The 144,179-nt window shown below is 34.4% G+C and overlaps 1 protein-coding gene across 3 annotated transcripts; it reads right to left on the bottom strand.

Moving 5' to 3' along the window:
- Positions 1–52,722: 52,722 nt before the first annotated feature.
- LOC118193271 (uncharacterized) lies at positions 52,723–138,924 on the bottom strand. 3 transcript variants are annotated; one of them, XM_085814041.1, is made up of 7 exons: positions 138,716–138,924; positions 97,447–100,581; positions 92,527–92,618; positions 88,606–88,782; positions 83,669–86,478; positions 54,941–55,356; positions 52,723–53,119 (listed from the first exon to the last, which is right to left on the bottom strand). In XM_085814041.1, exons 4-7 carry the CDS (start codon positions 88,780–88,782, stop codon positions 52,800–52,802), a joined length of 3,723 nt encoding a protein of 1,240 aa, XP_085670167.1. In that variant the 5' UTR covers positions 92,527–92,618; positions 97,447–100,581; positions 138,716–138,924; the 3' UTR covers positions 52,723–52,799. The 3 variants fall into 3 exon arrangements, with proteins under 3 accessions (XP_085670167.1, XP_035220216.1, XP_085670168.1); XM_035364325.2 differs by lacking the exon at positions 97,447–100,581; XM_085814042.1 differs by lacking the exons at positions 92,527–92,618; positions 97,447–100,581.
- Between the last annotated feature and the right edge of the window lie 5,255 nt (positions 138,925–144,179).

Genomic DNA, 144,179 nt, shown 5'->3' with positions numbered 1-144,179 from the left:
TGCTTTTCCCAGTTTAAATCTGTCACTTATCCTTGAATGTGACTACGACGTTTAGTGTAAGTAGGATATAATTTATTACTTTTCATTCGTTTCATATTTTTTATATTTGTATATATGTATATGTTGGCTATGTGCCAATATTGAAGCTTTCCAGTGTTTTTTGAATATGAATTCTGTAAGATTCTATGAATAGCTACATAGAAACATTTGGTGGCAACTAGTGTGCGTGATTATGCGTACACACACGTACCATGCCCGTAACAATTCCTGGCTTTTAGTTTCGAAGCCATTGGACGTAGATATATATTTCTAGCTGCAAAAATATTTTAAATGATGCAATTGTTCATATTCAGGCATTTTTCAAATAAAAAATTCAGTTTCATAAAAATTAGGAAATCTAACTTTTTATGCTATCATCCAGTTCTTATACACCTAGGACATTTTTACACTTATTATTAAAACGTAAACAAAAAAAAAATTACTAGCCCTGAAATCTAATGTGTGTTTAATTTTACAGTAATTTAAATTGTAGCTCTTCGTATCTAGAAAAGTAATGCTCAAAATATGAATAGTTTTAAAGAAGAAGATCTGATGTGGGCCTTGTGCGGTTTATTAAATTACAGACATTTTCTGCTGAACTTAAATTAAGCTTATTTCCTCGAATTGCTTTAATTTAATTAGCCTATCCGTCAAGGCAAGTCGAAAATGACATCAAAAGCTGCAAATTTTTAAATTAAAATACCTCAGTCAGTTTTTGTCGTACTGCAATCAAGCTTTTTCAAATTTTACTTTTTCATGAGAAGTATAAAACTTTACCAAATATAAGTATAGGATCCGTGATGCGGTATTAAAAGTTAGATTTCGATATTTGTGAAAAATAATATTTTTTAAATTCGACTTTGCCAAAAACATGAATATTTTCGTCATTTATAAGCTATTCTGTAATTGGAAATACATGGTTATGTTCAATATTAAAGTATTGCATAATTATAACCATTTAACATTCTTCAAGAAGTATTTTTTTGATAGAGTAATATGACAACATCACCTCGTAATGGGTCAAGAAGCATAGTGTATTTATGTTCTATAATTAAGGTATAACTATTCAATAGTTACGCAATTGATAAACAAAACTATCATACAATAACCAGTCTATAATTTCATGTGAACAGGTAAGGTGTAACTAGTGCAGGGACAATGGCTATTGAATACTTGAGAGGAAAAATATGCAAGAATTCTATGTGTACAGAAAATATATATAAGCAATTTACATTTCGAGTACTTAACTAAAAAACATGCGTTGTGTGATAGTAATTTCGCAAAACTAATTGTTAAATTAAAGGTCCAGTGTCTTAAAATTAATTAAAAATTAAAACAAACAAGTATATATAAGAACAACTAACGTTTATTTTTTAGTGACATGAGAGAAATACCGGTACAATACTAAGAAAAATTTGGTGGTGGCTGGTCATCAACATTTCTAACAACTCTGAAGAAGCAAAAAAACAACATACATAATTTATTAACATAACCATGAGTGGGGCCCTGGTCCTGAAATTTTTAATTTCACAACATAATCGGAACTTTTCACTCACTGGAAAAATGAAAAATCAAATTAACTGCAAACTCATCTTATATAATGAAAACAGATATTACGGGAGTTTAACAAGCAACACTGGTTTGTACCGGGAGCGAGAATTTAAATTTCATATTCAATATCATATACACTGACAATTATACATTTAACATTTTTACTTAAAATGGTAAAGTGACAAGTGGCGGTGGACGTGGGCACTGTCGCTTTGCCATAATGATTAATCAGTGCAGCACCACGTCCACCCTTATCTACTGAAAATGGTAAAACGTGAAGTAGAAATTACCACTGTAGGGAGAACCCAAACGCTGGTTCACCCACTAGAAAGAAAGAGCCACAAGGTTTCTTTTTCGGGCTAAAAATTTAGTTAGTTGATAGATGTGACTTTAGAGGTTGTGAGACAATGCAGTTGCCTCTGGAAAAATTTTAAAAAATTATATTCATATAAAAATTATTTAAAAATACAAATTTTTAAATTAAATTATTAAAAATGGATGAATTTTATTTGAATAAATCTAAATTTCGACATGTGAAAGAAAGAATTATAAAAGTTCAATAAAAGATTAGATATTATTAAATATATACCAAATTCAATTAACATTGAAGAGCTAAAATTTTGAGAGCTAATTTTTTAAAAACTACTGGCGCAATTTTCACAAAACTAGCATAGTTTGAGTCATAGAATCGAAATATGGAAAAAAAATATCATGTCATTTCAGAAAAAAGTCCAATTTTGTGTCAAAATACCTATGTTAGAATGATGCTATATATAAATCTAATATATATCCTAAGTCGCGCTTTCGGGACATGAAAAACGCAATTTTAATTTCGTGAATCGGCCCAGTAGAAGGGCAGATATAGAACTGTCCCATTTCATTTCGCAGTGTACGTATGCACGTACAATCGTCACGAAAAAATTCCTTTTAAATCCATGTTAAACACAGTTTATAACCCGTTTTGGAGAAAAAGAATCCTTTATTCTGCCCGTACGGACAGATATCACCAAAAAATTGTCCAAATGTATTCGGAAGCAGTATGGATATTTATATTGAAATATGTTACCCGAAATGCTTCGCGATTACGATACTTCCTTTACTTTGTACATTGCCGCCCGAAAAAAACTGAGAGAGATATTTAATTTCAAAATTTTGATGTCATTTTTAAGTTGCCTTTAGACGTCGATTAAGAAATGAATTATAATAATTCGAGGTTCATTTTCTACCTCAAATAGCATTTAAAGATATTCTTTTAAGATTTATTAGCGTGTAGTATATACTTTTGGTATGTCAAAAGAATTTTCGTACAAGTAATTTATAAGTCTAAATAAAGTTATTAATGTTGTTATGAAGATTTATTACTTTAAAATAATAATCTAAACATCAGATATAAAATTCCATTAAAAAGATATATTTTTAATTTTTAATTTAAGCAAGTATTGTTAGGAATTGCTTGTGTGCCAATGTATTTTCGTATGTATTTTCGTTGCTTGTGTGCCAATATATTCTGATAGGTTTATTGAATTTTCGTGTTCTATAGAATTCAATAAACCTATCAGAATTTTCTAGAACACGAATTCTATAAGGTTTTGTAATCATATGTATCTCTTTTTACTTCTATGTACTAAGTAAAAAGAAAGTAATTTAATCGCGAAAAGTTTCAAGCAGCATATTTCAACAAAAATATCCATTTTGACTGCTATCGAATGCAACGATGTTTTTCCGTGACAGAATAAAAGACTCTTTTTCTCCAAAAAATTATAAAACTGCTTTAAAATAACTTTAAATAAACTGCTTTTTTCTAAAGAGAACTTTTCGTGGTGTCTGTACGTACGTATGTATATCGCATAACTCAAAAACGATTAGCCTCAGAACGTTGAAATTTTGTATATAGGACTGCTATAACACGTAGATGTGCACCTCGTATTTTGGTTGCAATCGGCCGCAGCAAACGCATATAAATATATTTATATATATATATCCATTCTGTTACCCGGCTCAGTGATCTCAGTTTCTTTACTCTTATATGTTTGTAAATTGTGCATTTTTTGCTTTAAAAATGATTGAATTATATTGTTCTTATTTTCAGGTTAAGGTTTTTATGGTTTAGGAAATCTGCAAGCAATATTTGTAGAATTATCAACAATTTAAAAGCTGTTTAAGTGCAGTTAAGCATAATATTTAAATAACATGACGGACATGTTTGTTTACATTTTAAACAATAGAATAGTAGATTTATTGCCAATCTAGAGAGACTAAGCTTCGCAACAACAAAGATAACGCCTTTATTTATTATTGCGAATTAAATCATGCTTAATCCTTTGTGGAATTTTTTCCGAGGAAATAAGTGTTTAGGATTTACTTCGTAATTTTTAATATAGGTATTTTGAGTTTTTATGTATTTTTGCTTTGTCGCTAAGTGAGAACTGAATTAATTGAATGAGAAATACTGAATCGTCTGTGAAAAACTGTTTCGTTTTTGTTTTGTTTGTTTAATTTCTTTTATACACCGTTCTAGATTTATTATAGTATTTGAATAGAACATGTGGCAGCGATTAGATAATTCTCCAAATGATATACATTTTGTGCATTCTGAGTTATAATATGAACGAAATATAACGCTGTTAAGTGAACCTAGCGCCAGAGTGTCGCTATGGCAAACAAATAGAGTGAATTTTAAAGAGTTTATTTATTATGAACGAAATAAGACGCTGTTAAGTGAACCTAGCGCCAGAGTGTCGCTATGGTAAACAAATAGAGTGAATTTTAAAGAGTTTATTTATTCTATTGCATCTTATGCTCTATCGACGAAGTAGATTTAATTCAATCCAATAAGTTTAAATGAAATGAAAGAAAAAATGCGTATAATTTAATATTCCGTACAAGGAAGTCGTGTGGTGTACACATCAGATTTTTTCTTTTATGTATATATACAGTTAGTCTTTTGTGTATGTATAATATATATATACATATAGAAAAGTGGTTGTTATTAAAAAGAACCAGAAATTTTAATTTAATAATTTAATAAATAATTAATAATTTAATAATAATTTAATAAATAATTAATAATTTAATAATAATTTAATAATAACAATAATAATATTTAATAATAATAATATTTAATAATTTAATAATAATAAGCAGTATTTTATAAATGCTTATTACATTTTTTGATGTAAAGATCTAAAGCTTGATTAATAAAATATTCTGTTGAATTTATTTTGAAATTCCTGTATAAATTTTATCAAGTTGAAAATGTAAGAGGATACGAAGATAAGGCTTGAATATTTTATATTTAATGTAACTACAAAAATATTAATATTATATGAACATATTCTGCAATTTAGCGCCACCAGTGGCCGAGTGGTTGAGTCAGTTGAATGCTGAGAATTCGACTCTTCGACAACAGGCTGAGGGCTGGTAGCATGGTTATGTAGTTTTGCCCATGTGTAGCATGAATATCAACCAGTTTTAGAAATTTCTCCATGGAGGTATCTTTCCTTTTAGGTAAATAGTTTTGTAAGACGCTTTGTCACGTTGCAGTAAGATTACTTAACCACAGCCTACTCTTCAATTGGCAAGAACAAATTCTCAAGGCAAGAACAAATTTCTGTAATAATGAAGAATCTGTTAATGTATGTATGTTCTTCGCACTGTGAAAAAACGACTGCATCTAAATCCAACTAATTTTAAACGCAAGTAGTTCATCACATCTCAAATTATCTACTCAGCAAAGTGTAGAATTGTCTTTCGAATTTAATCAACAAAGTCACCAATTTAAGAGAAATGTGTTGGCGTTGTCCGGAATAAAAAATGCTTTCATCTTCAAAGCAAAAATATGTTGTCATTCGGCAAAGCATAAGGTGTTTAATTTTTCTATCTATTACTGCTTAAGCAATTAAGCGATATAAAAGTAGCAATCGGAGTTCTTCATCTCTATCTATAATAATACTACTATTAATACTATTAATAATAATTACTTCTAGATCCATAAAATTACATTAGCTGGACTCACTAAAATTATTATGCACTTTTTCTTTTTTTTAAACAGCTATTTTTGGCTACTTGAAGCGGATATTTATTAAGTAAGACAGAGCAGGAGTTATAGGTGCGGAAAGGAATAATATATTTCTGTAAAATTCATAAATGGTAAGAATAAATCTCCCTTTCTCACGTCATACCATATTTCTTAAATAATTGCGCCATTATAAATTTTATCTTCTTCTTCAACAACCAAAGAATTTTATTTATCATGCGTTATAATTTCAGTAAAAGTAAATTTTCAACAGCATTATCTACCGACATGGCCATTAGGTAGAATTTATAGCCGCCATCTTTACTATAAATATAATATCGTTGAATAAATCGTAAAATCCATGAGCATATATCAGGCTTCACTTCAGCAAATGGTAGCTATATAGGCTACCCCAGTCCTGTTGCCAACGTTCTCTCCAAATCTTCTTCTAATCGCTGCCGCGTGATAGATTATATTTTTAAGGTAAGAAGCATCACACAATACCCTTTCATCATCACTCAATCCTCAAAGCTAGCTGGTGGTATTGATCTGCAAGGCATTCTGCTTTTTACGCATTATATACGTTGCTGCCAATGCTGATGGAATTTTCTCATTTAGAGGGGGAAATCAACGTTATGAAACAGATAGCGAAAATATATTGAGTAAGTTGCTAAGAAATTCTTCTTGAAGGAGAAAATATTCCGGGGAAAAATAATTGCAGTTCAATGTAGGGAAAATAGCTGCGGCGATAGAAGGGAAATATTTATAAATGCTGCGTAACGACAATGAAAGTATTCTAAGTTATGTTTTGATGGAAGTTTTCGAGTTTAATATATTTATTTATTGCATAGTTGCATACGCTTAAAAAGAATTAGTAGAACGGCTCAGGATGGAATAGCTTCAAAAAGTTATATTCTAAGCTGATAAGAATATATTGCAATTGATGCAAGTGTAAATTTGTGTTATGTGCATATTTGGTTGCTTCCATAATAGTCTTTCTTGAAATCAGAAAAGCTATTTTCGTATTCAGGATTGATATATAAGGTTATAAGGTATTTCTCCCACTTTCCTAGCGTGCCTCTGTGGTGTGGGGGCTCTGCACGCTGGGCGCGTATTCCAGAGGTCCGTGGTTCGATTCTCGGCGAAGTCGTTGCTCATTTTTCATCTTGCATGCTTCTAAAAATACCTAATGTCTCTACAAGGTCATAATTGAAATAACGTATATTAAAAGTTTTGTGTACCGTTGCCACAAGTGAAATACAAAATCTGCATTTTCTTTTCTGTATAAATTCTGTGTGATCAATACGATTTCTTCGTCTTAAGTTGATACAATAAAACCTCTCAGTATTAATGTAAAATGGATTAATCTGTAATGGAACGGCAGATGATGACTTATTTAAAATTAACAATAGTACTTTGCGTACAAGCTCATAACGCAAAATTAATGAAAGTCTTTAAACATGAGGCACAATTTGGGTAACTGTACATTTTGTACACACACAGACACACAAACGGTAAACACAATATCAAAGAAATAAAATAAACCAAAATGTAATTGTTTGTAAACCAAATGTAATCTTTTTTGATGAGAACTCCTTTCCATTAAAACGTCAAGCCCACCATCAACTGAGTGGTAAAATCTCCGAACACTGGTAGTTCAACCTGTGTTGTCTGATTTCAAGCGGGCTGGTTGCATAGAAGTTTACTGTGGCTTCCGCATGTGTAATGTAAACATAAGCTATGTTCCCTTAGAAAATCTTCTATAAAAGCATCCCTCACTTTAGGCAGATAGTTCTCGAGCACGTTTTCATAATCAAATAAACGAAACCATCCATAAAAACATCACGTAACTGTCTTTTAGGGGCATAATTTACTATCTTTCTTTTTGATTCGCTGGCCACGTAGATCAGACACATTGGGCCTCCGTTTTACCAAAAGTAGTCCAATGTGATTTTATGTGTTATGCTCCTTTGAATAAAAACATTAGGTAACAGCCTTTTTTGACTATCTTTTCCTTGTCTCTTAGCCCCGCTAAATTCTCTTAGTACCAATCAAAGCTCACCGGTTTTGGTGTTATTTAAAATTTATCTAATGTGACTTTTGGTTGTTTGCATTTTTAAATGTTTCTTGAGTGAGAAATCACATTGCCATTGAAAATGCTTTGCTGCAATTTGCTGTTACTTTGCCGAGTTTCCCCTTCCTCTGATGGCGCTTTCTCCATAATTGTCATTTGTTGTTCTTCTGAAATTTTTTCTTGTTAAACGCATTTTTTTGTAGCCTTTTAATTAACTTCATGTTTTTATGTTCCCAGTACATTGTTTTGCCTGAGTCACAATATCACAGATAACGAAAAATTCCTGTGTCAAAGCCCTCAAAATACCTGCGTGCAATGTAACCTGGCCATGATTTCTTCCTGGGTGAATTTATGATTCTTTAAATCAGCTCTCGCGCAGGCTTTGTTTATGAGAAATAAGCACCAGAAATATTAAAATATTTTTAGAAGTCACTGAGTGTTAATCCTGTGTCAGAATTTGCCGGTGTCCGCCGATAACATCGCAGCAAAAACATCGCGGACGAAAACGTCGCGGATAAAACATCGCAGTTCTAAAACATCGTGGTACAAAATATCGTCGTCGAAAATAAAGCGGTTCAAAAACTTCGCAGTTTAAAAACATCGTCGTCGAAAATATCGTGGTAAAAATTAAATTATCTACAAATCATCGCATGACGATAACATCGCAGACATGCTTTTCTCAGGCTTTAATAACTCACAAATGGATATTCCCATAATGATTCGCGAGCGCAAGGTTGAAAGAAGGATAATTTTTACTTTCATATTTTTTATTAACTAATAAATTTTTGCTGATAAAATTTTTTTATTTTTAAGACAAGTTGGTTTTTTTTTATTATTACTTTTATTTTTTAGAGAAGCAATTTTTTATAGATAAGGTCATGTAGTTACTTACCTTCCTTTTTCTCATCTTTTTTAGATTGTACTTTTCATGAAAAATTACCAGTAAAAACTTTATAATAAACGATTTATTAATAACCTTTGTTAGTTAACTATGTCGGTTTAAAATTCTATTAAGGGCTATAAGTTGCATTAAATTTTTATGCTTAAGTTTCCTTCTTACTTTATCAACAAAAGTTTATTAGTTAATAAAAAGTAAGGAAGTAAAAATTATCTTTCTTCCCATCTTGCGCTCACAAATCATTATGGGAATTTCCATTTACAGTTATTGAAGACTGAAAAAGGCGTGTCTGCGATGTTACCCTCATGCGATGATTTGTAGATACTTTATTTGTTACCACGATAGTTTCGACGACGATGTTTTTAAACTGCGAAGTTTTTAAACCGTTTTATTTTCGACGACGATATTTTGTACCACGATGTTTTATAGAACTGCGATGCTTTCTCCCACGATGTTTTGTAGTACGACGTTTTCGCCTTGCATTGTTTTCTTCGCAACGTTTCCGTCCGCGTTGTTTTTGCCGCGTTGTTTTCGGCTGTAACCGAATTTGCCTAAAAAATCTTTGAAAGTCATTAGTTGCCCACCCAAATTTTGTACCTCGGAACATCATTCATCATCCAAAATATTCTTTGTTCAGATAATTTATTCGTAATAAGAGGGGTTTGTGATCTGCGGTGCCGTTATAATTTTGAATTTTCAAATCACAGCATAGGTCAACACAGAAACTACAACGAAATTTACACTAAGGGGTACTTTGATAGAATTTAATCTAACCCACTTTTAGAGGTAATGGCACTTTTCATATCAATAATACTTTCAAAATAATGCATTTGAAATCTAAAAATAATGCTTGCTTTGTAGCGAATACTGGTATTGCCTCCACGCCTGTTTCCGCTTTGTAAGCGGATATCACTTCCAATTAGGAAGAAGATGATCAAAGGTTCGAATAGGGAGCACTTGTTGTTTTATGTTTACTGTTCTAAGACATTCTCTGTAGTGGCGATTGAACTAAAATATAGTTGGCAAAAATCATCATCACCTGGACTTGATCGACTGGTCTTTTGGTTCACTCCATTCGCCTTTTCAATGCAAAATATGAGTAATTATAGCATTTTCCCCTGTGTACTCTTATGGTGAATGTGGGTAACTTGTCCAGCCAGGATTGGGAAGATTAATGGTTTAAATCCTGGTGAGCACACTGATGGATACAGAAAGTTAAATAATTTTTTTCGATACTTTCCGCATGTGTAACATGAATACGAGACAGTTTAAATCAGAAAATTCTTCAGGAAGGCATTTCTCAATTTAAGCAGTTAGCTCCCTTATGCTTTGTTATATTCATCTAAACTAACATAATTGTCTCTAGAAAATACTTCAAAGTTTTCTTTCCTTTCGCTTTAATTTCGAATTATTTATGCAGATGCATAATGAATGATCGAGATATCGAATTGGAAAAATATGAGAAAACTTTACTACGGTTTTACTAACGGTTGAGCTAGTTAATTTTAAACTATCTCCCAAAATTGATTAATTTCATTGCTTTCACGTTAGCTGCCTCATGAAATTGTTAAGTGAAATATTTACTTAACGATAACTGATCCGGGGTACGTTAACACTCAAAATTCTAACCATTCAGAATTAATGATTAAGTAGTTAGGCTTTGAAACAGTACTGATGCTAACATACTGAAATCTTTTAAATAACTTTTACTTCCTTGTTTAAAATTATGAAATAGTAAATCTTTTCGTACTGACGGGTGAACGTTATTTTATTACATGTATGAAATTAGTTTACGTTGAAAGAAAACTTATTATTTTTAAATAACATTCGCAGGTTTACTAGCTATGTAAAGGTTTATGCTCTTAATTAGTGGTATTCTACAAAAATTGGAACAATTCTTTAAATTTGTTAGATTATGGCATAACAAAATAGAGCTATCTAAAGAGAAGAATATCTTTCTAGAAATAGGTATTTTTAGTAGAATTATAATTAATATTGTTTTATTACCCCATTCAATGCAACGCGTGACGAGTTTTAAGAGAAAGCTACTCCGAAAAGTTGAAAATACAGGAGCAGGGGCATTGAATAAATAGATATCTTGTAATTTATATTTAAACTGAATAAATGTAATTGACTACTGTGTTAACTGTGACCATAATTTTACTTTTTGCTTTCCAGAAATTGCTAGAACTGCCTCGAGCGGCCAATTTTAAAAACTATAAAAGACAGAGATAGAACATCTCAGTTCAGTTGTTAACTAAGTTGTTGCTCTTTACCGAGTTGCTGTAATTTTGAGATCGGATTAACTTTCTCTGTGCTTTGAATTGTGTTCTATTTAACGTTTTAATAGCTTAGAATATAACTATATTGTGATATTGTATGAATATCTGCGAGTAAACATTTCAGCATTTTGTATTATTTCTTGTGACAAGAATACATATTATTAACTATTTAATTAGACTTGTGCATTCAATCTATTATGAAACCGTACGCACACAACACTTTTTGATGTCAGGATTGGGGTTTGAATGCTAGACACAAGAGTGATGAAAGAACGGTTAAGATAGCTGATGGCTGCCTTTACTGCATTTAAAGAAGAGATGAAGGATTCTGTTAAAGAGGAGATGAAAGCTCCTACAGCAGTGATGAGAGCTGGCCAAGAATCAATTAAAGACTAGATGAAAGTGGGTCAAGTATCTGTTAAAGAAGAAATTAAAACAGTTCAGTTATCTGTTAAAGGAGAAATGAAGATGTTTAAGAAAGATTGAAGTAGGAGGTCAAGAGGAAATAAAAGGAGAAATTACCTGCGTTAAAGAAAAGAAATCTGAGGCTGTGGAAGGCAGAACTGACGCGGCTGAAAATAAAGTTGGACACACTGAAGAGGCAGTTTCTTCGGTAAAAGAGAAAAATAGAAGAAAGTTTCATCTGTAAATGAATAAATAGAAGAGAGAGTTTCTGCCGTGGATCAACAAATTGATGACAGCGTTTCTGCGATCTCTAAAGAAGTTGATGCCTTGAAGAAATTCGTAGCGACGGCAGAGAGCAATAGTGATAGTTTTAAATGTTTACCCATGCCTGCTCGTTACTCCCTGAAGTTATCCACATATGATGGGAAGACCTAATGGAAAGTATGTAAGACAAAATTTTCTATAGTGGAGAATGCGAATGGATGGGATTCCCAAGCTAAGGCCTGTCATCTCGCCGCTTCTTTGAGAGCAGACGCAGCGGATATCCTTCAGACTCTTCCCGAAAACAAAAGGCTAGATTTCGAAACCCTGTCCGGCACTTTGGAACTGTGCTTTAGGGAGAAGTGTTTAAAAGACTACAGCAGGCTGCAATTAAAATCATGTCAACAGAAGCCCACGGAAACGCTCCAGGAATTTGCCACGGACGCAGAAAGGCTATCTCATCTCGCCTTTTCGGAATGCCCGACAGAAACAAGAGAAATCCTGTCCCTGCAGTACTTCATCGACGGCATTCGGAACCCTAAAATACAGAAAGCTCTGCGAATGGAGAATGCCGAGGACGTAAAAAGATCTCTAGTGTACTCTATGAAATTTGAGGCAGCCCAGCAAGCAACTTGTAGAGATTGCCACCCAGTCAGACCTGGGCGAGTCCACGAGACAGTGGATCAATTAATAGCTCGTTTAGATGATTTATCCAGAAAAATCAATGCTTTAATACGGAGTAGGAGTGAAAACAAACTGGCTCTAAATGTTGGAAATGTGGTACTGAACGCCACATACGACGGCATTGCAGAACGCGCCAGGGCACGGAAAATAAAACAGATGACTTGACCAGACAAGTCAGTGCCTTGAGACGGAACAGGAGAGAAAAGAAACCAATTTTAAAGTGCTGAAACTGCGGTGGTGAAGGTCACATACGAAGGAACTGCAGAAAAACCCAGGGCATGGAAAATAAGACAGACAACTTAAACAGACAATTAAATGTCATGAGATGAAAAAAGAGTGACAAGAAAACAAAAGTGCTGGAACTGCGATGTTGAAGGCCACATACGGAGGAACAGCAGGACACCCCACAGCGCGGGAAACAAGACAGAAAATTTAAGCAGACAACTAAATGTCATGAGACGGAAATGGAGTGACAAGAAACAAAAGTGCTGGAACTGCGGAGCTGAAGACCACGTACGAAAGAACTTCAGAACACCCCAAGGCGAGGAAAATAAGACCATTTTCTCAGCAACGAGCGCAGGAAACAAATTAATGACCATATCGCGAAGCAGAGTTTGAACGATAGTGAAAAACCTCGTTTTAAAGCGCTCAAGATTTCTACCGTGAGTGGCAATAGTAATGGACTATCTATCAATGGCATATCGATGGAGTTTCTTGCAATATGATCATTGACACAGGAGCTAATGTTACCATCATATGAAAAGATTTAGCTCAACAATTTAAAGATAAACTTATTTGGATGCCACCCTATGTTGCCCTCCAGACTGCGTCTGGGGATAAAATCGACATAGAGGGGAAGTTAAACGTGAACATCTCGTTTGAAAGTGTCGCCTACCGTCACACGGCATACGTGGCAGAGATTACAGATCCTTGCATACTCGGATTGGTCTTAAGGAAATACAATTTTTCCTTGGACTTCAAAAACAACAGACTGCTTTCCGAATCAGAGGACATAACTATGCATCATCCGAAGGAATCCTCGCCTGGAAACACCGACGCCTTGTCTGAAAGACCCTGCTCAGAAAGCTGCTGAAATCATACATGGGCCGAAGAGAAACGCAAGACTACCGGCTGTTCTCCATCTCAGATGCTCTTCGGTCGTGACCTTTGTCTGCCTTGTGCTCGACGAAAAGGATTCTTTCTAAAACTACAGTTACCTTCGAAGGCTACCTGTCAGCAAGGCTACCTGTTGTAGGCTGAACGATGCAGTGGTTCGGATTCGTAAGTCATCGAAGTTGTTCATTACGACAAGGTCAGCTCTTTACTGTGGCTATACTACATAGTGTATATAATAGTAAATATTATTGTAAATACGTAGTATAAGACCGTAGTCCTTTTTGTTTCTATATTTTGATTTGATTTGATTTGTATTTAGTATTTGACAGCATTTGATTTTTTTCAAGTTATTTAATACAATTATTGTTTATGTTGTTAGTTATTGCATTGGGATGTTTATTATTGCATTGATGCTTTATTTCTAAGTATGCCTTCTTGTGCAGGTATGTGTCTCAGTACAGATGTTTAATGAGTTGTTGTACTGCTCGGGTTGTGCAGTCTTTGGGAAGGGGGAAGGGTTACGAATTTTGCATTTAGTTAGATATTTTTGATAGAATTATAATTAAAATTGTTTTATTACCCCGTTCAATGCAGCGCGTGACGAGTTTTAAGAAAAAGCTACGCCGAAAAGTTCAAAATACAGGAGCGCGAACATTTCATAAATAGATATCTCGTAACTTATATTTAAACTGAATTAATGTAATTGACTACTGTGTTAGCTGTGATCGTAATTCTACTTTTTGCTTTCAAGAAATTGCTAGAACGGCCTTGCGCGGCCGATTTTAAAAGCTATAAAAGTCCGAGAGAGAACATCTCAGTCCAGATGTTTAATGAGTTGTTGTTGTTTACTGAGTTGCTGCAATTTTAAGATCGGATTAGCTTTCTCTGCGCTTTGAATTGTGTTCTATTTAGCATTTTAGTAGTTTAAAATATAACTACTGTGTGATATTGTGATATTGCACGAATATCTGTGAGGAATAATTTAAGTTATTTCTTGTTATTTCTTGTGATAAGAATAAATGTTATTAACTTTTCATCAGACTTGTGCATTCAATCCATTACGAACCCGTACGCACGCAGCAATATGAAGAAACCTACGGAAACACTTCTACAACGAGCCCGCTTGCTGGGATTCGAGCCCGAGTCAAACATTTAGCGTTTGGCTATATTATCCGCACTGCCACTGTACTTTAATAGAAGATCCTAAAGCACACTAGACGAGTTAGGACAGCGGATTCTGCCGTTCGGCCACGTTGTTGCTAATATTCTAATTTTATCATTGCTCGGTCGTATTGTTAAGGGCCTGCTAGTATCCTCCGATGATCTTAAAATAAGGTTCAACTCTGTTAGTTAATTCTTCAGCTGGTTTTATTTTAGTTAGTATTAGATTAGTTTTCTTATTTTATATATTGAATTAAAACTCGAGTGGAGGTTTATTGAATAAATTATTTTCTCCTTTCTTCAGCAAGTCTTCGTAGAGTAACGTTAGCGCTTTCAACGCGCATTCGAGAGGTCCAGGTTCAAGGTCCTGGCGAAAGCATTGCTCATTTTTCTTATCTTTTGCTTCATCTTAAGGACTCTACAGTTGTAAGCCCGAGAAATGGCCATCTGTTCATATATTTTGAAATGGAATAAAGATAACCCTTCTTTGGACTCTTACTAACTAGAACTCTGCGATAAGTCGCTACATATTTCTTCAATATTCTACCGCTCACGGACGCGTTACGGGTTTAGCCCTGAAATTTCAAAGTTCCTCAAAATGTCATGAATAAGCGGTATTTTCTTGATTTTAATTAAGAAATGACTATCTCATTTTGTACCTTGATTCCTTTTCTTCCAATATACATCCAAACCGAAATCCGATACATTAAAAACTAGCAGAAATTTTCATGTATAATGAACAAAGAAGGCAGCCATCTATGCGGAATTTTCCGGCCGTAACGCTGAGAGGGTTAATAGTGCGTATTTTAAATTGAATAACATTACTTTATGAATATTGCCCATTTTTTTAATGTGTAACATCTTTTGCACTTTAGAAAAAAATAGTGTTTGTTAGAGAAAGAAGCTTCTTTTCTTATACAAGTCTTTTAAATTCAGCGATAGTATGGAATGCAGTTTTTTTCTTTCATTTAAGGCGACAGAATATTACAATGACATGGACATTGACATGGAAATAACATAATATTTGGAAAGGAATTATTTTTTATGTAATGTGAAAGCAACAGATTGCGACAAAACGAAAATAATAATATACTTAATGACACACAACGCCTTTACACTTGGATCGAGATCGTTGTGTTTTGTTTTTTGCACTAAATTCATAAACTCAGCTATTTATATAATTCAAGCGCTTAAGATTGCTTCTGATATTAACAGAAGGATTTTATAATTTTACTATTCCATGAAACAGGAAGCATCTGCAGCTAAAGTGTTTCGCTTGAAAGAAAACAAACGATAATTTTCACGCTTCTGAATCACTCATGCGCGTTATTTAACGAAAACAAAACCGTAAAACTACAGCCTAAACTTCATTACGCCAAGCGAAAATGATGTCATCTGAAAGTATGTCCAATCATAAGTACGGACTTTTTCCTATGCGTGTGACGCGGTACAGAATGCTTATATGCAGCCGGGCCCTTGGGTACCGCAGTAGGTTCAGCCATCTGGGAGCTACTTAGTGTGTTTCTGAATCTTTCTTTGGAAAGTTTGAAGCTGAATAGTTTATCACTTGTGGAAGATCAAAAGAACTTACTGTAAGTGAGCTTAGTAGTAAGAGGTGCTCGTAACCTTATTTTATGTTACCGAGAGCTATAATAAAATTTTTGGTCTCTTCTTGATCTGGTCTCTTTGCCTTTAAATTCGGCAGTTTTCTGCAATATTTCCTGTCATGTTCTATCTCAGGAATCTCGTGAATTAACAGCGCGGGTAAGAATAGGAAACTCAATTACCTTTTCCTACCAATTGGGAATCATGAAAGTTCAATTTTTCGCTTTTCCTTTTCTTGAAAAGAGATGTCTAAATCAAAGAAAGGACAATTTCATTTTGAGGTGAATGAGGGATATACAGCAGTATCTCTGTATCTGAGGATAACTCTTTCCAAAATTAGTATCGCGGTTAGGTGGAACAAAAATAACAGCGAATTTTATATCCGTGCAATATCCGTAAATTCGGTGAAGTTTAATTGAAAAATCTGGTACAGTGAGTTATGATCAATGCTAATAAATAGTAACGAAATTTACTACACACATTTCTCATTTAATATAATGTATCCATTAATACAATAAGAACTTTAAAAGGACATTTGCATAATCATTAAAATGCTCAGTGTCAACTGTAAACAAAGTGATTGATACTAATTTGAATCTTAAAAAGGCGAAAATACGTAATGTATTTCGTCTTCCTCCACGACATATAGCCGAAAGCAGAACACGATGCAGAATTCTCTATGAGAAACATTTATTCGGACCAAAATGGAAAAATGTTGTCACAGTAGAGGAATCTTGGGTATATTTAAATGACAGCTATAAAAAGAGATCCGTTTATGTTCATCAAAAACAATCAAAAAATCCTAGAAAATTCAAAGAATCTAAAGAATGTTTTTCAAAGGGATTTATGATTTTTGCTGGGTTTTGATATAACGAAAAATAAAATTATAGAGTGTGCAGAAAACTGTTAAGATCAATTCCATATATTATCAGGAATATATTTTATATCCAGTTTTCAAATATGATATACATTCTCTTTACCCACAGTGCTATCAATCATTAGAACTGCATCAAGACAAAGCAAGCAACGGCAGGTAAAAGTTTACTATTCATTTCCTGAAAAAAATGGAACAAGAAATGTGTACCCAGGCCATATTCTTCACCCATATCTCTACTAAATCTCCTGATATACCATCCACGGATTTTTGTATGTTAGCAAAGAGGGCTAGATCCCACAGCGGCAGGTAAAAGTTTACTATTCATTTCCTGAAGAAATGGAACAAGAAACGTGTTCCCAGGCTATATTCTTCACCCATATCTCTACTAAATCTCCTGATATACCATCCACGGATTTTTGTATGTTAGCAAAGAGGGCTAGATCCCACAGCGTGCCCCTTGAAAATGAATTTCGTCACAAACATCAAATGTCACTTAAGTTTTTTCCGATTGGGATTTGTTGCCACTTATCTTAAGAAGACGCTGTAGCGCCAAAAAAGTGTTCTACATTTTTGCATTTTGTAATAGCTGTTGAATTTTTGCTGTATTACTGTGTGTGCTTTAGCTACTTGATACTATTCATTAAAATGTAAAACACAGCAATGTGCGCTTCAAATTTTGTTCAGTTACCAAGGAAAGATCAAAATTAATGAACCTCCGATTTCAAAATCGTTTTGTCGCAACGGCGTGTTCGTATTCAAAACAGAATTTAAATTTATATTGAATTCTGTTAACAAACATAAAAATATAAGGACAAGGAAAATATATAAAAAGTTAGATTTAATTGACGAAATTTATTTTTAAAAATTTAAAATGCCAAAATATGAAGAATTTTGTAATTTTGAAACTTTTTTTAAGTGGAAGTAAATGTTCACAACCAGCGGTTGCGAAAATAAAAGGTATTTGAAGATTCTTGTGACATCCTTTAATCATACTCAGCTAACATTAATATTCGCTTATTCTTATGAGAAATTACTTTGCTATTTAAAATTTGCTATTTAAAGAGCGCATGCAAAAATAATTTTGTCATTTTTATATTTAAAATAGAAAACATTAGCGTTATTCAAGAGTTGTAGCATTAAAGCCTTAAAATGAGAAGAGGAACCTTCTTTTAAGATTTTGTTTACCTGGATAGTACTTATAATTTCTTCGGACTTAGCGACAATCTGAGAATAGGTAATTCACTAGAGAATAATACGATTGCAACTCACTGGAAACAAGGCAGAGAAACAAAAAAGATTATTAAGATATATTCTCTGCCTGAGTAGCATATCATGTTTTACGAGATGAAGTACAATATGTGGCTTCCGAGCTATGAAGCTAAGAAAACTTTTCCTTTCCTTATGTTTTTAAATAATTTCTTTTAAAGCTAAGACTGAAAAATATTTATACCAGTGAACAGTATAATAACGTAGTACATTTGTTGCGTATTAGAGCAAAATTCTTTTCAGGAGATACAGAAGTGAAAATGTTTATCTTAAGTTAGATTCACCAGGTACTCGAAAAAAAAAAAATGTGCGAATTATATTAATCAATGTTTGTCACTCAGAATTATAAATAAAAATAATTTTAAGTACCGTATATTCCGGCGTATAACTCGCACTTTCAATACAGAAAATAAGATTGAAATTTACGGATGGGCGTTATACGTCATATATAAAAATGATAGATTTAAAATAATTAGATTTTTATATGTATACTGCGGAAAAAAAAACCAAAAGGGAAACTTCTATATCTCCCATTCGAAGTTCAAATTGCGTTTCTCAAGCATTGTTCTAATATAGGTCTTCTGACACAAAATCGGACTTTTTCTGAAATAACATAGCACTTTTTTTTTCAAAATTTAATTTTTACGACTCAAATTATGCCAAACTACCAAGTCTTTTAAAAATCGCACGAGTAGTTTTTAAAATACTAGCTCTCAAAATTTAAGCTCCTCAATGTTAATTGAGTTTGGTATATATTTATTAATCTCTCTTTTTTTATTAAACTTATTTGATTCTTCATTTCACATTTCGAAATTCAGGTTCATTCCAAATGAAATTCACCCATGATTTATTTTTAAAATTTGTATTTTTGATCAATTTTTATAAATTTTTCAATAAAAAATTATTGAATTATAATCTAGAAAATTTTTACCATCATCTTAAGTACATTTCTGAGCATAGATATACGTGAATTTATATATTGGCACGTTTTGAAATTTGGCATATTTGTCGAAAGCGATAAAACATCAGATGAGGTTTTAGACGATTTGCTAAAATTATTTGAAAGAAGAAACGATGTGACTTTTTTCCCCGCTCAAATGCACCATGTAAAAAGGTAGGAACGAGGTGATTTTTTTCCGCTCCGGAATGGAATGGAATGGAAGAGAATGGAAAATGGGTCGCCATGTATTGAGAAGTTTGCTAAGTGAATTATTCTTGCGGCAAACTGAAAAAATTGTGCCAAGATAAATTTTTGGATTTCTCCGTAAATTTCGCACCAAATTTTCCAAAATTTAATATCTAGGCATAATTTGAGTCGTAGAATCGAAATATGGAAAAAATTGGAATGTTATTTCAGAAAAAGTCCGATTTTGTGTGAAAATACCTATGTTAGAAAAGTGATATATATAAATGTAATATATCTCCTAAGTCGCGCTTTCGAGACATAAAAAACGCAGTTTGAATTTCGTCAATCGGCCCAATAGAACGGGAGATATAGAACTGTCCCATTTTTTTGCGCACTATGCCTAAATGCTGTTTATTTAAACGAAATGAACTTAAAAAGTTTTTTTTGATTATCTGCTAACATGAAACGTTCGTCATATTCGTTTTCCGTTTTATCTTCAGGAACATCATTGAATTCAGTTTCACATTCAGATCAGAGTAACAACATTTCATATATTGTTACTCTGATACATGAATAAATAATCAACATCATCCGTTACATCTTTCACCAACACCAAACATTCTTGCTGCAGCACGATTCCCATTTTCGTTCGCAAAATGAATGGCTTTGCATTTGAAACCAGAACTCTGTTTCTTTCCGAGGAAGCCATATTTACTACTAAACGAAACACTAAATCAACTGTATTTCAGCTAATGCAAATGCGATTTACTAAAGCATTCGATTTTCACTTCAGAATCACGGCCTCAAATGACTACAGAAATGGAAATCAATTCAGAAACTCCTAATTCTACGAATTCATTCCAGTTGGAAGTGCATCCTTACAAGAAATTACATCTGCCTTTCTCGAAACCGTATAATAGCATTCTTGTGGACCACTGCATTGTATACAATCAACTCTCTTTGCAGGAATATTTACTTCCTCAAGCAGTTAACCTAAACACATATTGTTCCCCTTATACCTTGTCAGTTCAGTATACATTGTTTGAAAAGCTAGTTCAAATATTCGAATAAGTGACCTCGAACGATAAGAGCATTGGACATGTATCTTTAAGGTTTCTTCATGTAGAGTTGGATGCACGTTAAACGGCGAATTTATTAAAACTAAAAATTAAAAAAAATGTAGTTTGAAATTATTCTAAAATGAGAAATTTTCTTGGAGACTTGTATGTATTCATTAAATTAAATATATGAATTATTTAATGAGCCTAAATTTTGCATGAAAGCTTATAGTAAATAGAAGAACATTTAGAAAGTATATAGGTATTGCAATGTTTTTTTATTCTGTTCAAGTTTTGGTAATGTTTATTAATTTTAGACGTTTTCGATTTTAATTCACGATTATTTAGAGTTGCTGGAATTGTCTCCTGAAAATTGAAGGCATTGAATTGATATATTTTCTGAATCCAGTTTCGTTCAACTTTTTAAATCTTCTCTACTTTTGCTTACTAATATCGCTTTTGTTTACCTTTAAAGTGTACTTTTCGCGTCAAATTCAGCCGCGGAGTAATTTATAATTAATATTATTTCTTTATAATTGCTTTTCCAAACAACAGGTACCGACAATTCAGTCAGTTAAGTGTGTCAAATACATATATACAGTGTTATTATCAATATTCGTGCGCATAAGTGTTTAAGAAAAAATGATTTTTACTATACCTTTAACGCACATGATTTCATTCTTTCCTGCAGCAAAATATCGAAGCTAACCTGCTTCTAGTTGGCGTTCAAAACTGTTGTGTGTTTATTTGTCCGCAGAATTTTTATAGATGAGACTGTAATTGCATTCGAATTTATATCTACAGTTTCCACAGAATCCAACAAGATTTGCATTTGATTTCACATTTATAACTTTTTTGAGCATAAAATCACCTCTGTGGAGAGATAGTTTAACAAATGCACTTCATTAATTAGAAATTAATGCACCTTCTGTGTAGTGTGACAAGCAGTTCTGTCGTATCAGGAGAGGCAAAAGCTCATTTCTTTGTTCTGCAACATTATTGGTTGGACAAAATTCCATACAAGATCCATCTTAGTGTGACCGAATTATAGTAAATATTGGTTGGAAATACCGAATTAAGCCAAATAAAAATTGGTAGAATATTCAACAATATTTCTATCGATGAAAAACAATCCGCAGATACTCAATTACTGTGCAGCATAACAGTTGGCACAATACAGATGAGTCCATTGAAATCATTCCCAAATAAAACAATTTTACCAGACTTAAACAATGCAAAATGTGAGCCGTTTCTCCAAATCTAAAATTTTGGGGTATATAGACCAAAAATTAAGGAAAATATAATGATATTTCGCATTTGCAATACGTGGTGTATCTCTTGCATGTAGGGGTTATAAACAGGGCTGTGGAGTCGGTAGGGAAAATGGCCAACTCCGACTCCTGGAACTTTATAGATTCCGACTCTGGCTCCGACTCGACTCCGACTCCCTCATATATATATATATATGTAAACATATACAGATGGGTTACAGCTTATTTTTTAATATAAAAGAAGTAATAGGTGCTAAAAATAATATAATAAGAAAAATAATTGATCGCATAGCAAATTATTTATATTAATTAGCATTTATTATGAAATGTCAAAACTGGCATTAGCTATTTCTAGGAAACAGTATAGCTTCGGCAAGATTTTCTTTGTTGGAAGGCCATAGATCCGATTTGTACTAAAAGTTATAAAAGAGGCGTCTTGCCAGCGCAATCCTATTTTTCTATTTCTTCAAAAACCGTGTAGAAGGCCTCTTAGTTCTTTATATTCATTCGCTTTGCCTTAGCCTTTTCAATATTATCCAAAAATAATTCCAAAAAATTCATCACTGGAAGAGGATGATAGAGACTCAAATGCAATGTCTGCAGTTTGACTCTCCTGATTCGAATTCTCTAATTGCTCTGAGAATAATTTCATTCTTAATGCAGGTTCATAGATGGTTTTCTTTGCCTTTTTAATTTGTTTGTCACCAAAGAAAATTCAGTGTTTCGGATCTACATATATTGAACCCAGCAAGATCTCATTGTCTAGCAAACTAGTTTCTCTTTTCTTCATTGAAGAAATGATTCCTTCTGCAATAAACCCTCCATTTCAGAAAGAACAAACATCACATTCTTCCATTCTCACTTCTTCTCAATTCTTAAGATTGGAGCTTTTTTGTGGCTATATACGACGTAGAAAGAAGAGTTTCCAATTCTGCAAGTTCATTCCACAGTCTTTCTGTTAGTGAAACATTAGGGTTATCTACATCTTCTAAAAAGTTCTTAATTCTAACAACCTCTTTATCATCAAATATGTAATTTTTTATCGCTTTGCTTGATCAATGATTGCTCCTTTTCCTGCTCGCTTCCTAAGAATGGCATCAATTTTGGAAGTTTTTGTTGCTGTTGCTGCTAAAATAGTAATTATTCAGAACAATACTTAAAAATAAGTGAAATAAAAATAGATGGAATAAAAAGAAGTAACTAAAGAAATATAAAAATAAGCGTTTTATTAATAGTGGGTATTTACGTATTAATTGGTCAAAAATAGTTTTAAATTTTACTTAACAGTTTATCCGTATCAAAAGTAACTTTTTTAAAATGGTGCCTTTTCAGCAACATGCTTAATGCCGCTACGGGTTGCTATAGTCGGGATCTTTCTGTGGAATAAACGACGATTTTAATTTTTTAAATGAACTTTTTAAAAAATCATTAAATTTAGCATTTAATAAATAACTAATTCCAATTTAATTAATTACAAATACCAATTTTTAAATTAAACAATAGTACACATTTACTATATAAATATTTTTTCACATTTCTAGAAGATAATCTAATAAAATTTAGTCTGTAATAAAATTAAAACTTTTATTCTTAGAAGTGATTCCTAATTTCGAGTCCCTTTTAAATAAATTTTGAAGATAATTAATTTTTAAGGTTTTCTTTTTCTCTCTAGGTAGATGCTAATTTTTATGATACGAAAGAGCCATAAGGAAAAAGTTAGAATGAATTTTGTTCCTCTAAATACTTTTATATCCATTTTATATAAAATGATACTGTAATAATAAATGAAAAGAATTTAAACTTAAAATAAAACTGAAATTGCTAGGTAAACACATAAAAAACATAATCTTAGTTAAAGTGAATCCTGACTATTGAAAAGAAACCGGTCTCCTCTAATTACTAATTAAAAACCGCTAATTACTAGATTACTAGTTATTAGCTATGTGTGAAATAATTTTTATTTTCCCTCTTAGCAGCTTTCACGGAAAACAAACCCTCCAATTTCCTAACTTGCACACATTTTAAGAAGCTAAGCTCTTAATAAATACATAAATTGTCTTTTAAGTAGCTAAGCTCTTAATAAATACATAAATTGTCTTTTAAGTAGCTAAGCTCTTAATAAATACATAAATTGTCTTTATCGTAAATTGCAAATAGCTATAATTTTCTAAAACTCGCCATTTACTAAAGTTAAATGGTTAAGCCGCTAATCAAAGAATCTTATCACTTTTATTCTATTTGAACTAATTACTTTCTACTTTTCGTAAGGGAAGATTTCCTTAAGAATAAGAATCCGTGTGGGATATAAAGAAATATTTTTTAAATTTCCTTAACTGTTTAAAAGATATTTTCTCTGATTTTTCCTAATTGCTTGTCTTGAATTTGAATGGGTTTATTTTTGTTTTACGTGAAAGGATTATTTTTGTTTTAAATGAAAGTTAAGTAACATATACTGATAGCATAATTTTTTAATATGTGGTTAATGATCCTGCCGAAATGGTTAATTACATATTAAGAATTTATATAAAATGGATATAGATAACGTTAAGATAAATGTTTTATAATCAATTTCATTAACAACTTTGGGAGTAAAATGTGAGAGGAAAATAATTGGAAAATTCATATAAAATTTAGATATTTTTAAATTATCGCAATTTTGGAAGAAAATATATTGCAGTCAGTTACTAATTTTCGGAAACTTTTAATTAAATTCCAGTGAAAAATTAACATAACTTGCACGTTCTATCGAATTTCTGAAAAACTAGTGGAGAGATTTTAAGGAAATTTGGTATTAATATTATTATAATTATAGAAGAGAATAATTATAGAAGAGAAAATTGGTATTCTACTCAAATGCCATTTTATGTATGCATGTTAATCAGTAAAACTCATACCTGAAATCTATGTTGGGATACTGAACTGAAACTGAGTCTCAAATGGAGTATGATCACCCGCTCTCACAGCCAGCAGGTCGTGCAACGTGACAGCATTCTGAACATGCGACATGCGACGGAGGACGTGGGCACCACTCCTCTACCAATACGGTTAATCGGTATAGCGCCACGTCCACCTTTATCTAGATAATCATACGTGTTCATTGTGCTAATATACTAATATATAAACATACATACAAATTTGGTACTTCATACAGTGGCGTTAAAGCTAATTAATGTTAGACACTGGATAATACATTGCCATGTTACAACGTGTATGCAAAAGCATGGATACGATAGCATATATACATAACGTGTGTACTCATATGTTGAGTACACTATGACCCTTTGAAGCATTATCATTAGATTACAGAAGACATGCACATACTGAAATATTAGGTGCGCAATGTTATGCTGGGATAAGTAATTAGTACAGTGAATTAAAAGTTAGACCCTAGATTAGTACTGTGTAGTACAGTGTCTTTGGTGCAATTAATTTTAGAGTGGGGCTCTAGTTAGTTCTTTGCGATACGGTGCCGTGTTACAGGATAAAATGTGCAGATGCATAGTTACATTATCATATATACAGAACATAAATTCATATACATATATACAGACACATTAGGTACATGATTATTCAGTGCGTAATAGATGTATATTAACTATACAGTGCCAAGATATGTGATAACACTAGTAGATACATGGGTACAATTACATATAAACAAGGACATACACAATTACATATAGACAAAAGCGTGTATACGCTTATATTTTGGTACACAATAGTCATTGGTGACATAAACATTTCGTACTTACTTCATATACTGAAACTCTAGATCCATAAAATAATGTTATAACTAGTAATAGTAATAGGTGCTTATTTAATTTCATAATAGGACACTACGTTGATGTTTTGCGTTACTGTGTCACGTTACGTAGAAATGTATGCGGGTGCATGGGTACAGCTTCCTATATACAATGCTATACTGTTTTCTTATTTACAATGCTATACCTATTTACAATGCTTATATCATTCGATTTCATAATCAATAGGTACATGGCACATTTATATACATGAGCAGATGGTACATTGTAGAGTGCCGTTGAGGATAATTGATGCAATTAATTTTATAGTATTTTAAAAATAATGCATTTATACGCAATTATAGGGTGTATAATTGTCATTGGGTACATATACATATTCATATATTAGTTTCTTAATACAATGCTAGGGCAAGTAATTGGTGCTGTTATTTTTACATGTTACATGATGCTGTAGGCAATTGGATGGATAAACTAATATATATACTAATATACATATACACAACTTTTAGGCACATAATAATCACTAGATTCTCAGACATTAGGTACATGGTATACATATACATATATAAACAGATGGTTCATAATACAGTGCTATGGAAAGTAATAAATGCAGTTAATTTTATAGTAAAATTCTAGTTTAACACTATGCGAAACGGCTTCATGTTACACAGTGTTAAATACTGACGCATGAATACAGTAATATTTCTACTTGTTAATACTATATATATATAAAAATATACAAATATTTTTAGGTGCATACTTAACATAGGATACATAATTATTAGATGCACTATGCATATACGTACATAATACATAAGATTAGTACAATGCTGGAACAATTCATTGGTGCTGTTAGTTTTAGTGTAAGATCCTAGTTTAACGCTATGTGGTACAGTGCCATACTACAGGATGATATGCGCGGAGCCATGGATGCAGTTTTATACATACTAAAACACGTATACCCAATTATTAGGCACGCAGTAATCATTGGATTTATAAGCATAATATACATGGTACATAAACAGACGATACATAATATATAAACAAATATATATATAATAATAATGCTATAGAAGTTAGTTAATGCAATGGGGTTTTTAGAATTAAGACTTTAGATTAACACTATGCGGTAAAGTGTCATGTTGCGTGATGTTATATTCGGATGCATGGTTACATTATCATATATACGAGGATATATATACATATTATTAGGCACATAGTAATCATTGGGCTCACAATCTTAATGCACATAGTGCCTTAGTCTCGTGGACTTGAAAGTACGTAATAAGGTTCAAATGGTGCTATTAATTTGATGATGCTAAATAATATTAATACAATAATGCAGCAATGATTAATACAGTTAATGATCAATACAGTAACATGTATACTAGAACACATATATACAAGTACAAGGCGCATAATTACATTGAGTATAGAAGCATTGGGTGCATTATACATATACATACATAAAACATAACTACATGGTGGTACTTAAGATACATTTATAAACAGGTACAGATGGTCCTTATTTACATATTGCGGTACAGATAATAGACATAATTCGTTTGGTTGGCATAATGCAAATTGATTAAATAGTTTATTCTTGCTATATTACTAGGAGTGTTGGACACTCCTTACGATAATTCACAGTTATTTTGTGGTGTTGGTAGTTGGTGCTAGACACTGAATTACTATTCGTCTACATGGCTAAGTATGGCACAGGTCTGTGTTAAGATCGGCCAGTTTATCCATTAAAAGCCCTATTTTTCTAACCAAGTGCCTCTGTTTTATCAAAAACTTACAGAAAGCTTGTCGATTGGTCGACGGAAGGTTGATGTGTAGCCCTTCTGTAAGGGGACAGGAGGTTAGATAATGCTCCGGAGAGCCAGTCTGTCCACAGGCGCACTGGCTAGTGTTACTTATCCCGCGTTTGTTAAAGTACTCGGGAAATGGTCCGTGACCCGTAATGTATCTTACCAATTGCATGTTTGCAAAATTTTTGGTAGTGTCCACGTAGCTGACATGGTAATAAGTCCGTCGGCCGGTATCGCTGTTGTCCCATGTCTGCTGCCATTTCCCGATTGCCTTTAAGCGCAATGTTCTTTTCAGGTAAGACACTGGCCATGGGATGTTGATTTGTTGAGATGTTGCTCCTGTGGCAGCTTCTTTGGCTAGATGGTCAGCCAACTCATTGCCGTGGTGGCCGGCATGAGCTTTGATCCATTCAAGTCTTGTATGGAGTTGGGAATTTTTTCGCAGATCTTCCTGTATTCCCTGAATAATATCGGATGGGTGGTCAGGGTTTCCTATTGCGTATAGCGAAGAAAGACTGTCTGTCTTTATTGTAGCGTTGCGGGAGTGGTGGGATTGCAGGTAGCGGATTGCTTGCGCAATTGCCACTGTTTCTCCCTGAAAAACGCTATTAAATTGCCTTAGTTGACCCTTCCATTGATCTATGACTGTATCTTGCAGCATGACCACATAGGCACTTCCCACGTTTTCGTCTATCTTCGACCCGTCAGTGAAGATAGTAATCTGTGCTGGACGGTGGGCCGTAGTTGGATTGGTAATTATGCTTATTCCGGTGCCTTTGGCTGCTGGATGGATTTTCAGGGGGCAGCATTTAGCTTCATAGTCCTCTGGATTAAAATATTCTTCCTCAAAGGTGACAGGTCTTTTAAGCTGCAGGACGATTTGTCTTGCTGCCTCCTCTTCGACACGGATGTGTAGGGGAAGAAGGCCAGCCAGCACGTTGATCGCGTCTGAAGACGTCGTGCGGTAGGCTCTAGTGATACTCAATGCAAAAGGTCTTTGAATGGTAGAAAGGTGTTTAATTTTCCTGCTTTGCATTGGGTGAGCCCATACTGCTGCTGCATAAGTGACTATCTTTTCTACCACTGTGGTGAAGAGGACCTTCTGAATATGAGGATTGAGGCCCCATTTGTGGCCATGAAATAATCGCATTTGCTTCGCTATTGTCACTGTTCTAATTTTGATGTCCTGGATATGTGGTATCCAGGTCATCTTGTGGTCGAACGTAAGGCCCAGATATTTTAGTTGATTGACTATTTGTATCCTCTGATTGTTGATCTTAATGGTTGGTCTTCTTGAAAGAGAACCTCCCTTTTTAGGTATTAATAACACTTTGGATTTGTGCTCTGCAATTTTCAGTTTAAGGTTGTCACATAGGGCATAGAATTGTTGGCACACTTCGTTACAGTGAGTCTCTAATTCTCTTCGGGTTCGACCTTTCACTATTAGCGCTGCATCGTCTGCGTAGGCGTAGATCTTTGTGTGCGCTGGCCATGAAGCTGTTAAAACTTCGTTGAAAGTTAGATTCCACAGGTGTGGACCAGCGCACGACCCTTGTGGACAGCCTCTCGTCTGCTCCTGTTCTATTATGCCTGAGTTGTGAACTGCTAGTAGTCTTCTATCCTGTAGATAGTTGCTTAGCATCTTATACAGGTTGCTCGGACATTTTGCCTTCCGCAGAGCCTGTTTGATAGCCGGCCACCATAATGTATCAAAAGCGTTTTTGAGATCTATGCTTATCATGGCAGTATGGTGGCCGCTATGTCGATTCTCTAAAATTGCTTCTCTAATGTCGAAGAGTAGGTGGACTGTAGAAGTGCCCGTCTTAAACCCGTATTGTCTCGGGCTTAAGAATCCTTGCGTGTGTAAATGGTACCGTAGCCTGTTCATGATAATCCTTTCTAGTACCTTACCCATTGCCAATAAGAGACAGATAGGACGAAAGGATGTGGCCTCGGCTGGGTTCCGGTTCTTTTTCAGAAATAAAATAACTTGCCCTATCTTGTATGGTTTTGGGAATATACCTGCTGCCAGAAGCTTGTTGAAATAGTCAACAAAGAATTTAGGGTGAGTTTTGATCGTTGCTTTGGTGATAGCATAGTCCATCCCATCGGGCCCAGGGGCTTTCTTGCGCGGCAGAGTTGCAAGAACTTTTTGAAGTTCATTAATTGTAATATCCGGGTCTGTTGGGGTGTCCAGTGTGGTTGTTACTGTCCTGAGAAGAGCTTGTTCTGTTGTGTCCTGCTGTACATCATCATTGCAGAAAACTGCGTTTAGGAGCGTACGTAGGGTGTCTGCCGTGTACTCCTGACTGTTGGTGATTGAGAGAGGGATCTGTAGCTGCGAAGGTTTAAAAATTTTACCGGTAGCTATTTTGTGGTGAATACCATACGTCTTTTTTGCTTGGGTGCAGAATTCCCTCCAGGAAGTAATCTTAGCCTGAATAATCATCTTTTTGTACCGCGCCCGCTCCCGTTGAAATATGGTGAGGGTGTTGGACTCTATCTCCAACCGTCTTTCGCTTTTGAGTTTTCTTCGCAGTGCTCTGCACTTTCGTTGCTGTATTCTGAGCGCACTCGACCACCAGTGAATGCCTTGGAGTCTCTTAGATTTTCTAAGAGGGAGATTTTCATTACATATGGCTTGCATTGTTTCTTGTAATGTTACGGAGAAGTCTTCTAATTCTGCTGACGTGTTAGCTAGTTGGAGCGAAGGTTCGAGGCGCATTAGCTGCACTTTAATTTTCTTCGTAAATGTTGTTAATTTTCGGCCAGGAAGGTTATAGCGTTTGATCTTGGACACGGAGGTGGTCTGCGATATAGAGAAGGTAATGAACTTGTGATCACTGAGGCTCTCTTCCTCTTCGACTTTCCAGTCCTGCAAAAGAGGTGCTACGTGCAGAGTGGTCAGGGTGAGGTCTGGCCATCCCTGCGCAAAGACCCTGTCGAAGGATGGTGGTGCATCTGCTGTATTCTGGACTATTAGATTACTTGAGGATATGAAGTCCTCTAGTTCTCTCCCTTTCGGGTTTGTAGTTCGATATCCCCAGGCCGTATTATGTGAATTGTAATCGCCTGCGAAGATCATATTTGGGATTTTAAATCGATGTATGACACTTTGGATGAATCTTGTCGTCGGGCCAATATCCGCTGTTGGAGGAGAATAGATCGACGCTAAGATAACAGAGAAGGAATGTACTTCTACGAGCACTGCTACATGATCTTGATCGAGTGAGATAGATGTTGGAGACCAGTCTGGATTACAGCTTATTATTATAGCTCTTGGTGGATGGTCGTGATTGGAACTTTGCAATACAGTCCATTGCAATGGAAAACCTGCTGCTGCGCCATCGCGGGTATATGGCTCTTGACCTATGATAAAGTCTATTTTATTATCAATTGCGAATTGAACTGTCTGAGCGACCGCAGCCCTGGCTCGCTGCATATTGATTTGTAAAAATCTGATGGGTTCTTCGTTTGAGTTAAACACTGTATTTATCTGAACGTTTTGCGCTTGTTGACTTTCGCAATTACGTAGTGTGTTGTTATTAATATTGGGTGATGCTGCGGATGTAGGCAGCTGCTCGCTGGTATTCTGCGCATTCAGTTGCGTAGGCTGGGTGCCTACAGTCGTGCATGGTTCCATGTCTGTCGTTTGCGTCACGGCAGTTAATACATTCTGGTAGTTCTGCTTTGCAGTATTTGACATTGTGCGGTCCGGCGCAGTAGGCACAGAAGTTCTTCTTGCATGTGCATTTATTCTGGGTATGTCCGAGCTGCTGGCACTTGTAGCAGCGACGGATGCCCAGGTACTCTGTGATTGCGTGTGCGTGCCAGCCTGTGAAAATTCGTCTTGCCCTAAGAACTGCCGGAAGGATGGACGGTTCGCACTCCAAAACCCATTTGACTCGCTTTGGGTTCCGTTCTCGGAGTCTGAAGAGCGCTTTGATGCCTGTGGATGGGATTTCTGCTGTTGCAGCGATTTCCCCGATGAGTTCCTCGGGCATGATGTTGTCCGGGACGCTATGAACTGTGCAGCGTGGCTTTCTTCTTTGCCGTCTTTGCAGATCAATCTCAAGGTTGGCATTTTGTAATTTCTCTTCTAATTGATCTATGTCTTCAGTTGATTTGCAAAAGATCTCTAACTCTCCTTTCGATGTTGAGGAGATATGCTCCACCGCAATTTGTAGGCTGCTAATCGGGGCTTTTTCTTGGAGCTCCTTCCTGAGTTGTGCTTCTATCTTCTTACCAGTAGGCTTTATTATTAAACTAGGCCTCTGTGTTAGTTTCACTACTTCTGCAAAAGAGCGTGGGGGTGGCTCCTGTATAACTGCTGATGTTGCTGCGTAAGAAACTGATGCACTCAGTGCAGGAAGATCGCTCGAGGTTGTAGAAATCTGTGCACGTACTGCTTCGCAACAGACGAAGGTGGATGTGTTGACCCCAATTTCAGTTGTCTCAGGCTTCAGTGTGTATTCCGGGCCTTCTAGAACTAGCCCTTGTAAAACTTCTAACGACTTTTGTATGCGTATCCTTACGTCGTTTGGCAAGAGGTACTTGTTCCTTCTGGATGTCGCCGAGGCCTGTCTGATATCTTCTGCTAATGCTACAATTTTCTCTGCGTGCGTCCGATCTGAAGAAAGTAAGGCAAAAGGGTCTAGTATGCCATTGATAGGGGTATGATCTTCTTCAGTCGGCACAGCAGATTTTCGTTGCATGGCAAGAAGCACTATTCAATATTGCAACACTATTCAAAATTGATGTCACACAACACTGATTCTTAACATTCACGAATATGATAGAGAGGTATGCAGTTGTGTTTGAAAATGCAGTTGATTGCACAGTTCAGTAATACAGGGAATATTATCAAGATAGCAGTACTGAACAAATAATAATAATAATAATAATAATAATAATAATAATAATAATAATAATAATAGTTCAAAGTTCGGTACAGGGTATTACTGCATTAAAGTTTAGTCAGTGTCACAGATAGGACTAACTCAGTTCAGTGAGAAATATGTTACACTGTGGACTATTAAAAGCCTAGTGTAAAAGCTGTCACAGTAAATAAAGAACTTGTTGCTTTGATGCAGGTTCTAATGTATGTGTGGCATACACTATGTTAAAATAACACTATCACTATAGCAGTACAGATAACAGAGACAAAGTGACACTATAATTAGGGTAGGCTGTGAGTAAGTACAATTTAAACAGTAAGCCTAGTAAGAAGTCACACCTGGGGATATCACACCTGGGGATGTCAGTGTATTATACCTTGCACTAACCACAAAATGTTCTGAAGTGTAGTTTGAGATTGTTAATATACAGGCCTACTGCTCCCTGTTTATCTCAGAATGCAAGAAAGATGAGGTAGTTTTACCTCAGTAGATTAACATTACAGTTAGTAATATACAAGGATTATTCATTGACCATCTAGTAAAAGAACCGTGGTTAGAGAAATTCCTCTAAGTCCACTATGTGTCGGGAAAACTAAGAAAGAAGAGGGATGGACACTGAGAACAGATGAAAGAAACAAATTAGAAAGGGGGCAAGAAAGAGGGGGTAGATGAATAGTAGATGAAATTGTTAATAAGGGAGAAGAAGTGAAGTCAAACTGTGGTGGAGTGGAAACTTTGGGTTAAATAGTTACTGAGTAATAAGAGAAATAAAAAAAAAGGGGGTTAGAATCAAAAGGGGGGAAAGAAGGGTCGTAGAGAAAAGTGAGAGGTAAAATCGGAGAGGTAATAAGGAGGGAAGACAAACGAAGGTGGAATGGAGGCTCTAGGTGGTGTGGCTGCTGAGTTATTAGAGAATTAAAAAGTGGGGGGTTGTGAATTAAAAGGGGGAAAGAAGAAGGGTAGGGGCTTATAACTTCTTAACTATAAGTAAGGTGTCTACGAAAAGGGAATTTTGTTTAGAGAGTGAATAAAAAGAAAAGAAGGTGTTAGAATGTTACAGGGAAGAGCTGCAAGAGAAATAAAACGTAATTAAATACAATTAAACGTAATTAAAATAGGAATAGCACTGAAACTAATGGAGTTAGAGAAGAGGGGGAACTGGGGATGTCAATAGGAAGGAAAGGGGAACCTATGTATGTAATTTTGTGGGGCTAGCTTGGGTTTAAAAAAAAAAAAAAGAAATTGGGGGGAGGCTTAGCGTATGATTAGTCTAAAAAGTGTTTCTGTGTGTGGGGTACTTATCCCTAAAATTTTCCTTTATAATTCTGGTATGAGACTTAGAAAAATTTCTCCGTTGAACAAAAATGCACTGGTGAACATATCTTGCAGGGTAATAAAACCATTAAAAAAGCACAATAATTGCAAATAAACACATAATATGTTTAATAAATAAATACAGTATGAGAAAAAAATATCAAATAGAGCTAAATTATAGTTTTAGATCATAATTTAATATGCCTTTAAAACGTTGTATAACACAATACTACCACAGAATACTAAAAATATGGGCAAAATAGCTAAGTACAAAATATAAACAAACACACGTGGTGAATAAAACTCATATATCCCACTTTGGAAAATTATTTAACAATAATTAGATAGCTATCGGAGACCTAAAATACCATTAGTGCTTTGTACTATAAGTATAAAGTTATGAAAAAATACTGTTATTGACACATATGTATTCAGTTTTTAGTAATAGCCCTTTGAAAGTACCTATTTAGCACAAAAGCTATCAGCTCTTGTGAAAACCCGGTTGTGTAAGTCCCGGTTATGCAAATCGGAACCAGAGGCTATTGCAAATTTACAAATTAATTTTTAATAATTTAATTAAAAGTGATATCAAAAATCTGGTTAGATAAGTCTTCCAGATCAGACTTAATGTAACTAAAGTTTCTAGGATAATATTAAAATGTTGACATAATGTATAGAAATAGGCTGTATAAAAAAGCAGTTACATAGAACAGAACCAGCTGCCTCTATACTATTGAATGAACAGAACTTACAGCATTAAATTCACATATAAATGATATTAAAACTGAATACGCTCTTACTACTAACAACAATTGAGCATTATCAAGAATTTGAAGTAGGATTAAATAATAAGATTTAGTTATATTCAGTAATCAAGACCACAGAATCAAATGTTAAAATATAAAGTGCCTGTTACTAGGCTCTACCGAACTGTGCATACGACCTTAGTCAAGGTCGAGTTGTTGTTGACAATAAGGCTGACGCAAAATGAAGCTGGTCAGTTATTCAATGTTACTCACAGCTCAATAGATAGAATGTAAGAAGCCTACCTTGGCAGTGATAAGACGAACATGGTAATCCAATGTAATCCTGGGTAATGAATTTTTAAACACTTTTATCAATGATTTCTTGGACTTAGAATAAATTTCGTAAGGTTAACACTGTTGACACACACAAAAGAGACGCTACGAAGACAAGAACAATGGACGAATAACAAAAACACTAATTTCACAAAAACCACTAGACGCACAAACACATAACTTATATCAAAATGCTCCTCCAACACTCACTCAACTTAAAAACAACTTTTCTATCACTTGTAATTAAAATTTCCGCTAATTACAGGAAATAATTGCGGAGCGCTTACAGACACGTCTTACTCCCTCGGCGGACCCCTAATCTCTCGCATTCTGAACAACAGGCAGTTGAGGAGTCCTTGTGGCAGCCGATCCTACTCGTACAGCAAGACACTTTCAACTCCGGATGGTTCTCGGAGTCAATGGCCAGACGAAGTTGCCCACTCAAGAACATCCCAGACATGTTCTAGAGGGTTAAAATTAGGAGATATAGCCTGTCCGTGTGACGAATATCCTCACTTTCTAGGTAATTGTCAACCAGATTAGTACTATGTGGACGAGCCTTGTGGTCCATTAACAGGAATCCAACAACTACGCTCCTGAAAAGTCGAATATAGGTCTCTAAAGGGTCCTTCAGACTGGGGTTTATCTGAGCTAACGGAGTCAGCTTCATGCGTCGACTAGCTTCGCTATGAGTGCAGTTCAGATTTTTCAACTCGCTGCGCTTTGGAGAAAAACTGGTTTTGGAGATGTGTCGGCTAAGTCAGTTGTCTCCGTTAGCTCAGATAAACCCCCCTTTAGATGTCCTCTGTATATCTCATAGCAGTCAGGGAGCTTTTGCGAAGCCTTATCCAGGGGAATGCAGTCATGCAACATAATGCTTGCCTAAACTATTACACTTCCACTACCGTAATGATCCATTTACCTGATGAGGGAGATACGGTATCGTATTCCAGGCTCTCTCCAGGTATAGGCAGGCTGAGAATCAGTGAGCAAACTGAATCTCGACTCATCTGCAAAATACACCGCTCTCCACTGAAGTCTGGACCAAGGCGCATATTGTCTATCCAGTGCTAAAAGCCCTCTGTAGTTTGCTGTAGGCGTGGGACTCAAACAACCACTCTTCTGGCATACAGCTCCATCTCGTGAAACCTTCCAGCAGCTGTGGACGACGAGACTAGAGTTTCAGTGGCAGCATAGAGCTGTGAAGTTGTAACAGTCCTGTATAACCTTGGGTAAAGTGCCCCAAAACTACCCTAATTTGTGTTCTTGGTCGACCTTGTCTAGGTCTTCTCAATATGAATCCAGTGTTCGGAACCTGTTTCCACAAATTCCAGATGACACTGAGAATCCAACAATCTCCACCTCATTCCATTATCCAGACGTTGATGGCTACTCATTGCATCTGATAGTTTTTAAAGTTTACTCAGTTCTTCCGAGAAACATAGAAAATGCTGTGAAGGAGACCAGAATAGAAAACGCTAAAAGTCCTTCGTGCGCTTACCTACCTGCAGCGATTCTCAGTCCCTCAAATTCAACTACGCTTTCAAAAATCGCTAATTTTCATCACATGCTTAGCTTTTGGAAACCAATGTAACTAACTAAATTTCTATTAAAAACATTTAACAACTTTTATTGACATATTTGAATATTTAAAAAAATTAGGCTCATAATCCTGCATAAGAATTGCAGTTGCTTATGAACTTGAATGGAAGACAAGTCAAATGAATCTTGTCTTTCTGTAGATGCATTTTTATATCAGAATTTTTTTTTTATTAGTAATTGGTCTTATAAGCGCTTAAACTGAGGCTTATTGTTGATAAACGCATCGTATGAAGCACAGGGAAGTTGTTTTTTCCTTTACTAGAATAAATATGCTCGAAAGTAACATTTACAGTTTCTAGCTATTGTTATCAATCAACTATAGTTGTTATTAATTAACTATCAGCTGATGTTATAGTGTTGCAGATTAATCTATAAAAGTATTTGAAATAAAATCAACTAGTTTTATAGTCTTATTTTTCAAAATTTAAGCCGTAGTTTTTCTCAAATATGGTATTAAAACAAAGGTAAATTTAGGAGGCTTTTAAATTTAAAGTGAATTGTATTTCAAGATCATATACCGACCTCCCATTTCTCAAAGATCGAATTGATCCAATTATCAAAAAATCTTTCGTTATATGTTGCATAGCTAAATATCATTGAAGATGTTTTGCTGTAGAAAGCTTTTGTTTTAAGGGAAGGTTAGAATTCAAGTTCTGAAAGTCAAATTGTCGAGCTGTGATGGTATGTGTAGAAACATTTTGAAGCAGTTCGGTAGGTTATTATATTTACATTGGTACATCTTTAAATAAAAATAAATGCTTCTTATATTTTCAATACCCATTACAAAATTATTTTAAATTTTCCTTAGGTTTCCATTTTCCTTCTGAAGTTTATATATGATATTGATCTTTGCTATTATCATTGTTTCAGCTTCTAAACTTAGTATTAGTTTATTATTCGTGCTTGTGAAATTACATATATTGAACTTGTTTCCGTTTAGTATTTTAATTATTAAACGAAAAATTAGTATTTTAATTACTTTTAATTTTAATTAAAGCAAGCAACTACAGAGAAATAATTTTCTAGCCGGAAACGAAATATGTGCCTATCTAAGGATATATTGAAATTTACAGCCCTTGTTACCCTAACCGTTTCAAAAATTAATTAAAAAAATATTGTTGAATTAACGCAGTTTATTTGGACATAAGAGTCTTAATTATGGGTAACTTATTTGTCACTTGAAACAGTCATCGTTATGATCGAGGTACTTATTTGCGTATGTGACAGATCTCAATTTATCCATCTCCGAGAATACCGTATTGAAGATATTCACTCAGCGTACCGCATCTGCTATGACATATTGGTCGCTGCGATATCTGAGAATACTGAGATGTTTCTTGAGATCTGGAGAAATACTAACATCACTTAAAATCAAACTATGAATGTATAATGAACGATATGGAGCATCCTGCAAAAATATTAGAAAGAATTCGCGACCTAAAGCAGGTGTCTGTGGACGAGAATGGACGAAATCCCCATAATATGAAATGTACTGTTGTTGTTGCAACGTTGCTAAACATACAGAAGACATCTTGACATCGTGATTCTCAGATGTCCTAAGAACTTCGTAATTTAGTGTCCTGTGGAATTTTTGTTTAAATTGCTACTATCAAGAATTTGCGAAGTTGTCTTCAAGATCTCGTCTCTTAGAGATAATCTTAAGTGCTTCCTTATTCAATATCGAGAGGCACTTTTACGGATGATTCAGACATTCTGAGGATATTTATTTCCAGTTCTTACAGCGATTTAAATTTTCCGAATTTACTCAAAGATTTCATTGACGTATGCTGGGATGTGGTATCAAGTACTTGAAAGAAAAATTTATGAAGATATTCCCTAACGTCCTGAGTGTGTGACAGGTAGGATTTTAAAGCCTAATAACATCCATTCACTGTCGATGAAGCATAACCAGGATGTTCTGAATATACACTCTTTTGCAAAAAAATCGAAGCTCCATGAAGGAAGTGGTTGTTTTTGATGAAACTGAATATGTGTATAGCTCATACATAGATAATAAAATGATTAAAAAATCAAGGTCATAGTGCCTATTCACGACTCACAATCACCCACTGAGTGTTCAAATTAGTAGTTGGTCGAACCGCTCCTGGCGGCAATGCATGCTTGAATTTGTCGAGGAAAGAAGTGGTAGAAGCTCCTAATGTCATTCTGCGACATATTCTGCCTGGCATTCATCAGTTGTCTCTTCAGAACTGCGATATTTTGTGGTGCCCGAATCTGGTGGCCTACCATGTCTCAGACATGATCGATTGGTGAAAGGTCTGGTGACTTTGCTGGTCAAGGAAGAGTATCAACCGCACGGAGACAATACAGAGATATGCGAGAGGTATGTGGCCTGGCACTATCTTGTTGGAAAATGGTCCCAAGGTGACGTGCCTTGAAGGGTAGCGCAACCGGCCGCAGGATGGTATTAATATATCGTTGAGCTGTTAAAGATGTACAGAGAATGACTAAAGATGATCTGCTGTCATAAGGAATAGCGCCCCACACCATCACACCAGTAGTTATGGCTATATACCTTTGTAAAACAAAGGCTGATTGGGACCGCTCGCCCCGCCCTCTCCAGGCACTAACACGGTGGTCATCTGTTTCAAGAGTGAAGCGGGATTCATCGGTGAACACTATGCGATGTCAGTCTGATTACAGCCATGATGATCGGCTGCGACACCACTCCAGACAACTTCGCCGATGTTGTGGGGTCAAAGGCAAACGTCTTAAAGATCTCTGTGAGCGTAACTACGCCTCGGAACAAACGTCGTGAGATGGTGGATGGTACCACGGGAAGTATAGACGTGGCTGTAGTGCGTTGAATAGTCGACAATGATACCGACGGGCGGTTCAGGCCTCGCCAACAATCATCTTATTTTGCCTCGTACTTGTGCTTCTTGGCCTTCCAGAGCCTTCATTTCATCGGGAATTTCCTCGTAGAAATCATTGCTGCCAACATCTTTGCACAGCAGTGTATGTACACTGCAGGTGGCTGCCTATTGCTCGGTATGACCACCCAGCTTCACGCAACCCTAAAACGCGAAAATGTTCGAAGTCGTTTAGTGGTATGTAAGCTATTTGATGTCATCGTAATGGCATCTTTAGTTGCTTTACGGAATGTCAATGGCAGCAACAAAAAAAGATAAATTTTTTGACTCTGTTACTGGTTTTATACTTTGTGAATTGTTCACTAGGAATGCGGGGGGCTATGGTCGCAATTCCTGTGTTTACCTTGAAACCTTGATCATTTGCATGTTTGATCAAGATGGTTTTGCGTACCAAATCTTGTCATGATCGCAAAAGTCCTTCCTGATGCTTCGATGTTTTTGCAAACGTGTGCATATTGGGGTTTGACCTTAAGCAATTGAGAGAATATATTTGAGACATTATTCCGTAATGTTCTGAGTTTGTGCTTTTACTTGGACCCCTTCGCTGAATCATTCAATTGTCGATAGGATCTAGGGAGAATGGCTATATACTAGGATGTAACCAAGCACTTGGAAGGATGTATTTGTGATATTAGAAGAATATTAAGATGTCTTTAGGATATCCTCAGGAAAATGTTTTGTTATAAGGGAAGATACGTAATACTATTTTTGTTTGTTTATTTATCAGTTCAAGGCTATGTCTTCATCCGAGCATTGCAGGAATTATACCAATCAGGAAAACTCACAGTAATTATTAATAAAACTTTTCTCAGAAACTTAGGGTCTATAGCATCCAGTGGCAACTCGTGAGCATTCCAGACACTTGCATACATCTGGAAAAATTATATTTCGGATATCTGTAGTACAAACATATAAGTTCTGTTAATAACAGCATGAGGAATAGTTGGGCAGAAAAGAACAGTGCGTTTTTTCCACAGTGAATAATCATCTGGAATTGGGACGAATAATTAATCGTGTAAGTTATTTCTCCCGCCTTCTTAGCACGCCTTCGTGATGTGATGGTCAGCACACTCGGCACATGCTCGAGAGGTTGGAGGTTCAAATCCCGACGAAGGCGTTACTCATTTTTCACGTCTCCTATTTCAAAAAATACCTAATGTCTCTACAATGGAAGTTGTAATAAATAATAGCGTTGCAAAGTTTTGACCAAACAAACAATATACTCAAATGAATAATTTCATTCTATCTAAGAGTAAGCGATTTTTTAACGTGTACTAAGAATTTTTCTAGGATTATTTTATCTGTTTAAAATGTAATTAGTATAACATCGCAATATAATTTAATTTGATATTTTATACTTCGTGCTTACTCTGCTTCTTTATTCTTCATTTAAGCAATATATTTTTTGCACTAGTAAGAGATGGAAATAGTTATAAATGAATAATGAATAAACAAAGTGAATTATAACTACTTACTGGATGTTATCAATTTTTCCATTTCACGAGCGCACGTAAAGCTTTGCCGAACATTTATTTCGTTCCTTATCATATCACGTGCTTCTTTTCTTTAAAAGTCCGCCAGATAATGTAATTCTTTTCTGGGATGAGATATTTGTTTGAAAGATCAATAAGCACTTTTTTTAAAACCAAGCAAATTTAATAAATATAAATATACTGTTGCATATTGTTTATATCTTAAGCGTTTTGTTCTCAAGTAAAATGCAGAAAGAGACATTATTTTTGCGCACATTTTTCAATAATTAAAATTTCTCTATTTAACGTTGAGATTTTTCAATTTTCCAAACATAGCATAAACTAATATCTAATTCCAGTTCTCCCTAACACTTTTAAGAAATCTGATATATTTAACTTTTACATTTCGATACTATTTCCTTGACAGCCGGCGCTATGTTCGTTTTCGTTTTGCTTTATCTATTGCTTTCAGTATAAAATGTTTGTTACTGCTCCTGTTTGTAAACAATATTTTGTTCCCGAAGAAGAAATATCTGTGTCCGATTTCCTCGAAGTTGCTTTGAAGAGTTTTATTCAAGATTTATGGTAAAGTGGGTTTTTTTAAGCCTTTGCTTAAATTTAAAGCCCGTATAATTAGAATATATCAGTTTCTTGATATTATTAGGCAAATAAATTAAATGCACGATATCAAATTATATATCATTTAAGAAAGCAAAATCTTTTAAGTAATTTAATGCATATTTAGGAAATGCTCAATGTGTCCAACTTTGATGACAGACTGACATCAAATAATAACACCTGTCTTTCCGCATACTTACCAGCAAATCCATAGAGTCAATGATAATATTACAAAAATTCTAGAGTTTAGAAAAGACACAAGGACAGTATTCTCTGCGAAGCCCTGGAAGAAAATGCCGTATGGGATAAAATCCGAAAGCTAGGATAGCTATCGCGTTTAAGCGTCATATCCGCATCCTACACGCCTTACACACCTTACTGGCAAATTTTGATTAATGCATTCTAATAAATGGTTTTGATAGTAATCTTAGGGGGTAAAGGATTGGTTTGATTTCAGTTTATCAAATCACCACCGTTTTAGTCGAATTAGGTCATCAGCTAGATTTCTATTACTTCCAAGAAAATCTTGTTAAAATTTAACGTCAGTTTTGTAGTTCATTTGCTATGAATGTTTAAATTATTTCGTGGACTTTAAGAGCAATACTTATTAGAAGGATGTAGTTGCAAATACATGAAGAAATGTAAATTAAATTTTAATTTACAAAGCCATTGTTACAATCTATCTGCCGATTAAAGTACTACTTCTAAAAGATACTCTTCATAATTATATTCATTATCATGTGCGTATGTTTGCCTAAAATACTATTTATTACAATTTGTCTCTAAGACGTATTTTACTAGATCTGTACTTCATTTATTCAGGGAAAAATGTTTAAATTAAATTGGAAGAGAAACTTTGTAAAATTTAAAATTTGAGAAAAAAAGCAATCGAAGCTTTGTGTAGATTTATAAAAAAATTACTTATCAGTTTCAAGGGTTTTTTGGTAATTGACGAAATTCACAATTAGTGACTTCCCAAAATACTTTCCGTTAACTGTTATTAACAAAGCCTGTTAGCACGTGATTTACAGGATCACAAATTCGGCCTCTAGGAATTCAGAATCAGATTACGTTGTACGCAGAGACTTTCGAGATCCTGAGAAGTTTTTGTCATATATGGTATAGGCTAATTAGGATAAAATTTAGGATAGCTAGGATAAAATTTAAATGTTAACAGACTTTAGAGAGTTACGTGGGAGCTACAAAAAGCGGGCTCCATCAGAAAGAATTGCAACAACCTCAGAAGCAGCGACTAGAGGTGATTATGAAGTTGGTCTTCAGAAGAAGATTATAGAAGCAGAGATGATACTAATTCTTCGAGCCGTGAAATTTTCGCAATATAAAGCAAGCAAGGTGTGAATGTTCACTTAGCGATATCACCTTAACAAAACCGCAGCTAGCTACGAAATAAGGATTTTATGTGATAGTGCCATATATCATTATAGGAGAATTTTAAAACGCAGACAACAACAAATCATATAGAACAAATTCTGAGTGAAATGGAGGTCCAATGGATCTCAAGAAGAACTGAGTGACATTAAGAGACAAAGCAACTATGGAAGAAAATGGCTCACAAAGCCAGTTATCTGGTGTTTTTATGAAAACGATACTCCTTACCTAAGGAATAACGTTTGCACTGACCAGCCAAAACACTATGACCATCCCCACATTTTTCAATGAATTTGTCTGGATGTTGTGAAGGGCACGTGATTAAGTGGGAATGGTATTTAACGGCTACTTGAGTAAAAAGGAATCATTCTTGCAATTACTTTTGCGAGTGATGCGAAAGGCTGCTGATCTAAGTGAATGTATACAGCGCAGATTGCAATAGCTCTAAGATTTGGAACGAGAATCTTCGAAACTGCACGACAGGTTGGCACGACGATCCACCGCAAAGTGGATAAATAACTGTGAAACCGGCAGTAGACATTAAGATGTTGGACGTACACGTATCATCAAAGTAAAATAACGGTTGGAGACTGTACCTCTTGATGCAGCTAAATCGGTGCCAGACATTCGCTCAGCTCACAGCGCAATAAAATATAGGTCCAAGTGTAAATGTTTCGTAACACACAGTTCATCGGACACTGTTGGATATAGGTCTGCGTGGAAGCCGTCCCAGTCGTATGCGTTTGTTGACCAAGCGTGACTGTCAGCTATGTCTACAGTGAGCCCCGGAACATCGACATTGGACCATGTGGAAGACAATTTTCTGGTCGGATTATGATTTTTCATTCATTACGTCGATAGCTGCTTTAGGGTTCGCTGTCTTCCAAGCGAACAATTGCTCCCCCTTGTATAGCAGGTAATACCCAGTCTGGTTGTGACGGTTCTGTGATTTGGAGGACGTTATCATGGGCGGCTCTGAGACTATTATTTGTGGTAGAGCAGAACATGGAAGCTACGGACTATCTGAACATAACTGCGGATCATTTGCGCCCTTACATGCGGTCTGCTTCCGAATTGGAAATGGAATCTTCCAGCATAACAACACTCATGTCACAATAGTATTGGAGCAGTTCTAAGACCAAAAGGATGAATTCCAATGTCCTGACCCTCTAACTCGCCGGATCTTAACCCGATAGAGCACATTTAGGATGTCATGGAGCAGCAGCTCAGAGCTCAAACTTTATCATGTCGGAATATATCGACATCGACATAGCTAGACATTTGGTACAATCCGTCTCCAGCATCTACAGTCATCTACCAAGAACTTGTGGCATCCATATCAAAGCAAGATGCAGCTGTTTTGCAGGCCAAATGTCGCGCAACACGATAATGACTTAGGTGGTCATAATATTTTGGATATTCAGCGTATTTCCTTTCTCTTCATCGTCATTTTCCACTAAAGCCTTTCACATTTCTTCGTACTGTACAGTAAAGTTAAATTAGAATTTTCGTTTATTTTATCCGTTTAATACTGTGTTTATCTTTTTTCTTAATCTTAATTTAAATTAGTTCCTTTTGTTTTGTATTATGAATCTGGGTATAGTGTACTGGTGTGAAATTTGACTAAGTAATCAATTGTTGTTCAAGAATGGATTAATTTATTTTATATTAATATCTGCTGGAAAAACAACTTCGGTTTACGAATGGTTCTTATAATGAACTGCCTTCAGGAATGAATTAAATTCGTGAACCTGCATTTCACTGTATGCTGCCCAATTTAAAAAATAATTACGTATGATTTAATTCCAGAAATTTGTACAGTGTTATTAACAATATATTAATAAATATGAAAAGAAAAGAAACGTAATGTCGTAGTTAAAAATCCTGGGAATAAGTATAAAATACCTAAGCTATTTAAAATGAGAATAGAAAATTCGAAACGCATATCATTATTACAGAGAAGCATTAACAGTAAATACTTTTTAACGTGTAGTAGCTCTAAAATGGAAGATTCACTGCAACATATTTTGTTTAACGCTAAATTAAGTTTAATAAACGCCGAACTTTAAAAACAAAGAAATTTGGCATTTTTTGAACATCAACTATTAGAATGCGATAGAAGGAGCTCAAAGTTTTGCAATCTTTACTGAATTTAACAACAGCTGTTGGGGGAAAGAATTTTATTTGTGAGTAGAAAAAACATAATCTCCTAATAAATCCGTCTATCAACTGATACACATCATTCTTCTAAAGTGTAGTGATAAGACAAGTTTCTTTATTACAACTAAGAAGAAATCACAAACTTTAAAAAGTCAGGGTATCTGATTGAAGGCTTAATTTCGTGACTCACATGAAATAGGTGGATTTATTTTATAGAAGATCAGATTGGAGCTTAGGGGGTGGCAATAATTAGCATGCCCATTACTTTGAAACGCCAGTTTTCCCGAAAAAGACTTTTTATCGAGGACAGAATGGATGCTAAAGACTGGGGCTTAACTCGTCAGCATAATTAGATTTATTTCTTGTGGCATTTCTAAAGATCAAAATTAACAGTCCTTTGATTTTCCTAACAAAATATCTTAGAAAGAATTTTTTTTTAGATCTTATTGAAGTTTTCTTTAAACTTTATATATAGCTGGGAAGTTGTATTTAACTACTATTTTAAATAAAATCGTATTACTGTTAGTAGTGTTTTAATAATATCTTTCATGTTTCATACACTGTATGTATACTTGTTTCAGACAAAGTTTTGTCACAAACATGATAAGAAAGAATATGAACTCCCTATACAACATCATAACTACATTACCACGTTTAAGTTTAAATAGATACATATATAGATAGATAGATAGAAAGGAAGAGAGAGGAAGAGCATATGAAAAGAATGCAGGTTGGACAGAGCTTATGAGTCATTAATTAATGAAAAATCTGTCTCTCTAACTGTTTGAATGATTCTCGCGAGATGGAAAATTGTGCCATCTTGAGCCACCAGATTTTGAACACACACACAGTACTCTTTCCGACAGAGCTTGAAATTCACCGGAGCCTGGCTTCAGTAATTATTAGTTCTGAGATAAATCGTAATTTTATCCGAAGTGCACTGAAGTTCTAAATAAAAGTGTGAGACTAAGTAATCTCTCTATTTTAGCAGACGTATTTTATTTGGTAATAAAATGTATCTTAAAATACGATTCCAACTTTTGAATGTATGACTGTCTTTCCCTCCGACACAAGCTTCAAACAGATGTTGAAATTTTTAAAGAAAGAAAATTCCCCACAAGATTACAGAGACTTTATTCCAGAGAGTGCAATGAATTTATGACAGCACGTAAAGATTTCGTTCCTGGAAGTACTAAAAATAATAACACTCGTCGTGCGCGTGCAATGATAGTGACTTCCCACTGCAGAGCTCCTGCAGACATTTCGAACGATGGAACCAAACACGGGAAAGACAACTGAAAAATTTCTGCTTGACGGGTAGAACTACGTCGGCAGAGCATCGCGATCAGAAAGAGTTGAGCTCTTTTTTAGTTTAGAGGCTACAATTTTCCGTTAAAACATCCTTCTACACTTTCATACTGTTTTTAGTAGATCTCTACTCCCTTCAGTGAAAATTTAATCGCTTTATTTTTTTTCCCTTCGCTGTGTCGGAAAAATAATCGTTTTTCTATCTATCATCTCTTGAAATAGAAAAAAATTGAAATATATTATACAGTACTTTCAGATCATGAATTCAGCCGGAGCTATTTCTCAGTTTCTGAGTGAATTTGTATTTTCATCGAGAACCCTAAATGAGACGAGATCCGATATTTTTTAATTATTTATAATTGATTTAGTTTATTAAATTTTTATTTATCTTGTAGAGACATTAGGTATTATTGGAAGCAGGCAAGATGAAAAGTATGCAACGCCTTCGCCGGGAATCGAACCACGGACCTCTGGAATACGCACCCAGCGTGCAGACCACCACACTGCGAAGGCATGCTAAGAAGGGGGGAGAAATACCTTATATACTACCCCTTTTAAAGGGCGAATGGGGTTTTAGGGAACACAATTGCTAAGTCCTAGGTGTGGAGAATCATCATACAACACTCTTTTAGTTCGGGCGCCACTGTAGAGATGTTAGGATTTTTTGGAAGCAGGAGACTTGAAAAATAAGCAACACCTTCGTCGGGAATCGAACCGCGGACCTCTGGAATACGCGCCCAGCGTGCAGATCACCACACCACGAAGGAGGGAGAAATATCTTATAATCTCTTTACATTAATTTTAATTTAATTGTTTAATTATTTTAGTTATAAGTTATTTATTTATTTTTCTCTCCCCTTCCTGAGATTCTTCCAATTTCATTCTTCGGCTCTTCTAATGTTAGAAACTAAGTCCTGCTAAATAAACATATACACCTTGATGCCCGAATTTTGAATTTCGAATTAGCATTTTTTTATTTTATGTTTTTTGCGAACGTTATGAAACTTTGATTAAAAAATTTCCGCGATTTGGTAGAACTGTGTTACCACTCTACAAAATGTACAAAATTTATCGTTCAGATTTAAGAGATTTAAATGAAATATGTTGCCATTGCCTGAAATAAAATATTTTATCTTCTACGTGACAGTATGTGTTCATTCAGCCAAGTATAGCATATTTAACCTTTCTTTCAAATTTCATCTGTTTGTTACTGGTTAACAAATTAAGCGCAGCAACTTGAAAGCAATTCACGTAGTTTGTCATATCTGTTGCTAATAACCACAAGCTGGACCCGTGAAATTGCATTACCTGGACTCATTAAAAATCATTGGCCTATCAATGATCGGAGAATTAAAAACTGCTGAATATTGGTAATTCATCCTGGGTTTGAAATCAAGCGAACGAAATGCTGTGAGGTTGGGTTTTCGTAGTTTTCCCATGTGTAAGATGAATACCAACCAGTTTTTCTTAGAAAAACCTCCACAAAAGGCACCCCTCTCGTTAGTTAGAAAGCCTTCGGGCACTTGGCCGTATTTAAGTGACCTAATTTAATCTAAATTTATGAAAATCGCTATATATTGATACTTTTTTATAATAATTATTTTAGGCGAGTAGCCGCGCAAATGATTAGTATGAATAAGAAGTGAAAGAAGGAGAAAACCAACATTGAGGAAACTTTGAACTGCAAGATTATAATAAAAGTTGGGAAAGGAATCATACACACTGGAATATAATACCGTGTCGACAAAAACTGCTTATCCAACCTTTGCTTAATTTGTTTGTTGATATATACTTCCAAGAGCAAAACGATTTTGAATAGTTCAAGTTTTCATGCTGTGGCGTTTTAAAATAATAATAATAAAAAAAATCAACTACAAAATCTAACATTTTATACGGTCTTTCAATGCTTATAGTTATATTTAATTCGATTATTTATGTATATTGTAATATCGTTAAAATATGGAATTGTAATATCGTTATTTGATTATCAAATATTTTAAATTTCATAATTAATTTTAATTTTGTGTAGCCCACATGCCATTAAGTCTAAAACAAACCAGGAAAGTCCTCAAAATCTGTTTACAATAAAAAGTACAGAATATTTAATTTAAAACATTTTATAAATTTATTATGAAGAAAATTTAGCATGCATAAAATAACGTATGGTTAAACTGTAACATTATTTTTGAACACAACTTAAAATTTTATAAAATTTGAAATCCGTGAGTAATTAAAGTTTTGATGCCTTCCATGTAAAGAGCTAAATTTTAAATGTTCTGCATTTCATTAAAGGGACTGAGATTTATAATTTAAATTAATCTGCTTTTAAAATTTATAGTTACATTACTCTTGATTGTTTGCGTATGCGTTTTTATGGTATTTTGAAAGCTTGAAAAGTTTTCAATATAAGTGTCCGCAAATTTCTTAGAAGGCCTTTGCTTTGAAACCATTAGTAATAGACATACGCTTCCAGTTACAAAATATTTCAAATGAAGCAAAACGTCCTGTTTAGGCCGTTTTATAGCTAAAAATATGCATTTTTTAAAAAATTGTTGTAGTAACTAAGATAACAAGAGAAAATACCTTCAGTAAGTTAATGTTGTAATTATTTATGTTAATTAAATGCAATTAAACACAAAATTGCACTTCCCCGCATACGTTAACTTCAGAAATATGAAAAAATTCGGTAAATGAGAATGTGTTGCATAATGGGCGCATGTTGGAATTCCGGTTTGTAGTGCGGTTTAAAGAGAATGTGGTTTCTGAGAGTTATCAGTATTCAGTAGCTATGGCTGAAAGGTTCCATCTAAGTGAAGGTCAAAAGTGACGAATAAATTGGTAGAATCGAGAGAGGTCAAACCCCAATGACGGTCACCCAAGATTTGAATATCCCTCAAAATATTATATCAAGAGTTTGGAGCCGCTTTTTAAGCAATGAATCAGTTGACAGCCTGACCAAGAGCAACTGCCGCATTAGAAGAAGATTTTCTGTCGTTGTCGGCTCGAAGAAACCGAAAAAAAAAAAAAAAAAAAAAAAAAAAAAAAAAAGAGATTTAGGTTTAGATATTAAGGCTTCCACAAGAACTCGAATTAGTCATTCTTCTGCTGCACAAGGAGTTAATGAGGTTAGTTTGCATGCGAGCAAACCAATGGTTTGTGTCCCACTTACACCAGCTTAAAAATGGGCCCATTTAAACTAGTGCCATCATCATATTCAATGGAGCAAAGACGACAAGACCTGAGTATTGTTTACTGACGAGTCTAGGTATAGTCCGAATAGTGAATCTAGACGTCTTTTGACGCGGAGAGAGGAAAAAACACGCAGCTTCCTTTAAGTTGTCCGAGAAATATTCCGTTTCTGAGGCCGCGGTTTAATGGTTTTAGGGAGGAATCACGACAAATTTCCGTACAGAGCTGCATATCATCTTCCAAGGAGGTTCTACAACCGCTCGGAGATATGTGAACGAGGTATTGGAATGCCAAGTTGGATTGTTTAGTAGTGCTGTTTGACCAGCTTTTGCTAATGGATGACAATGATAATTCTCATCGAGTATATGTGGTGCCAGAATACTTGCAGACAGCAGATATCACTCGAGTGGATTGGCCACCTTACTCGCCCGAATTGAACCCGATTAAGCATGTGTAAGAGGTCTTTGGGCACCGATTTCAGCATGCCTAACTCCTCCCAAAACCCTCCAGGAACTTAAAAGTGCACTTTATGTCTTTTAATGTGGCGTTCAATTCCACATGACGTGATCAACACTTTGGTAAAGACTAAGAAATTAAGATGTGATGTTAGCATATTTGTCTGAGGCGAACATACGCTATGTTACAGAAAATTGTTTTCCTCAAGAGGTGACTTAATTTTTCCAGCACAGTATCTGTGTATGCATACAGCATCAGTACATGCCACACGATTTATTAATATTTGGGTTTATTTAAAAACCCCGATCTTTCCCGTAAGACATAGTATTTTTCTCATGTCTATCATTGATTTTTTTTATTCATTTTAGGAGCTTCTGTACATTTGGTATTTCACAAATTTACTTTGTGAATATAGACTTTAAGGTTTGTCTTGTTTCACTCATACTAAACTATCCATTTCACTCATACTATCTATCTATTTCACTCATACTAAACTATCCATTTCACTCATACTAAACTAAATATATATATTATGTGCAGTCATTTGTCACTACACGAAAATACTAAATATTGCATACTGAATTTAATACTAGGTTACTTAGATCAAAAGGTGCAGTTAATCAGAATTTTAACCATACTACCATAGGGTAAACTTGGTAAATATGTACTCTAAGGTAATATGGGAACATTTAAGCAAATGTTCATATTACACGTAATGGTTTTGATTTGGTGCATTCGCAATGTGGCGTTGACAATGCTCATATATCATGGCGACTGTGTGATTAGTTTGTGATGTTGTGCGGTTGAAAAAGAAGCGCAAATGGACAATTTCTAATGTAAGTACAACTACCTGATATTTAAATTACGGTTGCTGCTTTATTTTAGTTATTTTACTTAAGCTTTAACACACAAAATTAATTAATTTTACATGATACCTATAAATGGCTGCAATCTTATGTGAGTATAGCATCCGTTGGCAGTAGTGCCCGATGTCGTTCTTTCTCCCTTCGACAGCAGTAATGCGAACTATTGAATAATGCCATTAGAGCAAATATAAGTAATAAGATTAAAGGTAATATGAACAGTACCAAAATAATATGATATTTTCTTTTCAAGAAGCAATTATGATGAAAATCAAGAACAATAATAGGTGCAATGTTTTGGCTCTTGTTCATCCTGGTTCTATAAGGAATGTGTTGAGTTAGAGGCTGACTCTTTCTATTCTCATGAGTGTAGCGTATAACATAAGTCCTAATTAAGAGTTGTTCTTCTTTAAGTTTTTAACAATTTGTATTACTTTAATAGGTTATCTGATTTTCAATTATTTTTAATTTATAGATAAAAATTTGGACATTGTTTTTGTGATACAGTTTGTTCAATAACCAAAGTTTAATTTTACTTCTTACCATTTGCCAAACTTATAATTTGTCTAAAAATGCATTATTATTTGGAAAAGGTAAATGTAAAGACGACAGTCTTTTCTAATTGTTTTATTAAAGTAGCGTGCCCACATTACCTAAAGTATTCGTCAAATATGGGCATTTGCAGAATTTGTTGCAGACCTTCTTTATACACATAGGAATAAGAGTTAGAGGTTTGTTCATACATCATTAGAAAGTTCATACTCTAAAGTTTGAAATATATATATTAATTTCAGGGAAATTGAAAGTTTTTGATACTCCTCTTTCTTTTCAAAAGAGTACAGAAAGAGCATGTATTTCCCAATGCATAGAGGCCAGAAATTATTATCCCAATTGCCCAACCAGGTAAAGACCTTAAAAATGCCTCTAGTTACCGCCCCATCGCTTTAACTAGCTGCCTTTTCAAACTGATCGAAAAGATGGTCAACACTCACCTAGTCTACTATTTAGAGAAGAAATAAGTGTATCTTCCTTCATCAAAGTGGATACATTTTTATTGATGTTTTTTTATAAAGTTGTTCTGCAGAGTAAAATTGTATGCGGAATTTTTTTTTTGAGTTTCTTTCATGTTATTTTTTGCTTATTTCATTGTTTGTAAGATATTGAAAAGTTTTGCATGATTTTTTTCCTTCAACGGAAAGTTAGTTAATTTTTTTTATTAGGATAATTAATACCTGTATTAAGGGATATATCTTATTTCATTGTAATTTTTTTCCTCTTAAAAATATAAGATAAAATATCATTAATTATGCTTTGCTTTTCAGAATTTTTTGTTTTTTGTATTCTTTTATGTTACTTATTGCCCATTTTATTGTTTTTGATATTGAAAAGTTTTGAGTGATTTTTTTTTAGGAAACAAAGTTTTTAATCTCCTTTATACCATTTGAGTTCTTAAGATTTTGCAAAGGGAAGTAGGTTAATTTATTTATTAGGATAATTAATATTTGTATTAAGGAATATTGCTTATTTCATTGTAATTTTGTTATACGTAATAACTTTTTTTTATGAAGTTGTTCTGCAGAGTAAAATTCTATGAAGTTTTTTAATTTAACGTTTGGTTTTCAGCCATTTTTCCCTTCAGCCATTTTTCCGGTACATTTAAAAGCCAGACGAAGGCTGGCAGCGAAGCTGCTAGTATTTATTATAAAAATATGTAGGCATCCGAGGGATTGTCGAAGTAATTTTCTCGTGTTCGAGCTTACATTTTATTCTAAAGGTTTTCACTAGGGAAAATGCGAATCTTTGTACTTTGATTTATTATTAGTGAGCTAGTTTTAAGAGGAAAGGAGGAATAGTTCTATTCTTTTGATTTACAAATAGTAGGTTTTACTTTAAATATTACAGCATTTGCTCATTATGTTAGAGTAAATTTATATAAGTCACTTATTACGTATGTCTGAGAATATGCTCATGGTGATTATGTACAAAAACATCTAATATTATAGTTTTTCAATCACGAGATAAAAAAATATTTTTAAACTGATCCACAACTAAGATTTCAACCTTTAATAATCTACCATGTTCCGTCCTTTACTAGTTTTCTTTCATTAACGTCTTGCACCTAACAGCAGTTATCAATGTTTCTGTTAAAATATTGGTAGTTAGATTAATTAAAATAATGCATAAGTAAAAAATAATAAATGATTTATTTCATTGAATTTCTTTAGTTAAAAAGTTTTATTTATTTCAAATCCATAAATGTTTCACTATTCTTAATACAATGGAAACTTCACAAGGATTACGCTTGAGCATATTGTGCAAAACGCAAACCTATGACAATGGTAAAAAATGTCCAAAAGGAAGAAACAGAAATGGCGGCCTTATTAACAGTTTTTTCGCATTTGACATCGGACTGTTTTAAGTCTATTATAGCTAGGCTGATGTTAGATCCTTGTACCAGACATGTGGCTTTTCTGGAAACACTGCTGACATACAGAGCTGCTTCTACGCTGAGCAAATGCACATGAAATGTTTCTCGAAGCCACCGCCTCAACCATCGTCCGAGCCACAGAAGCTCGCAGCTGCAACTCCAAGGATTTTCTTCCAATAGAACTCCACCTGAAATAACCATATAAAAATATGATACACAGAAAAGACTTGTTTACTAATCTCATTTTCTTCAAAAATTCATTTACGGAACGTTTGCTTCAATATGAATTAAAATATACTAATTACAGAGTCATTTCTATTAAGGTCAATAGATTAAGCGTTTATAAAACTTTGTCCCGCCCTATAAGTATCGAATTCATAAAGCTAATATATTCATAGATAATTTATTCGCAATGTAATACAATGGTTCATAGTCTAACATGACTATAAAAAAGTAATGGTTTTATCATGCGCATTTACGCATATGAATTTGTATATAATCTGCGAAGTAGGAAATTAGTAGTTGGGACGCCCAGAGACGGTTTGTGGAAAAGAAGTTTCGTATTGGCGAGATGCCCCACTGAATGGGAATTTTTTCTGTCTGTAGGACGGTTTTTATGGGAGGAATAGTGCTGTTGATAGGATGTTCAGCGACTACGTGTAGGGTGGATGTATTATGTCGTTAGCAAATTCCAGCGATGGTCTGTCGCTGGAACGTGCCACCGAAAAGACATTTCTCCCTGCAGATATCTTCCATTAACAGGAAAATTCTTCATAAAACTTCGCTTGGACATCCCACCGAAGGAAAGCCCCCAAAAGAGTGGCTGCGACTTCCCAGCATTAGAACAGTTGCTCACATAGACATCTAGTGGTAGATCCCACTGACAGGATACACTTCCCGTCAAAAAAAATGTTATTAGCAAAATCAAGGATTTCTATTATGATTGCTGGAAAGGGAAATGGGACATTTTGTGAAAAAGGAAAGATTATTTGTTGAACTTTGAAGTTTCCAAAAACATCGAATGATATGTGATTTTGTTTAAAATCAAATAATTACTGAATACGGAGGATTCCCAGCGTACCTGAATAGATTTAATTTACAAAAAACAGCCTTTGTAGTTTTTGTAGTGTTAAAGGCAATGCAAGACATTTCGTCGAAGACTGTGTATTACTGCTACATATTAGGAAAAAACATGGTAACATAAGGGAATTCTACTGCCGCAGTAAAGAGTTTAGATTTACAAAGATTTGATAATTTTATAAATGGCAATAAAACAATACTGGGAATTTTGGTTTGATATTTTTTACTGTATTCCTGTTTGAATCTGTGTTTTAAGCTTTTGTTTTGATCTTTTTGACTGTATTCCTGTTTGTTTCTGTTGGGTGTGCTGCTTTAATGACGAAGCCGATTATTATCAGCCTAAAGGGTTGTAGCACACTCGTATATTACATTACAGTGCGCGTCACTGAGTCGTTCCATGACAGACTTCCACAAACCGTCGTTGGGACGTCCAACCAATAGACAACTTCTCACGGACCGTATCTGAGATATACCGCTGGTAGGAAACTTTCCTCATCCCCATAGATCGGATATCCTACCGACCAGAAACTTCGCTATTGGCTTGGATGGTCCACAGACATATAACTTTCCGTTGATCGGAAACTTCTCCTACCCACACAGACTGTCGCTGGCACTTACTAGACACAGAACACTCTTCTCCCGTCTTTGGAATGTCTCACTGACAAGACACTTCCCTATCTTCAGAGAACGTATCTGGAACACAGCCAGTATACCCTTAGGATATACTGGAATTTGATTATTAAGCAATTGAATAGATGTGTTTCGGATGATAAAGTGATATTTCAGTTAGTTTTTTATCGTACTTTTTTATCTTCTGTTATATCATGTAATACTGTTTGACAATGTACATAGAGCAGTGTATTGTTAAAGTTTAAATATGTGACTATCACTTAACGTTTTTGCATTCTATGTTTATATGAATAAGTTACCTGTTATATGCTGTGTTTGATGAATATCTGATCCTTCTTTCGTTACAGCTGCAAGAACTTCAGGGCCCATCGTCGTAAGCTGGTTGTTCCTAAAATCCAAAGTAAGGTAACGAACGTCTGGAAGGTAGCGTAACAATCCATCCGGGAATTTGTTCACTAAAGTGCCACTAATTCGTATCGTAAGTTCATGCGTGGATAAACCAGCGAAAGCATCAGGCAATATCCTTTGCAGGTTGGAACCAGTAATAACTAATTCTCTCAGTTTGGTTCCAAAAGCCCTCTGAACTTGGTGGGATAACGTAGACTCCTCAATGTTGATGGTTACTTTACGAAGGGCTGGAGCTTGTGAAAGAAGGTCTTGTAAACGAAAGGAACGAACGGAAGCATAGGAATCTGTCTTCAGTGAAATCAAGAATCTGAAAGTAAAATAATAGATCTTTCACTTTTGAACCCATCAAAGTTTAAATTATAAAAATATCCTTATTAGAACGCGAGATATAGGTGAAGACGCTCCATTCGAGCCTTGACAGCATATGACAAATTCGTACCAACTTGGAGACTTTTTGGAAGATTCGAAATTTCCAAAAAAAATTTCGTAAATGTAGGAGCAGTTTTTCTCGAAACCTCTGTAGTACATTATAAATATATCTTTGAGACTCTGGACGAATTGTTTATTAATTAGCTCTAAAGTTTTGGATTTAAAGAGAATTCAGTTTGCGTTTAAAGTTTACACTGTAAGTGATACATAATTTACAATAATTTTAATGCGCTGAGGAGAAGTTGCTTAATACCTACGTTCTCCTTGAACTATTTATTGCGCTGTGCATTATATACGAATATTTATAATTATTTATCATAAATTGTGATTTTTTTTCTCATCCTAATTGATTGTTTAATACGACAGCCACTAATCCGCAGTGGCTGTCGTATAATAATCCGCAGTGGCAGGCAATAATATAATAATTTTTAATTAAATACCATTGACATAATTTAGCGAAATTTAATAATTTGAGTTTAATTAAATTCAATACTTCAATTCTCATTCATTGTATGAATAACCACGATGGTAACATGAAAGAAAGTTAAGGTAACATAGAATATACTATTCAGTCTCCTTCATGTTACCATAACTTCAATGTAAGTAAATTCACTTTTCTCTAATTCATACTTATGTTTAGTCATTTTTGTTATTTACGTGGGATTGAAATCAAGAAAAAATTTAGAAGAAAAGTACACACGCTTATTCACAAATCCGGAGAAAAATATATATATTTTTTAATGGCATGGAACTTTAATTTAATAGCCATTAACCTTGCGCAACTACAAAAGCCGGAAGTCGTGGTCATTTTATTATGAAAGCGCCTAAAAGATGGCCTCCGTTGCGTCCCATGAAGGGACGGATATTCTTTTCTGGGATTCAAACCCGGACCCATTGCTACGGGAAGCAGGATCATTTATCAATATACCGGTTTGGCGACCCGGAGAAAAATATTACACCTGCAAAAATTATAAAAGTTGGCGATTACAAAAATTCAAATTTTAAGTGAGTTTTCACTCAGAAATGCGCAATGATCTGGCAGTCGAACTAAAGTTGATGAGAGCCATATCAAGACACTTATCGATTCAGATCATCATAGAACAATACGTGATATTGCAGAGAAGCTCTATATGTATCGCATACGTAGGTATATTAAAAAATGAAACAGCTTGGTTATGTTAAGAAACTTAACTTATGGGTCCATAATTTATGGGCTTAAGGAAATTTATTTGACGCAAACGCATTAGCATCCGAGATTCGATTCTGAAACGCAACGAAATAAATCCATTACTAAAACGATTGATTACGGGAGATGAAAGGTGGATAGTTTATAGAAATGCTAATCGAAAAAGATCTTGGATGAAGAAGGATGAAACAACCTAAACATCAAAAGCTGATATTATCGAAAAAAAAAAAAAAGATTATGCTATCAGTTTGGTGGGATTTTAAAGGAATTCTGCACTTTAAACTTTTGCCAAAGCCTAAACGATTAATTTAAATGTCCACGTTCAACAACTCACCAACTCTGAGAGATGCAGTTCAAGAAAGCGGCCATAATTGGGAAATCGTAAGGCTGTTGTTTTCTAACATAATAATGCAAAGCGCCACACATCTTTGGTCACTCACCAAAAAAGTACTGAAGCTGAGCTGGGATGTGTTGTCACATTGATCATATACGCCTTCAGATCATATACGCCTTCAGATCACATTGATCATTGCGCCTTCAGATTTCTATTTATTTCGTTCCATGCAGAACTCCTGTATTTAATGACGCTGATGATGTAAAATGTAATTTAATTCAGTTTTTTATGGACAAAAAATCAGAGGTTTTATGAACATGACACTGCCTGAAAGATGGCAAAATGTAATCGACAAAAACAGACGATACCTAATTAAATAAAGTTATATTTTCAAGTAAAAAAAGTTTAAACTTTCCTTCTTGTTTATAACCTGATATCACATAGTTGCGAATCAATACTATTAAAACTGCCTACTATTCCATTAAGGAACGAAATTCTGAAAGAGGCATTCAGTTCTAGTTTTTTTGCTTTCTTCTGTCATTTAAAAATAGCTAAATATTCTAGCGTGCTGGAAAAAAAACTTTTCCGTGATACTTTAAAAATATTAAAATCGCTTTTGGAAAGAATGTGTATTAGCAGTAAGTAAGTCTAACACGACTTTTCACAAATTTCTAGTCTACCAATTATTTAAAGATTTGTTTTGTAGCGTTTGTGAAAAATCGCCTTAATCACAGGTACTAAAATAAAGGAACTTCTTCAAGAAAACCATCCTTATCTTAATCACGAGACAAAAAAGTAATACTGAATCAGTGAAATGGAAAGCTGATCATTAAAAAAATTTTTTTTCCTTTTTAAAAGATTAGTATGCAGAGTCGAAACTCCGTTAACGACCACTCTAATTTAGCAACACTCTCCATTAACGGATAGTTCCCCAATGTTCGTATTCATCGCAGTACGAGAGTACGAGACCAATGGACTCCCATTTTAACAGATGCTGCCTCTTAACGAATTGAACCTTTGATTTCGTTAGTGTGCTAATGGGGAATTAGGATATATTTTACAGTGTTCACACAATGAATATCTGTACAACTGAACCTTTTTATAGCGGACATTCACAGGTCCAAGTATTTCGCATACTGCCAGGGAAAGTCCGCTAAAAGGCAGTGTATTTTTCTCTTGTTTTAAGTATGAGAAATCGTTATGTTAGCGGAGAATATTCGTTACATTTTAGACTCGACTAACTAATGTAACTCTAATTTTAGAAATTGAGATTCGATTACATAGTGCTGGATTAAATGTGCATAACACTTCAATATTCCTAGAAGATCTATTACGATAGCTACAAATACTTACAATCACTCTATATAATCGCCTGGTATGTCTACCAATTTTTTCCAAATTATTGGAAGAAGCTGTACATCATCCAGCAATCCCAATCCTGTTGTAACTGCACAGGAAACGCCCGGAAGCAGCGATATTATTGCTCCTCTCTCTTTTTCCTCCTAATTAACTCCTCTCTGTTATTGCAATTTATTTTGCCAAAGATAACATAGTCCGATGTATGTATACTAATTAAGTATGGTGGTTGTTCCAGTTCTACTCAACACCACCCTGACAACAGGCTTGATTTATGACTCCACTCATTGTTATGGAGGATCCAGAGCAACAGCTCCCAGGGGCAACAAGAGAGCCGCCCTGGGAGTTTATATACTTCAAGCGCAAGATATTGCATAGTTATTGGTTTTACATTGGTTATAATGGTGTTAGTAGTCCAGCGTGGCATCCCTGGGATTCATATAGAATTATGAAACATAGCATATACACATAACACCATAAATTATGCATTACTTACAATATACACATACAACGTGGATTTACAATACATACATTCACATAACACAGAACATAAAATTAAACATATAGGGAAAAAATTAAACAAAAAGTAGTATTTATTGCTGTTTCGTCATAACGGCACTGTTATTTTATATTGTACTGCTGTTACTTCATGAATTAAAGTTCTTAACAGTTAAATAAATTGTTCGTAAGTTCATTAGTTAGTCATGTTCAGCTGATGTAAGCATTGTTACTGCTGAGAACGTTCAGTAGATTTGAAACATGGGCGTGGCGTGAACACAAACATGAGACATACATTTTTTAAACTATGTTAGACATCAGGTTTCCCCGCTCTCCTTCACCAGTCATCAACATGTGTCATCCCTTTCTTCTGAGTGCTGGATGCAAATTTCTTAGGTCACAAATACCATCCTTCTCCATAGCAATGTACTGTGTCGTAAGGCGATGGCTGCCATGGATATCTTGCGACAGTGGAAACTGGAGGTACTGGAAAATTTGTCTTGAGAACTGTTCTGTCGGGATGTGTTAGACATAGTGTTCCGACGTCAGTTCTTGTGATTGTAATCGCTGCGCCGAAAAATGAAAGAATCACTAAGGGGGATTCATTACGACAGTAAGCAGGAGGTTATTTGTGCTTTATGGCAATCTCTGCTTGGCATAAACACAAATAGACGTGCCGATGGCGTCAAACGTTTCAGAGTAATTTCAGAGACTATCACAGGTGATTATATTACGGTAAAAAATTCTTTTCAGAAAAATGAGTTGCTTTTGCATAATTTTTTTTCGTTTAAAAATATATAAAACTTCAAAGTTTATTAATTTTTTGGGCATTAACAGATAAGATTTAGCAACAATAGGTTAAGCGTATTGCATGACTTTTATCCAAAGCCGTCTTTTTTGTTCCATCAGTGAACGGGCGAAAAGTATTCTTGGCACTTCTTCCAGAAGGAATCAGCCAGAAAATCATCCCGTCAAGATGCATATATTAAGGATATTCATTGATCAAATGAAGGCATCGTGAAAGTACTTAGCACTCATTTCTTGAAGCTAATTGACTTACCTGAGGAAGAAATGAGGAAAAAGAGAAAAAAAAACACACACAAGGGAGGGAATGGATAGATCTGCCAACAAAGGAATATGCGAATAAGAGGATAATCCATATTTTTGCCTTAATAATTTTTGCCAACAACAGGAAAAAAATAAAATAAGTAACCTATCTCTGATGTCTACAAAATATACAGAAAATTAGGCAATTCAAGTGAATGTTAAATACGTATTAAAATATGATGGTTTTGAAAGCGCAAGAAGTAATTTGTAGCAACTGTTTTATTCTAATATAATAGTAATAAAAACATGTATTTAAGCAATTATTCTGTGTTACACAAAATATAATACTATAGAGTCATTAGGCTATTTTGAAACAGGACACATGAAAAATGAGCAATGCCCTCGCCGGGACTCGAACCTAGACCTCTCGAATACGCGCCGAGTGTGCTACCGTTACACCACGAAAGCATGCTGGAAGAAGGGAAGAAATACCTTATTAACCCTCTTTTAAAAGGCGACTGGGGATCAGGAGACTCAATAGCCAAATTCTGGTAGTGACGAATTATTACCCCTGCCTTTTAGTTAGGGCACCACTATTGCAGTCTTTGAAAAAATTTTTATGTCAGAAAACTGAAGAAATGTGCATTGGGGTCGCCGGAACTCGAACTCTGGACCTCTCAAATGCACGTCGAGTGTGCTTCCAATTACACCGCGGAGGCACGCGGAAAGGAGCGGGAAAATGCCTTATGTGTCAAACAACAGTCTAGAAAAATATAAGATTTAGTTTAAGGAAATTTGATTCCAGGAAATAAATACCACGATTATTCCGGTTATGGAATTATATTTATTATTTTCACAAACTACAAGAATATCACACCTTTCTTATTTGCGCAACATGATGTTAAAAAATATATTATCATAATTCCTTAATTTGTATCAACATTTAAAGCTTAATATTTGTGTTTACAGTAGCTATATTTAATACTTATGCATCATTAATCAGGTCATTCCAGAAGTTACGGATCATTTTTAGTAGTCTTACTTTCTTCGGGAACATGCAAGGACCTGACTCGGAACAGAGAGCTTACTAAAGCTATGTTCAATAACTGTGGGAAGTAGACAGGATACACAAGAAGGGTATACAAAACCCTTTATTTTTCTCTATTTACAATAATTTCCGTACTTCGGAATACAAAGACCCACTACTTGTGGTCTAAACGTAAGAATATAAAAATAAAACTAAACTCTTAACTTTGAAATAATAAACGTGTAAGATTGGCCTTATATTAACAGGAAGCCGTATGTAGTACAGAGAACTGTGAACACTACAATCCGTTTAAAAATTATCAAGAGGATTAAACCTCTGGCCTGGAAGGCAACCAGCAACTGAGTAAAACTTCTAAGGTAAGCGGCCTGCTTCGACTAACTGCTTCCTCTCTCTCGCTTGGCAAAAAGCCACAACTTAAATACTTGGCGTTCGCCAGACAAACTTTGCATAAATACGTTAACGCTTATAATTCTGGCCGGAAGTAGAAAATAAGAAGTAATAGTAAAGATTTAAAATAAAATAAACGTTAGTAAAACTTAAGATCCTTACATACTTCCCGCCAGAGTTAATTAGTTTGAAACTGAGGTCTAAAACGACCTTGTTGAAAACTTTTAGCTCTAGAATCTAACGCGAGGCCAATCTTTTACAAACATTTTTCGCTAGAAAATAGAAATTTAAAAGAAAGAAATTTGTTTTTACAATAGCAGCTCCCAGGACACGCAATTTTTTCATCTGTACTGCATCTAAACAGGAACTTTTATTCAAATCTGGTTCCTTCCAGATATCTGGAAGGAAAACTAGTTTAATGAAATGTTACACAATGAAATGGCAAGTAAAATGTATAATTATATTTCTCTTAACATTCTTATTTCATTCATGACTATTTTAATTATCTCTCCCCGTGCTCTCTGACATGTGTTGTAAAAGAACACCAAACACGAATGTGTTTATGTCTACGTGTTCAACACTTCCTCCTACAATTAAAGCACTAACGTGTTAAAAATTCAACATACCAAGACCTCGTAACACACCCTAACTTCAACTCTAAACCCTGAGGTACTATTCTGAAAGTGGCTAACTCTGAAGTGTAGCGTCAGAGAGCCTAACTACATTCATTCAAACTTTAACACATATTCATCATAATTTAGTCTTTTTACAGTCACACGAATAAAAAAAAATTTAACATTACTTTCACTTTTACCATATCATGGTATTTCTTAACATTTAAAATAACAGTTCACATTGTATATAAGAACATATTAACATGCCGTTAATTTTATGCATTTGAAAACATACATTAGTAGTACGTTGTTAACTTCTATTCTTTTCAAAGCAAGTGCCAATTTTTCTACATTGAAATACTACATTTCAAAAAGTCTTTTAGACTAAAACTTCTTTTTTGCCAGAAAGTTTTAAATAAAATTTATACAATAACTTTTACAATATTTAAGTCTTTACACATCACTATTATACATCAACTTTAGTTTTACACGCGAGTAATTGAAAAACATAATACCAAAATCGGTAACAACTCATTTCTCGCCCTTTTGGCGATAAAGGTAGACCTCGCATGAGGTAAAACTTCTTGAAATCTGCCACTTGCAGTAAGCATGAAAGATTAACTTAAGTTTGCAAAGTAACATAAAATTTTACTTATCTTTGTGATATTCGGACATTCTTTTCTGAGCCCAGTCCTGGAAAGTAGCGTAGATTCTTGTTTGATTTATCCTCCTTCGTGTGCGGGCTCGCCCTTCAGTGCCTTCCTCTAGAAGCTTTCTTTTTTTCCAGTTCGGTCACCCTTGAATACCTTCTTTTTCGCCTCTGCCTGTGGTCTTGGCCGTTTGATGGCAGCTGGTCTTGGCGGAACCGAGAAACTTCTTTCGTCTTCCTGCTTGGACCTCGTTGCTGGCCGTTCAAATTTTCCTTGTAACTTTTCCTCCGCCGCTGGTGGCCCTTCCGCAGTTCGGCGACATTTGCTGCGGAGAGTCCTGTCGGATGAGTAGATCTTCCGTTTTAGAGCCAGGTTATAGTTGCCGTCATTTCTCCTGGCTCTCTTTGCATACGTCGTCCTTCTCCCTTCTTCATTGTGGGGGTGTTCGTGAGCTCTCTTTTCTGGACGGTGGAACGGCTTCTTTTTCTTGTTACCTTCAATTTTCCCGCGGGGAAACTTTCTTTTCATTTGCTCCTGCCTCTTAATGGCTTGCCCTTGTACTTGTCGTTGTTCCACCTCTGGAGCTTGTGCCTGCGGTGTCTGCCGTGCCGGATCCTGCAAAAGATCTTTGAAAATTTGCATTTTATTACGATCATAGTAGGGTTTGATTTGATCAATGTTTGCGGAGCAGGTTTCACCATTTCTGGCTTTTAACACTACTACAGCGTGAGTTATTTTTTCTATGACATATGGTCCTTCAAATTGTGGAAAAAATTTGGCAGTTTTATCTTCTGGTGCTGAAGAAAGTGAATGCTTAATTTTTAATACTTCATCCCCTACTTTATAAGTTACTCCCCGTCGTTTCAAGTCGTAATACAGCTTTTGTTTTCTCTGTGCTACTTCCGTATTCTTTTTTGCTTTTTTAATTAGTTTTTCTATATCACCCATTTTAAATTCTGGGGCTCTTTGTTGCACATAAAATAATTTATCTAACGGCGTTATAATCTTTCTGCCTAAAAATAACTCAGCAAGAGTTTTGCCCATTGTATCATGTTTTGCGGTCCTAAGGGCGAAAGCAAATTCATTGACATAGTTATCCCAGCTTTTATGAAAATTTTTAACATAACTACGGATAATTTTCACTATATTTCTATTGACCCGTTCGGCTATATTTGATTGCGGCCGATACGGGACCATTTTTAAATGACGTATGCCCAGTTTTTGGCACATGTCTTCAAATACATTACTTACAAATTGAGAACCATTATCCGATATAACTTTTAGGGGCGCCCCGTATTTTAAAATATATTTATTTAAAGTAGAATCAGTAACTAATTTCGTGGAGGCTCGTTTTAAGGGAACAATTTCGGTCCACTTACTAAAATGATCAACCATAACAAGGAGATAGCGACTTTTATTTAACTGACTTTTTGGGAAAGGGCCCAATAAATCGATGCCAATTATTTCATTTGAAAATTCGGATTTAATACTATTTAGAAACCCGGCCGGGCGGAAATTAATATAATTAACTGCTTGACATGTTGGGCAGGAATGGACATACGCCCTTGTTAAATTTTGCAGTTCAGGAAAATAGACTGCCTCGCGTACGCGTTGGATAGTTTTTCGAATACCAGCATGAGAAGCTAAAGGGCAGTCGTGTAACTCCTGCAGGATATTTAATCTAAGACTAACTGGGATAACAGGTCGAAATTCGTTGTTGGAATTTGTAGTTTTTGTATAAAATAATAGACCATCTATTAGTTCGTAATGGGCCGCCCTATTTCTTATCGCCACAATATCTTGGTGGCTAAAATTTTCAGGATCCTTTAAATACTCATAAATGCTTCCAAACTCAGGATCCTTACCCAGTTCGGTTATTACAGTTTCTCGGGAATTTATTGTACATGCTGTGAGCATTGCCACCTTTACAGTATTACCTTCTTCATCTATTTTAATTCTGGATAGGGCATCTGCTACGATATTTTCCTTTCCGGGGGTATGCTTGATTACCAGATTATATTCTTGTAGCTTGAGTGCCCATATTATTAACCTTGGGGATAAGTTTTTCCCTGAGTACAATCTAGTTACCGCCGCATGATCAGAGTACACTGTTATTGGCGCCTTTCCAAAATAGACTCGGAACTTTTGCACTGCTAACAGAACTGCAAGTGCCTCTCTCTCGGTTGCGGAATAGTTTCTTTGTGTTTGATTTAAAGTTCGGCTAAAAAATGCCACGGGCTGCTGATTTTGCGAAAGTACCGCTCCTACCGCATAATCCGAAGCATCCGCTGAAATTTCTAAATTCTCATCCTTTTCAGGAAATTTCAACACAGGGGCTTGCGTTAATGCTTGTTTTAATTTTTCGAAAGCACAATTGGCTTCGGCCGTCGACGAGAATCTTGCCTTTTTCCTTTTTATTTTTAACAATGGCTCAGCAATAGCTGCAAAATCTTTTCTAAAGGACCTATAATATGAACAAAGTTCTAGAAAAGAAGAGAGCTTTTTCGCCGTATTTGGCGGCGGATACTTTTGTACAGCGATTATTTTTAATTCGTCTGTCTCGATTCCTTTCTGAGATATTTTGTAACTTAAATATTTTAATTCAGGGGCTGCAAATTTGCACTTTTCGACATTAACTTTTAGACCGGCCTCATTTAATAAAGAAAACACCTGTCTTAAATCCTGTACATGTTGGTCGAGATTATCACTAGTAATAATGATATCGTCTAAATAGATAAATGTGGACTTCCCAAGAACAGGCCTTAACACAATGTCCATACATCGCTGAAATGTTGCCGGTGCCCCTGAAAGGCCAAACGGCATACGCAAAAATGCATAAGTGCCAGACTTGGTTATAAAAGCAGTCTTAGGCACGTCCTCAGGCCTAACCCTTATTTGAAAATAACCAGTCGTTAAGTCTAAAGTCGTCATATACTTGGTGGATGTTATGTTCCTTAGAATTTCTTCAATAATAGGTAACGGATATACCGGCTATTTAGTTATGGAGTTTAATTTACGGTAGTCAATTGCGAATCTCCACCTTTTTGGATGTGTCAAAGGATAGTCATTATTTTTCTTACATAAAACCACCGGGCTAGCATAACTACTTGAGATGGGCGTTATGATCTTTTTACGTAGCATATCGGTGATATGCCATTCTATAATTTTTTCCTTATTCTTATCATACCGGTATGCTTTGTGGCGAACTGGCATTGAATCTCCGGTGTCAATACTATGGTTAGTAACCTGAGTAACTCCTGGAATATCACTAAATAACGAAGCAAATTCACTTACCACTTATCGGATTCTTCGTTGCTCGTCATTAGGCAGGTGGTCAAGATTTAACATCGGCGGTTCAGCCTTTTCTCCACGAACTGGTTTCATCGTCAGCTTAAGGGACGCTTCATTAAAATCCAGCGTTGCTTGTGCCTCTGAAAGAAAATCTATTCCTAAAATAATATGTGCTTGCAGATTCTTTACTATGAAAAACATCACCTTAACTTGTTCGTCCTTGATACGGACATACAGCGGTAATTTATCCATACACTTACATTTTTCTCCTTGCGCCGCTAACACTGTCGTATTATCCGAATTATATATGCGGTATTTCCGAAAAATTCTTCTGCCACACAGGAACACTGCGCGCCTGTATCCAGAAGTGCGGTGGCTGGGATATTATTCACCAACACTTCAATCTTCGTAAGAGTCAAATTTTTCACCATTACTGTATTTAACTTGAATGAAGAGGGGTTTTCGTGGCCTTCGGATTTCCGCACCCTCCAGTCAGCAGAAATCCGTTTTAGTTTAAATTATTTTTCATTTCCGTGCTTTCCTTCTTTTTCCACTGGCCTTGAGACTTTTTTCCTGGAGTGCTATTGAACTGTCGACGTTCGCCGGCTGTTTTTGAATGCTCGGGTTTCCTTGCCCACTGATTCGCTTTGCTTCCGTAGCCGTGTGCTTGAGTTTGCTGTAGTCTTGGCGCACCAAATTGGTTTCGCTGTTGATATTGGCGTCTTCTTTCAATGTCCGCCGTTCTTCTACTTTCAAACTGGATTGCTAGCTCAAATAACTTTTCCAGTGTAGTCGGATTTCTTAATTCAATAAAGTCTTGCACTTGGGGCAGTAACCTCGGCAAAATCACTTGAATTATCTCAGGATCCGGACGGTTTCCATACAAGAGTTTGAAGACGTGAATTTTTCTTAAAATAAAGCTTGAGAGGTTTTCGATTCTTTGCTGATATATACTGAAAAGTTCCGTGTTTCTAATTTCGCACGATCCCTTACGACAGGGAAGGCTTTTTTAATGTCAGTAAACTTCTAATTGCTATAATTTTAGCTTTAATGTACGAAGCGTTCTTATTTACTTATTTTAAAGTATTTGAATGTAAGTAATATTTTAATTCTTTTAGACGTTGGTATGATGGTTTTTAATTCGATATCCAATTTAAGTAATATTTTAATACAATCACACGTTGACGCAATGTTTTTATAGCGGTGTTTGTATTCTATTTCTTTGCTATATGATAGTAAGAATTTAACCTTACTTCGCTTTTATACTTGTAGTAAATGTATTTATTTACATTTGCCTGCCGTCTTAAAAAATAATGTTTTCAACAAAAAATTAATCCATTATTTTTAACGATATTTATTATTTTTTTTTTTACGCAGAGTAAAGTTTCGAATACTTTGCGTAAAATACGTAAAAACAGCGTTTCTCAAGATGGCTGCAAAGTAAATTGCCAAAAATCCGTGCAACCGCTTACCAACGTAACACCCGAATCTGGACTAAAGACAATATTTTTACTGGAGGCAGCGGCTTCTGAAGCAAGGCAAGATGAGTGTTTGACACAACAGCCAAACGTCTCTCAACTAGACGTCTTGCGATTTTAATTTTTTGTCTCAGTTTACACTAGGCCGCTTGCCAGTAAAATCTGCATAAACCACTCATCTAAGCGAGTATAAGTAGTGTAACAAAATAAAATGTTTAAAACTTAGCCTTCCATTTCAAATAACTGTACAAATCGTTGCCACCCTCAACTTCAGATTTAAGTATAATTAAATTACATATTTTGGTATTTCTAATGTTTTCAGATACTGTTGTGTTAACATTTCATTGTAAATTTTGTAAACTTTTTGTAAACATTGTAAACTTTGTAAATAAAGAGGCCAAAAGAACAAAAAAATTAAACAAAAATTTGGAACCATTTTTTTTTTTTTTAACTCCAAGCAGTAACAATTTTCATAGGTGAAGATATCCAGAGTTAATAGTTCAGATACTTTCACATCCCAAGTATAAATAATATAGCGAATATAAAGAAAATGGCAACACTTAACAATTTGTAAACGTGAACATTGATCAGCTTGTAATGTTTCTAACTACTTTGTCTGTGCTTAACTTAGTAGAAACCTTGTTCAACTATGTAGCGACTTATCATTGGGTGCAAGTGTATAAATGAAAAGTCCAGGGAAGAGTTAAACTCACGTTTTATTATCTCAAACTGAGAACACTGATGGTGACTTTCACGGACTTACAGAAAAGCCTGGCACTTTAACTCAAGATAAAAAAATAAGAAATTAATCTAATGCTAAACTAAATTGAACTTAACCGAAGATGTACAAAGTTATCTAACGTAGTTGGCTGTTAATTAAATTAACCGGCTAATATCAGCAGGCACGTTCAATACGGCGAGCATAGTTAGCTTTAAACAATATATATATATATATATATATATATATATATATAGCCTGACGGCAAACACACGCTGCTAAAGACTCTAAAGCTCTTCTGCTGAAGTAAGCGAAACCTTCCTTTAAATACCCTTTGATACCTCATTTACATGCACTGCGATAATAAAAACTTATTCTGGTAGGGAATAGTAGGTGGGAAACGAGAATAGACAGTAAAGCATGCTTAAATATTAAAATAACTGTTTAGAAACTTATAAAAACTTCTACAAGCGGACTACATCCTCAGCATACTCATTCATTTTTTTTTCTAATGTATAATTGCAAACCCGAAGAAATAAGTCAAATATGCAACAGTAAATCTTTTGTTTCCCAGTGACTTCTCTCGAAACATCAGAGTTATATAAATAAAAGCTTCGTTCTTTCTACTTTGAGGTGTGTTTCTTGTTGTTTTGAATTTACGTAGTCAAATGAACTTATTTTTTTTTATTAAACTGCTTTTAAATACAGGTTAATTCTTAACGGTAATTTCCTGTTAAATAGCATATCGATTATTCCTCTTTCCTATGCTAATTTTAATGATGTCAGATGAACTGTGGTTTTGGGCTAAATCTGAACGTTGTTTCCGTCTAATCGGCAATCTACCATTTTTCATATCTAAGTTAAATGCTGTAAAATTATCCTTAATAACAAAAATAGACACAGAAAATCTTGAAAACAATATTTTCGCATTCAATAAAAGAAAACAATAAAATGTCCCTAATGCAGCTCTTTTCTGACAGTTTCAAAGGAAAATGCTGAGTCATGGATTGCGAATTTTACTTTCGTAGCTCTTGATATTTGATTTCTTTTACTAACCATGTGCTGGAGACAGGAAGTTATGTACCAGATAGGGGAAAGCAAGTACAAGTAAAAGCAGTTAATAGTTTAAATTTCACCTTTTAAAAAATGTTTCAGAAATTAATGAAAGAAGAATTTTTTTTTCATTTGATGACGACTAAATTAAACTTTTATGGAACGCCTTTTTTCTTTCCATGAGTAAAGACTTTTGTTGGAATCAAATAAATTAAAATTTTTCTTGGTTATATTGGCATATGCTATAACGGAAATTGCCCATTCTAACCTTGGAGAGAAACAAAAAGTTACTGATCTGTACATGCGCACGAACGCATGTACGAATTTAATTGCAGATGCTTACTAAATGACACTAAAACGTTCAAGGGAAAAAATCAAATATTTCATGAAAATTTGTGAATAATAATGATATCTCATAAGAGCTTGAAGACTTAGTATCAAAGGAACAATATGAAAAATAGAAAACTATTTCCAAAATCTCAATTCACATAGAAAATTTTAAATATTCTTATGTAAAGTTATATCACTCCAGTCAAACTTGAAACCCAACCAGTTGTATCACATGATTTGATACATTTCTGGTATTTTTTCTGAAAATAGAACTTTTCATACGCAAACTAGTACAACGAATAAATGACATTTTTCATACGCAAACTAGTACAACGAATAAATGACATTTTTTACCCATATTACTTAACAATGTTTACTGCAAAAAACTATTTTAAGTGCCGTACTCGAAGCTCAACACCCATAAATCTCACATAATACTACAGTTACATAGTGCAAACTAGAAGAATGCTGGATAATCTTTATTACATACAGAACGTAGACTACAATGCTCAAGGATCTACATAAAGAATACATTAAACGGTTCAAAAAATTAATCACATTTTATATAATTCTATGCATATTTCATATATTAAGCACATTTCACGTTTTTAGAAATGTAGCATCACGTTTTCCAAGATCCAACCCTATGAAAATGAATCATCTATGTAACTGTAGTATGTAAGGTAAGATGGGGTAGTTGTTTTTTTATTTTAAACTGGTAAGCAAGTGATTAGGGAAGTGACAGCCTGTTAAGCTACCCTTACTACGATATGTACATATCCTAGTTTAACAAAGCTCTCACGGACTGGAAAATATTATAACGATATTTTAATGCTAGTTTTAAGATATTATAACAATATTTTAATAATAGTTTTAAAATATTACAAACAAATGAATTTTATGGCATGAATTGCCTAACATAGTTTACTGTTACTTTAGTTCTGATTGTAACATCGACACTATTTGAGATAACAAGACATATTACAAACACAGAAACAAACGATTATGTTTAAAAGTATATATGTGTACATATGAAAATGAAAATAAATTGACGTTTCGATCTTAAAGCGGTACAGACGCACTCAGCTAATCAGTATTTACGTTTATAAGTAATGTTTTCGAAAATGAGATTAATCATAAACAATCTGAGGGAGATCATTAATAGGTCAAAAAAACTTTACTTCTCTCGGTGCTTCAAAGAGTTAACATTAACATTCAGCAGTCAAAAACGTTCAGTTATCTCCGTTTGACGAGAATTTAAGTTGATATTAACACATAAAAAATTAGTCGATTATTATTATTATAATTATTATTATTCATTGGGGACTGAACATTGTGCAAGACACAAGCACGTTGGTTGCTCCTGATAATTTAAAGTATTATTCAGTTCGTTAGAGAATTGGGGGTTACTAATTTATTTCTGATAGATACTTTGAAATTAAGTCACATGTACTTAAACATGTGCTATGTGCATGTGTTGAAGTGACCATTGTCGTATGTATACTCAAATGTATGCCATAAGGACAGACGGCAATTTTAGCACACGTTTAAACTGGGGCTGAGGTTGATCAAAAAGAAACGTAAATAGTTTGCATCTCCTACTTTTTTCTGTTTCTTTAACGACAATTATATGTGACTGTCAATATTTTCGCAGAACATTAAGTGCTAAAATTAATCTGATAAAAGGTACGCACATAAAATATTTTATGCGCTAAAAGCTCTTAATATTTTTGAATTGGATTTCAAATGTCTTTAATATAACTTGAAAATTAATGGACTAGTTTTCCATAAATGTGTAAAACGTCAACTCAAGAAAAGTAGTGTTGCGCCTTCGTGGTGTAGCGGTAGTACACTCAGCACGTATTCGACAAGTACAGGTTGGAGTTTTCGCGAGGGCATTGGTCACTTTACATGTCTCCTGATTCAAATAAACTAATGACTCTACAGTGGTGCCCAAACTAAAAAGCGGTGGATGATTGTTCTTGGCCACCAGGTTTTGGCGATTGGGTCCCCTAATCCCCAGTCGCCTTTTAAAAGGGGGGTATAGTATAAGGTAGGTAGGTAGGTATGGTGCAGTCCTGGCAAATGTTTTCCCTCCTTTCAGCATGCCTTCGTGGTGTAACAATTAGCACACTCGGCGTGTATTCGAGAGGGCCAGGTTTGAGTCCTGGCGAGGGCATTGCTCATTTTTCATTTCTCCAGCATCGAAAAATCCTAATTACTGTATAGTATGTTTTGTTATTGTTACATTTTGAATTTAGCGAATGCTTCACAGTTCAGATCTAACCACAAAAGTAATTTACGTAGAATCTTACAGTAACATAGCGAAAAATTTACAAACTTTCTATTATATGAAGATGACTTGATTACTTAACAATATTCAATGATGTGGTATATTCTTAGGTTTATTATTTTTGGAAATTTATGCAAATTAGACCGGAAAACCAAACCTCGAGTGGCTAAACACGAACCATTTTATATTAGACTCCTTTATTCCATTCGCAGCTGTTGAAAAGGTTGGTTGCAGAGTAATTTACCTGATTTCTTCGCATTCAGCCTAAATACAAATCACTTTATCCTAGAAACGCTAAGCTACGGTATCATTCCCAAGATAGTACTAAACTGCGTTGTAGTAATTAATTAAGTATGAAAAGAGAAATGTGCGAGTCACGTAAAACTCTACTAATCGATTTTATTATCTTTACGACTCTCTGTTTCTGCCTTCCTTTTCTCTGTGCGTATATACATACACAGGTAGTCTTCAACTTGCGATATCCTGACTTATGACGACTCAGTTTTATGACAGCCAGAATCTAAGATTAAAATTCCTCTCATTTAAGGTTACCGTCATCATACACTTATACCTATTGATCTGGTACTTGTAAAATACACTTACGTATTTTTTTGTATACAGTACATACAATACGTGTTACTGCGCATATGTTTGTAACACATATAGATATATAAACAAATATACACGTCTATAACAATATACACACGTACCTGTAATAAAATATGCACATACATGTAACAATAAATAAGCATACCTATGAATGTACCGTGTATGTAAATAATCTATTATGTAACGCGCTAAGGATGTGTGCCATCCGTCATATGTAAAGCAGCTTTGTATTGCCACTCTGCAAAGCGTAAGCTACTTATGTTTTAAATTTAATCAGAAAACTGTTCGATGGAAAGGAATTTTGTGTCCAATATATTTGTCTTTCAAATTTAATTAAAAAAATCAGGGATCTAAAATAAATGTGTTACTATTGACCGAACTAATATTTTTATCTTCTTCGTGGCTGTTTTGTCTTTCCTCAAAGAGTAAAATATTCAGTTTTTCTTTTAAATTTATTCTGTTATTAATAAACCAACTAGGGATTTAAAATCTATAAACGGATATCATATTATAACGTGCTAAATTCTTTGGATTATGTGCTCGTTGTTGAAAGGTAAAATTTTGATTTGAATGTTTCAGTAAAGTATTTTATTTTTCACTTATGTTTTCGTCTCTTTAAGTAGAATTCTTTTTATTTAACTTACGAGATTGTAATTATAATTTACTTTGTTTTTTTCTTTACTTTGGGGAGGAACCAGAATTTTCGGGTGAACTATTATAATTAAAATACATTGAAATAGTTCATCGGGTAATTCTGGGTACAGAAAAGCAAGAATTTTGTGGAAGAGAGATTTCAATTGATTTCAATGTCCCTCCTCCTGACGAAGTGGCACTGAATTTGATTGAATTCCTCTTCTATTATGTTCGCTTTTCTTTAAATTTCATTGATTTTTTGAATTGGGGTATTGCTTGTTTGAAGAGTTTTGATTTTAACTTTTATTAAATTCTTCATTGCATTTATAGGATTATTTGAAATTAATTAATGACTTTCAATTTTTGGTCTTCGTGAAAAATTGGCTCTAAATTTCTTACTTTACATATATTTATGTGCATATATATAAATAGATATATATATATATAAAGTTTTTCATTTTCTTGATACTAAAAGTATAGTTTAGCATAATCGGGAATGTACCGGTTTTTTAGTCTGTTTAAATGACTATTAGTTTTGTTCTTTATTTATACTTGTTTTTGGATTTCGGATTAGCATATATTGGTTTAAGTCCAATTGGTCTAATAAAGCCTGCAGGACTTTTAACTCTAGCCAGAGCCGGGACAAGGGTGAGGTATGTGAGGCATTTGCCTCAGGCGAACAACTAGATGGGGCGCCAAATTAGCTACACAATTTAGAAATTCATTCTGAAAACGAAATTCTCATTTGACTTGATGGAAACCCATCAAGAAGCAGTGAAAGAATTTCAATTCTTATAAATCCTCCAGCTATTAAGCGAATAATTTATAAATCTAATTTTTCTCAAAAGTGCTGAGGTGTGCATCAATGTGTATACTGTTGAATTTAATTTAAGCTTGTTGCAATCAGCTGCATAGACTAAATTTGCCAAGAAGGAGCCGCGTTAATATTCCCTACTATCATTCTTTAGTTTGAACTATTTTACAGGTTTTACGTCGCCATAGCAAACTATCCAAACTTTACAAATTGAGATTATGTAGTATAGCAACAGCCTAACCTTTGTTGCAGAAGACAAAGGTTATGCTCTTTGCCAGCCCGAATAGAATAGCATCGAAAGATCAAATGAAACTGTTTGCGGATGAAATGTACCATATTACCGGGCTTTTTCTTTATTTGTGTAAAATTTGTTGTTGAACGAGACCCATGGTGCGAGGTTGTGTCCATATTGAATCTGCGATGGAACTGTGCAGTTGATTCTACTCACAATTATTTCTGAAACACATTCCTGGACCGATTAAATGAATTGTGCATTAGTCTATCTCATTCTTTGTTATGCCTGGAATGCAAATATATCTAAGGTAAGACATGACTTCTTTCTCTTTCGTTTTTGACTTATTTTATTCTATATAATGAAATAAAATTAACATATAAAAGGATGTTGGAAGATTTAAGACAAACCGTTGTGCCTAATTTTAATATAACTGATATTGACATCAAGAAACATGTTTCGGAAGTTTAGTTCCTCTATGTTGATTATAAGGTAATCAGTATAAAATATATATTTAAAAAAACCTGTTCTTGTAAAAGGAATTCTAAAAAATACAGTTTTGGAAAGATTGAAATATGAAGGAAGGGAAATAAGTGAATGTGATAAAGCTGTTAATTTAAAGATTTGAAAAACGAAAATGAAATCAAAATATAAATATCACTTAGACCAGACTGGTAAACTTGCTCATTAATGAGAATGAATATCACTGTCAAAGCACTGAACGTTTGCAAAAGTTCACGCGTTGAAACCTCTTAGGTAGCTCATGAGCTGGATAAAAGTAAAGAACTGAATCTTATTAATTTTAAATCTATGCTTATTGTAAGGGCATGATGAGAACGACAATCTATGAAACCATTTTCTGACAGCCCGTCTATTAGCCATATTTAAACAAGAGTTAGGTAGCAAATAAAGTTTTCTTCAAGCTCAAATAAGCCTTTCTTGCTATGATAATAGATTTGAATGATAAACAGTATGTTAATATTAAAGAACTGCCTCGCTGATTAATCGACTAAAGTAAAGTTTGGATTTTGAGGAGGTAATAAATTTATTGGGGGAAAAATTATTGCAGGATTTATGTAATAAAATTACAGTTCATATTAAAATACGAAGTATTGTTAGTTATAGGATATGTGCCAAACAATTTTCTAAAGAAACAGACATGTACCAGTGTTCCCTATTAGCCACCATTAAATTAAATATGTTATTCTAATCCCTTATAAGAGTGCTCTTAGTTTCAAGAAAGTATTGCGAGTGAAACGTTTTTAAAAGCATGTTATTATATTTCTTTCATTGCTGGTTGAAATAAATGACTAGAGATATATTCGTTATATACTTTAAAAAACGTTACCGCTGGTAAAATTACACCGCCATATTCGATTTTTAATTCTTTCTAAAATCAAGTAAGTGAAATATTTTTCTTTGATATTTGACTGTAAACCAAATACTTGTTACCAGTAGCAATTGTGTTAGATTATTCGGTAAATAAAGGTATATTTAACTTGTTTTGTGCATGTATATATTTTTTCTCCCCGCCCCCAATTGTCGGATAAATTGCATCGTATACAGGAGCGCGAATTCGCCGCTTTACCTTAGGTGAAAAATTTTGTTGGATCGGCTCTAGCTTCCAGTTACAATAGAAACCCTACAAGGTCTTTATCCAGCTTTTGTTTTCGAATCCGATGGTCGTAAACATACACTTCAGCTACAAAATTTGCTAAAGAACCTGGAAAAAACTCCGCACAGTTTAAGTTTCTATGAAACTGATGTACGTAATCCTATAATTTATGCAGTGCAACTTTTAAACTTTTGATATACAGCTCATTTCTAGCAACACACGATTCCAATGTATTTCCTTCAGGGGTCTGTATGTCCATGTAATTCGACAACAATGGTTTAAATTATGTATCCTGTTCAGCCTTCCAGGGCGTTGGGCGTGATGCACACAAAATTTCCTCCTCCAAAGGACAGAGATTAACACCTTAAGCATAATAGCAGAGTGTGTAATACGGTCAATTGACTTTCTCTTCCCTGTATTTATATATGACTCATTTTCACCAAAGCTTTCGGAATCAGTTTCTTCCACAAGCTGCCATTTTTTCGAATTTTCGTAAGCCATCATAAAAACGACACAATCTAAACCACTAATTAAATATTTGAAATACTCGTAGAATGGTCGAACTAAAGATCTTCTGGACGTAACAGCTTACCAATTCGTTTCGTTTATATAATTAAGTATTTAATTTCCATTTGTGCAATTTCACTACTTACTGTGTTAACAATGATGCTATAGCACTGGTGTCACGAATTTGTTCTTGTGTGCAAATTATATGCGTTGTGATCAATTCGGGTATCTTCATCAAAAGTCCTTTTGAGAGGTTGGTGATATTAAAAGATGGATGGGAGATCTTCGGAAACATCACCTAGGGTGCTCTTCATCAAATTTGAGACACAACGTCCCTTTTCTGGGGAATTTTCCTCTTTCTTCTTTCCTTTAATTTGGTCATCCTCTGTGATACCCATAGGTCACGTTCTTGAGGATTAGGCACCTAAATGACCGAAAGGATTTTGGCCATTCCCCAGAATGCATTAAGTTGCAAGTTTCCGGCCATTTGCAACAACAATAATATATTATTTGCACATTTTCGGGCTACAAGTAGCTACACTGGTGTGCGAAACTTAAGCAACAATGTAAATTTTAATCAGATAGCCATTAAATTGTAGAAAAGAGGTTCTTGCGTTCAGTACAATGAACACGCAATTCAGTAGAAAGGTCATGCGTATGCAAATGTCAAGAAAAAAAAGTCACAGGCTACGTGAGCGTACGCAAAACGCGTACGGTCGGCACGCTCAACTCGAGACTACCATAAAAGGAAGGATGGAGACGCAATTAAAGACATTCGCTGCAAGTACAGGGAGTTCTTTCGTGAAATAATTGGCTAGAAGAAATGATCTGGATGACTTCACACGTGGAAGAATGATCGAAAATCTGGAGTGGGGCGAAGTGTGACCAGTATAGCTGAAGAGTTCGGAATCAACAAAAGTGTCTTTTCGCGCGCTTGGAAAGCCTTACAATTCATACATACGGCTGTTAGAAAGGTTGGTGGTGGCCGCCCAAGGAAAACAACTGCAGTGGATGACCGATATATTGTCCTGCAGGCGAAAAGAGCCCGAAACCAGTCACCAAACTCCATAGTTCAACAACTGTGTACAGTAACGGAGCGACAAGTGTCGCGGTTTACTGTGTGCAGACACCTTCAAAAAGGTGGCTTATTCGCCTGCCGTCCTGAGCGCTGCATCCCTTTGAAAGTTGGCCATCGGCGTCATCGTTTACAGTGGTGCAAGAAGCGCAAAAACTGGGGATCTCATCAATGGGGTGTTATCCTCCTTACGGATGAAAGTCGTTTTAGTGCCACAAGCGATTCTCAACACAAATTGCTTTGGAGAGAGGTCGGAATACGGTTTAATCTCAGTAACATCACGGAAAGAGACCGTTACAGTGCTCTGAAGATCTCGTCTGGAGAGACATTATGCTAAACGGGCGGACAGAGCTCCACGTTTCCGACAGAAGTTCTGTAACCGAAGATCGCTATTGTCAGGAGGTGATCCTTCCCCATGTGCGTCTGTTCCGAGGTGTCATTGGAGCAGACTTCGTTTTTATGGATAACAATGCACGGCCACATCAGACTCCTGCTGTTCCGAAGCTACTAAAAAGTGAAGATATCACTCGAATGGATTGGCCAGCGTGCTTCCCTGATTTAAATTCCGTAGAACATGTGTTGGATACTTTGGGGAGATGCCTTGTGGCACGAGTACATCCTCCGGGGAACCAGTGAAGGAGGTTGGGTTAGGATTAGCATTAGGACTTTAAAGAACTGTTGTCAGTGTGTTCCGATTAAGTTTAACTTGGTAATACATTTTAGTTATAATATTAACATAATTGTATATATTAATATTACAGCTAATAAACAAAATTGGTAAAATTGGACTTCCATATAAAATTTGCCCTGCTTCTACTAATTTATTTTATTTACACAATATATATATATGTATATATGTGATTTGTTTATGTTGTTTATATATATGTATATAACTTTTGTAGACGGCTTGAGGATTCGAATTAAACAACTGCGTAGTTAGTTATTATGAGAGGACGGAAAAGAACTTACAGCCATGGCCGCTGATTGGAACTCACAATTTTATTTTTCTTAGCAGAGCAAGCGTTGATATATATAAACTGTTCACACAACATCATGTATGAAAGCGAACAACTTTGTTTTCAGGTTATATTTACAGAACAATGAAAAACATCTAGCAGAGACTAAGCGACACTCTGTAAGCAACAGCAAGGTTAAATAGAGAAAAGAGATTGCGCAGTCGTAACAACGGTCGTTTTCCTTTCTTTAAAATTTGAGCTCTGCGACTGCATGAGAGCCATCTGCAATCTAGAAGGATAAGATGAGACAGTGAGGATTAGTTTTCAGATATAACATAATTTTGATTTAAGGAAGGAGATCTAGCCAAATTAAAATCAAAAGTTAGTAATTTTGAATTACATATTTTATATCTTGTGTATCCAGCCTTCAAAGAGGGAAATCTCAGCAGTGGAAAAGCCTTTTTAGAAAAAATATTACAGAGTTACTAAAACAAGAAAAACATAATTTTGAAATAAAATCAGAAAATTTTGAATATAGCATTTCTGAAATTTTAGATTCTAATGAAATTTTCAGTCCCATTTTAAAAACATTGCAGTAAATAATTAGAAAAGCTGTATGAAAGAAAGATAAAAATATGCAAATATAAATTATAATTCAAATTAGCAGTAGCCATTTAATGCTTAATTCGTTTAATACTTCGGCATACAAGAAGGTGATGGTTTCCGTATTTGGAATATTCAGTAACACAGAGAATAATGAATTCCTCGAATCAAGCTGAAAGCTTTCACAGCATATTTCAGATCCATGCAGTCAATCCTAAATGTAAATATTTGGTAAACTTCCTGTGGAGTTGTATTTAAGCTTGATACATTCAAGAAATATATCTATTGCCGGCCATACAGTATAGTGGTTAGCGTCGCTGACTACTGTGCGAAAGGGCCCAAGTTCGAATCCCGGAGAAGATATGAATGCATGTAAATGTGTAAATGTATAGTGTCGGTGGGTCATGGGGCACTCCAAATATGCGACGAGCCGAAAGTCCTCTCCTCTGGTTTGGTGGAAGGGGAAAGGGTTGGGAGACCCTCGAACCCATCCCCCACCGAGGTGTTCTCCATAAACATGTAAGGTGCTCAAGCCTGTTGCCAACGACAGGCGTCCTTATCTTGGCACTTCTTACCATGAGGAATTTCGTGGGCTTGGGCTGGCTATGTCAGACAAGTGAGCATAAGTAACAACAACAGTGCATCTATTGCAAACGTGTGCTTTGTTTTAACTGAAACCGACGAGAAGTTCTGCTCATATCAACCTTCCATGTCCATCATTAAGGAATGTAATTAATCAAAATTGAATGGAATCGTACATTAGTTCGTTTTAAAGAAACAAACTTAAATTGTTCTATCTTTGTGAGATGAAAATGATCGATCTGTGTTGATATAAGAGATAAGAATTTTAGCTGAGATTGGAATCGAAAGCTATAAAATAAAGCTTCCTTTAAGATAGTCATGCTTTAATTTGAGACAGAGGAGATAAAATAACTAAAACAGGTTTTCCTCCTGAAAATAGGAAACTTTTGTAAAAGTGCTAGAAAAGTCCATTAACAGTATTAACTCTCTCAGAAAATAAAATAAACAGTTACTGTATCGTAGAAAGAATAAGAGAACGGAAGCACTCGGTAAAGTTTTTTTCTGAGATTTATTTAACATCTCTTTGAGCACACTTCCGAAGTCCTTGAAATACTTTCTGTTTATTGTTGGGAATATAAGAAGAAATACGGAAACTTTTCTGAAAGCAAAAACGCGAAAACTGATATTATGCTGCAGTTATTTTCTAAAAGGAGAATTTAATAAATCCAAGAAATATAAATTAGACAAATTCTATGAAGAAAATTCTGCTCGAAATTTATATAAATACTAGCGAAGGGATATCAGTTGCTTCTAACTGTAATTTTATAATCCAGAGATTTTCTTTTAGAAATATAAATAACTAAAATGTTAATATTTATAAATAACAGTATAAAAGAAACATGAAAAAAAATAATATAATGAAACTGCAGTTTAAAGAACACATTTTACATCAATTTCGTCATCATTCAAACGAATCAAAATATTTTTACATAGGATAGTAATTATAAAGGATGCATAATACTGTCTATCTCCTTATCTGCGGCTCACAACAACAACAAAAAAAAAAGTTTTTTGAAGCTCAAAATGTACGCCAAGTGAGAAATAGTCTATTGGGCAAATGAAACACAGCCACCGGGACAAGCTAAGCACTGCATTTCTACAGTAATCACTTTAATCATATGCATATACATATATATGTTTATATGCATACATACGTTATACGTACATATACATATATAAGTTTATATACGCATCCATGCATATGCATTGTCTAACGGATATGACTAAATGTAAGGAGACTTACTATCGCCAGCTCTGCCAAAGTTTTATTCCGGCTTTAGCCTCTTGCTAGCCGACATTTAAAATACGCGTCTTTAATTGCTTTGTGCCAGCTCTAGTTTGTGTGTACTTTGACTAACTGAAATTGAAAAAACAATTTCGAAACTTCGTATTAAGTTCTCAGGTTACAAGTCGCTCCTTAGGTTAGGCTAGATTATTTGAATATGGTAAAGCGCATAAGGGTCATCTGCTTAAGGGGAGAGATGCCTTAGCAAAGGACTTTCTAAGAGAATTGACTCGTATTTAAGTTGCATGGTGAAACCCACGAAATCCAATCATGTAACTAGCTTGTTTGCCGGGGTTAGGTGGTAGTTTTCGCGACCTACCACTGTTTAGTAACTTACAGCGACCCAGAGAGCCATTCAGACACCCGTACAGCAAAAATTTTTCAATTATTTGACACGACCTCACAGGAGCTATTATTTAATCACCGCGTAATAAATCGGCGAACGAACCTCAAGGTCGCTAAGGACAGAAACTTATTCGAACTTCTCATTTATGCTAATAGAGGGCTATAAGAAAAAGTGGCAATAGACCGAGAACCCAACCAACCAACGGAGCATCACGGTTCTGGACTGCGCGCTGGTGACCCGGAACTAGCCTAAAATTGCCACTCGCACCGTGCTTTATCTAAGCTAAGGGGGACATCTGGCAAAGCTAAACCAGGTTTTCCTGATAGCGGAGAGAGTTGAAAAATCTAAACGTATAAGGGAGCTAATCGACATATTAAACGAACTCCATTAGCTCACGTAAACCCCAGTGTAAATTCGCTTAACGATTCAGGACCGCTACAGTGGTTGACTTCGAATGTGACGAGAACATGCATCTCTACTCTCCAGGGAACAAATGAGGAATTACGGCACATATGCTGCACCTCACAGTGCAACAACGGACTCAACAGCTCATATCTACGCATTGAAGCCGCTGGCACTGGTGGGACTGACCTCTCCTCCGAACAGTGCTTTTTAAAAATTATCTTTTCCCCGTCAACATCAGCATGAGTCCGCATAATCAAATAACCTAACCTAACCTTTTATTTCCTTTCTCTTAGGTAATAAAATAATCCCTTGGCACTGTACAGAGACTGCAACATGTGATTGCAGATCTATATATTCCACAAACAGGTGTCTTATCCCAAAAATCAATTGTTCTGTAGTTCAAAGTATTACTAAGTCTTAGAGTGCAATAACAAATCAGCTTTATCACATTTTTGCAAATTTATTTCCTTAATTTTAATAATATTTTTAAGCCGTTTATTTGATTCTTTGTACTCTGTTTTGTTCTTTGGTTGATTCTATCAGTTATTTTGTCGACTCATTGATTCTATAAGCTTGATTCTTTAGGTATAAAAAACTAAATAAATAGCTATGTTTTTGCAAATGTGAGGATATTTTATTTGTAATTAACTCAATATTACAACAAATTAATCATTAAACAAATATTATTATTTTCAGCAATTGATAGACCATTTTATTTACAATTTATTGATTACTATAAAAAATTACTTTACTGAATAAACGTATAGTGCATTTTTGTTACTGCCTTCCTCCTTTCCGAGGTGCCTTTGTGATGTGATTGGAAGCACGTCGGAATAGCAGTCAGAATGCCCGGAGTTCAAATGCCGATGACAGCACAGATTGTTTTTCATGTTTTTTTTATTCAAGGAACTTAATAACTCCACAATTTTTTTGGGGTGTTAATTTAGACATACAAAAACGTTACTCTTTTTGAGTAAGATTTTATTCTCAGTCTGAGGTTGGTAATGTACACTGCTAAAAGAAAGAGCTCTATATCTCCGATTCTAATGCGCCGATTTTACCCCAAAACGGATTCTTTTCTGAAAGGACATGGCACTGTTTTTCCGTATTTCAATTCTACTCAAATTATGCCTAAATATTAAATTTTGTAAAATTTGCTGCGAAATTTAAGGAGAAATTGAAAAAAATGTATCTTGGTGATTTTTTTTTTTTTCAGTTTGCGCCAAGAATAATTCGCTTCGGTGAACTTCTTAATTTAATGTAACCTATTTACTATTACTACATTTTTTTTCATTGGTGCGCGAGCGGAAAAAAAGGTCTATCTTTCATTCTTTCAAATAATTTTAACAAAGTGCATAAATCACTTTCAAAACGTGCCAAAATGTAAATTCACTTATATCTTAGGAAATTATGAATAATAAACTATAATTTTTTGCAGGTATGCTTAGAAATACATCTATTTTAAGATGATGGTAAAAATTTCACAGTTTATAACTTTAAAAATTTATAAAAATTGCTTAAAATTTCAAATTTTAAAAATAAATGATAAAAGTATGGGCGAATTTGATTTGGAGTGAACTTAAATTTCGAAATGTGAAATGAAGAATTAAATAAGTTTAATAAAAAAAGAGACATTAATAAATATATACCAAATTCATTTAACTTGGAGAAGCTAAAATTTTGAGAGGTATATTTTTAAAAAGTACTCAAGTGATTTTAACGAAACTTGGCAGTTTAGCATAATAGAATAGAAAAAAAAAAAAAAAAAAAGAAACTGGCATGTCATTTCACATTTCAGAAAAGTTCGATTTTGCGCTAAAATACCTACATTAGAACAATGCTGTATATAAATCTAATACATATCTATCTTAAGTCGCGCTTTCGAGGCATGAAAAACCCAAGTTCAATTGGCCCATTAGAACGGGAGAAATAGAATTGTTCCTTTTTTTTTCGCAGTGTACATATTATCTAATATCTGCAGTTTAACTATGTAATATGAGAAATGAAACAATTTTGTCATTTTAGCGAATGAATCTAGATAATCTGCAGATTACGTAGATAATTTTCATATTATATGATTTTTGCTCTTTAGTGCTATTAAACAAACAAACAAAAACAAAAACAAAAAAAAAAGCATTCAGTTAAATATCAAGAATAAAAGGAAACTTTCTTTTCGTTTGTTTGGACAATTTTGTTTTACCTCTCAGAATGAAGGTCTGAGTAGTTTCAAAAAGATGAAGCTTACCTTAAGCCATGAAGAGTTCTTGTGTCGAGTCTCTTTAGTCGCAATCCGCTGATATCAAGCTGCTGAAGTCTTTCAAGGCCGGAGAAGCTGTTCACCTCTAATACTTCAATTGGATTATTGGATATGTCCAGGAAGACTAATCGTTTAGTCTGCTGCCACAAATGGAGAGGAACATCTTGTAGTAATGTGCTAGATAAGTCAAGATACCGCAGATGTTGCGATTTTTCAAACACACCTTGTGATATGTTGCACAGGAAGTTGTCTTTAAGAGTTAGAGTAGTTATTTGAGGAAGCGGTAATGTCGAGATGGAAACTAAACTTGTATTTCGTATGTGCAGTGCCCTTAAAGCTCCTAAAGAGCCCCAAGGCATCTCATTTAAAATTTTTTGCAGGGGATTATGAGAAAGATCTAACTCCAACAAGTGACTCATAGCTTGGAAGCTCTGTTCGTGGAGAAAAGATATGTGGTTGGAAGACAGATTTAAGGCTTGAAGTTTAGTAAGACTCGAGAAAGTTTCAGAAGATATATTTTCAATTTCATTTAACGATAAATCGAGATGTTTCAATGTTTCTCGAACAGCTGTGAGACTTTCTAGAGAAGGTTGAGCGAAGTTATTCCGTGACAAATTTAATTTTTCTAATTTTGTATTAGAAAATATATTTTGGGGAAGAGAGCTTAATTTGTTGTTGCTCAAGTCGAGAATACGCAAATATTTCATAGCTCCTAGTACTCCTACAGAAATGCTTGATATGCAGTTGTGGTTAAGCATCAACAATTGGATATTAGGACAGCACACGAAATTGTCAGATGTTAAATTAGAGAGCCTGTTATAGGATAAATCTAACACTTGTAATACCGGCAGTGACGGAAATTTGATATCTGAGATTTGATTTTTTGATAAAAATAAATATAAAAGATATTTCGACAATGCTACAATAAAATTATCTGGTATCACAGATATTTGATTGTTTGTGAGGTCCAGTGTCCTAACCTTTACGGAAAACAACATAGAGTTATTATTTCCATTTAGTTCTCTCAGTGCATTATTAGACAAATTGATATATAACGGAGATGTATCACCATCAATTATATCGAGGGAAAACGATTCAAGTAAATTATCTTGTAAGAAAATGTTAGAGAGCCTCGTAAGGTTACAGAAAGCTGAAGGAGCAATGGATGTCAAATGATTTTTTGAAAGAACCACAGTGTTTAAATATGAACAATGAGCAAAGGCATAGCTCTCTACTTCCGAAATTTTGTTACCAAATAAAACAATAGTCGTCACATGCTGAACACTGTCGAACATTGCACTATTTATAATTCTTAGCTCATTGTTGCTAATGTGGATGGCACTGAGGTACATATGCTTCGGAGCTAGGAATAAATTGTATGGCACATCTACTAAGTCATTGCTGCTAATATCTAAGTGACGCAGCTTGGTTAAAGATTTAAAACACAACTCTGACATTTTAGATATATTATTATGATCCAACTGGAGCCATTCCAATCGTTCTAAATTTCGCAAAAATATTTCTATTGGATGATTGTATTTCGAAAACGTAGAACTCAAGTCAAGAACTTCCAGAGTTTTGGCAAGTGGAATGAACACATTTGCATCTAAATACATTAAGTTGTTAAAGGAAAGCTTTAATTCTTTGAGTTTCGGTAGATAAGTAAACGTTCCACCTGACAAGTAAGTCATTCTATTATTTGCTAAACTTAAGGTTGTTAAAGTTTTACCCCAACCTTCAAAGTCATCACGGTAAACTTTTTGTATTCTGTTATCCTGAAGGCTGAGGCGTACAAGTTTCGTCAAGTGCCTAAGTGTATTCTTAGGAACATTCTGGAAAACATTTCCAGATAAATCTAACATCTCAAGTGTAGTTCTACATCCATGTAGATCACCTCTTTCTAGCTCAGATATGAGATTTCCTTTGAGAGATAAGTACAATAAAGATTTGAGATCGTTAACCGCCGATGGAAAGTGTTCCATCAGATTGAAACTCAAATCTAGTGTCTTGAGGGTTGTCTCTATACCTACAAAGGCATCAGAATGAATAGCAGTTATTCGGTTGTTTGCTAGCACTAAGCGTTCCAGCCGTGTGTTTTTAAAACTTCTTGCTGATAACGTTCGTAAGAAATTAAAATCCAAGTGCAGTTCTTTTATAGTAAACGAACCATTGAAAACGCATTCGGGTACTTGAACTAACATGTTATTGCTGATTTCCATTTTTTCTATCAACGTTGCGTGAAGGTGAAATGGGCATGGAAGCCTACGAAAAAGATTTCCCGATAGGTACAAGAATCTCAAGTTTTTAAGAGTATAAATTGCGTGGAGAGGCACTTTTTTTAGGATATTGTTGGAAAGCGAGAGCGATCTCAGGGAAGTTGGCAAAGAATGACTACCGATGTCGTGTATGATATTTCCTTCAAGATCCAAGAGATTTAAACTTGCTAGCTTGGCAAAAGAACCTTCAGGTATACTTGTGATGTGGTTAGATCCAAGAAACAAACTGTTCAGAACAGGTCTGCAATTCAGCTGGGACCATTTCCAGCTGTGGATGTCGTCTATGTGATTACCATGCAAATTCAACCATTGAAGATTGTTCAAGGGGCGAAGAGCAGGCAGTGGAAAGTCTTGAAGCCTATTTTGACTTAAATCCAGTGTAGTGATTATATCTTCTAATCCACTGAAGGCTCTTGGAGGTATATGGATGATATTATTTTGCATAAGGTGCAATGAGGCGATATTGGAACCCGCTAAAAAATTATTTTCTAGAGCTTCTATTCCTGAACGTATCACAGTCACCTGAAATGGAAAGGTAATTTTAATGGTATTAAGAGATTAAACATTAAATTCTAAATAACAATTTTCCCCTAATAGCAAATTCTACTGATTAAGCACTTCTGATATCAAAACTCGCGATTTTATATTTCCTTAATATGAAGCATAGTGTTCACGGTCATACGGTGCTTATGTTAGTCAAAAAGGCATTAGGAATGATGATAAGAATAATGTACATAAATTAATTTTTCTAAACTTTTCCCCTCAGTCAAGAGAACAAAAAAATTAACTGTTATAAAGATAAAGCTAAGATATAAAAGAAATGGTAGATTGTCATTATCCGTATCCCGTATTTGGGCTGACAATAGAATTGCTTTATTTCAGGTAATTTTGGACAATGGCAAGCCACAATAATTAATACAGGCGATACACGTATTTGCGTACATGTAGATTTATACACCTTATATTAAACCGTCATTTCTCTGAACAATATACGCTAAAAATGTAAATATCGGCTATATAGCTTTTTGCTGATCTTTTAAAATTCCTTGTTTTTCACGCAGTGCTTCTTTTTGGCATTATTTATGAACAGAATAGCCGTAAAATAAATCAAATGTTTCTTGCGAATCCACAAAGTCGGCTTTGGTTGGAAACGTTTCGTAGAGGTGTGAATAACCATAAAACGCCAAGGAAACTGATATTATATTATATGTGATAAAATAAGTCTTGATCATGACGTAGATATTAATGATAAAATTGATTCGTAAGGAGATAGTTACACTTATGGTCGACTGAACACTTTTTGATGCTGGACAAAACACTTTGATGCAAAAACAGCTAAATTGGATGATCTTGAACTATCCTGTCTAAAGGTGTGGTGATCGAGCCATTGAAGTTACAACATAGCTACGAGCATTAAAATATTAGTTATGTAATTGTGACTGCCCTAAGTACTGGATGTGCTAACCCGATACCACGTGCTGGATGAGTATGACAATGAAGAATGAATGCTTCCAGTGTTATGTCTCTCCGGCTTTCACAATCAAACACGGTCAGCATGATGCTTTAAGCAAAAGCAGCATTCGTCCGAAAAGAAGACGTCAGGCCATCAGTTCATCTGTGGCCATTTACATGAAGATAAGAATGTTCATTTTTCTTTTGCACACAAGTCACGGTGCAAAGGTCGAGGTCCAACAGTCGAGTCAATAAGAGATATGAGGCAGGATGCTCTAACACTAATAATAATTAAGCAATAGCTTAAGTAATAAATCATCCAGTAATATCTACATTTGACCTTACAAAAGTCACAACTTCATTAGAGTTCTTAGAGAACCTTAGCGATCTGCAGCGTGTCTGTCAATAAATCCACTCGATTTCAGGGGGATCGCAGAGCAATAGTTCATCTAATGTCGTTTTAAACCATAACGAATCACAGGACGGAAAATATAACGGGAAGTTAAACAACGTGACTAATTTAGCGTGTAAGATCAGTACACCAAACACAAGTGCACGGAAGCTCAAAATTCTCAGCTAAGGATAATTTTCAAACATTTGCTGCTGGCAAGAAAAATACCGTCATATAACGAAGATAATTATACTATACGTGTCTTTGAAACCCTGTTTGCCATCTCAGTACTGCCCATTAACTGCAGGACGAAGCCTAACTCATTGCTGCTTAAATGGGGGCCTTATTCAACGCCATTATAAAGGAAACTGACTCATACTCAAATTACACATGGAAAAGACCACGAAAACCAGACAGTCAATCCGTTCACCTAGCTTTAACTACCAGTATTCAAAAATCTTAAGATTCGTCTCCTGTTGGAGCGGGAAGCCCAAGCAGTAGTCACCTTGGCTGACTATCTATAATGTTGCAGATCTATGCGGCTATTTTGTATTGTGAAAGGCAACCAGTTTCCTGAACCAAGATATGTTTTGTGACTGTACGATATTTAACAAACAAGAGGAAAAGATATCTGGTGTCTCGGGCTTTAGTGAAGAAAGCCATTGAAATCCTGAACGTTGCCCTCGTGGCTTCCTAGACCTTTTGATAAGAAATTGTCATAAAAATTACTGTACCTGGATTCAAGCGAATGAAAGATAATCAGATTAATGCTTCTATATTTTTCAAAGATATCTAATAATTCATACCTGATAAATTCCTTCTAAGGGTAACAATGGAAATTTGGCGAAAGGAACACCTCTACATATGACTTCGTGATGAGATTTCCGACATGTGCACAAGCGGTTGAAACTGCAGATTTCGTTTCCTGTAGCGCAGAAGAGAAACCAAATGAAAACTGACAGGATGGGCAGCAAAATTACCATCTGAAACAAAGAGCAATTTTTATTTCAGCAGGATAAATAGTATTATATATTATGTAAAGGACATTAGATATTACAATAATTTCATACATTTAATATTATACTTGCACCAGTTATAGCAATAAAAGCTGGCAAATGAGAAATACAGTAAGTAAAAATATGGGGGACACCATCGATGTACCATAGGTCAACTGGTAATGAATCTCACATTAAGTAACTCTAAAAAAATACAAGCTTTATCAGAGTTCACAAAGAAAATGCTAAATTAAGCTGTGGAAATGAGCTTTTTAAGCGTTCCAAAGGATCTACAGTTTACCTTTTACGGTACGTCGCGCAATCCCACCCTACATCTCGCATTGAGGTTTTATTAAAAATAATGATTTAGGGCAAAATGATATTATAATACAATTTCAATGAAATGCGAAATTAACAAATTAAATTGAGAACATTTGTTTTGATGTAACAAAAATGGCCTTTGGAATTCCAAAAAATAAGTTTGTGGGGATTATCTTATTATGTTAAGGGGCAGGAGTAAGGGTAATCATCAGAGTTCCATATTCCCCACGTATTCAGATGCAGGAATTTACCATGTTTATTGTGAAGAAATGTATGGGGAATGGTCTGTGTCCTATTATATAGTAATTTAATGAAGAGTTCGAGTACAGAAATGTGAAGCTTACAATGAGAAACAGATTATATGTGCATCTTCCTGTGAAGCATTATTTCACAGGTCTTGCAAATATTTTGAAGCAAGTTATTTTAGTTGGTATTTGAAATCTGAACAAAGCCACGGAATGATGATTTCAATACCATCTTGATTAAGAGGTGCTTCTTTAAATAAGTCATCTGTTTGATCTTTACTTAAATGGCCATTCTGCCCTTGGATCCATTAAATTTAAATTTTGTAATTAGGAACTAAAGCAAGAAGAGAAATTATGTCTTAAGCTAATGGAGAGGAAGCTAAGGAAATCTTAATCTAATCTATACAGCATATGAAGAAATTACTCGCATTTCCCTCCCCTTTGTTTCTTAGTTAATGATTTAAAATTTTTGAACTTAGCAATCCTTCGACTTACGTAATACTTGATTTCCGTAAATTCGCAGTTACATAAGTGCTCCAACACCCTAACATTCAGATTCAAACCTTTTAATTCCAAATAAAAAAAACCGTAAGTAATTCCTCCTTTTACATATCTGTACTTCCTGCAATATTTCAAACAATGTGAACACAATTAGCTCAGTCACTTGTGTGTTACTGTCAGTGTTTGCTGTTTGTTTACTTTTAAAACGGATTCGAAGCTTTAAAATTTACATTTTACAACAAATAGATATGATAACTTTTAACACTGCACAGGCATTTCAAGGACGTCGATTCAGACTTCGAAATACAAGACAGACCTATAGAGTTCTGGACATTTTTCTTACCACGTGAAGGGAAAAGAAATAGGGAGTCTCCAAGTGAACTCGGGGAGCTGTGTAGACATAAAAATTGCAAACAGTATCATCTCGAAATTCAGGTTTCAACATGTGTTCCATAAAAAGAAAGTAAAGATGCATTCTATGGGAGTGATGATCTTCCCTTCGTCTTAAATTGTAAAACAATTGCAAGAATCAAATGTTACATCATTGTACCAGGTTCTTGCAATGTAGCCGGAGATGTACTCTTTGCCTAATGGTACATCTCCGGCTGTTATATAGTTAAAAAGTGCTATAGACTCTCATTATAGACTTATTTCTACTTCGATATTGTCGGCTCTTAAGGGAATTTTAGGAAATTTTCAAAACAGCATTTAAGGCAATCCGTACACTTTCTCTTTCTATGAAAATAGCTCTGGCATTTCATGTGACACAGTATAATTGCAGTTAAAGTGTAAATTTTATTTTTAAGTTTAAAAAAATACGTGGACAGTTTGTGTGAAATCTACGAGAATACAATTTGCGGCTGAATCAGGTCTGATTAGAAATTGAAGGAAACGATAATATTAATTTGCAAGGCAGAAGGGAGAAAGAAGTCTTTTAAGAACCCCAAATCAGGAAGTATCAAGGTGTTGATCATGAGAAATGAAATTATATAATATTTCAGGTAAAGAATAACACAAGCATTGCCACAAAAATTTGTGATCCAAGAAAGCGTTGTCGGAATCGAACAAATATTATACATATAGGTGTATGAGTGAAACTTTGATGTAAATGATTACAAAACCAAAACAAAAGGATATTACAGGAAAAACTATTAAAGAACAGGGAATTATGACAGGAAAAAATATTAAAGAACGGAGTTTTCTGGTATCATTGTGGGCCACTTTTAGAGTGAATACACAATAGGATATGGGTGGGCATTCAGGCATGCAGGTTCGATACGGCTAATTGCGTCATCTCATTTCACAGTTGCTGTAAGTGAGTCTCTAGTTCTATCAGAACTTCTAGGTAGTGCCGTACTAACAACATTATGAGTCCCTCGGCAATATGCCGAGGTCTCTAGAAAAACTACGTCTATGCTCATGGGAACTCTAGCCAAATAGTCAGCGGGCCCATGCGTTAAGATGGCATTACTCCTAAGTTGTCCAAACATGTTAGATGGGTGATAAGTCTGGAGTTTGAGCACGTCAGAAAAGGGGGATAATGTGATGGAGGCATTCCTGTCACAACCCTAGTGTGTGTGGCCGAGCAATGTGCTGTTGACAAAGACCTCCTCGGAGCCTTGCCATGAATGGTAACAAATATGACTAATGTATGTTATGAACGTATTGCTGGGCCAGGTGTTGTATGCAACTTCAGACTGTACAATCAATCATACAAGCTGTAGAAGAGATGTGTCTCTGTACAGCGGAGGCAGAATTGAGACATTTTCTACGTGGTCTCCAAAGATGTACACTGTCCAGATTGAATCTCGATTCGCCGCAGAGGAAAAGGTTCTCTTTGGCAAAGGTTCGCTGAGGTAGTCTTGAGCCTGGCCGAGGTGTATGCGATCTCTCTCTCGTCTACTGGTTCCAGCACCTCCTCTCGAAAGGTCTAAACAGTCTAGCCCGCGATAGAAGGCGCGGTACACTCTGAAATGACCACTCGACACCCATTATCCTGATGATTATTCCCCTTTCGAATTCTTGACAACTGATAATATTATTGTTCATTATAATATAATGACATGCTTAAGGAAAAAGCGTACTTTTGCAATGCATTAAGTACATGCAAAATACCTTAGTGTAACCTTTCTTATGCGATTGTTAGAACGAAGTTCAACGCTCTCATCATCAAGTTCATGCCAACCGACATTATACAATATACAATCACTTTACATTACTAATCATTTACGTATGTATTAGACAGGTACTTTCATGCCAAGTTTTTTTAGAATACGACATTACATCTTGGCACAGAAAGTTTTATGGCAATGAGCGTAATAAAAATATTTTTGATGATAATAATTAATAGTAATGTTAGTACATCTAATTCATATAACTTTTTATTTATAAACGTTTTCTCTTTCACTCTCTTCAAAGCTGCTTATTTTCTGAAAGTTTAACCTCTCGACTTTTCCCCATCGTCAAATTAGGGTGAAAAAACGGCGTATGAAAGTAAATACAGAATTCAAATTCCAGCTGTTAATAAATTTGCCATATATTCCGTTAAGCTAGAATTAACTATAATATACTTCAGCTATAGATATACACTCAAAAAGTCTGTAAATCGCTCCTTTATCATATTACAATATGCTGAAAATTATGATAATTCATATTTCGAGCTCACCTTTCAGACTAGCATAAGCGATGCCCACCCAAGTATCGCATCCCTTTATTTTATCCATTCTGCATAGCTCTCTGAAAAACACTTCATATCACCTGAAAAAAAAAAAAAAAAAAAAAAAAAAACATTATCATGAGAATGTTGAAGCTAAATTCTCACATTTTTATTACCCTAATTTTAAATGGAAATGTTATTCCAAGCAGAAACAAATTTTTATATGCAGTCATTAGTAAATAGTCAACTTGAAAGCTAAATAATTTTGGGACATATTTAAATTTGGATAAAAAAATAAATTCAACTGCTCTTTGTTATTGCAAGAAAGATAAGACGTAAAGTTAGGTACAAAGAAATAACACTGAAAAATATCAGAAAAGCTAAATGTTATTTTTATATATGGCGAATCAGAACTCACGGGACAAACTTTAAGAGGTGATACAGCAGATTACAGCAAACATTTTTGTATAGCAAGGCATGGATGAAAGAATTGCACTGAGGCACAAACAAGGGCAATGAGACATGAAAGGAAACACACTGGTTTGTTATAGCACCGTTGCCAAGTATTCCTTTGTGCAGTGATAAGGTTTTCAAGTGTTGTAATGTCTTCTGCCTCACAGTTTACAAGAAGTACTCAGATGTGCTATACCACTCAATTCACAAGCTCACGTGCTCTACCAGTCACTTTTCAAAAATTGTCCTCCGACACTAATATATGCTTCGAAGTATGAATGGAGTAACTGACTTACAGATTCAAGGAGTCAGCTATGTTTGCGCACATATCTATACAATATATTCGAGCCTATGAAATCCTCACCAGAATCATTTTGAAAACTCAGATTTAAAAATGTCAGCATGAGAAGTACTCAAGTTTTAATAAATCGTTCTTTCGAGGTGGTAAACCAACTGGCCCCCGCGACAATTCCATTAGATGTCCTCCAAGTAATTGCGCACATGACTGCTAAAATGAATTCGCATTTTACGAACGCTGACCGAAACATCCTGAAGCAAATCTGGAAAAGGTTCTTTCAGAAAAATGCTATAACATCTGCCATCGAATCTCATAAGTAGTAAATATAAGCCGATAAGGAACTAGTTCACAATATTAATTCTCCCATTGAAAAATAACTATACTTGGGTCACACGTGGACGTGAAGTATATATATTTGTAGTTGCCCACATATGGCACAACTTCGTCTGTGAAAATCACACACGAAGATTTGACAACATTGAAAATACCTTCGTGTGTAAAAATCATTACCTCATTTATTAATTACATTGTCTGAAGTCTGGTTGCAGTGTACTCCGTTAGAGCACTCTTTGGGTGTCGGTACTATCTTCCGCAAGGTGAAAGATAAATATCCATGTCTGAGCGTCGTATATCTTTTAGTCGACCAAATTAACTTCAAAGGAACCATTTTCAGAATGTTGACTGTATTTCAGAATGTTGGAATTATTTTGTGGTCAGACATTCTTCTATTGGCAGAAACTTCCTGACACATCCGCAACGTTGTTATCATTTGCAGCCTTATGTAGTATTAGTAATCTCACCGTTTTCTCAGTATTCTTTGTTTTTGTGACTTAAACTCATTTATTTGACAATAACGCTAGAGCAAGTCAAAACATTTTGTGGGCAGAAACGCAGGATTGCATCTGTCGTTGGCATGATATTTGGGTACCTGTTGGGTGAAAGTATGACGTCGGCGAGGTTCATTCAAATTTTGTAGGAGAATCCCTAGGTGAACAGATCCAAGGGTCTTTTGACCTTCTACTCGAGGGAATATCCTGCTCGACGTGTATTTTAAGTGCTCTCAGCCGCAAAGAGACTGTACATTTAAAATATTCAAGCCTTCTCGAATTCGATTACATGAGATAGCATTATTCGAATATGGAAAACACATGTAGACTATCTGCGTAGACGAATGACTTCGTGGAGAACTTATCAAGCTAAAATTTCTCTGTTCACGTTATATATGGTGAAAACCATGAAATCCAACCTGTTTAGCTGGTGTCAAACCCGGGTTGAGCTCGTAGGATTCAGCAGTCTTAACCGCACCTTCGGGATCTGAACCTGGGAATTTAGGCTACGGAAGGCAGCAAAGTTAACCATTACACAGATCTGAGCGATTTTCTTTTAGATCAGAATGAAATATTGAGCGAATAAATTACTTAGGTGAAAATATTACGTTTAAGATAACTTAACCCCTTCCAGTGGCTGGACATTTTCTCATTAAGGAGCCGGGGGTAAGCGAAAAGATTTGTAATTCTGCACCTCATGCACGAAGGCATTCCTACCTTGGCCGCATTCACATTTGAAATCTGCATTACGTCTCAAAGCAATCAGTAAGTGGCAAGAAGAATGGGATTATAGTACCACTGGTCGTCGTACTTATTACCATATTTCTTACGTTACACAAGATAGATGCTGTGGAAATCCCCATCTGACACGTTATATTTCAGGGCATGGCCCTTTTCCTCTTTATTTTGAGAGATTTAAAATAAGCGATTCCAGCTTTTGCACCTGCGGAGAGTTAGGCTCTCCGGAGCATTACCTTGAAAAATGCCCTCTTACAGAAGGCTTACATATCAGATTCCCTTCGCAAAATCGTCAAGCCTTTTGCAAATTTCTAATCAAGCAGAGGCACTTGATTAATAAAATTAACAAGGTTATGGAAAAGGTTAAAGGTCTTGGAATAGACCTGTGCCAGGTGTAGCATTCATAGGCATAATGCATTGATGCAAAGTACATAATCTTCGTGGTAAACTCTGGTTTAATGCTACATTTATAAATTTTAGTGATATTCTAATAACGGACTGATCTAATGAAATGATCATTGTACTGTATCTTATGTACTGTATCTTATGCAATCTGTAATAACGGAATAATCTAATAACGGACTGATCTAATGAAATGATCATTGTACTGTATCTTATGCACCCCCTATGAAAAACAATATGTTTACTTTCCTTATTAGTTACCACAGTCTTAACGTACCCTTTCAAATAGTCACTCAGTACAAATTCTATCAAATTTTGTGTCTCTGAAATGTAAAAGTAAAATATTTCATAAGAAATTACTGTACCAGTGTAGTGTATTGTAGCAAATATGAGGGTACACCATTATTGGTTTTTGTTGTTCCAGAATGCTTACATTTGTATGAATGATACTTATGGCTGAATTTGTGAAGCACATTAAGTATGTACTTTTCAATGATCCTCATGACTTGATCCTGTATTTGTATGATCCTATATTCCACATTCTGCTCCTAATTATGTGTATTATTTTGTATGGCATATTCTATGTATATATATATACAGCGCATTATTTATTTACTTATTTTTATTTATTTATTTTATTTATTTATTTTATTTATTTTTTGAATGTTTTTATGTATGAATAATATAATAATATTTAATCATATAATTAATTGATACTTAGTATTTTGCATTTTAACCTTTTGCATTTTAACTGTACACGCACCAGCATTATGTTTTAATAATCCTGTTTGATTATATACTGTATCATGCATAGGTAGGATATTGTATTTTTTTTTTTAATTTTCTTTCTTTCTTTATTTTTTTTAAGGTTTTTATGCATGAATAATATAATATTATTTAGTCATATAACTTAAATCGATACTTAGTATTTTACATCTTAACTTTTGCATTTTAACTGTATACGCACCAGCATTATGCTTTAATAATCCTGTTTGATTATATACTGTATCATGCATATGTAGGAATTTGTATGGTTTATTTATATTGTACGATATCGTAAGTGCTGTAAAGTATGACCTGTAGTCCCACTAGTCTCTAGATAAGGGTGGACGTGGTGCTATTACCAATTAACCATAACGGTAAAGGGATGGTGCCCACGTCCTCCGTCACTAAACTAAACTAAACTAAACTAAACCCATGAAGTAGGGAAAGGAAGACAACACAGACCGCCAATCCCTACGCAGAATTCGAATTCAAAAATTCATATTTTGATTTCGGACTGCCACTGACACAACTATTACAATATTATGGAAAACGCTTTTAGAAAATTAATATTTAAAAATTATAGGCAATTTATGTGAAAAAGTATTTATGTGAAAAGAGAAAAATTATTAGAACTCTTAATACATTTTGTAAAACCACATGATATTAATCTGAGAATTCTACAAAACTAAAATCCATATTAATATTTTAATATAACAATAGTATTAGGTATTACTACTAAAAACAAGCTATACTTTTATTCCGTAAGGTTATAAGTAATAAAATAATCCGCAGACTACACAGATAATATCAGTTATATCATAAACCACAGATTATAAAATTAAAATATATAAGCAATTGTTAAAACACAGTAATATTTATACCAATTAATGTGCTCTAACAATCAGCAAATTGTAAATAATGACTACTCACAATTATTGAAACACACTGCTATTTATTTACTTTTTTGCAGCTAAAGAATCAAGTTGAGAGAATTAATCAACTAGGAGAATAGAACTATAGGTTAATATATAGATTAACTAATAGAATTAATCGATGAAAAAAGAATCTAAAAAACCCCCAAAACCAAAAAACAAGTTAACCCCCCAAAAACCAGTTAAATTGCTTATATTTCAGGAATGAATTTACAAAAATAAGTTATGCTTTCTTAACAGTGCAAGCTAATAATTGGTGACGTTCTGAATGAAGTTTACGGTAAGAACAGCTATCTGTGGCACGTTTTGATTTACAGTTATATGTTCTGAAACACTGTAAATTATGATGGGATTGCTTTATTTTTCAAGAATATGGAAAGAAAAAGACAAGAACAAACATCTGCACTTTAACAGTTCGGAATTAAGTTAATGTACATATTACGAGGTAATCAAAAACGTTCTTGCCGTTTTGGACAGTCAGAAAGAAAAAGTCATAAAACAAATAAATAATCACCTCTAATCTTCAAAGTAATCAGCATCGCATACAGTGTCTTTTGCTAACGATTGGCTAGCTGTGCGATGCCATCTTGGTAAAACTCAGAAGTCTTGGACGCAAAGAAGACCGTGACGGCCTTTTCGAGGTCTGGCCGATTGTTGAAGGATTCCCAGGAAGGTGGTTGTCCAGGAAATGTAAAAGGTTGTAGTCTGGTTGGCTCGAGATCTAAGGACTTGTACGCGAGGTCTACCTGAACATTGCCTAGCTGTTTGTTCGTTAACGGTATCATCTCCAAAGGCCTGGTAAATTCGGCGACTTGATTCTGCTGCTGACAGATCCACTTTAAAATCATACAGCAAACAACTCCGAACGAGCGCCTTTGACGCCTTCATCAATCAGCCGCTGTGTGAGCTATGTTTGAAGACTTAGACTCTATAATTGACCGAGCTATTGCGAAGAGCAATGTTGCCGGTTCCAGAAATAAAGCCCAAGGGCACTTGACATAAAGAAATCCGGACGTGAAGAAAATCTCAGATGAGAAAACGGAGAAAATGGGAAGAAGAGAAGTACCAAAAGGAGCAAGACAATCCAATCGGATAAGTACGCAAAACGTGACGAGCGATCACAGCTTTCAAGGAGGACCCAAGACATTACAAATCAATGACAACAATATGAGAAGATACACTACAGCAATAGTTCCAATGACAAATTCAAATACAACTAAACAACCTCAATCAATAGTGCTAAATACAACACAATACAATACAACTATACAACACAGTTTTAATAAAACTATTCAACGCAATACACTACAGCAACTCACCAACAACCTAAGCAACCTATTTACAACACTACTATATCATCACAATGCGAGAAATCTCACAGCATTAGTTTTATCAATCTCCAAGAATAATATTCAAGCTACAGAAGAACTTCAATCAAAATCAGATGCATTGGAAGTATAAACAGCTACCAATTACCGATGCAACGCGATTTTATACTCTTGGTCTATGTCCGAACTCCCATCCGCCCACCAGCGGTCGAGCGGTAAAGTCGCTGAACACTGGTAGTTTGGTCCGAGGTTCGGATCCCGCGAACGGGCTGGCTGCATGGGTGTTTTCGTGGTTTTCCCCATGTGTAACGTGTATACGAGCCAGTTCCCTTAGAAAGTCCTCCACCAAGGCATCCCTCCCCTTAGGCAGATAGCCCTAGTGTGCTTTCCCGTAATTGCTCGCCAGGTTTGGCGACTATTTTTATGTTGGAGCTGACTAATTTTATGTTGGGGGGTAACTCTTCCAATGTCATATCAGAAACGGCAAGAATTTTTTTGGTTACCTTATCTAAGTTAAAGTGTGGGAAACTCTTAAAATAAGAGTCCGCATTTAACGAATATTTTTATTCCTATTTTAGCAGAACAAATCAAACCTATCTGCAGATCAACTTAATAATGTGAACAGCAATTGCCTTCGAATTTTAATGGTAAGATATGCAAATTTAATTTAATGTATCATATTTGAAAACGGTTATGCAGGGTGAGGTAGGAATTCCTTTAGTTAAACTTTTGAAATATTTCAGTTCACGGACCTTTTCCATAAAATGTCTTAAATAGGAAATAGGATAAATAAATAATAAGCATGCTGTACCGTTTAGTACTGTGCGTATAAACTCATTTGCGTACTCGTTTATCAAATGGCTCAATAGCTCGCCAAAGGTCAAATCGTGTATTTGAGCCTTGAAGCCTTCACTTGCTTCGAAATATGCTAACCAGCCACATTATGACAGCAGGAAAGGGGAATACGTTAATTCGTATTTTCCTCATTTTTTTAATGGGCGACTGGAGAGAGGTATAAGAACCAGTCTACCAAATTTAAGCGGTAACTGTTTATCGGCCTTCACATATAATTTTGGGATGATTAGCATTTTCAGAGTTAAAAACGTGAAAAAAAATCATGTAGTAAACACATTTATCATAAAGGTGAAAATTATTTTACGGTTAAGCAAATTTAATTGCTGTTTCGCTAAGCATTAAAAAAAAGAGACCGAATTAAGAGGGCGATTGCTGTCCTTTTGACAAATATATTATATTGTTTTTATTAGAGATATGAAATAGAGATATTTTACTAGATATATGAGACAGAGATATTTTATTAGAAATATTACGTTTTGGAATTAAAAAGCATGGCTTTTAAATTGCTTTTTGATTTATTTTTACATCGTTGAAAGTTTTTTGGCCGAGTTTTATATTGCTTAACATTAGGCATTTTGAATTTTACAATACTTAACATGAGGTTTCGTTTGAATTTTGTATTGCTTAGCACGATGTTTCTTTTGAATTTTGTACTCTTTAACACATAAAGTTTCTTTTCAATTTTGTATTTCTTAACTTGACGTCTGTTTAATTTTTCACGGCTTAACATAACGTCTTTGCTGAGATTCCAGTTAAATATCTGCTAGTTACCAGGTGGTCATGCTAACTGCTTACACCAAGGAACTGTGCACGTAAAAAAGTTATAATTCTTTACATAAGCACTTTCTCACTTAAAGGACTCTTGAGCTAGTCAGAGACCCGTTGACCAAATCCAAGTGGTGAAGAATTATCGTCTATCACCTTTAATTTGGATTCCATTACAGCGATTTTTTATTTATTTATTTATTTATTTTTGAAGAGGAAACAGCAAAACCAACTGCGCCTGTAGCCGGTATTCGAACCACGGAACTTTCGACTGCCAGTTGGACTTGGTACCAATTGCACTACAAGAATAAGCAAAGGAAAAGGCGAGAATTCCATATTACTGAATAAAATTTTTGCATTAGCTTTGCTCTTATATTTTGAGAATCAAATAATACAAAAGAAAAATTTGACTACTCAGACAAGAAAAAAGACACACAAAAAAGTCCAGACAGAAATCGAAACATTAAAATGTATTTTGTTTTGAAAAATAGATACCTCGAAAAGGATTATTTATACTAGCATAACTTGGAAAATACATGTATAATAAAATACAAGTATTTTGCTCTGTTATATATTCAGATTTATATTTAAGAACACTATAAAACGGAACTGAAATTCATATGTGCATCAAACAGCTTGAGAACAGAGTAGAAAGAGAGTTTTATTGGAAATATAATACTGTTTTCCCGAGGAAGAGAATCCTAAGAGAAATGGGATGACAGAATATTTAAAAAAAAAAAAAAAAAAAAAAAAAAAAAAACATATGTGAAATATATAGTATATCAACAAATAACAATACATTTCAGTCCAGTCAAGAAAGGGTGAATTATACATACTAAGAATAGCTCAAAGAAATACATTGAAATTTTTATCAACAGCAGAATGTAAATATCAAGAAACAAATCAGCTAATATATATCGTTTCAATCCAAGTTCTTGTAACGTTCCTTATTTCTTGGAGGTCATAAATATACATTCCCCATTGCGAAAATATTTTAAGATGAAGCTAAAATTCCCGCGTGTTTTGATATATACGTGAATATTCAAATATTTTCCTTTATATTTTATACTATATGAATCACAAAATGCCACTCATACTCAAATGTATAATAACAGTTTCGTAGAAATTAGGAAATCTATTTTTGATAGTGTTGTTCTATCGTTGTAGTTACATTTAGTAAGACTTTAAACCTGTTATTAAAAACGAAACCCCAAACGCTCGACTCATATATGATAAAAACTGAACGAAAAATTTAATTAAAAAATTTGAAATTTTCTACATTTTCTTTTTTTTAGCACTTTTGAGAAGTCGGTTAAAATAAATAGGAATGACTTGAGATTGACCTTTTCCCCTTTAATATTCTTGGTTTGGTTTATTTAATTACGGCAAAGCCTCGAGGGCTATCTGTCTTAAGGGTGGGATGCCTTCATGGAGGACATTCTAAGGGAACTTGACTCGTATATATGTTACACATGGGGAAAGCCCCGAAAGTGCCCATTCGCGAGATTTGAAGCTCGGACTCAACTGCCAATGAGCGACTGTATCGCTCGACCGCTCTGGTGGGCTCTCATTAATATCATTATGTTATATTTTGTGCTTGACTAGTGCGCAGTATTTTGTATTTGATAACTGTGTGGCATTTGTTGAAACCGTCCAACCAGTATAGTGGTTAGCGTCGCTGGCTGCAGTGGCAAAGGACCCGGGTTCGAATCACGGAGAAGGCATGGATGTTTATAAATGTATAGTGTCGATGCGGTATGAGGGCACTCTAAATATGCGTACCCGTCATCTTGAGGTGCTGTCCATCAAAATTGGGGGCGGAACTGAGCTAAGTCGCACTGTCACCTGTAAGGTGCTCACAGGCGTAATCTTGCGCTGCTTGCCAAGAGGAATTTCAAGGGCTTGGGCTGATTGTAAGTCAGACAAGCGAGCGTTAGTCAACAACAAACAATATTTGTTGAAGGAATTTTCATCCAAGTAATACGTAGATTTTCGAATGCTAAAACTGCGTTATTAATATTTCTCATGCAGTTTTATAATCTTGAATTCATATTATAAAAAGAAAAGAAGAAAAATCGGAAATCTTTCGGATTTTACATTACGCCTAAAAGGAACTTTTTTTTAACCTTTTGTGTGTTACCTTTATTTATTAAATGTTCTTTGCACTTAAACTATAAAATTCAATTTAACAGCAATATCGCAAAACAATTTTAAAATGAGCATATCTTTAGAATTTCCAGACAGTTCCGCGCACTGGAGATAAACAGGTTTCCCCCCCCCCTCCTCGTAGAGTGTTACCATTGCTCGCTTTCAAATCGTTCAGTTTGCTACTCAAAAATTCGTTAAAGCTTTACAAAATATGAAATCGATAATAAAACAAATTCCAAATTTCAAATTTCGGTTTCCACATGCCCATATTCGCAGTAGGATTACGGCATTCAAAATTCGATGGCTCTATATACCGTTGAGACCTTTTAGTCTTACGGTAACGTTGAATCCTTCTTACCGTTGAGACTTTTTATAGAGACTTTTTTTCTAAATTACTTTGTTATTTTTATTTATGTAGAAATTCAAAGACTTGCTTAACCTCATTTACGGCTCTTACACGTAGTCTCAAATTTGAAAATTAAAAATCTTATTCAGTTTTTGTCGTAGGTCTGTCATATGTCTTATGTTTTATATTTTGCAATGAATTGAAACTTTTACTAGCTATAGCTTTACGTCGGTCAGATAAAAATTTAGATTTGGTAATTGCTACAAAATTCATGTACATTTATAGAAAATGTCAGCATCTTTATATCAAGAATCACATATGTGCAGCAGGAGAGCACCGTTTGAGCACCAGGATCTCTAACTTGCAGTCGGAGTGCACAGCAAGCCCTCAGGGGGTGTTAGACGCAACCTGCAGTCAGTTAATTGATAAGGGAGAGGATCGAGATGAGAGAGCTTTTTTAATATAAGATTAAGTTTTATTTACTGGCGATGATTTTTTGTAACTTAAATTTTAGTTAAAAATGGTGCGGTGGTGCATTTAATTACGGCAAAGCACACTAGGGCTGTCTGCCTAAGGGGAGGGATGCCTTCGTGGAGGACTTTCTAAGGGAAACTGGCTCGTATACCCGTTACACATGGGGAAAACCACGAAAACACCCATGCAGTCAGCCCGTTCGTTAGTTAAAAATGTTTTACTTGTATGTACAGTTTCAGCTTTTATTTTCGCATTACACTGCTTAAAATTAGTAAAGAAACAACCTTGAGCTTGACTTGAATTTTGATAAAAAACTAAGGAAGGGGAGGCATCCATTCTAATACTAAATTATAACTTCTAAAGCTGGTGAGGGCTGACAGATCGTTGTAATGGACAAACACACATTTATTGTTGGTATCTCAAAACTGATAAATAAAGACCCATACTGCTCCATCCCTAAAGATCCTACAATTTCGGACCTCACAAAAGTCAAAACAGCTGTTAAAGTTTCGCTTATACTCCCAATTCGGTTTAAAAAATCACTTATTCCACCTATTGCTAACCGTGCTAGATTTTATGTTCTCCACAACGTCTAGAACACTGGTATTGCATTTCGACCTATAGTTTTCAACTTAGGAATGGCATCATAAATTTAGCCAAATATTTAGGTTCCAGATTTTCTCTTTTAATTTCTAATAATATTCATACTGTGAAAAACTTTTTTTAAATTCGTCGATAAACTTAAATGTATTCCTCCCTACGCTCCATTATGTTTTTTTTTTTTTTTTTTTTTTGTTTTTTTTTTTGTTTTGTTAAATTACTGTTACATGTCTTGAAGCTAGGCTACAAGAATTCCATTCCACGCATACAGAAATTGAAGAGTTAATTTCTCTTACTAAAGTCTCTTTAGGTCAGAACCACTTTGCTATCCAAAATGAATATTATCACAATATTGAAGAATAAGCTATGGGTAATCCTCTCAGTCCCGTACTCCTGTTATTTTACATGCACTATTTTTAGGTCAAATTATTTGAGAAACTATCACTGCATCTCTGGATTCACTATGAAGCGTGCTTTTTGATGGTAATAAAGAATATTTATCCCAGATTTTATCTAATATAAATTCATTTGATCCTGCAATACAGTTCACTTTTGAAATTGAATCTGACAATACCCTTCCCCTCCTTGATATTCTTATAAATTCGCCATAAATCTAATTTCTGCGTTACCGTTTACCATAAATCCTTTTCTGTTTGTTTACAGCCCCATTCTAAGTCATGTGACCCGGCTAAGCAAAAAATGGCTTCTTTTTATTATTAAGTATTTTGCTTTACTGCTACGAATAATATTAATACTATTATGTATCAAAGTTTGTTCCTCAGAACCTCTGCTTATTAATGAATCAATTATTTGAAATCAGGTTTCACTGACCAAGGATTTTCTCGTTTGGTCATTGATAAAGCCTTTAAAAAAAGAAGCCATTCCGCTATTAGAAATAACATTAATAACTTTGTCGTGCTTCCATTTCACCCATCTGTTAGTTTCAAAATTGCACGGATTTACCAAAAGTTCCCCTTTCAAGTCATTTTCTCGTGTACCAATAAAATCCTTGGTTCGTTTCTTAAAGATTTTTAACTTCAATTCTTGGGGAATGTATACCATACCGTGTTAGTGTGGTTTGAGCTATATCTACCAAACTAAACGAGAGTTGAAATTATGTGCCAAGAAACATGAAATTTAAGCCAGAAAAGGCGAAATTAACAAGTCTTCGATAGCTAATCATAGTTGGGAATTTAACTATAATATTGACTTTGGACCTGTAAAAATTATCCATATAGCTTCTTCCATTGGTGAATTAGTTTTTCTTGAAATGTTTCACATTCACAAAGATTTAGCTTGTTTAGGTAATGAATTTAAGTCCAACCTAGTCCTTTCTAACGCTTTTAAACTTCTATTAATTTAATTTTTCAACTTCCGTTACTGATTTTGCCGATCGATGGCACTATCTTCCTCTTCACGTTATTGCAGTAGGGTATAAACAGGACCGTTACGACCACTGCTTTCCAACTAGGCCGATTGCCTCTTAATTGCGTTACGACATAGACATAGACATAGCTGCTTTCCATTCTCGCAAATTTCTTTGCTCCTACACTTAACCATATACTATTACTCTTAAAATCTACCAACTTTGTTTTATAGTAAAACATGAACTAGACAAAAAAGCTGAATTACCTATATGGTATACAGAACATAGATCAGAACTTTCAAGAATTAGTAAAAAAGAGCATTCAACTATTGAAAAGGTAATTATATTTTATATAATCATGCACACATTTCACATATTCAGTGGCGTAGCGAGGGGGGCAAGGGGGCGCCGCTCGCAGAGAGACGCCAAATGGTCTCCAAACAAGATTTTCATCATATCACTGTTTTTCTTTCTGGGGGGGGGCGCCAAAAAGGTATTTTGTCCTTCTGACACTGGAAGAAAGTAGTCATAAAAATCTATATAAGCTAGTTCAATATGTCAGCAACAGAGTATGTGATATGTATGTTCAATATGTAATTTTGTATTTATGCTGTGCCAGGTTCTCATACATAAAGTTCGTACTGTTTCTGAATGCTGTAATGTATCTGTACATGTTTATATCTTTTATTTATGGCACCTAATTTATACTAAGGATCACGCGTACCTCAATGGCATGCTTCTTGTAAACTTTAACTATCATGATAACGTATATGTATGGGTGTATATATCAATATGAGTGAGCGTATGTATACTTTTATTTGTTTCGGAATATCTATGTACGTAAGTGTGTATATATCTGTATATGAGTTTGTATTTATATGTATATACATATATTTTAATTGTACTCTTCTTCAAGTGCCTTGAATGCACATGTATATATTTCTTTGTACGTTGTTGTACTCTTCTTCAAGTGCCTTGTATGCATATGAATATCTCATTCCAGTTAACGATCCTAATTCCAATCCATCTTTGCCTTCGGCCTTTAAAGAAATTATGTTTTAGTTCTGGTTTCATCAACAGATGGCACCACTTGCTTATTCTTGTCTAGGCTTTCTTATCTTATCTAATCATTATAGCCTATCTCGTTCATTTGCGGTTTTGCAGCTGAGGATGGTAGTTCGGTAAAACCGTCAAAACTAGTCCTGCAAAAATTTTGAAAATATAATGCTGATTTTTGTTGCTTGACTTCTGAATTAGTAAAGGTTCCTCTTCCCAGGACTGGGAGAAAAAGGGAGGGACTCCCCCCTCTTCCGAAATAAAAATTATCTGACAACATCTATCGAAAACTAAGATTGCTTTTTTTGCATAATTTTAAATTTTACATTGGCAAGTTCTCTTCCAATGAGAAGATGCCTTTCAAATATTAAGATTAAGGATACAGGGTTGGTTAAATATTTTCCAAGAAACATTTTGAAGAGTTCATCAATGAACTTCTGCTTAATTTTATAAATGTCGTCTGCTCAGCCGGGGCTGCCCAAGGATGCGGCCTGGTAGCTAGTGGTTGACTCCCGCCGAGTTGGTAACCAGTTCGGCATGGATACCTGGGTCGGAAGTACACTCAGCGGTTTACCTCCCCTAACCAATATACCGTCAGGGAGGCTTAATCCTAAATACTAACCAACTTATCACGAGAGCACTAAAAGCACTATAAAGCATGCCTTATAATTTAACTGCGTTAAAATCAACTAAGATTGTCTATATTACTAGACATTTCACTATAAACGACGAATCACTTTTTAAATTGTTGTCACCAAATGTTAGAGTCCTGCATTATATTTGAAGAAATTAAATAATGAAAAATCTGCATAAATGTATGTCTATTTCACGCATTGTGATAAAACAACGGTACATAGAGCCATCGAATTTTGAATGACGTAATCCTCCTACGAATACGGACATGTGGAGGACCAAATTTGAAATTTGGAATTTGTTTTAATATCAATTTCGTATTTTATAAATCTTTAACGAATTTTCGAGTAAAAATGTCAACGATTTAAAAGCGAGCAATGGCAACACTCTACGGGGGGGGGGAACCATTTTATCTCCAGCGCGCGGAACTGTGTATCAAAAATTCTAAAGATATGCTCATTTTAGAATTATTTTGCGACATTGTTATTGAACTGAATTTTATGGTTTAAGTGCAAAGAACATGGTATTTAGTAAATAAAGGTAACATACAAAACATTAAAAAAAAGCCTCTTTGGACGTAATTTAAAATCTGATTTTTTTTTTTTTTTTTTTTTTTTTTTTTTTTTTTTGGCTACTAGCCTCCAAAATAGATATGCAATTTCGCGCATCCAGCTAAAAATTAATAGTAACTGAGATGCGTTTATTGTTTTGAAGTCGCTTAGTTTGATAGTAAAAGACATATTTAATTTGAAAGAAAAGTTAAATACTTTATGCTTTCCCTACTGGCAACTTACTGACGCGTGGAAGATGGAAATACTTTATTTCAGGCAGCGGCAATACGTAAATTGCTGAATTTATTGATTAAATGTGAAAGGCAAGTAATGTTGGACTTTGCCGAGGGGTAGCATGTTTCTTTAAAATAGCTGAGTTAAATTTGAAAGCTTTACGTTTTGCGACGTTACGGACAACGTTATACATTCACTTACTTTTGCTGACGTTTATGACGTTACGTACTCATATGATTTACCGTGTGGCAACACATTGTTTTTTTAATTACCGATATTTTAAATAAAAACTAGCATGAAACATAAATAAATAAGTAAATAAATTTAAATTCCACTTTCGAGGTACAGATGTTCTGTGGACCGGCTACATGTGAACAAATTTGGCGGCTCCACATGCCGCCGTTTTTTTACTATGCTAGAAACATACATGAATGAGTAGAGATTCTTCATCAATTAATAACATATACTATTAGTTTACATATGAGGGGTATTTGTAGTACTGATTAATATTATGCGTACTTTAAAACAAGTACGACATGGGTTAAAAATGTTGTGTTTATAAACTGTGACAGAAATTGCATTTAATCGCTTGTTTTCAGTTTCCAAGCTAATTATATTCAGTTTCTAATTTTGTAACATCTATTTTTGTTCACATCCAAAGCTTAGCTAATGTATCCCACAAAGCTAAAACTTTTTAAATTTTCCCAAAAAAGGATGGATGGAGAGAAATAGACTGAAATTGTGTGTATGTTAATTAATATTTATGAGTGAACGTATGAGTGGTCGTAAGTCCTTTACGGTTGGCTGACGTGTGTTCATATTCGAGCATGCACGTCCACATGGCAAAACAGTTTATTGAATTTCAAATTACCAAGGGTGTAATTAAGATGGATAACTTTCCTTGTTAATAAATGTTCTCTTAGCTCCAAGTTTTAATTTTTGTTGGGTGTTTCATTTCCATTCGAGAGAAGTAAATCAAAATGAGAGCGTGGTTGGTATTAAATGTAATATATTAGCACAAAATATAATTTTAAGTGTTACTTAATTTTAGACTAAAAACATTACACAGCTTTATTTGCATTAGCAAAAATAAGTAAATAAATAAATAAAATGAAACTAATAAATAATTAAATATTACATATTCTACGTTATAATCCTGCTTACGCTAATGACAGGCATATTAATTTCCCCCTCATCTTTAATTCTTTGGATTATCACCCCTATTGCCTCCTAAATGCTCATTACCTCAATTTTTATGTTTTCTTCTTTTAGCGATTTTATATTAAAAAAACCTAATTTATATTCTTGAATAAAAGATGCTTAATTTTTCATTCAACTTTATTCTAAAAATGTAGAACGTATGAAATGATTTGAAGCCAAAATTTAGATTCAAATTTGTCCTACAACAAACTTATTATCTTTATTTCTAGGAATTTATCGACATAATAAATTCCAGGTTTTTATACTCATTTTTATCTTGCCGTAAAATTAAGCTATCTTTATGTTTACTATAGCTTCCATAATTAAAATACTTGCCATTTTTCATTTATAACGTTGTCAAACTCACATTTAAGTCTTTCTTGATAGTTGAATAGGTTTAGCCATGGTTTTATTGAAACTAGGAGTTTGTAATTATCGTTGTATTCTGAAGGTTTATTTATGAAATAATACTTTTTGCTGATTTAAATGCATACAGAATTTCAAAAAGATCAAATTTTACTCACTGGGAAAATTATTTCTAACAATACGAAACATTTCATACAATACATTGCAGGAAAAAGTAAAAAATTCGCAATGTCACTCATGTTATACATGTGGCTTTCACATATAGGCATGAGTTTGAATCTTCTTTAAATGGGTTGGCCGCATTTCCATTTTTGGTTTTCCGCACATGTAACGTGATTAAGAGCTAGTTTCGGTACTGAAATCTTCGTGAAGGCAGCACTTTCCCCGACAGATAACGTGCTGCCATCTAACATCCATATTTTTACAATGATGCTGGTAATGACAGCATGCACAAAAATCACTTTCATGAAATATTAGAGGAAGCATTTAAATTAGATTATATTTGAAGATGTAGGGAAGTTAGTTGTGTAAATTTAAGTGTCATTTTATCTTTTCGTTACCTCTCGCCGGCATGTAAATGGGATACGTGTATATAGGGTGTCTCAAAACATTGACCTCGGATTTTATTCCTTAAATATGATCATAAACATATAACGTAAATTACAGTTACGTAAAATAAGGTACAGAATTTTATGAAATAAATTAAAATTTTCAGGTAATTTAATTTAAAGAAATGAAAAATTTACATTTTTGTATGGCCTCTGTACAGAAAAATTCTCAGTTAGCAAAATGTGTTCCATATATCGATAAGTTCATGTACAATATTTCAGCATTTTGTTATAAAAATTCGCAGAGACATGTTTAAAACGGTTGGTGAAGGGTTAATCATAAATTAAAACGCAAATGCTTACAGCTATATTGCGCATATCGGGATGAAGAAACGCATCATAAGTATCTAAAATATAAGTCTTATCTTTAATTTGATTTACAAATTTACAAAACTATGCTTCCTGAAACTCATATCCAGGCACAAGTCAGCATTTATGTAATTTCATATATCTGCGACTTTTTCTGATAAAATACTGAGATTTCGTATGTGACCTTATTAGTGCATGAGCCGCATGTTTCTAATTGAGAATTGTTCTGTACGGGGGCCATATAAAAATGCCAATTTGGTATTTCTTTAAATTTAATTCCTTGAAAATTGTAATTGATTTCAAAAAATTCTGGACCTTTTATTTACGTAACTTTGTAATTTATATTACATGTCTACAATCCTATTTAAGGAATAAAAGTCGAGAACAATGTTTCTGGGACACTCTGTATAAGAACAAAGTTCTTAGAATTTTGACAGCGACACTGACTATTATACTATTGTCTTGTCCAGCTTTGAGGATTAAAGTATTCAGTGTTGGCGTTTCATCAGCCGAGTTACTCGTACTATCATTTAGAACCGCGCGAACGCTCGTTTAGCTTGATGACTGTGAATCTCCAGCATTTTGTTACTTTGAATTTTACACATCCATTTTATGTTACTTATAAATCCCACAGGTAATTATAAGCACAAGCAGATGGGGGGGCTTAGACGTGCCAGGAAATTTCAGTAGGGTCTAAGTAAGATAATTAATAAGTGGATCCTTAAAACTGAACTCTAGAGAGAAAGGAAACAGCAGGTATAATGGTATTTTTAACTAAGCGTTGGGAGGACAATTACAAGTGATCATGTTTGATGACGTAGTGAACTGTAAAAATTTAGAAATCAGCATGTAGTATCATATCTTTACCCACCACACAGAAAAAACAACTACAAGGGATCATATTTGAAGATTTAGAATATTTTTATGAGCTCTGAAGTTCTATAGCATGCATGATAGTGAATTTCATGAGTACGTACAAAAACAATTACCAGGTATCATCCTTGAAGATCTAGGAAGGTTAACAACGCAACTTCATTGCTTATGGTTTTTATATGACCGACAAAGGATATAAGAAAACTCCAGGATTCAATTACCCTGGAGTCTTCTTATTCCAGATGACCTCTCTTAATTATATATTTCTTATTATGTATATTAGTCCTCTTATACCTATATTAGTTCTTGAAAGTAAATGAACTCGGAAATAACTTTTTATCTCTTTTCCATACAGATCGATGCATGATACACCTTCTTGAATTGCAAAAAATAATGATTTTGCAAGTAGGTGAAATCTTCTCTTTTAGTTTGAAATGCTAAGTAGTCAAGTATTCTAAGTCATTATTAGTTTCATTTTTGTGGTTAAGCGTACATTCGACAGCCCACTCATAATTGAAAAGATACTGAAGACCGTTCGGGTTCCTTAATCATCGACCAGTTGAAAAGATTATATTATGTGAGACCTTGCATATGTTCACAACAGCTGCTGCAAAGTAGCTGCTCGTCATGAAACTACTTTCAGTACCGAGAATAATACTTTTAAATAGTTTTTCTTTGCTTTGGCATCAGAGCTCAGAATGTGTTTTAGCATACAACTAATGTACAATTCACTTTGCTTTTTAAAAGTACAATCTGATTAAACCTAATTCGAATAACTTGATAGACATTGTGAAGTTTATGGCACGCCGGCAACGCACAACAATAAGAGAGACAGGGCATATTTAAAATTATATCACTTGAATATCAAGTGAAAGAATTATATCACTTGCATATTTAAAATATACAATATTTTTTCTAAAGTGCATCTTCATTAATTATATTTTTCAATGACCTGTTAAGAAACAAAGATCTATTTTTTTATTTAAAAAATCTGATGTGTACACCACATGACTTCCTTGCACGGAATATTAAGGAATATTAAAGTATGCGTAAATTGTTGATAACTCAACAACTATTGCATGCAGATTTACTAAAGGCAAAAAAAAAATATGAACCGGAAGATAAGACCAACATAATTCAATCATTTTTAAAGCAAAAATGCAGAATTTACAAACATATAAGAATAAAGAAACTAAGCTCACTGAGCCGAGTAACAGAGTGGATATATATATTTATATACTTTTGGCGGGGACAATTGCAACCAAAATACGAGGCGCACATCTACATGTTATAGCAGTCTTAGATACAAAATTTTAATGTTCTGAGTTTACTAGTTTTTGAGTTATGCGAGATACGTACGCACAAACGCCACGAAAAATTCTCTTCAGAATTCATTTTAAATCAGTTTAATAATTTTTTTGGGGAAAAAGAGTCCTTTATTCTGTCCTTACTTGCTGATGTCACGCAAAAACATCATTAAATTGCATTGGATAGCGATCAAAATCGATATTTTCGTTGAAATATAATACCCGAAATTTTTCTCGATTATATTACTTTCTTTTTACTTTGTAGAAGGAAGTAAAAACGAGATCCATTTATAGAGTCATTATATTTATTCAGGAGCAGGAAACACAAAAATTAGTAGAGATTAAAATTCTAGACCTCTCGATTGCTAGCCTGACATGCTACCAGTTACTCTGCGATGCCACATCGTGAGGAATACGAAAATGTTTGACACTTTGCCTCATTTAAATGGCCAAGAGGCAAACGTTTCAGACGCGCAATCGAGGTAATGGCGAATTATCGCCCACAACATTTTAGCAGGGAGCATCTTCTCAAATCATATTAACTACAAATTTGTCGAAGTCTCATATGTATGTTTTTTAAAGACTTATTTTTCTTTATGGCCTTATATTCACATTTTATATTTTAAACCTTATTTTTTTAATAGCTTCTTCTACACTTTTTATTTTCCTTTTTTCTTCACTTTCTTTCTTTTTACTCTTCTTCACTCTTTATTTCAACCGTAAAAGTTGCATAACCATCGTTATCTGGTCTCGAAATTTTCCATGACTAGGTATAGATTAGCTTACAGTTTGCATTATTTAATTTTCTTACTTTCTTTAATGATATAAATATCATCTTTTTGAATGCAAGTTTATGGAAACAGACTAAAATATGTAATCATACAAATTATCCAGCAGAAGATGTTAATTACAGTTCTTCACTAGCAGATCCAAAACAACGAACCACTAAAAGGGCTTTTAATAATCTAAGCAACTATTTTTAATGGGTTTCTATATCAGGAAATCTTCACAAGCATAACCAACATCAGCTAAGCTTCTACTTAGTTTTTCTTTAATGTCCTTATAGAATTATGAACTATTTCATTCGAGCCTCGTGCAACATTAGTGAGGGACTCTTGCCAAATTTCCTGAGGGCAGTGTCCTAAGTAGAGGCGGATGGAGTGGACGACCAGTCCCGGGTGGCAAACTTGTTGGGTGGTCGTTTCTCATTGGAGATAATTTTATAGAAGTATTTCATAGAGCTCTGGAGTAGAAAAAAGAAGGTGGTGGTAACTGAAGTATTAAGAATAAAATACCTTCCGAAATAGAAATGAGGCGAAAAATAATTTTTATCTTCGATAGAGCATTTGGAGAAATCTAAGAAATTTCACTAGTTTCAGGTTTTTGCTATATCCTTCTTACGCTACGACAGTTTCGAGAGAAAAACATGAAAACGTGAATTTCGACTAAATTAATCTCATGTTGTCTATCGAACAGTAAATTCCATAATCAAATACATTTCCATAATGCCATCGATACTTTGGGTAACAATAAATAAACATAACAAAACTTTAAAATGTTAAAAAATAAACAAATAATTTTAATTTTTATATATATGCCATTTAGATAATTTATATTACTATAATAACAAGTATGATAAAAATGTTCCTCGAAAGTGTTCATAAGTAAAAGATTTTTTACAAATCTGGACAATGTTTCATGTTCATAAGAAATATCAGTCATTTGTAATGAAATTTTGACAATGACTGTACAGTTCCAGAAAACCGCGGGGATGCATGGAAAACTCTCGTCACATAGCTTTTGGTGTCTTTTTTGAGTGTACAAACATTATTCTCCTCTTAGGTCTTAGTTCAGGTGTAAAAGAGGAAGAATTATGCTGGAGCAAGTTGAGATGAAGGGAGCATGGTGTATGATCGAAAGTTTCAGCTCTTGTACAGGCCATATATTGTTTTGTGATGACGACCAGATTTGACGAGGCATTATTATGCAGAAAGAACATGCAGTCGACATAGGTATATTTTGAAAATACATAAAGGATCCTTTGTAATACATTTATCTGTATATCTTTGTACGTGTTGACATTCATTGCTGTTTTTTCTGACTAACATCGCCATTTTTTCATTTGTTGGATCATCGTATTCCTATCACTTTGAGCAGCGTTTTCAATGGAATCTTGTCCATATCGAAAAGTTTCATCTTCATAAATTTGTTTCAGTCTGTCGTGAATTTCTTTCTCAGATTTAGTAAATTTGAGAGAGAACTTTAAATTAGTCAAATGCCTTGTTTTACAGCTACTGCTACACCTTTGAGCACTGAAGTGATACTAACAGAAATTCTCTTCTCTGCGCACCAACATGTTCAAGTACGCTATGGAGCACTTTTAAATTTTTCTTTTGTACGCCAATTATCACGCGCGAACTAGATGGCATTTTACCTGACTTTAATGTCATACAGTATACATTAGGTATTTTGCAGAGTTTTTGCTTGTATTAAGATGGGTCAGCAAAAGCTCTGGCTACGCTATTGCTTGAGAACTCATCTTCAGTGTAACACCAATATCTAAATTCCCTTCTGCCAAGAATAAAGACTAAGACTTCTTTACCTGTAGAAGAACAACTATTGTTCTGCCACGGAGACAGTACTGTTCTGATATATATTTGAAGATGTAGCTATTAAAGAAGGATCTCACTGATTTTGTCTATTTAAAATTCTATAGTTATCTGGAATTACTTGAAAATATCTGTAATTTGCACTAGTATACTACAAAATGTTGTATAAATGCTTGTAAATCAAAGACACAGCTACCATTTGATAACTTGGAAAAATGTTTAATAATGTTTAGAAATAATCTTCACGAAGCTTAAGTGATCATCTGCCACCTTTATCGAGCTGCAATATGGATGCCGAAATGAAAGCTTACACAAATTGCTATTCAACAAAGACACAGAATTCCAATATTTCCAGCAACAAATGCCACTCGTTTTTGATTTTAATCAATTGTCTGCGCTTCAATAATAAGCATATTAGATTCCAAAGGGGAGAAAATGAGAAAATGTAGCTTTCGGATTGGAAAGACCTATGAAGAAGGTATATTAGTCATATTTTCCCTCGAAGTACACAACAGCAATAAACAACAATCGAACTTAAAGGACTTTGTCATTTCAAAAACATTTTCGCTATTTAAGCCCGAAAAATATGGAATGAAGATTGGTATGTTTTATGATGCCATCGCGTCTTACGTGCGAATACCGACATAGGAAAAAGGGACCTTCCCAATCAGGTGTCGTTGCCCCAGCACAATTTCAGAAACTACCACCATTATAGGCATGGGACAAAAAAAAAAAAAAAAAAAAAAAAAAAAAACTTATTGCAGGTAATTGTTTTAGCGCTATCGACATACAGAGGTTGGACAAAAATATGGAAACACCTTTAAAAGAACACGTTTCTTTGCTTAATATGGTGTAGGAAACCCGTTGGCATCCAAAACAGCTTGCAGTCTTCTCGGAATGGATAAATACAGTTCCTGTATGTTTGCCAAGGGAATATTACACCATTCTTCCTGCAAAACGGTGGCAAGTTCAGATAACGATGTTGGCGGTGGATAACGAGAACGCACTTTCCGTTCCAATGTAGACCACAGAGGTTCGATAATATTCAGGTCTGGTGACTGTGGTGGCCAGGGGAGATGGAACAACTCATCCTCGAGCTCAGAAAACCAGTCCTGGACAATGTGAGCTGTGTGAACAGGGGCTTTGTCGTCTTGGAAGCCACCATCACCATCGGGAAACAAATTTTGTACCATGGGATGACCTTGATCGGCCAAAATGTTCACATAAGTCTTGGCAGTCATGTGCCCTGACACAGTTATCATGGGGCTAGCAGAGAACCACGATATGGCTGCCCAAACCATAACAGAACCCCCGCCATGTTTCACTCTTGGCAACAAGCAGTCTGTATTATAGGCTTGAGATGACGTTCTCCAGACGTAAACTCGGCCAGAAGTGGGAAACAATGTGAAAGAAGACTCGTCAGACCATATTACTCGCTTCCACTGCTCTATAGTCCAGGCTTTATAACTTAAACACCACCTTTTCCTGTTACGGGCATTAGCATCACTGATGACTGGCTTCTCAATTGCAGCACGGCCAGCAATTCCCTGTTTATGAAGCTCCCTTCTAATTGTTTTGGTACTCACAGGGTTCGGTAACACAACATTCATTTCAGCAGTAACTTTTGCAGCTGTGGTCTTCTTATTTTTCGTCACAATTGCCCTTACTGATTGTCTGTCACGATCACTCAGGACACACTTTCGTCCGCGCTGTGATTTAGCAGATGATGTTTTTCTGCTTTTCAAATATGCGGAATAAATCTTCGATACAGTACCTCTTGAAACACTAAACACCTCGGCTACCTTGCTTACGGAAGCACCTACCATACGTGCTCCAACAATTTGCCCACATTCGAAGTCTGTTAACTCTGACATAATGCAATGACAACCTTACATAACAGTACTCCGACAACAACTGAACTGTTTAGCACATTTACGAAGTTGTATAGGTGGCGTCAGTAGTCAAAAACGCTAGCGCCACCTACATATTTCATTAAAATCAATCTTTCTTTTCAAACATGCATTTCACAAGGTGTTTCCATATTTTTGTCCATCCACTGTAGCAAAATATTGCTTACATTAGGAAGTTGCAGTAGCAAGAATAGTAAGAATAAATAAGAGAGAAACAAGATCTTAATTTATAGAAACAAGAGGAAAAAATGTTCACTTACTTAACCTTCTATCATTTTTACCATCTTTCGAAGTAACAGATTCTCGTTAAGCTTCCAAGAAAGTAACAAGAAAGTGGTTTTTAAGTTTTTAAAGTTATACCAATGCTATTCAGTCTTATAAAAAAACTATAAGTGAAATGCCGACTCGATACCAGTTACATCGTAACAATTCATTCTCGAAAAAACGAAAAATATCCTCATTTAGCATGGATATAACCTCCGCTCCACAGAGTTTAACCAATGTTTTTACTTATTGAACTCATTTAGTTATTTAAACTCTGTTCTTCTTAGGCAAATAATTGTATTTAATTTTCCCCATGATCATAAGTTTGTGAGAAATAAAAATATATTTATCTAAAAAACGGAATACATTTTTCATATTTCTCTACCAAAGGGAAGAAACGAACTTTGACTTTTGAAATCTCTTTGTTTTTCACTATGTTGGCTGACACGCAGTTAATTACATAATTCATCATTGCATTATTCATTTTCTTTTTTATAACTTAAATAAAATCTTTTGTGAAATATTTCGCTTTCTTTCTTATTGGAACGCTTAACAATGTTTTGAATAAGAACCATAGTATACTTTTTACCACTTAAACAGATTGTAAGTTTTACACTACATAAAACTTCAACTTCTGGGACTATAAAGACATATTAATGGTCTATCGCCCTATTTAATTTCTAAAGAAAGACAATAATATAAGACACGGAAAAGATTTAAAATATGTTTTTTTTATTTATACATGAACCGGACGATTACACAACCTTCTAACAACAACAGCATTTCATATCACTGCAGCTAGCGAGGATTTCGGAATAAATGTTCAAGTTAGACATTAAATCCTGAGTTAATGCACCTAAATAAACTTTGGCTCAGGCTTTAATAATTTCATGGAAAAGTTACGACTAGTGAATCTAAAGCCTGTAATAAAATCAGTAGCAAACAAAAGTGACAGTGTAGAGTTAGCTATTAGTGAAAGTATGATAAGGAAAAGTGAAAAGAATCAGCAATACTCTAACCGGGACTCAAACTCAAGAACTCTTTATGCTAACCGAATGTGTTTCCACATACATTCTATTTCTTGAACTCAAGAATTCTGCACTTAAATTTACTATTACTATATGCTAGGTACTTTTCAATACCTATTTAATTTTTTTTTCAGTTTTCCTGTTTTAAAATCCTAAAACCCTGGGATTAAATTCAAGAACGGAGAATTTTAACTACTTTTTCCCAGTTGTCCAGTTTAAAAATCTTACTGTGGCTTACATTCGAATTAAAACAGTAATTAATGCAAAGAGAAGAAGTAAAATGTATATTTATCTTACAAGAGAGGAAAAAGGAAGGAGAAATGTCCAGTAAAATAACCAACAGTTTTAATTAATTAACAATTTCATCAAAATTAATACTTATAAAAATGGCTTAGAAATGTTAAAATTCATGAAAAGGCAAAACCATTTGACAAAGCTTTCCGTTGAGAAATTCAAAGTTGAGGAAAAATATACAATTACACTCATATTGTAAACATAAAACCAACAACCCAATTTATAACTCTTCTCGCCCGAACTAATGTTTTGAATCAATTTCGCAAAGCACCATCACAGCAACTAGTCCATTTACAGAAAAGAATGCCACAAAGCAGAAGCTTTAAATTATATCCTCCTCTCTGCAATTACGTGTTGAGCACTCTTCAGAAAAGTGGCATCGGCATTCAAATCGAACATTTTCACACGTAAATGAAGGCGAAACTTGGAAAGATGATTAACTATTATTATGGAGCTTTTTCGTGCTCCACAGCAATTACCCGAACAATCTTCCTAAACCTCCTTAATGATATGAATGTTATTATACTCAGCGTTAAGAAGTCACGCAATAATAAAGACAAAAGGCCATAGAAGGAAATTCGGAAAATTTCTTTTTGTCGAACCATTTTATGGAGTTCGGTTCAATAGGCGAGAAATCTTAATTTTGTTACGACCTACTCAAGTGTAATCAATTAATCTGAATTACATTTGTCCAACCTGTCGTGGTAAAGTGGATATGCATTTTTATGTGCAGTAAACCGGAGATTTTTGGAAAGTTTAAGAATGTGACAAATCATCTTAGAAGAAATTATGTTGGAAAGAGAAAGCAGTTCGCGCATTAAGTTTCGTATAAATAAGAAATATAAACTGCAAATATTTCTTCTTAAACTTCTTAAACATAAATAAACGTCATATTTCACTTTCAAATATAAAGTGTCTGTTCAAATGTTTACAAAGTTCTTTAAGCCAAAAAACTATGAAAAGAAAGCGAAATGAGATATAAACTCTCGTAAAAGTTTATGAAAAGTAAAACTGTAACAGCTTTGAAATTAATGCAAGCAAAGCACATGGATGTATGAAATAAGATATTTCTAACTGAAGGAAATGGGGACAGTTTTATTCATTTTATACGTTACAAAGAATGTATGAAAACAGGCAGCTAACCAACATGGAATGTGAAAACTGGACGTCAGAGTACAAACCTATTTATATCTCACACATTTCCTAGTAACACACATTTCCAATACACGTGAAAAGTCAAACTGGCAAAGTATAAAACAGTCCTGTTAACGACGTTTCTACTGTATATCGTGGCAAGGAACATAATTTTCGGCCGCTCAGGCGATATAGTGGTTAGGGGAGTCTGCTGCGATACCGAAGGGCCCGAGTTCGAATCCCAGAGAAGGTATAGATGTTTGTAAACGTATACTGTCTTTGCGGCATGGGGGCACTCTAAATGCATGGCGAGCAGAAAGTCCTCTCGGTGGTAGGGAAGAGAGGTGGCAAACCTTCGGAACCGTCCCCCCGAGTTTTTCTCCAAAAAAACGGGGCGAAACTGAGTGACGTCATACTGTCACCTGTATGGTGCTCAAGACTCTAGCCAATGACAGACGCAATCTTGTTCTTCTTGCCATGATGAATTTTGTGGGCTTCTTCTGATGTTACTGTCAGACAAGTGAGATAAGTCACACATAATTTTCAGTGGCCGTCTCACGGAAAATTCGCCATTTGCATTTCATTTTTTATTCAGAAATGACGAAATGTTCCATTTTGAATTTGTTCAGGCTTTACTGTGCAGTATGAATATGGCAGAGCAAGACGTAATGTCCGAAAAAAAGCCATGGCATCTGAAGACGCAGAGATGATTCTAAGATGAATCGTCTTAAGTACAATTCAATGCTACAAAAATAGTGTTTCCATAGCGAAAGTACTTATCAAAAGATAGGAAAGAAAAGGCCCGGCCAAAATAACGACTAATACGGATCCACGAGACTATCGACAGTTGATTTGCTGTGATGTGATATTAGTGTGTGTGGGGGAGGGGAATTGATTTATCTTTAAAAGAAGGTGTTAGTGATATCGAATTCTATATCCTGTGTTTTCATGACTGTCTTTTAATATATTACCTAAACAGTATTACGTACAATGTCTAGAAAAAATATATATATAATTAAAAAAAAGTAGTGAAAGACGTAGTAATGTCGATGACGTAGAACGTAGATCCATATTGAAAGGAAGAATTCTGATTGCGTAGTATGCTAATATGTTGAGTTCGTAATATTTAAGAAACTTGGCAGTTGAGGCGGATAAATTTCCATTTTTATTTAAATTGACACTTGTGACCAAAATTCACCTAGCACTCTAATCTTGCCTATTTTCTGAAAATTTGTGTTGATATTATTGCGAAAGAAACAGAGCACAGCGAAATAATGTCTAAGCAGTAGCAAAGGTAGAAGCGAAGTGCGCAATTAAGTCAACATGGAAGTTCACCAAGAGAAGGTTTGGATTTAGATTAGAAAGGTTTCAGTTCTCAAGAGTTTAAGTTTCGAATAAGCTACGTCATCAGCGTTACGCAAGCCATGCAACACAGATTAATGTAGAAATGGCTCAGTACAGAAACGTTGTTGTTATTTTTGAACGTTGAAATGGTTGTTGTTATTTTTGAACGTTGAAACCTTATTTTTAGAACAGAGAGACGAAATAACCAAATTAAAATTGAGGAATTAAGAGACTATCACTAAATTAAATTATAAAGCTGAATTACATATTTTCTATCATTACACGTGCAGACACACACACATACACACATATGTCATGATCACACATATGTCATGATTTTAAAACGCGTCGATGAAGGCACTGGAATTTTTAGCAGATTTCGATATTGCGTCATATGGCTGAGAAGACCGTAGTGGCTGAAGGTAAGGCTGAGTGGAAAAGAATGAAGATGCATTTAGCACAACTGAGCTGAAAGAATCACAATCTTTATTTTTTAAGCATATCAAATCATTCTTTTGCAGACAAGATATTTCTTAATTATAGTCGAATACAATAAGTTCCATTTTAAAATACGACGTCATCTTCTTAGGCAAATAAGCAGTCAGCAATAAGTGGAAATAAATGGAGTTAGCAAATAAGTGAAAAAGTTGTTTCTTGCTAGCAGGGAACGCTGCAACTAAGTGGAAGAAGAGAGGGATTCGATAATTTCAGTTCGAGTTAGGGAAAGTTTCGATTTACAGTTATTTTATTGGGCAGGAGGTATCTACATCAAGGTTACGTAACATGGAAGGATCTCCAATTTGGGAGACAGATGAATTTAGGGGTAGAGCACCAAATCTAGAATGTTAATTTTGAGGTCGCCAATTATTTTTTTTTAAACAGCTATGTTAACTATTTATTTTAAACTACCTTTTTCTAAACTAGCTATTTTGTTATATCCTTTATATTTATGTGTAAAATATAAAACAACTTACTGTGAAGATACTTGATACTTAAAAAGTAGAATTCGTAAAAACTAATAAACTTGGCAGTCAATGCGGTTTAAATTCCATTTTTATTTCCAATTGATATTTGTGGCAATTCACTTGGCACTCTAATCGTGCATCTTTCCAGACCATTTACTTTTTTGATATTTTCGCAATAGGAAGGGAGCCCAGCGAAATTACGTACATGCGATGTACTACATTACTGTACAGAGAGAAGCTAAAGTTCGTGAATTGCCAGTAACATAAACAAGGCAGTACTTCAGATCATTATAATTCTGCGTTTAGCATAACTATCTTGTTCTAGAATACGCATCTCCAGAGTTTTTGCTTGTTCGAATAGATGTCGAATATGTTCTCGCAAAGTCATATTCCCAACATTCTAAAAATTGGAAACAATTCGATTAATCTGCTGCTTGGTTACTTTATTGATCGTAGCAAAGCAAGCTATTTATCTTAGAACCATATTCGGTTTCGTGGATGACTTTCTAAGGATAACTAGGCGTTATCCGTGTTACATTATAAAGTATTTCTCCCGCATTATTGGCATGCCCTCGTGGTGTAGTGGTCAGCACGCTCTACTCGAAATCTAGAGGTCCGTCGTTCAAGTCTCGGCGAGCGCATTGCTCAATTTTCATATCTCCTGCTTCGAAATAACCTAAGGTCTCTACACTGGCACCCGAACTAAAAGGTGGTGCATGATGATTCTTCACCACCAGTATTTGGTGATTGGGTCCCCTAAACCCCAGTCGCCCTTTAAAAGGGGGAGTATATAAGGTATTTCTCCCGCCTTCTTGACATGCTTTCGTGGTGTTGTGGTCATCACGCTCAACACGAATTCGAGAGGTCCGTGGTCCGAGTCCCTCTGAGGGCATTGCTCATTTTTCATATCTTCTGCTTCGAAATAACCTAAAGTCTCCACAACATAAGAGAAACCGCGCGAAATTAGCGGCAATCGAATTGAAAATGAAAAACTAGTGCTCATCAACATTATCCATTCGATTACTTGTGGGCACTAAAACATTATTTTTTATGAAAGATGAAATGATCATAAATGAAACTGCAAAATATACTTCAGGAAAATAAATGGCTCTTAATCGAAACAGTTTACAACACAGATTCACATGTAAGAGAAAAAGGAAAAAAAATAAAGAGAAAAAAAATAAATGTTATATGTAAACTTAAGAAACAGAAATAGGAATTTGTAAACACTCCTTTTACTTAAAATTTGGCACAACAACGGCCTCTGTTTGGCGTAGATTGTTTAATAAAACTCTTTTATATTTTGAATTTTTGAATTAGTGTAATCAGATACAAGTCTCTCTTCCTAAATAGCAAAAACACTTCTGTAAAATGGGAGGGGCAACAACCATATATATCAAAACAAGTGGACAGGAAAGCGACCACAAACGGTGCCCCATTTATCGAGAAAAAGAGTAATAAAACACGAGAAACTAATATATTCTGATCAGAAAGCCCTAGGATGGACTACAGATGAAAGCCTTAGGACTATAAATGTAATGTCGTTAAGGAGATAAATTGTTTTGAACGCTAAAAAATTTAAAAAACTACACCAAATTAAAGGTGCTGTTTTGCCTTATTTAAAATTTGACATTGCCGCATTTATTTTTCAATTAGACGTTTTTTAAAATCACAGCGAAACAATGTAATGCAGTGATACATAGATTAAGATACAGCTTGGTTACGTAAAATTAGATTAATTAACTCTGAAAAGTCTATCATGCTTTTACGAACAAGAAACATGGACAGCAATTGCAAATTCAGTGAATTCAAATCCCGGCTTTTCGAGTTGTCAGGTGGCCATCCTAACTATTTACACAACGAAAGTAGGCACTATGCATGCCGTATACTTTTACATTCTTTCTAACTTAAAGAACAGCTGGAGAGAAATATGAAAACCAATCCAAGATATCTATGCGGTGACGACTTACTGTTCACCATATTTTATGTGGTGACGACTTACTGTTCACCATATTCTATGTGGTGACGACTTACTGTTTAGTTAAGGGATCATTATAGAGACTGCTAAATATTTCAGATCAGCAAACATGAAGACTTGATTGTGCTTGATTGTGTTCTTACGGGGATTCCAGTAATAGATATTCCATTTGCTCACTGGATGTGCTAACTATTTAAACCTTTATCAGACCTGTGAACAAGAAACGCAATAAGATCTGTGGACATGAAAAGCAACTTTTTTGAGAAACTTTTTCCTGCTAGAAATATAAAAGAAGATATACCAGAAATACAGAAACAGAACCTTCTTCTCATTGGTTGGTCTACGCGAGACAGAGCTTCCAGCGTGATATTTCCAATAGCGTTGTAAAATATTGTGGCTATATAAACAAAAAGAATCCCTGAGAACAATAGTCTAAACATAGTTGTACGTTTAAAATTGCCATTCGAACTGATTATGGGGGGACGCACTTCTAAGAATTGTTTTGTACTGTGTTTTTCTTTGACAAGCTCGATAAAGCCATTGCACCACAATACACACGGAAAAAGTGACATATCCTTGCAATGATGTTGCATTTGATGGCAACATGCCTAACGAACATCTTCGTGGAGGACGTTTTAACTGTGTTACCGGATAATATTCAGATTATACGCAAGGTAAACAAAGCCAATATCTTGACGTCATCATACTGATTTGCCATGATCAAAAGGTAATGACCGTATTTAGTCATCCACTTTAACGCATGCGATCTCAACAAAGTCACACATATAAGCTATATAATTATAAAAGATTTCCCAAGTTAAAGATAATGGTATAGTTTATGTGTTTGTGCATGCATTACGATTATGTTTTTCCAATTAATTTAGCCTTTACAAAGAGTTATTAAGAAAGTAAGTTATGAAAACGAGGCTAGATAAAACGCTTGAAAATTACCTTCCTCCTCGTCATTCACTAAGCCGCCACGGAATATCCCTGTTGTGTGTTCGACCAGTTTATTTCAGGTATAATTTTATTGTGATCCATTTCGCCTGCTTCAAATCTCGTCGTAATTTCGTCCGAAATGTCCTAGTCCACTACTCGGAAATCCTTAATGGAGTAACGCTTCCACGTTATTTTATAATGACGGAAGTGGATCATGGCGGAGAGCTTATCTGTGTAATCATTCGGGAACTTAATGACTAGACCAATGAGCAGGATCTTCAGACCACCGTGATATGTATTTAAATATGCGTCAGGCGTGTTCTGTTAGGTATTAGGAACGCGAATGGAAATGATTCACTAATTCCAAGAAGGAGATGTATATTATGTGATAATGCTGATTCTAGAAAATTGCAAATTTATACAAATGAACATGTTTGCATGTAGATATAGAAAAAAATATAGTTACGTAAAAATGCTGCGAAATTAATGTGAATAAAATATAATTTCCTTTAGTTTCCATAAACTCAATCATAGAAAGCTCCCTAACATGAAGAAAACAAGAATCGGAAATTGTTCTTGAAAAAAATAATTTATTTGAGTTGATGATTATTTTGATCTCTTTCATGGAGCAGTGAAAAGAATTATCAATGAAGCAGCTTTTAGGAATTCTGTCTGTGTGAACTGCAAAACAGAAAGCGTATACAATTTTTTTAAATTTTCAGAACAAAAAATTTCTTGACTTTTAAGGTAAATTAAAAATATAACTTTTCTTTGGATTTTTATTGAACTAAATGCCTTTATTAAAACATAACCTTAAAGAATTTCTGTTTGGCATATATAGCATATTGTTAGGAGATGTATAACTGAGGTAAGACAGCTTCAGCTTCCTCGCAAACTGCGTTTAGGGTTGCCAGAAAATGATAAAGGAAAACAGGTTTGCCAAATTGGGCGCAAACTCTCCCATTTGTAGACAAAATTGGTGATATGCCATTGATGGAGTGAGAACATTATAGAACGAATTCTTGTTGGTGTTCGCCAGAATGTTCTCGAAGGCTGGTCAAAAGATATAAATACCCTGCCTGTACGTGAAGTAGCAGAGTATCGTGAAGAGTATCTTAAGTGTGTTGAGTGCAGTAGAAGTGCTTTGAGTTGAGAGATTAGGTTGAGAGTCAGCAGCTGTGCTTTGCCGTTGAAACTGTCTTCACCGTTGTAGCCTGAAGGTTGTGATGCTGATTGTTTCAGCATGTTTAATGTAGTCTTTTCGACGACTGTCGTGTTTTTTGGAACTGCCCTGAGTAAAACTGACGAGTAAATTCTCTTTTGATTCTTCATCAAGTGTTGTCATCAATCACTCCAAGAGCCGTAGAGAGCAAAAGTATATACATATTATATAATAGATAAATTCTATCATGAAAGGTTTTCCGTCTGTAAAATTTACTGTTTCACTTTTACATATTTGACTTCACAATCCTTCCTCGTTTTCTTCATATATTTATGGTTAGTTTACTGCTGATCTACATGATTAATTTTGAGTAATATAAAATTGATATTCTTATGTATCCTTCTTATCTTAATTAAGATTTATATATTTATATGTATAATATAAAATTATGTAAATCAAAATACTATCTTTAATCTGCCAGTCGTTCCTTATACTTAAGTTTGAACATTTTCAACTTTCCTAAAAGCAGTACCTGCTAGGGATAAAGCTCTCTAAAGTAGATCATTTAAAAGTTAGTAGCCATCATATGACTCATTCATAAAGCTCTGGCTCAGATAACGTACATAAAACTTCAGCAAATTATAAGTTTAGAGAGTTACTAATTATTCAATCACAATATATCAAAAGCAAAACTTATAGAATCATTAGGTATTTTTTCGAGCAGGCAAGATGAAAAATTAGCAACGCCTTCGCCGGGAATCGAACCGTGGACCACTGGAATACCGGCATAGCGTGCAGATCACCACACTATGAAAACATGCTCGAAAGACGGAAGAAATACCTAACTTATTTGTTAAATTAACTTATTTGGGAACCAATTCTGTTTTTTTTTTTTTTTTTTTTTTTTTTCGTCTTAGGCATTCATTCTGAGTGCGTCACATTTGTTTCGCTCTTACTTCTGTCCTGCCAACTGTCAAGCTTGCTGCTTAAAATGTATTTTCCAAATTTTATAGGCATCGATGTTCTTTCAAGAAACAATTGTTTATTGTATCCATTTACGTATGCTGGATTATTACAATGTTAGCCTAACTAGAAATAAAAAGGAATATTTAAATCATCCGTCACTTAAATACATGCTTACAGATCTAGTATGCTATCAAGGTCTCTAAAATATTTCACAAATATATAATACTTAGAAGGAAAACATGCGAAAATGCAGTGTTTAGTGGTATACGTGTATTTCCCTTAGAAAAGTTTGTTCTACTTCCATAATTTTAAACATAGTCCCCGCTTTCTAAAAATTAACTCCTTAGCGAAAATGACGCGTTAATAGAATTTTTCAGCTTGGCTTTCGTTGGAAATATCGATCAAAGCTTCGAATTCAAAATTTTATGCAACCATTTAATCCCACATGGAGATAAAAAGATAAAATGATAAAGACACAGATTAGAAATCTAACATTCTTTGGAGATTCAACCTCCAGAAGCAACCTGTAATAAATGAAGTAGAGAACACATTTATATTCCGTGCGGATGGCCTTTAAAACCAAAAAATAGTAATTAGGTTTGAATCTAATTCCAATATTTTTCTCCCGTGGTCTATTCCAACACCTAGTAGCCTTTAATGGGCAATGAAGTTACATTCTACAATTTACGCATTGGAGTTCCGTTTAAAACATTTTATTTTTAAAATATTTTATCATCATTAAAATATATTATTATTAAAATATTTTATTACAGACAGCATAAGAAAACGTTTTTGGCACGACAAACGTCTATGTTTTCTACATTTAATAGTTATCCTAGCATCCTAGTCATAAGCTGTGTAATTAAAAAATAATAATATTACATACAGAAGAATAAATGAACCAGGTTGATAAGTTCTTACACCCAGAAGAACTTTAATTTTTCCCATCCGTTTCAAATACAATAATAACATGCATACATATTCCGCTTGTCGTTGAGAACCGCACTTCACGCTCTTTAAACTCTCTATTTCAGACAGGAGTTGCGAATTCGTAGAACCCCCAGAGGGAATTAGTGTAATTTAGCTACGCATCACCCCGTAGGGGTTCCAGTCCCAGAGACGCAAATTAAAAAAGAGAATTATCTCTTTCAGAAAGAAAAGGTGCTAGTAGAACTTACAACAGTTTCAGTAGCTATTTACAAATTATGTACTTCCAGTAGGTCGCAGGCTTCATGAGATTTACTCCATATGGGATTATTCCATCAGTTTTAAGAATTGAAAACGTAACTAGTCAGACCAGAAACGATTGATTTTCAGTCATTAAATGTCCCTTTTTTAAATGCCAAGCCCATGCGAAGCTTCAAAGTTCAGTGCTATACAGGCATCAGGAACAGTCTGGTCAGATACTGGCTTCGAAACCCCACATAATGAAGGGAATATTCTACATTCTTCACGCCGGTGTTTATTAAGGCTGCAACACGGAATTCTCAATTATATGATTTGCTGTTGTACACTTCTCGCGCGTGGTGATTATTTTCGGCTGATGTTGGTTTCGTTTTTCCAAAGTCTTTTCTATGATCACATCTCAAGCATAAACTCAAAATTTCATTGGAATTCTTACGGTCGAGCCACATTCTTAAAACACATTCATTTGTGCAAATCTCAAATTTGCTTCTACAAGATAAGTTAGACCTCATCAGAATCATCTAAATCGTAGAAACATGCCTTTGTCAAGGTAAAATCAGACCTAGAAACTTTCAAAGATGCTGCTTATCCGTATGTGCTGGGGAACACAAGGTAGCATGGTATCTACCTAGATAGCGTTACTATGTACGGTATTGCAATACGGCTTGATGAATACATAGTTCTCATAAACAAAACGTTATTTGTCTAAATTAAGAAATACGTTTATATTTCCCCTCCGTTTTATATTTCTTTCACATTTCTTTACGTCCTTCGTTTGTATTGCACCTTTGAAAACAACCGTACATTTATTGAAAACTAAAGGCAATGTCCTTCTTTCTGTGACATAAGAAATCCTCATCATATGGCTTTGGAAAACTAAAATCTAAAAATGTGAACTAAAATCGTTCACTTTCAAATTTTTTTTCATTTGGTGGAGAAAAAGAAGTCAGCTGGAGTAATATCAGGTGAGTATAATGGATTATAATTGGATACAGTTCCTTTACAGGTAATTCACGACAAGGACAGAAGTGACCGGCTATTTTACCTTGGAGAAAACAAAGAACTTGTCTCGACATGCTATGAACATACACATTTCACAGTTTGTACTTAGTTCCTCTGCATTCATCTTAACTACAAGAAAACGATTCGTGAGTAACATCTTCACCTTTTTAATGTTTTCTACAATGAAAGGAGTCACAGGCCTATCATTTCAAATACAGACCTCAGTGGAATTCCGTCCGTCCTGAAAACGTTTAAGCCATTCGTAAAGGTATTTTACAGATACGGCTTGTTGCTCATATACTTGTTCCACATGTCATGACTTTGGTTTGCAGATTTAGAACTGAACATGATATTCGTTCACTACTCTATTTTACAGCTATACATTGTACACTATCAAAACTCTGAAAGTGTTACTAACAAAAATCTGCAATGCATAATCTTACGCGACGCTCAGACATGATGGCGCATTTTTTCTGCGACGCTCCGATATGATGGCGTATTATTTCTAATACTTCTGTGCTCCACTGATTGCTCACTACCTGACACACGCATTCTTAGTAACCTTTACTTTCATATTTCAAATTCTCCATGGGTTTACTTGAACTATTTTTTCTGAAATTTTTCTGAATTCCCATGTTGTGTAATATTATCGTTTTTTTTAATTGGCATAGAAATTTATTTAATTTAAAAACATTCGTATAAAAAATCTTCTAAATGAAGCTCATTATTAATGCATGTTTATGTAACTCAGCAAAGAGTTTCAGGTTTCTGTTCAACGGTATTAGAATCTGGACCTCCGATAACGAATAGCACTACAGCGGTAACAGTCGTGCCTCTGGGGAGAAATAAGAGAACTGGTCACGATCTGAACTGCTAGCTAGAGAATTAACGTTTTCTCTCTCCTGTCTTGAACACTGAGCGGCGAAGCTGCAGAACTACCATCTGCTTAAATTTTTTATCTCATATGGACGCTTAAGATGCTTATTTTAGTACATAGAATTCTGTTAATTGTGGTGAATTAGCTATACCAGTGAAAGAAAAATAATGGTAATTTTTGTACTACAGTTTAAATCTATCATTTAAAAAACTTTATTACTCCGAAGTTACATAATTAGGTGGAAGAGACTTTTTTTTAAATATTGCGCTAAGCCATTTTTAGACTTTCGTCACTACTAATGCCTGGACTGGTGGTCATTTTATTATGGAGGAAACAAATAGACGGCCACCGTTACTATGAGGGAACAGATAATTTATAATTAAACCTTTTCCGGGATTTGAGTCCGGGCATTTCGGAATCGCAACTGATTTCCCTAATCACTATATAAATAGAAACGCTTGAGGCCTGTCGAATGTGCAAACCACTTAAAACTTGAAATTAAACAATAGGGATAAAGTTGAACTAAAACTAAGGCACATTCAAAAGTTTTTATTTTAGACCTCTTCTTTTCTTGCCTTTCTACTGTCTACTGCTCTTGTTTCTCCGAGTATATTTTAAAATACAAAAGGCATCGAAGCAGTTCTTCAAGAATGAATGCACTTTGCGCCAGATCTCTGGCTTCATTAGAAATGTTTGCTCGTTACAGAGCATGGATGTTTGTAACTGTATAGCGTCTGTTCCGCATGGTAGAACTTAAAAATTCCAGTGGCTTGATGATAAGGGTGCGAGCGCCTTGATTCGTTTCACAGAGTTTTAGCCATCAAAACTGGGGCGGAGCTAGTCATGTTAATGCAGTGAAACTATAACGATTAGTGGTGAAATTCGGCTGTTTCGCCCACTTTTTCCTGTCCTGATCGTAATGGAAACATTTCTCGCATCTTTAAGTTCTAGTATTATTATTAGTAGTATTAATAGTAGACGTATTTTTGCCACACTGAAAATAATGTAGTATCTAAAATTAGGAAAACTGTGAAAGGATTATGAATACCTATTGTTACTGAAACCAATAATCATTTAGTATCATGATCATCGTTTCTTCTTTTTGCACATGAAAAATTATAATTGCATATGTATAATGTATCATAAAATTTCAAATGCAATTTCAAGAACGTGCCATTTGATACAGATATGAAAAATATATGAGTAAGGAAAAAGAAAAAAAGAATCATTATTTATTTCTTTTAAGTTCGCTGCTCTAATGACTTCTTCATCATTCGTCTGCAGTATATATTAAACAGATAATGACCGCCTTTAGATTTTTCTTTTCTTTCTTTGTGCATGGAATACATAATGCATATTTTGAAAATGTTTTTGGTGTAGGTTTGGTTCATTTCTAGAAGAAGAAATTTAAGAGATCGGTACCTATAAAGTGTGAAAATATGCTAAACATGTAATGCCTTTTAAAGCTCAGTATCTTTGTAACTAGCTTACGATCGTGAAACTCTGCATATTTATTTCGAATTTCGTGATACGGCATTTGCTCTTTGTGTACTGGTTATTAAAATATTTTAAATAAAAAAGTACTTTCTTCGTCAATGAAATAAAAATTTAAAATGGCCTATCTTAAGAGTAATGAAATTAAATTTCCTTCAAAAAAGCATTTTTTTTTAAAGTTTCTGAGGCACCAAAATAGATTAATTTTTACAGAAAAATCCAGCATTTGTATTCCACAAACATAATAATTGGTCTTTTTATACTCACATAATGTTTATACAAGTGATCAGAATTTGCTGAATATCCGACCAGTGGTTTCAGAGAAATCATGACAGGAAGTAGAAAAATTGTATAGTTTCAAGAAATAATAACTTTAGGATATAATTACCTTCAAAACCTCGAAAAGCAAATTACTCTTTATATTAATAAAGAAATATAAAAATATATTTACAGTTTGTAAGTATGCGTAATTATTGTATAGTTGAACAGTGCTGCGTACATAATCATCATAATTTCAATAGAAGCAATTTTCGTATGATTGCAAATTTAATTACACTTCCTTAAGTTCTTATGTCAAACGAACAGCCAATAAATAGCTGTTATATACAGGTTTAGAGTTTACAGAATTAATTAAATTTTCTTGATATTCTAATCAGCCAATTTAGAGAAATCCTGCATGGAAGCAGGAATATCACGTTTTTATGAGATCTTAATTGAAAAACGAATTATTTTGGAATCTTGTAAAAATATTACTTTCTTAAAGGGAATAAACGTATAGGTTCGATATACTTATAAGATAACTTTTCTATCACTAGCGTCTAGATATTTCTACAAAATGCCTGCATAAGCATTTTATGTATAATTTAGGAGATTGAACACAAGGAGTTTGCTGAATTTGAATGAGTTACGATTTGCAAATTTAAGCAAATCGTAACTCCCTCTAAATGGAGGATGTTTCCCTTTAAGTGTCCCTTTAAATGGAGAATTTTTGAATATAATAATAAGGCTTAGAATATCTCTTTTTTATCATTTATTTTATTTTTTAATTTCTGTCTTTTTGCTTTTTTTTTGTACGAATTAAAGGAAATATTGCAATCACGAAAAATTCTGGATATCATATTTCAAGAAAATATCAATTTCTATCAGCTATCGAATGGAATTTTACGATCTTTTTGCATGTCATCTGTACGTAAGGACAGAATAAATTACTCTTTTTTCCCAACCGAATTATGAAACTGATTTAAAATGGATTCATAAGAGATTTTTTCGTGGCTTCTGTACGTACCGCATAACTCAAAACCAGTAGCTTTAGAAAGTTGAAATTTTGTATATAGGACTGCTACAACATGTAGTTGTGCACCTTCCTTTATGGTTGCAATCGGTAGCATCAAAAGTATATTAATATAGATACATATATCTAAGATATAACAAAATACGATGGCTGCTTAAAGAATAATTGGGGACCTCAAAATTAGCTATTCTAGATTTTATGCTCTCCACCTAAATTCATCTATTCTTCCAATTTCTAGATCTTTTCATGTTACGTAACACTTAAAGCAGATACCTCCTGCCCAATGAAATAACTGTATATAAAAGAACACAGCAAAATTGTGGCTGTGTGAACCGAATGTATGGCAGGCTCACTCATAAGACGGTCCTATACATTTGAGGAGAGTATTCCAAGATGTAAACGTTTGCATGTAAGATAGCTTTCTTTATATCATAACCTTAATATATCGAAGACTCATCTGAGTTAGGTAGTTCTAGATCAACTTTCGACAGTTAAGGCGCTTACTTGCCTTAAAAAATCCTAAATAGATACCATGATTCTCGTATTCGCATCGTATAAATATATTTTATTTTAACATAAAAAAAGAAAAAATATCTTTACATGGTTTATAAATAATATGCTATTCATATAAATTTTCATTCTTATCTTTCAAGAGGGGATTTTAAATGCAAAAACGATCTTATGTTTGGGCCAATCCAAAACTTGGGAGATATTAAGATACATAGTATGTTGAATAATAATAAAATACAATTTATAATTCAGCTGAATTGTTTCTGCTATATTATTCTGAGTATTATTGATTATTCTGAATATTCTATGAATCGCTGAGCATTTTCTGTATATCATTTATTCAATTATTATTGTATATTACACATTTTCTGTATCTTCAATCATTTAATATATACTTTCTAAATTTTATTTATTCAGAATTGCTATCACGATTCTGTATTCTAAATTTCATATGCAGTTGAGTAAATATTTCTCTCTTTTTAAATAACTATCCAATACAAGAGTATAAAAAAACCTTTCTTTTCATATTCTGTAACGTTTTAGAGTCTATCATGCAAGCATCCAATTTCAAAATAAATTAAAGGAAATTTTAAAAAAAAAATTAATCTGAAACTTTTTAGATTTTATATTATGCCCAAAAGGGCGTTTTTTTAAAGTTCTGTGTGTTGCCTTTATTTATTAAACATCATGTTCTTTGCACTTAAACCATAAAATTCAATTCAATAGAAATACCGCAAGATATTTAAAAGAGCATATTTTTAGAATTTCTGATACACAGTCTCGCGCGCTGGAGATAAAAATGTTTCTTTCTTTCTTTTTCTGTACAGTGTTACCATTGCTCGCTTTGAATTCTTTCAGTTTCTTAATCAAAAACACATAAATGCTTTACAAAATATGAAATCTATACTGAAACAAATTCCAAATTAGGGATACCAGATGCCCATACTCGAGTGGAGACGTACGTTATTCAAAATTGGATGACTCTAGGTACCGTTGTTTTATCACAATGCGAGAAACATTTATGCAGATTCTTCGTTATTTAATTTCTTTTAATATAAATACAGGGCTCTAATATTTGGTGGCAACACTTTAAAAGTTGCCACCAAATATTAGAGCCCTGTATTTATATTAAAAGAAATTAAATAACGAAGAATCTGCATCACTTTAAAAGTGATTTGTCGTTTATAGTGAATCGACGTAAAATGCCAAAAGGAAATTAATACCCTTTCTGAGCAAATTGCCCCTTTGGGGTAATAATTTAAAAAAAAGCCGATAACTCCTTAATAAATTCAAACAGAAATGTACCAGTTACAAAACACTGAAGAGATTAAAATTTTTGAGTTCAAAAGCTAAAAAAAAATATGTCTAATTATTTTTACTCTACCTACATAAAGAGAAAAATAAAATGTAGTTAGTGCATTTTTATGTGAATGAAAAAAATCTTTTTAATAACGGAAATTAAAAATTAAAAAGCATTTCTATTGGACATTCCGCGGTTATCCGTTTACTAACTGTAAAAATTCTTTTACTATATAAATATATCCCGCTTACTACGTTGTATTACGTGCATCAGTTTTACATTAAAAAATTATAAATTTACAAAGATTAAATATGCATTACAAAATTAATATATATTTACAAATTTCAACAATTAAAAAATTTCTGATGTGTCACCACATGACTTCTTCCTACGGTCTATTAAAATATGCACATTTTTTGCTGCTTGTCATTTAAACTTATTTCCTCGAATTATTTTAACTTGAATATCTGATTCTTCAAGGGAAGTTGAAAAGGACATCAAAAACTGCAAATTTAAAATTAAATAACTCAGACAATTTTCGTCCTACGGGAGTCAAACATTTTGTAATTTTATTTTTTCAAAATGAGTATAAAACTTTCCAAAATATAAGTACAGGAACAGCATTAAAAGTTCAATTTCGTTATTTGTAGAAATATTTTTTTTTTTCTTTTAAATTTGGAGTCCGACAATTTTGTCAAAAGATGAAATTTTCTCCATTTAAAACACTTCCGTAATTGAAAATTTATGACTACGACTTACGATTGCGAAAATAAAGGCTTGGTAAAGACTTTTAAACTGATTAAAGATGAATAAATTAAAACATTTTTAAATATTACTTAAAAATTACGAATTGTAATTTGAATCTATTTAAACTTCAAAATGTAATTCTTTATTAGAATTCTTAATTTAACTTGAAATCTGAGAATTTTAATAGGAGTCTTCATCTTTAATTAAAATTATATATATATATATATATATATATATATATATATATATATATATATACTTTGGTACTGCCGATTACAGTAAAAAAGGGAGCTGCACAACTAAACGTTATAGCAGTCCCATAAACAAAATTTCAACGTTCTTCGGCAAATTATTTAGGAGTTACGCTAGATATATACATACGAACAGATATCAATAACAAAATACCTTTTGAATCCATTTTAAATCTATTTTACACTCCGTTTTGGAAAAAAGAGTCCTCTTCTTTGTGCGTACGTACAGGAGTGATGCTAAACAATCCCTTTACGATACACGCTTACGTATCCCCACTAATCTATAAACTTCATCGTGAACAATTTACAAAATAATGATTTTCTTTGTTTTTTTTTTAATTATAATTTTGCCTTTTTATATCAGTTATTTCATTTCTGAAATTATACATAAAACACAGCTCAACAATCTCACAAGAACATTCACAAAATTTCAATTGATTTTAAATTTTAGGATTCCGATTACGGTACAACCTCTATCATCGATGTCTTTGTTACCGAGTCGGCAATCAAATTAAAGAAATCGTTGGGAATGCGAAGTGTAGCGAAGTTAGAATAGCTACAGCCAAAATCAGTAATATTCACAAATTTTATAAATAACAGTCTTTTGGCCTTTGTTATTCAATGATGCTTCATTTAACAGCCTTCCTACTATGTATTATAATACGGAAATGTGATTTTTACATGTATTAAAAGTGAAAGTACGCTAACTGATAATTAATTAGTAGACATGAAAGGATTGAAAGATAATGTTTCGAAATAGGTAAGTGGAGAAAACAGATAACTTAGTTTTCAAGTTTTGAGTGAAGAAGAAATCATTTGCTACGTAGATGCGAAGAGCAAAAAAACTGAAGTGATAGGATGGTGATGAGGATGAAACGGGAACTGGAAATGTGAACGCTATTAACTATCAAGTCTTGGGTTTGCTTATTTTAAGTATGGAAAAGTATACGAAGGCTATCTTGCTAAAGGAAAGGACACCTTCTTAGAGAACATTTTTAGAGAACTGTTTATTAATTTCGTTTTGGCATTTTGCGTTGGTTAACGAAAAATGTCGGTTCACTTTTCAAACTGTTGCCACGAAACATTACAACCTTGTGTTATATTAAAAAAAATTAAAGAATAAAGAATCGGCATAAATGTATGTATGTTTCTGGCATTGTGATAAAACAACGGTACCTAGAGCTATCAAATTTTGAATAACGTACATTTCCACCCGAATATGGGAATCTAGAAGTCCAAATTTGAAATTTGTTTTATTATCTATTTCATATTTTTTAAAACTTTAACGAATTTTTACTAACAAACTCAACGATTTCAAAGCGAGTAATGGCAACACTGTACGAAAAAAGAAAGACCTTTTTATCTTTATATCTATATGCTCATTTTAAAATTATTTTGCAATATTTCTGGATCACTGAATTTTATGGTTTAAGTGCGAAGATGCATGGTATTTAATAAATAAAGGTAACACACTAAACGTTAAAAAAGGCCCCTTTAGGCGTAATATAAAATCTCAAAGCTTTTAGATTTTTTTTAAAATTTTAACTTATGAAACCTAATTTATTATGCATTCTCCCGGTCTATAAACTTATATTTAGAAAACATTATATTCATTATAAAAAAAATTGCAAAATACATGACTGTCGTACGATAAATATCGACCAAAACATTTTAAAGTTGGAAATCATACTTAGAAACAGTGTACCAATTGAAAAGCGAATATTTCCCATTCTACATAACTAAAAATAAAATATCTGTTTAGAAAATGTTTCTAACGTTATAATAGATTAAGTAACGAGCTTTTCTATGCAAATTGTCAGAAAAAGTATTAACCAATATAATTATTTTCAAAAAGGGGAATTTATTAACATTATAAAATCGCTGTTCTAAAATATACAGGCAAGCTTCGGTATTAGCACATAGCCAGCTCATAACGTTATTTGCGTGCATTAAGAAATTTTTTAGTTTAATGAATTTTTTGTATGATTATTAGATTTCTGTATCATTATTAGATTTTGATTCCAGCACAATGAAACTTCGTAGAATATTGATTAGTGGTAATAAGATTGTAAATTAAAGAAAGTTCTACACTAATAAATCACAAAAGGATATCTTGAATGACAATTAAGGGTGAATCTTCAAGCTCGAAGTAGTCTAATATGTTTATTAACCGATTCTTCAAGGCAGGCTGAAAATGATGTTAAATACTTCAAATTTTGTAATTAAATATCTTGGTCAGTTTTGTCATAGTAGAGTCAAGCTTTTCGTCTTTCACGTTTGGAAATGAGTGTAAAACTTTCCTATACATAATTGTAGAGACGCGGAGAACGCATAAAAATTAATTTCGTAACTTTTATAAAATTGATTTAAAAAAAGGTTTTAAATGTTCAAGTATGAATATTTGTGTCATTTCAAACTTCTTTTGATGGAAATATATGTCTAAAGCAAACATTTCCGGAAAGAGAGACAAGGTAGAGACTTTTGCGGATACGGTATATAGTTTCTAACTACCTATGCAATTTATTTAACATTTAAGCAGTAAAATTATTCTTTACAATATGATAATTAAATTCTTTCCTCACATTCTGCTGTTTCATTGATCAAAATGCCCGTTTATAAGACCATACCTAATTTAGAAAAACAAACATTCCCTCTTGTTTGGCGGTTTCATTCATCGAAATACGCGTTTGTAAGACTAAACCAAATTTAGAAAAAAAATATTCCTATTATTCTTCAGTTTCTTTCATCACAATACCCGTTATAAGACTACACAATTTAGGAAAAAAAAACAATCCTCTTCTTCTGCAAGTTCATTCATCAAAATATCCGTTTATAAGACCATGCCAAATTTTGGGGAAAAATATTCCTTTGCTCTGCAATTTCATTCATCGATATACCCGTTTATAAGATGATAACAAATTTAGAACAAAAAATATTCCTCTTGTTCGGCAATTTCATCAAATTACTCGTTTTTAAGACCATACCAAATTTAGAAAAAAAAAAAAAAAATATTCCTCTTGTTTTGAAATTTCATTTATCAAACTACCCAAATCGTATCAAATTTAGAAAAAAAAATTCCTTTTGTTCTGCAATTTTATTGATCAACATACCCATTTATAAGACCCTAGCAAATTTAAAACAAACAAAAGAAGAGAAAAAATAACAAAACAAGAGGGAAATATTACTTTCGACTAAATATGGTACACGTTTTTGTTTTCAACCTCATACCGATAAAATTTCTTTTTTAAAACCTCATACCGATAAAATTTATTTTTTAAAACCTCATACCGATAAAATTTCACACCCCATTCGATAAAATTTAACAGAATTTAAAACAAATAATTTTTTATTATTTGTTTTAAATACTGTTATCTAATTAATTCATGCCAATCCTGAATATAAAACATCAAATTAACTGAATATAAAACAGAAAATTAACTGAAAAAATAAACGTAAATCTATAAAACAAGAACTTGCTTCTAGAAATATTTAAAGAACTTGAGAAACATATTACCTGCGTCTTAAGATCTTTTCTACAGTTTTAATGAAAGAATAGTAACTTCTAAGAAAAAATTAAGAAAAACAGATCCTTCGCAATTGAAATCCACAATAGAATTTAACACTCCAGTATATCCAGTAACTCAAATTCGATTACCGCTCCTCTGAGTTTCACAAGGATGGTGGATAATCGGAGAAAGAGCGAATCGAACGTCACGCGCTTTGGGACACAAGACTCGCACTTTCCGTCCGCGACGTCGGTTTTCTCACTTGGGGGAGCTTCCATCAACTGCGCATGCGCCTTGTGAGTGGAAACTAAATCCCACAAGCTCTCTTGTTTTAGAACTCAGCGCAAGCGTAACTTAGAAGTATTTCGGTTGGAAATAGTCTGGACAACTCTTTTTCCAAGAGGGATTTAAAAGTTTGTTTTATTTTTCTGTCTTGACGCACCGACACAAAGTTTTAGTGGCCACATAAAGATGCTTCTGGAATTAATTCATTGTTTCATTTCCTAAGTTCAGCAAACTCGGGGCTATTCAAAATGATTTGCAATTAATCCCCAACTTGGAGTAACTTGATTGGTACAATTTCGGCATTATTTTTGGCCTAATACTGCGCCTAAATTTTACTTTTTCCTTATACAGTAATCCCTCGACTTGTGTTAAGTCGCAGGTATGTTAAGTGTGCAAATATCATAACTTTCAAACCGAAAAATATCAATTAGAAATAATGACTTTTTAAATAATTCATATTTGTTCGTACCTGTATTTCTTGCATACGATAGTCGTGCAGTAACGAGTTCGTTCTTTATTTGCCTCCATATTGGATTCAAAATTCAAAAGAAGTTTACAACAAATGAATTACATAATTAATAATACTTTTAACCTGATTGAAATATCGCTAGTGCAATGTGGATGGACTGATACTATCACAAGATGTTCCAGAATGTTAGAAGCTGTTTTATTTCCAATAAGCCTAACTTCACGGTCGTCTATGATCCTAAATAACATGTCACCACACAATATATTCTAGAACAAAACTCGTTGTCAAAAGAAATTTTTCATTTGAAAAATGTCATTTAGTCTGTTTTTATGTTATTTTATATATTTGTCATACTCTTATAATTCATATCCTATAAATACTATTGCATAACGTGTCATTTATAAAATAGTGTTACGAAATGTCCAGCCGCGATAAGGTAGCTTCCCCGCAAAGTGGTTTTAGGTTGCCAGAAAATGGCAAAGGAAGGCAGAATTGTCAGATTTACCACAAAATCTCTCATTTGGCGACAAAACTGGCTAAATGCCATAGTCAGAGTGAGAACATTTTAGAACAAATTCTTACCGGTTTGCCTCAGAATGGTATCGAAGGCAAGCCAAAAGCTGTATAAACCCTTCTTGTAGCACTTTATCGCGAGAGTTTGCAGTAAGTATATCCTGAGTTTATCGTGAAGTGCATCGTGAGTTTATCGTGGAGAGTATCGAGAGTACGTTGAGCTCAGTAGCAGTGCTTTGAGATCGGAGGGCGAACGACAGATTCGGGAGTTGTAGTTTAGTGCTTTGCCGTGAAGCTCTCTTCACCGTTGTAGCCTAGTCTGAAGGGTGATTGTTTCAGCGTGTTAATTGTAGTTTTTCGACGACTGTAAACGTATTTTTGGAACTGTCCTGAATAATACTGGCTAATAAACTGTATTTTGATTATTCATCAAGTGTTATCATCAATCTCTCCAAATCAACGAATCCATAAAACGCAACAGTATATACATATTTACTTAGATTTGGTGCCATAAAAATTTGTGCACCAAAAAAGAAGAAAGAATTAACAGAATGGAACAAAATTTATATATGTGAAGGCAACATAGGTGTTAGTAAATGATCACAAAGTAAAATCTTATCTTATTCCAGAAAGAATTACATTCGGCAAGCTTTAGGGTAAATATACGATAGAGATGAACGACCACTAAGGTCTATAGGTCTTGTGGGGTTTTCTGCGTGATCTCATTCCACAGTTACTGTAAGCGTGCCTCTAGTTAGACCAAATTCCAACTTGCCATCTCAAATGATCTCAGACGTGCTACATCAATAACAAATCTGGGGATCGGGCAGGAGTGGCATGGGCATTTCCTGTAACACCTTTGCTGTGTGCGGTCGAGTATTTGCCTGTTAAAAAATGCCTCCTGGGAGCGCTGCTATGATCGAAAACACATGCGGCTGAAGGATGCCAAGAACATACCGCTGGATGGTAATAATGCGACGAACCAATATTAGAGATGACCCGGGTGTAACTTACTATGGCATACTATACTATCGCTTTAACTGTGGAAGCGAGCTGCCGCTGTAAAGCAAAAGCTGGAATAAGACGTTTATCACGGGCCTTCCACATCCTCCATCACTTCCAAAATTTAATCTCGATACATCAGTGAAGGTAACCGGAACCCCGTTAAGCGCAACACCAAAAAGAGGCGACAGTGGGTAAGTGTCATTCATAGCATATGTAATGGGCACTTCGATATGCCAGATGTTTGCGAGCCAGACTCCTGACGATAAAGAAAGATAGCTTTGAGGGGAAAAATTTGTTATTCTATCACGAAGTATATTTTTCAATATTATATTGTACCAGATAGTGGTTAACATACACAAAGGGAAAAAGAGATATTGATTTGGCTTCAAACCAAGATAAGGCACCAATATATATGTGCTCATAACATGGAGACACTTAAAATGGACATATCCTAAACTGTTCTGTAAAAGTTTGTGTTAAGTGCATGAGGCTTTTGCATTCAGTCTGTATATGCGTTGTATACCAGTGCTCTACAGTGGTTACCATTAATTAAGAGAAACTTGTAAAAATGACGATTACACAAAAATTTATATGTAGAACTTAATGAAACTGAATCATACTATACGACACATAGTAAGGTATAAAACCATACGAAAAGAAATCATCAGACAACTATAGTGTTAAAGATATTAGCATATAACATAAAATAACCGAATCGGATGTGTAAATTTGGTACAGAAAATTTCCTCACTATGTAGTATGATCTTTCCTAGAAGCAATACAACACATACAAAGATGTGCAATGCTGTTAATTATGCGGTCTATCAGTTCTGTATGAAGAGAAACCATTGTTCTTGCAAAGCATTTGTAAGCGTGGCAAGGGTTTGAAGAAAACAGCTATACATCTTCCTAGAGCATCTCAAACATTCAAAAACGTAAAAACAACCTTGTATTTAGCGTAGGTATAATGAAACACTCAATCGATTTCGAGGGCAGCTAAAGGTCCCTCCTCATCAGGAGAAAGAAATACCTAGAAAGAAGAAAATAAAGGAGGAGTCTCAGAAACACGTGGTCCTTATCAGCACTGCACATGGTTATAACTGGATTTTTAATCAGAGTTGCACTGGCCACCTACTTTTACTGAGCCAGGCTATCTGATCAAGCATAAAGGACAAGAAAAATCAGCGAAGTTAAAATAGGGAGCGAGGGGCAAATGCACCTTCTCGCTCAAAATCTGAACTTCAAATAATGGAAAGCAACCACTGAATGGATTTTTATACCCTCTGGTAGTACCAAACGCGAGGAGATAACGCCATCTATCGGCAAAAATAACTGAATTAAGATAGGAGAATTTTAGAGGCATTAGGAAGGACTGGATTGGACTTCAAATCATTAACTAAACCTGCTAAATCTTTGTGAATGTGAAAAGCCTCAAGAAAATCCAATTCACCTATGGAAGAATACTATAAATTCCCCAAGAATTCAAGACAGAAACGCAATCTTTTAGAATCGAAGGGTGAATTTTATTAATAGGGAGAAACCCACTTGAAAATTGAATTTCTGGAGAATCCGTGCAATTTTATAGCTAACAGAAGGATAAAATGGAAGCACGACAAGGTCATTCATATTATTTCTAACAGTGGAATGTCTTCTTTGATGGGAATCCGAAAATTTTTTAACGGCTTTATCAATAATCACGGGAGAAAAACCACGGTCCATCGCAAGTGCTCTCAAATAATTAAGTTCATTGGTAAGCAAAGATTCAGAGGAACAAACTTTAAGCGCGCGGAATACATAATAGTAAAAAGAAGCCATTTTTTCCTTAACAGGGTGCTTAGCATGGGGAGGTAAACAAACTGAAAAGGGTTTACGGTACACAGTGGTGCTAAAATCAGTTTCATTGCGGATTATAAGAATATCGAGGAAGGGGAGGGAATTGTTGGATTTAATTTCAACAGTGAACTGGATGGCTGGATCAATTGAATTCATAATAGATAGAATCTCGGATAAATCCTCTTTATAACCGTCAAAAAGTGCGAAAGTGTCGTCAACATACCGAATCCAAAGACGAAAAGATAGTTTATCAAATAATTTCATCTCAAAATAGTGCATATAAATGTCAGCAAGTACCGGACTGAGAGGATTACCCATAGCCAATCCTTCAACTTGACGAAAATATGCATTTTGGAAAACAAAGTGGGTTTGACTTAGAGAAACTTTAGTAAGCGAAACTAACTCATTAATTTCAGTATGTGTGAAGTGAAATTCCCGAAGCCTAGTTTCAAGACAATTTAGTGCTCCTTCGACCGGAACATTAGTAAACAGTGATTTGACATCAAATGAAACCATAATGGAACGAAGTGGAGAAATATTTTAAAGTTTATCAATGACTTCAACAGAATTTTTTACAGTGTGAATATTGTTAGCAAGTAGAGGAGAAAATCTGGAAACTAAATATTTGGCCAACGGATATGAAGCAGTAACTATGTTGGAAACAATTGGTCGAAAAGGAATACCGGTTTTGTGGACTTTAGGAAGAGTATAAAGCCTAGCGCAATTAGTAATAGGTGGAATAAGTGATTTCTTCAACTGAGTTGGCAGAATGTGGGAAGATTTAATAGCACTTTTAACTTTTGTGAGGTCCGAAGTTGAAGGATCTTTAGGGATCGAGCAGTATGGGCCTTCATTTATCAGTTTAGAGACTCCAGTAATATATGTGTGTTTGTCCATAACAACGATCTGTCCGCCCTTATCAGCTTTAGAGATAATGATATTAGTATCAGAATGAATTTCACGTAAGATCTCATTTTCATTTTTTCTAAGATTCGAACCCAAAGATTTGTTGTTAAAATTAACGTTATGAGTAATTAGGTGGCGGATTGTATCCTTCTGCGTTTCGGAAATTTTGGAGAATTTAAAGGCTTTCTCTATAGGGGCGATGATTTGAGGAATTGAAGGTTTAGATGTCTTTGAAAAGTTGAAATTATATTTTAATACTTTTAACTGATCCTCCGAAAGAGTCCTATTGGAGATATTAACGATGGGGGTTAACGTTTACAGTGAGAAAATCAGCTAGTAAGGTGGGACTATCCGACTGATGTGTGAGTTTAGGGAATTTAGAAATAAGCTCATATTTATGCCGTTGACAAACGGTATCAGTTCTAGACCAGGATGTATGTTCAAATGAGGAAAAATTTTCA

Source organism: Stegodyphus dumicola, chromosome 3 (genome assembly GCF_044657685.1).
Source record: "Stegodyphus dumicola isolate Sdum_Otavi_A_Nest chromosome 3, ASM4465768v1".
Taxonomy (NCBI): Eukaryota; Metazoa; Arthropoda; class Arachnida; order Araneae; family Eresidae; genus Stegodyphus; species Stegodyphus dumicola.
The sequence above is the reverse complement of the archived record's forward strand: the minus strand, read 5'-3'. Positions and strand labels throughout refer to the sequence as shown.

What these genes read in the sequence shown, in the direction of transcription:
- LOC118193271 (XM_085814041.1), bottom strand. Translation starts at nt 88,782, where the DNA reads ATGGTAATTTTGCTGCCCATCCTGTCAGTTTTCATTTGGTTTCTCTTC. An exon ending in CCTTAGAAGGAATTTATCAG is followed by an intron (nt 86,479 to 88,605) that starts GTATGAATTATT and finishes TTTCCATTTCAG; the next exon opens with GTGACTGTGATACGTTCAGG. An exon ending in TCAAACACAGCATATAACAG is followed by an intron (nt 53,120 to 54,940) that starts GTAACTTATTCA and finishes TGGTTATTTCAG; the next exon opens with GTGGAGTTCTATTGGAAGAA.